This window comes from Crinia signifera, chromosome 11 (genome assembly GCF_055691185.1).
Source record: "Crinia signifera chromosome 11, ASM5569118v1, whole genome shotgun sequence".
NCBI classification, from domain to species: Eukaryota; Metazoa; Chordata; class Amphibia; order Anura; family Myobatrachidae; genus Crinia; species Crinia signifera.
In genome coordinates this window covers 61,256,999-61,401,177 of record NC_139227.1, presented here as the reverse complement: position 1 = coordinate 61,401,177, position 144,179 = coordinate 61,256,999, and the positions used below count along the sequence as shown (strand labels likewise).

At 44.4% G+C, this 144,179-nt stretch overlaps 5 protein-coding genes across 8 annotated transcripts in view; 4 read left to right on the top strand and 1 right to left on the bottom strand.

Annotated features, from left to right (window-relative positions):
* Nucleotides 1-27,608, bottom strand: part of EIF1AD (eukaryotic translation initiation factor 1A domain containing) — a 38,361-nt gene extending 10,753 nt beyond the window's left edge. Inside the window, exons 1-4 of one of the 2 annotated variants that reach the window (XM_083165254.1) lie at nucleotides 27,455-27,608; nucleotides 20,429-20,589; nucleotides 19,460-19,568; nucleotides 1,246-1,354 (exon numbers count right to left, since the gene is read on the bottom strand). In XM_083165254.1, the coding sequence (XP_083021380.1) occupies nucleotides 1,246-1,354; nucleotides 19,460-19,568; nucleotides 20,429-20,515 (305 nt within the window). In that variant the 5' untranslated portion in view covers nucleotides 20,516-20,589; nucleotides 27,455-27,608. The remainder of the gene's footprint in view (nucleotides 1-1,245; nucleotides 1,355-19,459; nucleotides 19,569-20,428; nucleotides 20,590-27,454) is intronic. The other variant, XM_083165255.1, reaches the window with a different exon arrangement.
* BANF1 (barrier to autointegration nuclear assembly factor 1) lies at nucleotides 27,608-41,604 on the top strand. The gene is made up of 3 exons (XM_083165256.1): nucleotides 27,608-27,765; nucleotides 33,579-33,727; nucleotides 38,730-41,604. Exons 2-3 carry the CDS (start codon nucleotides 33,602-33,604, stop codon nucleotides 38,874-38,876), a joined length of 273 nt encoding a protein of 90 aa, XP_083021382.1. The 5' UTR covers nucleotides 27,608-27,765; nucleotides 33,579-33,601; the 3' UTR covers nucleotides 38,877-41,604.
* Nucleotides 41,605-53,649: 12,045 nt separating this feature from the next.
* On the top strand, nucleotides 53,650-63,068 carry CST6 (cystatin E/M). Its single transcript, XM_083164584.1, has 3 exons — nucleotides 53,650-55,171; nucleotides 61,746-61,853; nucleotides 62,081-63,068. The coding sequence occupies exons 1-3, from the start codon at nucleotides 54,941-54,943 to the stop codon at nucleotides 62,162-62,164; spliced, it is 423 nt and encodes a 140-aa protein (XP_083020710.1). The 5' UTR covers nucleotides 53,650-54,940; the 3' UTR covers nucleotides 62,165-63,068.
* A 1,493-nt stretch (nucleotides 63,069-64,561) lies between these two features.
* On the top strand, nucleotides 64,562-76,628 carry LOC146045279 (uncharacterized). Of its 2 annotated transcripts, none has more exons than XM_083164024.1 (4): nucleotides 64,562-64,757; nucleotides 69,864-69,912; nucleotides 75,252-75,359; nucleotides 75,606-76,628. In XM_083164024.1, exons 1-4 carry the CDS (start codon nucleotides 64,741-64,743, stop codon nucleotides 75,687-75,689), a joined length of 258 nt encoding a protein of 85 aa, XP_083020150.1. In that variant the 5' UTR covers nucleotides 64,562-64,740; the 3' UTR covers nucleotides 75,690-76,628. The 2 variants fall into 2 exon arrangements, with proteins under 2 accessions (XP_083020150.1, XP_083020149.1); XM_083164023.1 differs by having other exon boundaries at nucleotides 64,610-64,757; nucleotides 69,864-70,119.
* Nucleotides 76,629-77,918: 1,290 nt separating this feature from the next.
* LOC146046137 (putative palmitoyltransferase ZDHHC24) lies at nucleotides 77,919-108,364 on the top strand. Of its 2 annotated transcripts, XM_083165343.1 has the most exons (5): nucleotides 77,919-78,070; nucleotides 92,909-92,983; nucleotides 94,432-94,689; nucleotides 105,568-105,845; nucleotides 107,172-108,364. In XM_083165343.1, exons 1-5 carry the CDS (start codon nucleotides 78,054-78,056, stop codon nucleotides 107,483-107,485), a joined length of 942 nt encoding a protein of 313 aa, XP_083021469.1. In that variant the 5' UTR covers nucleotides 77,919-78,053; the 3' UTR covers nucleotides 107,486-108,364. The 2 variants fall into 2 exon arrangements, with proteins under 2 accessions (XP_083021469.1, XP_083021470.1); XM_083165344.1 differs by lacking the exon at nucleotides 92,909-92,983 and having other exon boundaries at nucleotides 77,923-78,070.
* The last annotated feature ends 35,815 nt before the right edge of the window (nucleotides 108,365-144,179 follow it).

Genomic DNA, 144,179 nt, shown 5'->3' with positions numbered 1-144,179 from the left:
ATATTTCATTTTCAGTATTTAAATGAAAATACTTCATTCACAGTATTTAAATGGCAATGTGTTATTGCAGTCTTTAGCTATGAGCACTAAGTACCATACGCTTGGGTTTTGTAACTTTGTATACTATTTTACCATATGTACTGTGTATTTGTTTGCGCATCTTTTCAGCTTTTTTAACCCCATCTATTGTTATAATGTTTATTCTGCTTTTAACAAACCGATACCCTCAATGTTGATTAATTCTTGTCACTATGGTTACTCACACAGCGTCTCCAGAGTACTTTGACTGGACGCCTAATTATGATGTCACTTACCCCCCTCCTGCGGCAGGGCGGGCCTGTATTGCACGCTGTTCACTTCACATGTTTGTATTCTACTATAAAGGTATGTGTGCTTTTTGAATATTTTTATCCTGATGACAAATACACGTTATTTGAAACGTTGATCACTTATCCCGTTGTACGGAGTATTTATTTATAATCATTAAGCTACGAGTGCCGCACCACAAAGCCTATATATATATATATATATATATCTGTATATATTGCAGTATATATTGCACACTGCACTAGGATTTACGCCCATTAAACATGGTCATACTTCGTTATGCCCATTACATATTCTGTCGCAATGACAACTACACATTTTGGCACACACTGTAATGCCTCTTCTTACACATTTTACCACACACCATAATACCCATTACACATCATGGCATACACCGTAATACCCATTACACATGATGGCACACACAGAAAGTTCTCAGCAGCATGTCAGCACGGTGGGGGGGGGGGCAGCATACGGGCGCAGAGTGCCACACAAAAAGGGCAGGGTACATTTTCAGGTTTTAAAAACAGGCAGGGTGCGGCACCCTACAAAAGAAGCTTAGAGGGAAGACTACCTATGAAACTTGTTGTTTCAGGCATCTCATATTGTAGGGCATATAGACTCTAGGTGCAGCAGGACACCTCTGTATTTCGTGTATTGTACTACATTCTTTCTTTATTATTCATACATTGTCTTGCTGAGGCCTTTCTGATCACCAAAACAAGAGGAGAAAGCAGTACTCAAGAAGCTTCTTTCCAATAACCTGACTGCAAAGGAAGACATGCTACTTTTTTTATTCTCTTTCCAGCTTTTTGCTGCAGAAATACCCCTTTTTCACAGCTACATGAATCCCTTCCATCATTCACATAAGAAAAAAAATCCTGACATCTCCACAAACCCAAAATAAAGATATCTTACCAGAGGCCCTCTTTCTGCAGAAGGCGTTGGTGATCTTTATATATGATGAAAGATATCTCTGCTTTCACCTTCTCTCCTTCAGCAATAGGATCAACAATAAGAAAATCTCCTATTTGAAAGAAAAATGAATGCACCGTTTAAACCAGATCATGAGCAGGCAAAATAAACTAAAGAAACAAAGCACAGATGCAGGTTCATTAAACCAAATCTCTATCTACTCAAACATTTCAGCAGGTATGCAGTCATCTACAGTGTCTAAGTCAACAGTCAAAACGCCGACCACTACTGTTCGACATGGTGAAAAAGGGATTTTTGTAAGAACTTACCATTCCAATCCCTTTCTCTGATTCTATCCTGGTGATGCAGCTTGACCTTGGGATGTAGGAGGGGTCCAAAGGAGCCAGGCACCTATGCTAAACTTTCAGAGAGGCAGTCTCCTCCCTTCTGCATCCCAGGATTCCTCAGTTCAACTTCCAGAGCACACTAGGATACATTGACTCAGTACAACGCCTGAACATATTAATATTAATATGTACAATCAATTTAACATAACCGTAACATGACAAGCCATGAAAACAGTATTACTTACTGAGCGTAAGGGAGGGATCGCTGCGTCACCAGGATAGAATCAGAGAAAGGGATTCGAATGGTAGGTTCTTACAAAAATCCCTTTTTCTCTTTCATCTATCCTGGTGATGCAGCTTGACCTTGGGACGTTCAAGAGCCGGTCCTTTGGGAGGGTACGCTCAGGTTTGCAGTTCTCATCACTGCTTGCCCAAATGATGCGTCTTGAATTTCAACGCGAACTCACGGAACCTGTAAAATTTGGTGAAAGTGTGAACAGATGACCAAGTGGCAGCCCTGCATACTTGTTCAGCTGTAGCTCCATGGCGCACCGCTCAAGAGGCAGCAACCGACCTGGTGGTAGGAGCATTGATCCTGGAAGGCACTGGTCTGCCAACTTTAGTATAGGCAAAAGCAATTACTGACCTCAACCACCTTGCAATGGTCTGTTTAGAAGCAGGCCAGCCCTTTTTGTGTACATCATACAACACCAACAAAGAATCCATTCTACGGAGATCTTTCACTCTGTCCACATAAATGCGCAAAGCGCGAACAACATCCAAATTTTTTAGTCTGTCACTTTTTTTGGTCTCATCCGGAGGAAAAATTTCTTTGTTTAAATGAAACGAAGAAACAACCTTAGGTGAAAACTTAGGACCTGTTCTAAGCACAGCCCGATCATCATAGAAACATAGAATTTGACGGCAGATAAGAACCATTTGGCCCATCTAGTCTGCCCCTTTTTTACCCTTCAGGTAAACTCAACCCTTTTTAATCCTTATTTCTTTGTAAGGATATTCATATGCCTATCCCAAGCATGTTTAAATTGTTCTACTGTCTTAGCCTCTACCACCTCTGATGGGAGGCTATTCCACTTATCCACTACCCTTTCTGTGAAGTAATTCTTTCTAACATTTCCCCTGAACCTACCTCCCTCCAGTTTCAGTGCATGTCCTCGTGTTTTATTACTGGTTTTCCTTTGAAGAAAATTTCCCACCTGTACTATGTTAAAACCCTTGATATATTTGAAGATTTCTATCATGTCCCCCCTTTCTCTTCTCTGCTCCAAACTATACATGTTAAGATCTTTTAGTCTATCCAGGTAAGTTTTGTGATGTAGGCCATGAACCATTTTAGTTGCCCTTCTTTGTACACTCTCCAATGTATTTATATCCTTCTGAAGATATGGTCTCCAGAACTGGACACAGTATTCCAGATGAGGTCGTACCAATGACCTATAAAGTGGCATTATTACGTCTTTTTTTCTGCTACTGATTCCTCTCCCTATGCAACCAAGCATCTGACTAGCCTTCCTCATTGCTTTGTTACATTGCCTCCCTGCCTTTAAGTCACTTGAAATAGTGACTCCTAGATCTCTTTCCTCCTCAGTAGTTTCCATTATAGTACCCTTGATACTATATTGAGCCTTTGGGTTTTTGAGTCCCAAGTGCATAATTTTGCATTTTTTAGCATTAAACTGTAGTTGCCATTCTCTTGACTAATTCTCAAGTTTACTTAGATCATCAGTCATTTGATTTACCCCTCCTGGTGTGTCTACTCTGTTGCATATCTTTGGCCCTTATTCTGATCGGTGCGGCCCGATCAGAATATGCGGCCGCAACCGTGCAGGCGAATCCCCGCCTTCCATACGGATCGCCACCTGCCGTCCGTACGCGGATATGTGGCGATCCGCATGAAATTGGACGGGGATACGCCTCCTCCGTCTTGGGAGCTGCCCCTGCATTCGATGGTCGCCGAACATCGAATGCAGGGCCGCACGCTCCACCAGGTCCCGCAACACAAGACCACACGGACACTTGTCCGTGTGAAATCATGTATGGGGGCGGGCAGCTGACATCCGGCGATGTCAGATGCCCGCCCCGTACCCACGCGTCACGGCCTCATTACCATGCATACGCCCCGCGTTTGCATGGGAACGCCCATGAAACGGGGGGCGTATGCATAGGGTAATGAGGCTAAGTAGCCCCTCACGCCCCTCTACGCCCCCTGTGCGGCGTATAAAGAATCCATGCGGCGAAATCGCCTGCACATGCGCAGAGTGACCTCTGCACATGCGCAGACGATAAACATCGGCGGCCCGTACGCAAGCGGGAATATCCGCACCGATCAGAATAAGGGCCTTTGTATCATCTGCAAAAAGGCATACTTTCCCTTCAATACCATTTGCAATGTCACTAACAAAGATATTAAAGAGCACTGGTCCAAGTACAGATCCCTGGGGTACTCCACTGGTAACATGTCCCTCCATAGAATGCACTCCATTTACGACAACTGTCTGTTTCCTATCCTGCAACCAGGTTCTTATCCATTTAATTGTTTTATAATCCAATCCCACACTTTCAAGTTTATTTAGCAGCCTGCGATGTGGGACAGTGTCAAATGCCTTACTAAAGTCTAGATATGCCACATCTACAGCCCCCCCTTCATCTAGTATTTTGGTCACGGAGTCAAAAAAGTCAATGAGACTTGTTTGGCATGATCTCCCTGCAGTAAAACCATGCTGTTTTGGATCCTGTAAGTTGTTTAATTTAAGATATTCCACTATTCTTTCTTTTAATAGTGTTTCCATTATTTTCCCTACTACTGATGTAAGGCTCACTGGTCTGTAGTTACTTGCTTCTTCTTTGCTTCCGCTTTTGTGCAGTGGAACTACATTTGCTTTTCTCCAGTCCTCTGGAACTGCACCTGTATCTAGTGACTGGTTGAATAAATCTGTTAATGGCGCTACCAACACATCTTTTAGTATCCTTGGATGCACTCCGTCTGGCCCCATTGATTTATCCACTTTCAGTCTTGAAAGTTCTGTTAGGACTTTCTCCCTAGTAAATGTACCTCCATCTACCTTATTTTTATGAATGTCCTTGCAACTTAACTGTGGTCCCTTCCCTTCTCCTTCTATAGTGAATACAGAGCAAAAGTAATTATTTAGATGATCTGCAATTGCCTTGTCTCCCTCCACCAAATTCTCAGTGTCTGTCCGCAGTCTTATTATTCCTCCATTTGATTTTCTCCTTTCACTTATATACTTAAAAAAAGTTTTGTTTCCTTTATCTACCGACTGAGCCATTTTCTCCTCAGCTTGTGCCTTGGCACGCCTGATCACTTTCTTAGCCTCTTTGCGTCTGGCAAGATACACTTCTTTGTCATTATTATTTTGAGTCTGCTTGTATGTCCTAAAGGCCATCTTTTTTGCTTTTACACTAGTTGATACCTCTTTTGTAAACCACACTGGCTTCCTTTTCCTGGTACTTTTCTTAACCCTTTTGATACAAAGGTCCGTTGCCTTTAGTATTGCACTTTTTAATTTTCTCCACCTCTCCTGCACTCCTTTCAAGTTCATCCAATCCGCTAATGCAGGGGTGGCCAACCGGTCAGAGGTAAAGAGCCGAAAAATATCAGTCGTCAAGCCAAAGAGCCAACATCATGCGCGCGCCGAAGGCGTGCGCGCCAAAAAGGGGTGTGATCGGGGGAGTGGTCAGGGGCGTGGTCATATGACACAAGGAGAGTGGCCACATGACAAAACTTTATGCCCCCAGTGCCAGATATGCCCACCACAGTGCCAAACATCACATGCCCCCCACAGTGCCAAACATCACATGCCCCCCACAGTGCCAAACATCACATGCCCCTCAAAGTGACAAACATATGCCCCCCACAGTGCCAAACGTCATATGACCCCACAGTTAGGAAGCTGGGCCCTCCAGCACAGGTGTTGCCCACAGTGCAACACCTATGCTGGAGGGTCCAGCTTCCTAACTAAAGGGCCCACCTAGAGGGCCAGGAGGGCCCAACAAACAAATGAGCCGCGGGCCAAGAGGGCCCGACTAATGCGCACACAGGCCAGAAGGGCCTGAATTTGCCCACGGGCCTAGTGCCCGACACCCGGTGGTCTAGGGTGGATGGAGGGTAGGAGGCCAAAGGCCCCTACCTGGTGTTGGGAGAGGCCGCTGGGGGGAGCTTCGTCAGCTCTTTTGCTTCCCACCCCCGCTGGCCTCTCCGGGAGCCATCTTCTTTTTTCTTGCAGAAGGCGCCGGAGATCTTCTGTCTTGATCCCGGCGTCTTCTGCGGCGCCGGAACTCTTCTCCCCGCCGCCGTCTTCTGCGCCATCCTCCGGCGGCTTCTCGCGTCTTCAGGAGCGCTCCTGCGCTCCGCCGGCGTGGAGAAGACTTTTCGCCCTCCCGCTGGCGTCTGATGTCAGACGCCGGGGGCAGGGCGGAAACGGCGCGGCGAGCGCTGATTGGCTCGCCGCAGTCGTTTCCTAATGGCCGCCGATGCGGCGTTTTGAATTTGGCAGCCGAATTGGCGCCAAATTCAAAACCCCGCTTTGCAGACGGGAGGCTGGAGCCGCAATTTACAGCGCGGCGAGCCGCATGCGGCTCGCGAGCCGCGGGTTGGCCACCGCTGCGCTAATGAGTCGCTTAAACATCTCCCCATTTTTGCAAAGTCAGCCTTCCTAAAATCCAACACCTTAGTTTTTGTGTGACTGGAGTTGGACCCTGCCTTGATACTAAACCATACTGCTTGATGATCATTGGATCCCAGGTTCTCACCCACATATATGTCTGATATCCTGTCACCATTTGTGAGTATTAAATCTAATATTGAGTCTTTGCGAGTAGGCTCCCTCACCAATTGCTTGAGAGAGGCTCCCTGTAGGGAATTTAGAAATTTGCCACTTGTAGATGATCTTGCAAAAGACTCCTCCCAATTCACATCAGGTAGATTAAAGTCTCCCATGATTATGATTTCTCCCTTTAAAGCCATTTTAGTGACATCAAGCAATAGGCTCCTGTCCAAATCCTGCCCCCTGGCCTGGTAGCCTATAGATGACCCCAGTACGAATAATGTCCTTCTCCCCCATTTCTATGGTCACCCAAAGGGCCTCAGTTTTTTCTTCAATGTTTTGTATTAAAGTAGCATTTATGTTTTTCTTTACATACATTGCTACCCCTCCTCCGATTCTTCCCATTCTGTCCTTCCTAAATAAATTGTATCCTGGTATAGCTACGTCCCAGCCATGGTTCTCATTCCACCATGTCTCTGTGATAGCCACAATGTCTAGGTCATCCCTTGTCATTATTGCAATTAGATCAGGAATTTTGTCTCCTAGGCTTCTAGCGTTTGCACACATAGTTTTAAAAATGTTGCCTGTGCATCTGTTATTCCTAGCCATGTTCATACAGTACAAAATCGAAATCTAAAGTTGAAATTACCTGTTTGATGAGGTTGTTCAATGTCTGTTTTTATTTTTTACTGTTCAGAAAAGCTGCAGGTCACTAATTCTAAGAATATAGTCGTCTGTTCAGGTCAGGCTACACCTGAACACTAACGGCCAAATGGTCAAAGGAAATAATTTGTACTGTGTTTGAGTAGACATCAGGCAGAATGCAACACTAAACTATGCTTCACTGAACAACTTCACCAAACAAGTAATAACAATTACAAACAATTCATTAAATCAGAACTTTTCAAATCATACAAGAGTTTGCATAACACAGAAATAAAGAGAGCATATTGGAGATGAATTACATACTCTTGAGGTATCAATGCAGTCCATGTGTGTTTTTGTTGATTTGTACCGTGTTTCCCCGATAATAAGACACGGTCTTATTTTTTTTTCTTGAACAAAAAACACCATAGGGCTTATTTTAGGGGTAGGGCTTATTTTAATGAACATTGACAGCAAATGTCAAGAAACATGCCCCCAGTCCTCCTTAATAAACATGCCCCCAGTCCTTCTTGATACAGGTAAACATACCCCAGTACTCCTTAATAAACATGCCCCCAGTCCTCCATTATACCGGTAAACATGCCCCCAGTCCTCCTTACAGTAATAAACATGTCCCCAGTCCGTGATAAAGGTAAACATACCCCAGTACTCCTTTAAGTCTCAATAATGTCCAGCTCTTCTTTGCTGTGACACAGCTCTGTTCTGCAACCGCGTTATGTGCGCGGTGACGTACCGCCCCGCAATGCATCCATGGGAATAGAAGCGGCTTCAGAAGAATGCTTGTGCTTTTACCTACACAATGGAGGTGAGGGGGTTTAGGGGTGGTGAGTGGGGGATCAGGGGAGTTTAGCAGGTGTAGAATCTATTGTCTGAACGCCAGATAATGAAATTTTACTAGGGCTTATTTTCGGGGTAGGGCTTATTTAGGACCAGTGTCCAAAATCAAGGGTAGGGCTTATTTTCGGGGTAGGTCTTATTATCGGGGAAACACGGTAGTAGTTTGCCTTCAGTTTTCCTTCGGTGTAACGCAGGTATAACGCTCGTAGTTATGACTCTGTTTTCCCACTTTAAAACGGTCCACTTCAATACAGGGCCACAGCTAAACTATGGCCACAGCCTATCCGGCCACAGCCGTATGCAATAAGAACTAATATACTCTAACAATGCCTTCTTCCCAATTTCCAATAATTGGAATCTACACCCTCAGTCCCCACCCCCTGCTATACAGAGCAATAAAAGTGGCTTACAAAAACAGTTCTGGCATTCCAGGATACTATATCTCTTTTAGAATAAAAAATACATGCCTCACTACACACAGGCAAGGTACTGTTGTTATTTACACAGATCAGATATTTGGTTGAATTTACCTATAAGACAATCCCACACACAAGGGATGCAATGTTCTGCAGTGAAGACACTTGCTTGCAAATGTACCCAATAGAGTTCAAAAGCATGTGGATGTTACAGCAGAGAGAGATAGTCTGCACGTATGCCTGTGACAAAGTTGAATTTACCTATAAGACAATCCCACACACAAGGGATGCAATGTTCTGCAGTGAAGACACTTGCTTGCAAATGTACCCAATAGAGTTCAAAAGCATGTGGATGTTACAGCCGAGAGAGATAGTCTGCACGTATGCCTGTGACAAAGTTGAATTTACCTATAAGACAATCCCACACACAAGGGATGCAATGTTCTGCAGTGAAGACACTTGCTTGCAAATGTACCCAATAGAGTTCAAAAGCATGTGGATGTTACAGCAGAGAGAGAAAGTCTGCACGTATGCCTGTGACAAAGTTGAATTTACCTATAAGACAATCCCACACACAAGGGATGCAATGTTCTGCAGTGAAGACACTTGCATGAAATACTAAAAACGGAGGCTTACAAGATAATGCTCCCAACTCAGAAACACGCCTTGCTGAGGCGATTGCCAACAAAAAAGTCAATTTCCATGTAAGAAATTTCAGGTCAGCCAACCTTAAGGGTTCAAACGTAGGTTTCTGCAAAACTGAGAACACCAAGTATAAATCCCATGGTGCCACTGGTTGCTTATAAGGAGGCTTCAGCCGAATAACCCCTTGCAGAAAAGTCTGCACCTCCGGTATCAATTGCACTTTCTTCTGAAAGAATATAGACATTTAATCGAGCTAGGTCCTGATGACAAAAGGGACCCTGTCTGAGCAGGTCTGGCCGCAGAGGAAGACACCACGACTGTGTCAACAACCTCCGAATGCTGGAATACCAAGATCTTCTCGGCGAATCCGGCGCTACCAGTATCAGATGTCCCCTGTGATCTCACCCTCAACACCCGGGCAATCATAGGGAACGGGGGAAAGACATAAGCCAACTCGAACTTCCAGGGCACGGTCATGGCATCCACCGCCCAACCCAGAGGATCCCTGGTCCTCGCACAGAATCTGGGTACTTGGTAATTGTGCCTGGATGCCATCAAGTAGACTTCTGGGAGGCCCCAACGAGCCACAATCTCCTGAAAGACGGGCATGTAATGCCCATTCTCCATCCAGAAGTTTCTCCCTGCTCAGGAAATCCGCCTCCACATTTTAGATTCCTGGAATGAATACAGCAGAGATGGCTGGAACATTTTTCTCTGCCCACTGGAAAATCTTGCATAATTCTGCCATTTTGCTGCGCCGTGGCATTGTCCGACTGAATGCGAATGGGTGAACCCCTCAGTCTTTCCTCTGCTTGTGACAGCGTCTTCCACACTGCATGCAATTCCAGTACGTTTATCGGTAATACCGATTCTTCCCTGGACCGTTGGCCCTGTAACCGCAAGTTCAGAACAACTGCTCCCCAGCCCTGGAGACTGGCGTCGGTGGTGACCACCAGCCACTCCCACGGCTAAAGAGAGTGACCCAACTGAAGAGAGTCCAAGTTTGTCCACCAAAGTAACGCTGTCCTTGTCTCCAGAGTCAAGATCACTTTTTCTGATTTCATGGTTTTGGATCTCCTGACCAACACGCCAGAATGTTCCACTGAAATGGTCGAGAGTGGAACCTGGCATACTGCAGGGTCTCGAAAGTTGCCACCATTTTGCCCAATAGCTTTAGGCAATGCCATACCGATGGACCAGGTGTCCTCAGAATTGTCCAAACCAGCTGACAGATGTCCCTGGCTTTTACTTCCGGAAGGAATACACGATGTAGATTTGTATCCATTATGACCCCCAGAAACTGCAGTTTTTGAGTAGGACACAAGTGAGACTTTTGAAGATTCAAGATCTACCCGTGTTCCTGTAAAAACCGAATGGCTACTGACAGGTTTCGCTGTAGTTTCTCCGCCGACTCTGCTTTGAACAGCAGGTCGTCCAAATATGGAATGACTACTATACCCTGTAGTCTCAGGGACACTGCCATTACCGCCATAATCTTTGTGAATACCCTTGGGGCTGTAGCCAGCCCAAAGGGAAGCGCTTGAAATTGCAGGTGTAACCTCCCTATTGCAAAACGCAGTAAGGATTGATGTTCTCTGCAAATGGGAATATGTAAATATACGTCTTGAATGTCCATGGATGCTAGGAATTCCCCTTGCTCCAAGTTCAGCAGAACGGACCTCAGGGATTCCATCCTAAAAATGGTACACCCACAGGTGGTGATTTAGAGATTTCAAATTCAAGATTGGCCTGAAAGAATTGTCCGGCTTTGGTACTAAGAAAAGAATGGAGCAAAACCCCTTTCTTTCCTCTTGCGGTACCGGAACCACTATGCCCTTCTCCAGGAGAGACTTCACCGCCCCTAAAAGGGCCGTTCTGAGGCGAGTCTCTCTGGGCAACGGAGTAGGTAAGAACCCTTTTGGAGGAACCCCTTTCAGGTTTATCCTGTAACCCTGGGACACCACATTGAGGACCCAAGGATCCTGACCTAACAAGGTCCAAGTGTCCTGGAACTGCAAGAGGCGACCCCTCACGCTGAGTAGATTGGGAAGTCTCTGCCCAGTCATGCTGAGGGCTTCTCCTCCCCTTTGGAAGCCTGTTTCTTTGTAAAGGCTCCGAAGCGGGACTTTGAAGCTTTTCCCTATCCAGCAGCAAAACGTCCTCTACTGGAATGACCCCTGGAGGACGCACCTCCTCTAAAGGAGGGCCGAAAGGAAGAACGAAAGGCTGCAAACCTTGTTTGGCTGCTCATGTAGGAAGAAAAGTGCTCTTCCCCCTGTTGCTTGCTTAATAATAGCTTCCAACTCGGAATAATGGCTTCCAACTCGGACTTCCAACAAAAATTAATTCTCCCTTAAAAAGGCCAAAGCCTATAGAGATTTCTTGGATTCATTGTCAGCCTCCCAAGCTTTGAGCCACAAAACTCTCCTAGCATACAAAGAAAATAGGATTTTGGGTACCTACCGGTAAATCCTTTTCTCGTAGTCCATATGGGATACTGGGCTTCACTACTATGGGGGTTGAGACCTCCGCAGGAGAGACAGGCACATAAAAGAACTTTTAGTGTGGGTGCACTGGCTCCTCCCCTCAATCTCCCTCCACTAGTCAGTTAATGCAAAAACTGTGCCGAAGGAGAGCATGTGAGGAGTATGTGATAATGTATTGTGGTGAGATTCATCCAGCACACCCAAACGAACAAAAAAACATATAAAAGAGGTGAATCCTAACAACTTAAGAGGACACCTGTAACTAGAACAAATCTATAGTCCTATTTATCCTATAGAAAACAAGGCAATAAGCCTAACCATAAAGAAGGTCTGACAGCAGAAAAAGCCGCACTGAGGCGGGCTCCCAGTATCCCATATGGACTACGAGAAAAGGATTTACCGGTAGGTACCCAAAATCCTATTTTCTCTACCGTCCAATGGGATACTGGGCTTCACTACTATGGGGAGGTCCCAAAGCTATCAGAACGGGTGGGAACGTGCGGATTCTGCTGTAGAACCGCATTCCCGAACTGGGAATCCTCCCTGGCCAGGGTGTCAAACTTGTAGAACTTCACAAATGTGTGTTGCCCTGACCAAGTTGCGGCCCTGCATAGCTGCATTGCCGACACCCCTCGAGCAGCCGCCCAAGAGGTACCTACAGACCTGGTTGAATGAGCCTTTACTGAAAAAGGAAGCGACAAACCAGCTGAAGCATAAGCCTGCTGGATAGTACATCTTATCCACCTGGCAATGGTACGCGTTGAAGCAGGTAAACCCTTCTTCTGCGCATCATAAAGCACAAACAGGCTGTCCGTCTTACGGATCCTAGCTGTGCGCTTGACATACCCCTTAAGGGTGAGGACCACATCCAAGGTATCTGGTATATCTGGGTGTGTCGCGCTAGAAGGAACCACAATAGGTTGGTTTAGGTGGAACCCTGACACCACCTTTGGAAGGAATTGTGGTCTAGTCCTGAGTTCCGCCCTATCGTTGTGGAACACAAGGTAAGGGCTCCGACAAGATAAGGCCCCGAGCTCGGACACCCTCCTGGCCGAAGCTAGAGCCAGCAAAACAACAGTCTTCCAAGTGAGGTGTCGCAGCTCAGACTCTTCCAATGGAACAAACCGGGCTGATTTCAAGAAAGTAAGAACTACTTCCAAATCCCATGGTGCAGTGGGAGGCACAAAGGGGGGCTGAATCCTCAGCACCCCCTGTAAGAAGGTTTGCACTTCCGGCAAGGCCGCAATCTTTTTCTGAAAAAACACAGATAGTGCAGAGATTTGGACCTTTAAGGAACCCAATCTGAGTCCCTTATCCAGGCCAGCCTGAAGGAAACGTAGCAGACTGTTTAATCGAAAAACGGCCGGAGGCAAGTCATTCTTCTCACACCAGGCAATATATCTGCGCCATATTACATGATAATGAGCAGCCGTCACCGGCTTCCTGGCTTTTATCATTGTAGGGACGACAGAGGGATGGAGACCCTTGTGGACTAAGATCTGCCGCTCAACCTCCAGGCCGTTAAACGTAGCCGCTGTAAGTCCTGGAAGACGAACGGGCCCTGGAGGAGCAGGTCTTTTCTTAGGGGCAGACGCCACGGGTCTTCCACTAGCATGGCCTGAATGTCCCCGTACCAGGCCCTTCTTGGCCAGTCTGGTGCCACCAGTATGGCCTCCGTCCCCTGATGCCGGAGCCGCTTTAGCACCCGAGCCAACAATGGGAGAGGTGGGAAGAGGTACACCAATTGGAAATCCCAGGTCCAGGTGAGAGCGTCCACCGCTATCGCCCCTGGGTCTCTGGTCCGTGCACAGTACATTGCTACCTTGTGGTTCAATCGTGAAGCCATCAGGTCGATCTGAGGGAGCCCCCACAGATCCACTATGGCATTGAACACTTGAGTGTGAAGGCCCCACTCTCCCGGGTGAAGATCGTGACGACTTAGGAAGTCCGCCTCCCAATTGTCGACCCCCGGGATAAAAATGGCAGACAGGGCCTGGACATTCTGTTCCGCCCAGGACAGAATTTTTGACGCTTCTCTCATGCACGGCATGCTCTTGGTACCACCCTGCCGATTTATATAGGCCACAGTGGTGGCATTGTCCGACTGGACCTGGATCGCCTTTCCCTGTAACAATGGAGCTGCCTGTAACAGGGCATAGTAGACCGCCCTCAACTCCAGCTTGTTGATATGAAGGCCTGACTCCAGTGGAGACCATCGACCCTGTAGGCGGACTCCCTGTGTCACAGCTCCCCAGCCCCTCAGGCTGGCGTCCGTGGTTACCAGAATCCAGTCCTGGATCTGGAACCGTCTGCCTGCCAACAAATTGGATGAATCTAGCCACCACTGTAGCGAGATCCTGGTTTTTGTTGCAAGGCCAATCCTTCTGCGCATCTGCAGGGGGGAGCCGGACCATTTTGTCAGAATATCCAATTGAAAGGTCCTGGAATGGAAGCGGCCAAATTGTATTGCTTCGAATGAAGCCACCATCTTGCCTAGAAGCCGGAGGCAAAGATGGATCTGTACCAGAGGTGACTGTAGGACCTCCCTGACCAGCTGTTGTATTGCAGTGACCTTTTCCATCGGCAGAAAAACTTTTTGTTCTGATGTATCCAGGATCATGCCCAAGAAAACCATCCTCTGGGTTGGAACCAGCGATGATTTGGGCATGTTTAGGATCCACCCGTGGTCTCTTAGAACCTGTATGGACAGATTGAGAGCACTGCTTAAAGCCTCCGCCGACCCTGCTTTTATTAGCAGGTCGTCCAGGTATGGCACTACATTCACCCTTCGGAGCCTGAGTAGTGACATCATTTCCGCCATTACCTTTGTGAAAACCCGCGGGGCTGTCGACAGGCCGAAAGGTAACGCCCGGAATTGGTAATGGTCGTTCCCCAAGGCAAACCTGAGATAGATTTGGTGTGGGGGCCAGATAGGAATGTGTAGATAGGCGTCTTTGACGTCTATAGAGGCCAGGAACTCCCCTCTTTCTAGGCTGGCGATCAGAGCGCAAGGACTCCATCCTGAACTTGAACACGCGCAGGAAGGGGTTCAGTGACTTTAGATTCAGGATGGGTCTTACTGAGCCGTCTGGCTTCGGTACCAGGAATAAGTTGGAATAATATCCCTGGCCCTGCTCCGTGACTGGCACTGGTACAATTACCTGAGACTGAAGCAGCCTGGTAATGGCCCCCTGAAGGAGCACCTGATCTTCCTGGGATGCTGGAAGTGCCGACCTGAAGTATCGTCTGGGAGGGGGTTTGTCGAATTCCAGCTTGTAACCTAGAGAAATGAGACCTCTGGCCCAGGTATCCAGACCCGAGGCGTCCCACACATGGCTGAAATGCAACAATCGCGCTCCCACCGCGAGAGAGTCTCGTGGCGGGAAAACCCCGTCATGCTGCAGGCTTAGAGGAAGTCGCGGCATTTGGACGGTCCTGGGTGTTGGAGGTGTTAGGCTTCCTAAACTTGCCTCTCGTGCCCCTGCTGGCATTGGAGGCGCCCCTAGCCTTGGGGCGAAACCTGTTCCCACGAAAGGACTGCTGGGAAGCACCTGTGAAGGTACGCTTTGCAACCGTGGGGGCTGATGGAAGGAAGGTAGATTTTCCTGCCGTGGCTTTGGAAATCCAACCGTCTAATTCACTGCCAAACAGCCATTCTCCTGTAAAGGGAATACCCTCCACACTCTTCTTTGAGTCTACATCTGCAGACCACTGCCGCAGCCACAAGGCCCGTCTGGCTGACACCGCCATGGCTGAATTGCGCGCGTTAATTGCGCCCAATTCCTTTTGTGCCTCGCACAGGATTTTTGCGGTATCCTGAATGTGACGCAGGCTGTCCCCTATCTGGGCTACAGTCATGTCACCCAACAAGCCTTCCTGAATCTGGGTTGACCAGGTATGAATAGCCTTGGCCATCCAGCAGCTGGCTAAAACTGGACGCTGGGATGCCCCACTAGCCGTATATATGGACTTGAGGGTAGCTTCCAGCCTTCTGTCCGCCCCGTCCTTAAGGGTGGATACCCCTGGGACTGGTAACAACACCTTCTTAGAGAGGCGGGACACAGAGGAGTCCACTACCGGTGGCTCCTCCCATTTCTTTCTGCCCAAAGGTTCAAAAGGATATGCATTAGTGAACCTTTTTGAAAGAGTAAACCTCTTATCAGGGTTTTGCCATGCAGCCCTGAAAGCAGTTTCTAACTCTGCCTGCTCAGGGAAGTACACTGGCTGTTTCTTCTGAGTCATGAAGAAAGGATCTCCTTCTGTGGATGCCTCCACAGGGAGATCTAAAACATCCCTAATAGCCCTGATAAGGGGCTCGGGACCATGTACTGCCGTCTCAGGAGCTGGTTCCTGCAGACCCTGCTCCTCACCCTCCTCCAATATGTCATCGTCCTCATCTGTGTCAGGATCCATAGCAGTAGCCTGCCTCTTTTGAGGCTGTGCGGGCGGGGGAGGTACATTTTGGGTATGAAGAATATCCACCCTGGCAGATAACATGGACAATTCCCTCTGAACCCTCTGCGTTTGCTGAGTGTTAGTGGAAAGCTGTGAAGCCACAGAATCCAACAAGGTCTTTATGTTGGAGGCCCACGCAGGCTCCTGCTCATCTGCCTGCGATTGCCCCGCAAGCTGTGGGGGAACCCCACTGATCTGGGTGTCAGCACTACTGGGCTGTGGTGACATACAAGCCTCACAAGTAACCTGGGACTGTGACTTGGGCACAAACTTGGTGCTACACACCATACAAGTGAACTTTTTCACCATGATGAGATAGTACTACAATGTCTGTAGTAACAAACACAACCCCCACGCAGTCACACACGTGCACACACTGCTGGATGTGTTTCCTCTGAGTGAAAACAGACTATGTGCTTGCTTTATGCTGTGTCTGTAACTAAACAGTGGGGAAAAAACAGAGCAATTGGGGAGCCAAGTGCACCCTTAACCTGAACTCACAGATCTGGGTGAGCTGGTAACGCTAAACACAGTGATATAAACAACACAGTGTCTGACTAAGCTAGATAGCGCAGCAGCGCTAAATCGCTATAAAAACCTGCTGTCTCTGCCGTGCTGCAAGTACCCGGATCCACCACGCCAGTGAGGAGCCCTGTAATGGAGTCTGGCAGCGTGTGAAGAAGCAGGAAGTGACAGCGCGCGCCCAGCAGAGCTTGGTCCCGCTCTGAGTGAAGCCCCGCCCCCTTACACGGAGCTGGCGCTTACATATAATTATACTGACATTATTAAAGGTGTAAAATATATATCATACATTATACCCTGAGGGGTGTCCCTGGTGGTCCAGCGGCAGCACCCCTATGCCAGTTATCAGACGCGGTGTTCACGCGGTCCCTGCTGGAGAGCCGCCATTACTAGCCGTCGTCTTGCCGCACCAGAAATGGCTGCGGGGACCCCTTGTGGGACCCCCAGCCTGTACTCACCACCGATGTCTTCAGACCTGTCAGGGGTGTGCGGCGGCTAGGGGACTTGCTCGCTACAGCGCAATGCTGTGCGGTGACAAGTCCCACGCAGGACTGGATTGTCCTGTAGCAGGGTCAGCTCTGCACCTGAAGAGGTCGGGGACTGACCCTTCCCCTGACACCCACGAAGCAGGACAGCTGTGTGGTCACTACAGCGCCCCAAAATAACAAACTTGAAAATAAATGTGGAAAAAACTCTGGAGCATCCAGAAGCACTGCCTCTCCTGAGGCACATTTTTCAAAACTGACTAGTGGAGGGAGATTGAGGGGAGGAGCCAGTGCACCCACACTGAAAGTTCTTTTATGTGCCTGTCTCTCCTGCGGAGGTCTCAACCCCCATAGTAGTGAAGCCCAGTATCCCATTGGACGGTAGAGAAATAGCTGATATATTAGACAGAATTTTAACAGCTTCTTCACCAGCCTCGCACATATATTCCGCTGCTGCTTTAAGCTTTTCAGCTAAAGCCAAGGCCTCTGTGTCTGGTTGCAGAAAAGAGTACAGGGTATTTGCCCACGCTATCATAGCTTTGGACACCCATGCGGAGGCACTTACAGGCCTAAGAGAATAACCCACACCTTCAAATGCTGCTTTCAAACAGCTCTCCAGTTTTTTGTCAACTGGGTCTTTAAATGCAGTCCCGCCTTGCAAAGGTAAAAGAGTGGCTTTTGATAATCTAGCAACTGAAGCATCTACTAAGGGAACTTTTTCCCACAACCTAACATGCTCCTCCGGCATAGGGTATAAGCTCAAAAACCTCTTAGGCATCAGGATCTCTTTGTCGGGTGTTTTCCAAATTCCACTTAACAAGTCCTGCATCCCCTCATCTGAGGGAAAAGTGACTGCGTCTCTGCGCTGTGTCTTGAAAACTCTGAACTGGAGATTTATCATCTTCAGAGAAATGTAATGCCTGTTTCAAAGCCAAAATCAAATCCTCAATACCAGGCACAGAAATATCAATATCATCCTTCTGGTCCCAGTACTTCTCATGCCCACATTCTCTCTTCTCCTCAGAATCCACATTGAGGATAGGAAGAGAGGCTACAGAATGTCTAGAGGACCCCTTCAGGGTCCCTAGAAAACTGCTCCATGAGAATGCCCTGCAAAATGGCCGGCTCCCTCTGTGATAAGGGAATGGAACCAGTGGACTGTTGAGAGGATGACGATGGTCTAGGAGATTTTACCAATTCATCCCTCTGCCTGTTTAAAACCTGCACTAAAGCAGTGACAGACTTGCCTAGGGCAGCATCCCACACAGGCTCAGGCTGTTCCCCCCTCTGAGCCTGTGCTCCTCTGGGTACAGCTTCACAAACAGGGCAAATATCCCCTAGAGCCATCTGTTCGGAGGTTAAATTCTGCCCACAAAATCTGTAGCAGGTTAACAGGCCAGCGCTCCCTTCCCCATAACAGCAGAATGCCTTTCTGTCATGTTTAAACACACAGTACAAAATGTAAGGCGCCAGTTCTGAGCTCCTGTAACATGCTGCGCCCTCCTAATGGAGTCCAGCCTGTAAGCCCGTTTTTAAAATGGGCGCCGCCATTGTGGGGAAGCCCATCCCCTACAATCCCCCCCCCCTGCGGGGAGCCAGCTCTTGGGTCCCCCTGGGCCCAGGAGGCTTCATTTTCAATGAAGCTGGAAGCGCTATGCAGAGAGACCAGACAGTGTCTCTCTGTACACAGGGTGCTAACAGGACATGCTTCTCTCAGCCCCTGCTGCGCTGTCAAAGAATCATCACACTGTTCCTGCCCTAAGTGTAAAATTAATAAAATAAAAAAGACCTAGCTATCTCTTTTCTGGCTGCTTGCCGCAGCCCGTTCAGCATAGCACCCACTCCTGTAGGCACCTAAACGAAACAGAGGAATCCTGGAATGCAGAAGGGAGGAGCCTGCCTCTCTGAACGTTTAGCATAGGTGCCTATATCCTTTGGACCCCTCCTACATCCCAAGGTCAAGCTGCGTCACCAGGATAGATGAAAGAGAAAAGGTCAACGTGAAAAAAGGTTGACATGAGTTTTAAAAAAGAAATTTGAGCCGACTTGTGTCTACAGGCGGTATTTCATACCCTACCATCCACTATGGGTGGCAGGAGAATATAATAGTGTGCCGAGCGCACCGAGGCACCGTTCCCGTATGGCGAGCATAGCGAGCCATGGGAGGGGACTGGGTACAATTAGACAGTGTGCATACCGAGCTATGTCGACATAGACACCCAAAAATTATGAAAACCTTTTGACCATGTCAACCTTATGACTGTAGAACTAGACATTATACATCTAATATACCATAAGCATTCAGAATACCCACAGGTGTCCTGTTTATAAGAAAACAAAATGTACAAAGACAACCTTGGTAGACATGAGCAAATTAGAAATAGAGATTATGGTCCGTGCATTACTCAATACACTACTTGCTTTTTGTTCTTCATTTTATTTTTGATAATACACATAGTTTAAAACTCCAAAACATCACAATTGATCAATTAATATTTGCATTGCAAACTGTCACAAGAACCTAGATATCTGGCATTTACAGATATGTATTACCTCTTTTGATCCAAATGTTTTTCCTGAATTTTGTGGGCATGCTGGCTAAAAACCGCTCCCCCTCTGCAGTCTCAATCTCATGAAGATTATTTCCAGGGCTCCCTAAAACCTTTATATAGGAGAACATAGCAAATTAGATATTCACAAGGTCAAAAAGGATTTATATGCAAAGTGGTGGCTTTTGCAAAAGGTCACTTGCTGGCTGGTTGGAAAGGAGAATTTAAATTGGCACTTGGAGTTGGTGTAAGCATGCCGGTCTTCACACTGACTGTGAATGCCACTTTACATGGTCACCTCTAACATGTTAAATTGAAGAGAAAGGTACAGAAGTAGCCAAGGATAACATGTTACTAATGGAGGTATATATAGTATTTTTAGAATGTAAGCTCTCACGAGCAGGGCCCTCTCTCCTTATGTGCCTTTCTTAGAATATATAAACCTCTGCCACCCTGATAATTGCTTCAGTGTCCTGTCCCCTGGTGCAACTATCCATATTAACCATGTACTTGTCCTAAACTGTCTTGTACTGTAATTTGTTATGTGTTTTTGATTATAACTATGCTCTGTAAAGCGCTGCGGAATCTGTGTGCGCTATATAAGAAACTGTTAATAAATAAAATAAATAAATATAGTATTTAGTGTAAACATATGTTTTTGTAACATACAGTACTTCCTAGATTCTACTCATGTTACACTGAGAAAGAACTGCAGTCATGTCGCATAAACTGGACGTGCTATATAAATATGTTATATTTAGGAAGTAGCAACCCTGATAATCTCATTCACATCTGTTCTAAACAAAACTCATAACCCTCATACTGTGCCCTATGGCATGCCAGATCAGTATGTAACAAACTGGTCCCCACTCATGACCTTATCATTTCCATCTCCTAGCCATTACTGAAACCTGGATCCCCCCCCTCTGACACTACGCTGCTCTCCATGCTGGGGGGCCTCACATGCACTTACCCTCACAATGCGCTGATTTTCAGTAGGCTGAACATAATCTAAAAGAACTTCTTTCACCACATGTTTACGTTTGGTTGCTTTCGACATTGTACATTCCAAACAATCTAATTTTCTCTGGAACCTAAATACATTGCAGTCCTTAACACATGAGTAGATTTACACTAAAAAAGAAAAAAAGAATATATAATTAGTACCTGTGAGAGGACCACTTACGTACCACCAAATCCCCTTAATCATATTCGATAATTAGAAGAATACATTTGTACATTGTAAGCCCTCATGTGCAGGAGCATATTCTTCTGTCACAGGGGGTAAATTTACTAAAGCTTCTAAAAATGAAAGATGAGGTGATGTTGGCCATAGCAACCAATCAAATTCGGTCTATCATTTTCTAGAATGCAATAGAGAAATGATAAACAGAATCTTATTGGTTGCTATTTGCAACGTCATCTCATCTTTCATTTTTAGAAGCTTTAGTAAATGTATCCCTGTTCTCTATTTTTCACACTGGTGACTTTTGATAAAACCCTTTAGGCCAAATATTGGCTCAGCATCTCCTGCACAATCGGGGTTATTTCAGTTCACTCTTTCTGACAAAACCATCTTAGATGGACAAAACCATGTGCACTGCAGGTGGGGCAGATGGAAACATGCGCAGAGAGTTAGATTTGGGTGGGGTTTTTCTTAAAAGTGAGATCTGTATTGCAGTGTAGAAATAAAGCAGTCAGTATTTACCCTGCACAGAAACAACATAACTCACCCAAATCTAATTCTCTCTGCACGTTACATCTGCCCCACCTGCAGTGCACATGGTTTTGTCCATCTAAAAAGGAATTTGCCTCTAAGAGTGAACTAGAATAAGGGCCAATGTCACACATCACTTGTCTCTCCCAGTTCATAACTTCACAGAGCTATCCATGGAAAAGCCAGAAAGTATGACAAAGAGAATAAAGAAACAGACACAGTAGATGAGTTTTTAAAAGATAATGCTCAGAAGGGCACTTCTGACGGATATAATTTAAACACATTTCTTAATAGTATTACAGATGTGCATAGCTCAATATGACAATATCCTTAGCAACTTCATGCACCATGGGAGAACTGGTGACATCACTGAATAATATCATTCAGTGTTATGGAAGTCGAGTTACACACACGCCATTTTAGGATAGTATGGCCGCCATTTTGGTTCGCAGAGTTGCGCAAATAAAGTTTCCATACCCGAGTATGCGTGACAAAGTGGACCAGAAGAGTAGCCATACTATCACACATAAATTCATAAATACATACTGACACTAAGTAAAATGTAGTTAAAGGTTTAGAACGCCACACATAGCTTAGTTAGCCCCGCATACATCTGTCTGTATCATGTTTAGTACCGTTCCGTTCAGCTCATTATGCGAAGTATTCCGGTCATTGCGAATATTTCACAATGTACACTGCCCGATAGTTATGGACATAATCCATAACTCAGAGACAGTTTCTGTTGAAAGTAGTTAACAAAGGAAACTAGATGAAACCAGTTCTTATCCCTGCTGACGCCGAAACCACCAAACAAAGGACTCTTAAAGTTCACTCCCCTGCACCTGGTCAGACCAGGTACAGCGTCTAACCTCCAATCACAGTGGACCGGACATATGATCTCTGACCAATGAGAATGGCCTTTGACCTCCCCTTTCTGACCCTATAAGATAGGCGACCCAGAGCAGCCAAAGTCTCTTCGGCACATCTACCTTTCCCTGACCTGACCACCGGACTATAGTTCATCCCTGAACGATAGTGAGCTCTGACCGGACTACACTTCGCATATTTGATGAGAACGGTAACGGTTGCATTAACGGTATTTATACTTATTGTATAGTTGGCTGGTTGTGTCTTGTATCTGTATTCTTTCCCCTTAGCAGAGTCTGTTTAGCGTTCATTGTTAGTATATTGTATTACTTGTTATACCTGTTTATTCTTATTTCTGTAACCCCCTTTTGTTCATTAGGGACTCAAATACAACCTTTTTACGGAGCTCTTATCTCCATATTTCTATACAGTGGTCGTTGTCTGTTTATTCGCATAATAGCGATAAGGTATATTGCTGACACAGTCCGATAAGGTATATTCGCAGATTAGAGACAAAGTACTGCGAAGGAATCTCTGATTAAGGTATTGGTTCTTGGTATACATAATACAATAAAAGGTACGCTACGCTGCGCTACGCTTTGTTCACACGTAGCTAGGTATAAAGGGTACGTTGGTTGCGGACTTATTACGTAATCAACGCTTTTCACTTATTGTCACTCTGGTTATATTTTAATCACCATTAACAGTGTGTACGCAAAATCTCATACAGCCAGGCTTACCTAGAGATCATTGTCTAGTGTGTATGGGGCTCAGTAAACTTAGTTGAACAGTGTCAATAAGGAAGCCCTAGGGATGGTCATCGATGCTTTGCCAGTGATCATCAATGGTTCTTCCCTCAATGGCAAAGATGCGGCAATACTTGTTTCTTCTACGATCCCCATGGCAGCCCACTCTGGGATAATTTCCCCTCCTCCTCAATTGTAGACAAGTTGATATTTTTCCTCCGTCTAGGACCTCCCACCTCAGGTATATAAGCCAGCTCCTCCCCTATCCACATGTCTTTTTTCCTGTCTCCTAGGTTAGACAGTGTAGGTTGGTTTGTTTTTGCAGGCTTACCTGACCAAACTGGGGATAGAGATGAGGTGAAGATGGCCCGTTTGGTTTTCCTACTTCACCTAAAGGCAGCCCGATCACTGTCCCCGTCGCTGACCTGGGAGGCTAGTGCCTCCTGTCCCCCTGCTCATAGCTTTCGCCGGCCACCTATTTTCTGTGTGCCGAGAAGGGAGGATGTTACTTCACCTCTGTGCCACCCGACTTTCCCGTCGCGGCCTGGACAGCGTTATGCACACTCCGGCTAGTGGGCGGTGGAAAGCGATTACCTCCGGCATGTACACTCTGGGGTAGCAAGGACGCGGGAGGACTTATATCATCTTCATTGGATGGACCTATTTCCGGGTTGTACAGGCACTTCCGGTTTTAGTGTATTTAACCCCCTGAGCGCTGTAGCCTATCAGGAGAGTGTGTACTAGTGTTTCTGCTAGGCTGTTTTAGCAGGGTGCTGTGCCCTGCCTGATTTTTAAAGGGCTAAATACGCCCTGCCCTTCTAGCAGAGCCCAGCTAAAAGAGCCTGCTGCCTGTCCCGGCGGTGTGCCCCGGGGAAGCCCAGTGCCGCCGCAGATGGCGCTTCCCTGGCAGCTCAGGGACTTCGTTGAGGCCGGGCCCGCCCCCTTTAGTGACGCTGCAGCCCGGTTAGTGACGCCGCAACCCGAGCACGCCCCCTTTAGTGACACCGGCGGGCCCGGTCCACCCCTCTTATTCTGCCCCCGTGCAGCAGCGCCCTGCCCCATTTAGTTCCTAGAAGGAACACTATGTACTACTGCTGGTTTGAGCTGATGGAGTCGTTTCATGACATAGAGCCTTCTTCCCATAAGTCTGCATCTGCCCATTCGAGGTAAGCCTGTATATTTTTTGTTATGGGCAATTAGAATTATTTATTTCTAGTTAGGTATTAATTAATTTTACACTTGCAGTGTGTCTTCTTCACTGCCTAAGAAGAGGACTTGCAAGCAGAGGGCTGCCTCTAACTGTGTAATTTGCAACAAGATCCTGCTGGTTGCGACGAAGAACGGCAAGTGCGAAGAGTGAAGCAGACCTATTGCCACTGTGGATACGGTGCAGCCGGACATATTAAAACAACTGATGGATTGGATGAAAAAGTGGACATGCAGGATAAGCTGTTTGAAGATCGAGCAAGGAAGGGCAGGTGTTTTCCTGTGCACTGGGTGATGAAGGATCTAATCCTTAAGGAATGGAACTCAGTGGAGAAAAGGTTGGGGCGGTTGCCTAGACTTGTGACGTGGTGGCCCATCTGAATCACCAAGGGGGCACAAGAAGCAGATCTCTGATGGCTGTAGCAGGCAATATTCTGTACTGGGCAGAGAAGAATTTACGGTCACTATCGGCAGTGTATGTGCGGGGAAAAGAGAATGTTCTTGCAGATTACCTGAGCAGGAGAGACATCCAACATGGAGAATGGGAGCTGAATCAGGCTGTGACGCAAAGATTTGGCATGCAGAGGTGGATATCATGGCGACCCAAACCAACTGCAAGGTGAAAGCATTCTTCGCCAGATTTTATCATCAAGCAGCAGTGGCAGTCGATGCCTTGTCAATCCCATGGAAGTTCCAGCTGGGGTATGTCTTTCCTCCTATTCAGCTCATAGGTCGGATCTTGAAGAAACAGGAGGAACAAGTTACGGTAATAGCCATACTTCCATTCTTGGCAAGAAGACCGTGGTTCCCGATGATTCTGAGACTGGTGGTTCAAGATTCCATGATAATACCAACGGTACCAGATCTTCTGAGGCAAGGCCCAGTTTCCCACCCTAATCCAGGAATATTTTGTCTCAGGGCCTGGAAATTGAGAGGCGATCCTTGAGAAGCCAGGGATTGTCGGATCAAGTGATTGAGGTTTTGATACATGCAAGGAAACAGGTATCATCAAAGGGGCATGGAAACTAGGGACTCAAAAGTAATTATACTTCTGTACAAATCATTGGTTAGACCGCACCTCAAATACGCAGTGCAGTTCTGGGCACCGCACTATAAAAGGACATCATAGAATTAGAAAAAAATCCAAAGAAGCATCAAAGCTTATTAGGGGGAATGGAGAATTTAAGCTATGAGGAAAGATTAAACAATTTGGGACTATTTACACTAGAGAAAAGACGTTTAAGGGGGATATGCTCAACATGTATAAATATATTATAGGCCTATATAAGGAACTGTCAAACACCCTTTTTTCTACTAGAAAGGAATCTAGGACGCAAGGGCACGAGTTTAGATTAGAAGAAAAAAGATTTTGTTCATCTAGAAGAAAAAATTTCTTTACAGTCTCTCTTCTTGGAGAAGTGGTGTCGGCAGACACTATAAATAGGTTTAAAATAAGGTTGGATAAACATTTATTGGTTAAAAACATCCATGGGTACGAATAAGGAACATAATCTGTCTTAAAAATATCAGAACATACTATATAACAAGGGATAAACTATTATAAACATAGGTTGAACTAGATGGACTCAAGTCTTTATTCAGCCTCACCTACTATGTAACTATGTAATCTTTTGCATATTATAGGATATGGAAGAGATTTCTGACCTGGCTGAGAGATCCAGTGGTCCTGGCGGAGGTTTCGGTGGCACAGGTGCTACAATTTTTATTTCAAGGATACCATCTGGGGTTAACCCTTTCCTCTTTGAAATGTCAGATTTCAGCCTTAAGCGTCGTGCTGGATCCCAAGCTAGCTAAGGATGATCTAATTGTTAGTTTCTGTAGAGCAGTGAAGAGGCTGAGACCGCAAAGTAAATCGCTGGTAGCGCCTTGGAATCTCAATTTGGTTCTGAATGCTTTGATGAAAGGGCCATTTGAGCCATTGGAAGAAGCGGTTGCAGGACAAGGTGTTACTTAGAACTCATCCTGATTTTCTACCTAAAGTGGTGTCCAGATTTCATATGAGTCAAGAGATCATTCTCCCTGCCTTTTATGCAGAGCCTAGTAATGATGAGGAAAGAAGTTGGCACTTACTGGACCTGGTCATAGCTACCGTATTACCATCTACCTGGATAGAGTTAAAAAGATTAGGAAGTCTGGACACTTGTTCGTAGTCCGTGCAGGTTCCAGAAAGGGTTTGGTTCCTTCCAAGCAGACTCTGGCTAGATGGATCAGAGCTTTAATTTCCTACGTCTATGAACAAGAAGGTCAGACCGTACCACCGATCATCAAGGCACACTCGACCAGAGCAGTGGCGGCATTATGGGCCAAGAAGGCACAAGCTTCGGTTGCCGATATCTGTAACGCTGCCACATGGTCTTCAGTCAACACATTTACAAGACAAGATGTGTCTTCAAATTTGTTTGGTGTTTGAGTGTTAAATTGTGCCTTAAATAAATAATGTTGCATTCATGTGTTGCCCGTAGGGTTACTACCTAGTCCCTTTAATTCCGGACACATATTAATTACACAGGTTCTGTGGCTGGCTGACTTCAAGACTCCACTTCACCTGATTTTAAACTGCCACAGAACCTGTGTAATTAACATGTGTCCGGAATTAAAGGGACTAGGTGGTAACCCTAGTTGCCCGTCCCTTTTCTTTGTGCTTTGGGATGTCCCAGAGTAGGTGCCATGGGGATAATAGAAGAACCTACCGGATTATACTTACCGATAATTCCTTTTCTTCTTAGAGATCCAATGGCAGCCTAATTATTGCCCTCCCTGTTTGGTATGATTTTTTTTCCCCTGTTCAAGTTTAGGAGACAGTCAAAAGACCTTTGGATAGGGGAGGAGCTGGCTTATATACCTGAGGTGGGCGGTCCTAGACAGAGGGAAAAAATCAACCTGTCTACAATTGAGGAGGATGGGAAAATATCCCAGAGTGGGCTGCCATGGGATCTCTAATAAGATAAGGAATTATCTGTAAGTTTTTTTTCTATAACCCTGGTCCACTCCTCATGGTTTACAAACTTTACAGGACTACTCACACTGTGCCATCTAACCCAATCCCCTCCCAATGGCCTGCCACTGCCAAAGCAGGGATGCTATCAAAAGTTCAACCCATCTACGAATTTCTATTGATGAAATCATCAGCCCTAGGATGCACAGCAGCAGTGGGGAAAGAAGGCGGTTTGAGAAGTTCATAGGTTTGTGTGGAGAGACCAGTATTTCAGAACTATTGTGGATTTTGGGGCTGAAGCAGTGGACTTCAAACTTCGAGGAACCAAGTCAAGTCCTGCAAACGCTAAAGGGAGCGTATAAACGAGTGTCCCTATAACAAAGTATACACCATAACTCGTTCACATTTATTTATCTAAAGTGATCAGAGATTATTCTTCCTTTAATCTCTCAGATCTGCTCCGGAGCAAATGAGAGGAACTAATAACCAGGCATAGGCGCCTCTTACCTGTCACTTCCTGGTGATAGCGCCGCACACATTCCAAGTTCCAACCAGAGCATAAACATGCTGGCGGCGCTATCTTATGACGTCACATTACCGCAACAGAAAGCGCTCTGTGCGCGGCACAAATGACAGCTTCCGGTAGCTTTAGTTCAGTTGTATTAGGGCGGAGTATAAACATGGCCGCATACACCTTTCCTTAAAGGGCGGGTTTCCGGTGACTTAGACTAACGAGGGTGTTCCGGAATGTGCAGCGGAAGTTCCCGAATTATTTAGACAAGCGGTCTATTGGCGGGAAGGGATACGCCGGTACCCAGGTCAGTCAGTGTGGCAGTGCAGCAGCTCAGATACTACTCTGCTGTGTACTCAGGGACAAGTATGCGCCGTGCATCTTACGGCCTTACTCATGTCTTGATTCCTGGTTACGTGTAGGTGTTTAAAATGTGACAGGTGGAGGCTACACAGTACCCCCTGCCCGATTGCCTGTATAGGGGACTGAGTTTGAGAACCAATGGTCTAGTACAGGCATGTCCAGCCTGCGGCCCTCCAGCTCTTGTGGAACAACACATGCCTTGCCATAGTTTTAGCATACCCTAATAGGAAAACTGTGGCAAGAAATGATGGGACTTGTAGTTTAACAACAGCTGGAGGGCTGTAGGTTGGTAATGCCAGGTTTAGGGGATCGGCTAATACAATACATTTGAATTGCTCTGATAGATGTCCGTTACTGTAGGGGCCCTGGGAAAGGGACTAAGTAAAAACCGGACCCGGATAAGACACCGGAATGCCGGACCAGACATCAAACTCTGCATTCCGGAGCTTATAGTGTCTGGTCCGAGGGGTGTCCCATGCGGGGGGTGTCTTGTCCGGGGGGATGCCTGTGATTGCTCACACCAGGGACATGGGGAAGGGGAGATTACAGCCTCTCCGTGTGGTCTGGACCGTTCCAGTTTTTATTACACCCCCGGACCATGCGGTAAGGCTGTATTCTCCCCCCTCTCCTCTCCCAGGTGACAGGTGCGAGAGCAGCCTCATCAGATGGAGCACCCCCGGACAGGACACCCCCGGACCGGATACTACATGCTCCGGAAAGCAGAGTTTGATGTCCAGTCCGGCATTCCGGTGTCTTATCCGATTCCGGATTTTACCCATACCCCCTGGGAAAGAGTGGAATCCTGATTCCTCCCCCCTCCTTCTGCTCTATAATGTACCCTGCAGTTAGTTTTGTAGCTGGTACCGTCTGTCCCCGTGCACACACAGTGTGTATGTTTATTACAAGAGAAAGTATAATGTGCACTGTTATTTTATTTATTACATTTCTTATATAGCGCATACATATTCAACAGCGCTTTACAGAGAATATTTGAACATTCACATCACTCCCTTCCCTAGTGGAGCTTACAATCTATATTCCCTACCACATGTGCTCACACACACACACACACACAAACATTCTAGGGTTAATTTGTTGGGCACCAATTAGCCTACCAGTATATTTTTGGATTGTGGGAGGAAACTCACGCAAGTACGGGGAGAATATGCAAACGCCGCACAGTTAGAGCCATAAATATAACACGGTTATGTAGCATTGCACAATATTATGTAACCTACACGCTAAACGTGCAGAGTGTATCAGAATAGCAACAGAGATTATTTTCAGCTGTTATTATAATTAGCAGTGGGAGTAACATATACTGGGCAAAAGTATTTGGAAGCCTGAACATTACACCAACAGGGGCTGTAATTACATTGTATTCACTTTGGCCCCATTGTGCAGCTGTAACAGCTTCTACTCTTCATGGGAGGCTTTCCCAAAAAAATTACAGTGTTTATTTTGGAATTTGAGCTCATTCATTCTGTAGAGCATTTATGAGGTCAGGCACTAATGCTGGCTTGCGATGTCCGTTCTAGTTCATGCCAAAGGTGCTTGATGGGGATGAGGTCAGGGCATGCTGGGATGTGTAGTTCAACAATAGCTGGAGAGCCGAAGGTTTCCCATCCCTGCCTTAAACCATGTCTCTATAGGTCTTGCTTTGTGCTCTGGGGCACAGTCATGTTGCAATACAAAAGGGCCTTCTGCAAAATGTCATGCCAAAGCATTCAGATTGTCCTTCACTGGCGAGAAGGGGCCTACAGATGGAGCTGGCCTCTTTCTTGCAGGGGCTGGGTATTCTATCACCAGTCCCCGGCTCTCGCCAGGGGCGCGCGCCCCATCGCTACAGAGCATTCTCCGCCGCCCGCCACCTTCCCCGGTGCCCTTTGCCACCCAGCCGTCCCCCCCCCCCCTATCCCTGCCCGTCTCCCTGAAGTGGAGACGGGCATGGACCCGCAGCCACTCGTGCGTGTGAGACGTAGTGTTCCCCCTAGAAATGAGGACGGGGGCAGCGCAAGGGGGGCGGACCGGGCCCGCCGACGTTACAATTGTGGGCCGCGATGTCACGAAAAGGGGCGTGCCCGGGCCGCGACATTATGAAAAGGGACGGGCCCGGTCAGCGCCGTCACTAAAGGAGGCGGGCATGGCACTGCCTAAGTTACCGTGCGGCCGGGGAAGCGCTGGGAATCGCCGTCTAAGGCGGCGCTGCGCTTCCCTGTGCACACAGCCAGGGCAGGCACCACGCTGTTTTAGCGGGGCACTGCTAGCAGGGCAGGGCACATTTTGCCCTGTAAAAATCGGGCAGGGCGCAGCGCCCCACTAAAACAGCCTAGCGGGAACAGGAAGACGCACGCGTGTCCCAGTCAGATGGAGCACCTCTGCACCGGCGATCGCCAGCGCAGGCATGCTGGTGATCCCCAGGCAAGAACTAGAGGCGCTTCATCTGTAAGTCAAATCCTGAAAAACAGCCCATTCCATTATCCCTCCTTCACCATATTTTACAGTTGGCATAATGCAGTCAGGCAGGTAAGTCTCCCGTCATCCACCAAACCCAGACTTGACTATCTGACCGCCAAATAGAGAAGTGTCATTTGTCACTCCACAGGACACTGTCTCCACTGTTCCCCCAGTCTGCCTTGAGGTGCTTTAAACCACTCCATTTGACGACTGGCATTGGTGATGTGCAGCTTGACCTTGGAAACCCATTCCACTAAGCTTCCACTGCACAGTTTCCGTTGCTTACAATAATGCCAGTGGAATTTTAGAACTCTTTAGCTATGGAATAAGCAGAGTGTTGGTGAAATAATATCACTTACAGTTAGTTGACCGTGGAATATCTAGCAGAGGGATATTATTTTATGAAGTCATTGCAAAGGTGGCATCCTATCGCAGTACCATGCTTGAAGTCCCTGAGCTCTTCAGAACAACCCATTGTGTATCAATGTTTACAAATGGCTAGGTATTTTATTTTATACACCTGTGGCAATCTGTTTGAAACACCTGAATTAAAAATTTAACAGATGTGGCCAAATACTTTTCTGCATATTGTGTATCTTGAATTATTTGGAGTAAAATGTATGTATCTTAGTTCAGCCCCAGTTATTGCATTTGAATAAGTGGGGAATAAAGCAAGAGTACTTTATCATTACTTTGCATTTGCTCAGACTGGCTGAAATAAATTGTGTGTGTATTAAAGGAATCGGGACATCTGTCAGAATGAACTTAGGTCTACGGTCATTAGGTCGACCCCACTAGGTCGACTGGCAGGAAGGTTGACCTGACTTAAGGCCGACATGGGCCAAGGTCGACATGACTTAAGGTCGAATTTGCATAAAGGTCGACATGAGGAAGGTCGACTGGTCATAAGGTCGACATGGGTTTTTCACTGTTTTTTGATCCGAATGTCGACACAGTCGACATGGACACAGTTGGCAATGAGAATCGGACGCTCGCTGCGCTCGGCACACTATTTTATTCTCCCACCACGCCCTAGTGGATGGTAGGGCATGAAATACCGCCTGTCGGCTCAAAAAACAGTGAAAAACCCATGTCGACCTTATGACCAGTCGACCTTCCTCATGTCGACCTTTATGCAAATTCGACCTTAAGTCATGTCGACCTTAGCCCATGTCGACCTTAAGTCAGGTCAACCTTCCTGCCAGTCGACCTAGTGGGGTCGACCTAATGACTGTAGACCTAAGTTCATTCTAATAGATGACCGCATCCCGTATTAAAGAAGTACATCAACCATCAATGTGTAGCAAACATTCAGTGCTGTGAATAGCGCTGGGAGGGAGCCCCTGGAGATATTAAAATCAGCGGGCTGTTATGTCGGAGAATGCCAGGACTTGTGGATATTTAGTCATGAGAACCAGCATTTCTTTTGTTTACTTGCTTCGCTCCATGTGTAGGAGCCATAGTGCAGTGCATTGCTGTTGCCCAGCGATTTAATCATGCTGGATATATCTAATTGCCAGTATCGGGACCAGTGTGCTCACTGGAGAACACTGGCCCTGACATCACACAGTGCTGACACATTTACTGAGTGATCTTGCTGAAGCGATCTAGCATTACTCAGAATGCTTTAGCATGTCCCCATGTGTAGGCCCCATAAGACTGAGCTGATCATCTTTCCTCCCTCTCGCATAGCTTCACCCCCACACAATTTCACTATCTATTTATAACTATCTCCTCTAGACACCAAGTACACTGTGTTGGCATTATTCTCTTGATTCCTCTCTCCTTTACACCATTATTCAACACCTCACAGTCGTTTCCACCTCAAAAATATTTCTAGGATCAGGCTCCCTCACCCAGAAAGCTACAAAGACCCTCATCCACTCACTTTCTAACAAAAGCCTCCACTCCAGTCTATTCTCAACGCTGCTGCCCAGCTCATCTTCCTCTCCAGACATACTATGTCCACCTCCCCCCTCTTACAAGCCCTATACTGGCTCCCCTTCAGAATACAATTCAAGGGTCCTTAAACTTTCTTTCAAAAGCAATTACCCATTCTGCTCCCACCTACATATCTGACCTGATATCTCTTTACACTCCCACATGCCCTCTTAACACCACAAATACATGCCACCTCTCTTGCCAGGTGGCTACTTCCTCCCACCAAGATTTCTGCCGTTGTGCTCCATATCTCTAGAATTCACTACCCCTCCCTTTCACACTCTCCACCTACCTACAAAACTTTAAACAGGCTCTCAAGACCCACTTCTTCATTAAACCCAGCCATCTCTCATCTGACCCTTCTGTTTATGCTATCTTCTATCCCTTCTGTCACCCCAGTCTGTCTGCCCCTTCCCTTTATAAATGTGAGCTCTGATGAGCAGGGCACTCTCTCGTCATATGCTTTTCTTAGAATATATCTCTGGCAGCCTGATAGTTGCGTCAGTGTCTCCAGATGCAACTGTCTTTATTTACCATGTACTTGTTTTTTGCTCATCAATGTATTGTCAGGTGCTGTGGAACCCTTGTGGCGCCATATAAATGAATAATAAAATAGGAGATCCCCCCCCCCCCCTCTTTATTATCATAAACATTAGGAGAAATTTGGTACCTCTTATTCAATTGGAGGACTAAAAGTGGGATGTGATTTCCATAGAAACCAGTGTTGTGTGTTTTTTTTTTCTCCTAATATTGTTAATTGTTTTCTAAAATCACTGGGACTATGGCTGCACCCCGTGCTGTGGACTATATAAATAATCAGAAGTTTTACATTTAGCTTAATTAATGCAGTAATTACTACTCATTTTCTGAAGCGGTGTCTTTTGCATCCAGCATTAGGAGCTGGGTCTTCTTCAGCAGTGTAAGTATACTAGTGTGTGTGTGTGTGTGTGTGTGTGTGTGTGTGATGTGCCCCCTCCCCTGTGTAAAGATGGATGGGAGACCCCGAGGAGCCACTGAGACACTTTCCCAGAAAGGTGAGTATCTTTATTTTTGAAGCGCAGAAAACTGCAACCAATTTTTATAAAGTAAGGTACAGCGGATATCCGGAGTGAGCATACCAGCGGAACCCAAAGTTCAGTGTTAGGTGTTTTCCCCTGACAAAGCCTTGCTCCCAATTGAATGCCTCGTCATACTGTTACAATATTGAAGTGTTCATTTAGAAAAGAAAAAAGCTGTCTGTGTAATATTTTAAAATGGGTAAAAAGATACGGAAAGATTTCTATATAATTGCAAAGTAAAGCATTCATTTATCTTTTGTATTACTGACTTTTTTAAGATTTTGTTTACTTTTATATGTAGGCTTTCTTGAACAACCAGCGAACATGTCGTCCACATCACAGAAGCATCGAGATTTTGTGGCTGAACCCATGGGAGAGAAGCCTGTTCAATGTGTTGCTGGTATTGGTGATGTACTGGGGCAAAGACTTGCTGACAAAGGCTTTGACAAGGTGATAAAACATAACGTGGTTGGTTTATATTCATTGCCACTACCGAACCCATTGAATTTTTGATGCATTGCTTAATGTAATGATTTCAGCTGGGCTGCGGGTGAATTTAACAAAAACTTACAAATAAATAGCTAGACTCTGATTGGCAGAGAGCTCTCTCAGCCAATCAGTGGCTGGCCATTCATTTGCATGGGTTTTTTTGCAGCACGGCTCTCGGCATCCCCCACTTCACTCCGTCTGCCTGAAGCTCTCCAGGAGTTGCATGCTATACATTGCATGCAAAAGTTGGCACATCAAATGCCTAATCGTACAAGTCTGCCTAGTATATGGGGGCCTTTACACCTAAACCCTTGCCTGGGCTTAGAAAGAATGGGTTAGCAAACCCTGTATAGGATTCAGTGTTTAGACAGTTACTACTTTTGTATTAAAATAAATGTATACATCAAGAAAAATAATCTTGTGCACATTATATAAGCAAAAAAACAACAACTGAAAGACATTGTCAGGAAAGCAATGGATAATTGGTTCACACTGTGAGGTCTTACACAGTTTCTATTTGTCAGAAATAGCAGCTGTGGATATAAACCTCAGAGTGCTCAGTTTTTAGAAAGAGCTTTTTAACCAAAGCCTGAAGGAACTGCAGACAAACAGCTAAGTATTTACTAGATAGTAAAAAGATTTCCACGCCCGTGGCTTCAGATGGAGACATTTTTTAACAGTCAAACCTTCCTCCCTCCTGGTTCCCCTCCGTAGCGGACCTGTCATGTGGGGTTTTTTTTTTTTCTGTATAATTACACTTTGTTTCGTACAGCTTACTGAATATTGTTTTGCTTTAGATTTTTGTTCTCATGAGGTAATCTTTTTCATGAGTTATTTTTCTAGGTTTTTATCTAGTGCTGACCAATAATAAAATACAACTTTTTGAAGGGGTGGTAGAAATAGATTGTGCTGAACAGTCTCTATTTCTACTTGCGATACCGACCGCGCTGGGCCTCGCATCAAACCCCCTTTAACACTGCAATTTTGACTAATTAACTAAGATTTTGACTATAGCAAAATAGCACCAGGTGTACACACCTCTTTTATTGCACTCCTTTTGTCCACTAGTATGGCATTGAAAAGTTGGAAGGATTGTTTCTGAAACATCAATTCTAGGATTGTGGTTACAGGTCATTTTGTCTTTCACATTTTATACTAAGCCCGTGTGTCCGCTACTACAATACTGGTTTTTAGGATATCCATGCTTGAGCAGAGGTGACTTCATTAGTACCTCAATTTTATTTAACCAGCTGTAAAAAGGCATGGATATATTTATATCCTGTAATGTAATCGTGGAGTTTGGGAACATTGACCTAGCCTCAGTTTTGAAGAATCAGGCGTTTATTCACTAAAGGTTGATTTTTGTCTTCGTAAAATCAATGAAAAATCTACCGGCCAAATGTTATAGCCTCAGAGTTTGGCAGCTGTGCAGGATGCTGGCCCAACTGAGGCTTTTTAAAGGGACACTCATGTACAAGGTTAAACCACGCCTTGTAATTCAGTGGTTCCCAACTCTGGTCCTTACGTACCCCCAACAGTGCACGTTTTCCAGGTCTCAACACAGAATCACAAGTGACATAATTAGCTCCATCTGTGGATCTTTTAAAATGTGTCTGAATAATGAGTGCACCTGCTGGGTGACCTGGAAAACGTGCACTTTTGGGGGTACTTGAGGACTAGGGTTGGGAACCACTGTTGTATGTGATTGCACCTTTAAAAAAAACAACTACTCATGGTTGGTCCCGCATCGAGGTCTATTACATTTGACGAAGTTGGGTTTCAGGGGCTGAACCGCACGTTTACTAAAAGATTTTTTATTTTAATTCTTAAATTTTAGTAAATGTGTGTTAGCCCTGAAAGTCCAACCTCTATTTAGATTTATTTGAAATGTAATAAAAATCTATGAAAATTCACCCTTTATACCTCCCAGTCATTTCTTACTTTTAATTAATGGCAGTTTATCAAAACAGCCTCTTCTCCCCTGGACAAACTGTTTGATCTTGATCAGACCAGACTTGAGACTTCCTAAAGTACTGTTTTTTTTTTTTTTCTATATTCTATAATTACTTAGAACAAACATACTATTGGGACTTCAGATCTGTAGTAATAGTACGTTTATTTATAAGGCGCCACAAAGTGTCCGCAGCGCCGTACATAGCAAATAAAAAAAAAAAAAAAAAAATTACAAGGTAACGTACAGGGTGTGTTGATAAAATACAGCATAAATAGGGGTATAGCTGGTAGAACTAAAATCAGCATCAGTTCAGAAGTAGGTGTCGAAATTGTCGAGGAGACTGAAGATAAGTAAAAGAAAGGAAGGACAGGAGCACAGGTGAGGTAGGGTGAGGAAGGAGGGCCCTACTCATAAGAGTTAACATACTAAAAGGAGGTGGGTGGACGAACAAAAAACAATAAGGATAAGCAGGATAGGAGGATCAAAAGAGGCTAGGAGGAGGGATAGGCTAGTCGATAAAAGATGGGTTTTGAGGGAGCGCTTGAAGGAGGTAAGGGAATCAAAAAGCCTGATGGGTGGCGGAAGGTTGTTCCAGTGCAGGGGGGCAGCGCGAGAGAAGTCTTGGACACGGGAGTGGGAGGAGGTGATTAGGTGAGAGGTCAGTCGGCGGTTAGCGGAGGAGCGGGAGGGAGTGTGGATAGAGATCAGTGGAGGAGGAGAGAGCCTTGTAGGTGGTGGTGAGGAGTTTAAAGAGAACTCGTAAAGGAATGTGGGGAGCCAGTGAAGAGATAGAGGGGGGAGGCGGAGGTAGAGCGGCGGGAGAGGAAGATGAGCCTAGCAGCAGCGTTAAGAATGGATAGGAGAGGTGCGAGGTGGGTGAGAGGTAGCCCAGAGAAGGATGTTGCAGTTGTCAAGGCGGGAGATGACAAGAGAGCGAATGAGAATTTTGGTCGCGTCAGTGGGGAGGAATGGTCTGATGCGTGAGATGTTGTGTAGGTGAAAGCGGCAAGACTGTGAGAGCATGAATGTGGGGGGTGAAAGAGAGGGAGGAGTCAATGATGACACCAAGGCAGCGTGTTTGGTCGGTGGAGGTGATCTTGGTTTCTCCAATGCTGATGGAGATAGTGGGAGAAGAGGGGATGTTCAGGGGATGGAAGATTAGAAGTTCAGTTTTAGCCATGTTTAGTTTCAGGAAGCGTTGGGTCATCCAGCCTGAGATGGCCGTGAGGCATTCGGAGACCTTGGACAGGAGTGATGGGAATAGGTCGGGGGAGGAGAGATAGATTAGGGTATCATCAGCATAAAGGTGGTAATGGAAACCATAGGAGCTGATGAGGGTGCCCAGAGAGGTGGTGTAGAGGGAGAAGAGAAGAGGGCCAAGGACTGGAGAGGAGGAGCTCGGAGTGGAGAAGGACCGATCGGAGAGGTATGAGGTGAACCAGGAGAAGACCGTGCCAGTGATGCCAAAGGAGCGGAGGGTGTTGAGCAGGAGAGGGTGGTCAACAGTTTCAAAGGCCTTTGTATTAAGCCGATAGTACATCGTTAGTGACTTTGGTTAGGGCAGTTTCAGTGGAATGTAAAGGGCGGAACCCGGATTGGAGGGGGTCTAGAATGGAGTTGGCAGTAAGGTGGCTTAGGAGACGATTAGGTCAGACGTTCTAGGAGCTTGGAGGCAAAAGGGAGGAGGGAGATGGGCCTGTAGTTGTTTGGGGTCCAGATTTGGGTTTTTGAGAATTGGGGAGACAAGAGCGTATTTGAAGGAGGAAGGGAAGATCCCAGATGATAGGGAAAGATTAGAGGTGAGAGCAGACTGACGGACTGAGACGACGGATAATATTGGAGGGGAAAGGATCAAGCGGGCAGGTGGAGGGAGAAGAGAATCTGTCTAATTAATTATTACTTAGAAATGAGGTGCTCAAAATATGTAAATAATGAATAAAACGTAAGAAAATAAAGTTAAATAATAATTTAATAGAAATTATCTAGATCAGCAGATAGTGGGACAAGCCTGTGGATATCTGTCAATGAAGTCCTCTCACGAGGAACTAAACAAGTAGAAAGAAAAATGGCTCTCTGCACCTATCTATTGGTGACCATTAAACTTGCTGACTCACTCCACATACAGATAATGCTAAATTGTCAGTGTTTATAATTCAGTAATGACCGGTCATGACTCACATATTTATAAACTATTACACATGAAATACTTATACAAAAGAAATAAAAAGAAGAAAAGGCATAATATAAAAAAGATTGATATACTATATATAGTTAGAGATGAATATATATATCTCTAGAGATATATATCAATATTTTTTATATAATTTATTTTTATTTCTTTTGTATAAGTGTTTCATGTGTAATATTTTATAAATATGTGAGTCATTACTGAATTATAAAAATTGACATTATCTGTGTGGATTAATTCATGTCAGCAAGTTTAACGGTCACCAATAGATAAGCGCAGATTGATCTTTTTCTTTCTGGGGGTTCTGCCTTCTCTATTATCCAAAGGATTGGCAAATAATCTCTGTGTCTGACTGGTCAGTCCTATTTATTATACTTTCACATTTTAAACTGATCATTTATCAAATCAGCATTGAAGCCTGTTTCTGACAATTTTCCATTTATAAATAGTTCATTCTAGCTGTCCATTTCAATAACAGTGGTACCACCTAATGCTCTTCTAGATTAAGGAAGCTGGTGATCTTTGTCAAAAAAAATGCAGCAATTTAACAATTTTTTTTATGTCCCTGCTACAATACAGTGGGTATAAGCGTGCTCGACATGTTGTCAGTTAATTAGTAAAGTATAGTATAGTTAATTAGTATAGTTAATTAGTAAAGTATAGTATTAGTAAAGTATAGAAAGGGCTTTTAAACTACTGGTTAAGAGAAAGTTTGATCCAAAATCTTCGTGAACTAATGTGTTAAAGAGTGCGTGGCTGGAGGGTTACCATTTTTAATTATTTTATTACCTTTTGTAACTTCTTTTTTTTTTTTTTCCCAGGCCTTCATTCTCTTAGGTCAATTCCTTTTGCTGAGAAAGGACGAGATGCTTTTTCAGGAGTGGTTGAAGGACAACTGTTCGTCCAATGCAAAACAATCACGAGATTGTTCCGGCTGTTTGAAAGAATGGTGTGATGCTTTCCTGTAAAACTGGCACTCCAATTCTAAGTGCCTTCCCAAACCAAGCCTCCTAAGTCCACTGGCCAACCACATAATACCATGAATACCATCACCAAGGTCCTGCTTTTGGTAGGGAAACTTGGATACATTGGATTACTACTTGAAAGACCATTTTATCTACCAAGTTGCCCTACTTCTTAAGAAATTGTTCCATGTTTCCATGGACTTGCCTATCTTTACTCAAGATGGCATTTTCCTTGCATTTCATGCACTAAATAATGACATGGGATTTTTTTAAATAATTTTTATTTTATTTTGTTTTTAATTCGTTAAATTGAACAATGTTTCTAGAAAATAGGACCGTGCTGTTGCATTTTATCAAATTAGAAAAAATGTTTTCTCATACTGATGAGGGCCATGCATCTAATTTGGGGATGAAACCTAACCATACAACTGACAAATAGCTTTGAGTCTCCTGTGCGCTCTTATGGTGGCTGTGCTATACGCATTAAAATAGGATTTCTTTAGAAAAGTATGTGTACACAGGGCAAGGCAGGCTCATTGCACTAATTTTTAGTCCAAAGTAGTTAAACTAAAGTGTATGTGTAAAGGTGCCCATGCATAAGTTTTGGTCTAGATTGCATGCAAATCGCATTTCCGTGCCAATGCTATTGGGACCTAGTTCAGAAAGTATGTTCAGACCATACTTTTTGAACTGTGTGATGGGATGTGCGTGGAAGCATGTATCGCACCAAAACGCACCGTGTATGGGCACCTTTAGTCGGATTCAGTATTGAATCCCGGCGGTCGGGATCCCGGAGTTCAGAATCCCGACAGCCGAAATGCCGACAAGGGGGGGACGTGGATCGCTCCCCCTTGCGGGGCTCGCTGCGCTCGCCACGCAGCGGGCCCGGTGCCTCGCTATGCTCGGCACACTAATTTATTCTCCCTCCAGGGGTGTCGTGGACACCCCAGGAGGGAGAATGTGTCGGGATTTCGGCGGTCGGGATTCTGAACGCCGGGATCCCGACCGCCGGGATTTTAACTGCATCCCCCTTTAGTCACAGTTTTAAAGGTAACTAATATAATTGGTTTTATTGGTCCTGTGCAGTCTGGTGTGACATGGGATCTTAAAAAAATAAATAAACTTTTTATCAACTGCCTTTATGATGAGCACCATTATGATTTCCAAGTACATGTTAAGGCCAAAATTTAATTACCCTCTGTAAATTATGGTGGGTGAAAAAGGATGTATTATCAGTGCACTCCTCCTTTTTTTTTTATTTTTTTTTTTTCCCCCACATAGAGGCTTCTTAATATGCAGAATCTGTGAAAACATCATAAATTTGTATGTTAACAGAGTCGTGGCAACTAGCTAGTTATCTGAGTTTTGGTTTTTTTTCCAAGATAACTCCTAGCTTCGGGTCTAATTGGATAGCCCTGAAGAATTAATTACCATGGCTAATTGAATTCGACCTAAATCTCCTTTATGTATTTTTTTGCCTTTTTAGAGTTTAAAGTGCTGAAAATATTCAGCTTTAACATCTGAGAACAGTGTTTCTGTTAATGTGGTGTTTGAAATATCGGATTCCTTGCACAACACACTATTTAAATCCAAGAATCCTCTATGAAGGCAGTTATTCCTAGCAACAGTATTACCACTTGTGTTGTCAGTTACACTACGTTTGTGTTTTTTATTTTTTAGAATTGTGCCCCATTTTAATTATACATGTAAACTTTTTAATGTTTAGTAGGGAAGTTGAAGCCCCAAAGTACTCTTCTTAAAAGATTTAAAATAGCATAGAGCTGAAAGAAGTCGCCTTGGCACCATACCTGACACTTCATTAAACACCTTGGTGAGAATAAAACGTAATGTTTTGGGGTATTTTTTTTTTCTTTTCTTTAAAATCTTGGTCATGTCTGTTAAGTGTAAGATGCAGAGTTTGGACTTAAGGTAAGGTCTTGGTATAAGGGAAGTCAGAATGCTAATCATAATTCAAGAAAGATTCTACAGCAAGCTCTTGATCTTCAGACTCTTATGACCATGGAGATATAGGGTGGGATGTAATAGTCAAAGATCAGCAAATGTGCGGGATTCTGGCCTATCTTGGCAATTTTTTTTTAATATGGGCAATCCTTGACAAGGCATTATCTTGCCTTATAAATAATTGTTGGCCAGCATCCCACAAGTCTGGCGATCTCTAACTTTATTACATCCCACCCATAGACTACTACAATATCTGTCAATTTAAAAATTTTCATTTTGGTTTAAGAGCATGTTTTCAGTTGTTTCAGGTGGTTGAATGCATGAAAACTGTTTGGAAAATTGCTATTGACCCAATGCATATACAGCAAGCAGCCTATCTCCAGTAGTATGCATGTCAGAGAGAATCTTATTGCTATGGTTGCCACCATTTTCATCCAGTTTTCATGTATTTCAGTCTTCAAACCACATAGTGGAAATGCGCCCTTAATGTTTTTGTCTGATGTTCAAGATGCGTGCACTTGCCTCAAAATATTACCTCTGTTATGTTTGGTTTTAAAAATAAAGAATAAAATAAATCATTTTCTGCTTTTTCATTGAAAATATGCCTTAGGAGACAGTATGTTAGATTATATATTTCTACTATGTTTAAATTCACTGCTACTTTTTGCTAGAGCCACATGCTTCACTTACTGCACATTGTTTCCTCTCTGCTGACAGCATTGTTCATGTCATTGATTCATGACAATAAAGTTCACTGCTACAGTATGTAGTCATTTTGTTGACAGTGACTATGTTGAAATGAGTTTGCCAGCACATTATCATGAGATGTCTTTTACCACTGCTTCTTTTAATACTGCAATATAGGGTAGCTTCCCAGCGCAGGTCTATTCTTCTAGATGATTTCACCCCGTTTATTCGGGGTTTTTGAGGTGTGTTGCTAATAGGACCACACTGACCTTGGTGTTGGTCCCTATATGCAAAACAAGGTTTCTTTTTAAACGCTCCTCAGACCAAATCCTTTTATCTTAAGTAGAGAGGGAAGGGGTAGTAAACCAATGTGACTGACCTGATGACTGATCCCTATGTGCACATCATGGTATATTTTAAGGCTCCAAATTTCTGTTATTCACACTCAATATGTTTGGAAAACGTACTGACCTGTCACCAGATCCCTATGCTCATATAAGGGTTTCTTTGATGCGTCCCAGCACTTAAACAGATTTCCAACACCAAACGCCAAGATCTCCAAGTGCTGGGACGCATCAAAGAAACCCTTATATGAAAATAGGGATCTGGTGCCAGGTCAGTACGTTTGCCAAACATATTGAGTGTGAAGAAATTTGGAGCCTTAAAAGATACCATGATGTGCACATAAGGGTCGTCACATTGGTTCTCTACTTAAGACAGAAGAATTTGGTCTGAGGAGCGTTTAACCCCTTCCTGACAGAGCCAGTTTTTGCGTTCCTGACAGAGCCCTTTTTTTCAAATCTGACATGTATCACTTAAGTGGGAACTTTTTTTTGCTTTTACTTATCCCAGTGATTTTGCTTTTACTTATCCCAGTGATTTTGAGATTGTTTTTTCGTGACACATTGTACTTCAAATTAGTGGTAAATTTGGGTCGATACAGTCTGTGTTTTTTTGTGAAAAATACCAAAATGTCGTAAAAAAATGGAAAATTTAGCAATTTGCAAAATGTTAAATTTTCTGCTTGAGACAAATAATCATACCACTCAAAATAGTTAATAACTAACATAGACCATATGTCTACTTTATGTTTCCATCATTATTTCAACTTCCTTTTAATTGTTTTGGACACTAGGAGGCTTACAATATGAATAGCAAATTCTCAAATTTTCAAGAAAATTTCAAACACTGATTTTTTTAGGGACCAGTTCAGTTCTGATGTGACTTTGAGGGACTTGTATGTGAGACACCCCCATAAATGATACCATTTCAAAAACTGCACCCCTCACAGTATTCAAAACAGCATTTTGGAAGTTTGTTAACCCTTTAGGTGTTTCACAGGAATTAAAACAAAGTGTAGGTGAAATTTCTAAATTTCATTTTTTTTGCAGATTTGCAATTTTAATACATTTTTCTAAGGAACACAGTACATTTTACTAGAGAAATGTGACTAAAAATTGATTCCCCCAATTCTTTTGTTTTAATAAATATCCTATATGTGGCCCTAGTGTGCACGTTGACCAAACCACAGGCTTCATAATAGGAGCACCTACTTGATTTTGGAGCCTCCTTTTTATGAGATTATTTTTTAGGCACCATAAGATGCTAAAATTTAGGAACCCCCCCACAAGTGACCCCATTTTGCAAACTACACCCCTCAGGGAATTCATCTAGGGGTATAGTGTACATTTCAAACCCCCAGGGGTTTCACCAATATTGATACAACTGGGCAGTGAAAATGAAAAATTACATTTTTTTTTTTACACAAAAATGCAGTTCTGGCTCAAAATTTTTCATTTTCAGAAGGTATGAAGGAGAAAAAGCACCCTAAAATCTGTGCCCCAATTTCTCCCGAGTACGGCAATGCCTCACATGTGACCAAAAAATACCATTTGGGTGCATGGCAGGACTCAGAAAGGAAGGAGTGATTTTTGGATTTTGCAGCTCAGATTCTGGTGGAATGTTGGTGGGTGCTATGTTGCATTAGCAAGACCCCCCCAAGCACCAATACAGTGGAACCCCCCCCACAAGTGACCCCATTTTGCAAACTACACCCCTCAGGGAATTCATCTAGGGGTATAGTGTACATTTCAAACCCCCAGGGGTTTCACCAATTTTGATACAACTGGGCAGTGAAAATGAAAAATTACATTTTTTTTTACACAAAAATGCAGTTCTGGCTCAAAATTTTTCATTTTCAGAAGGTATGAAGGAGAAAAAGCACCCTAAAATCTGTGCCCCAATTTCTCCCGAGTACGGCAATGCCTCATGTGTGACCAAAAAGTGTCAGGACTCAGAAGGGAAGGAGTGATATTTGGATTTTGCAGCACAAATTCTGGTGGAATGTTGGTGGGTGCTATGTCGCATTAGCAAGACCCCCAAAGCACCAATACAGTGGAACCACCCCACAAGTGACCCCATTTTGCAAACTACACCCCTCAGGGAATTCATCTAGGGGTATAGTGTACATTTCAAACCCCCAGGGGTTTCACCAATTTTGATACAACTGGGCAGTGAAAATGAAAAATTACATTTTTTTTTTACACAAAAATGCAGTTCTGGCTCAAAATTTTTCATTTTCAGAAGGTATGAAGGAGAAAAAGCACCCCAAAATCTGTGCCCCAATTTCTCCCGAGTATGGCAATGCCTCATATGTGACCAAAAAATACCAGTTGGGTGCATGGCAGGACTCAGAAGGGAAGGAGTGATTTTTGGATTTTGCAGCTCAGATTCTGGTGGAATGTTGGTGGGTGCTATGTGGCATTAGCAAGACCCCCAAAGCACGATGAAATGATGAACCTAATAATCCATAGATGTGTGGTATATTTTAAAACACTCCTTTATACATAGGTCGGGTTTGTCGGGGCAAGTTTCACAGTGGAAAATAGTTTCCTTTCTTATTCCCTTTTTATAGCAAACTTTGCACCTTTTTTGTGTCCTGCCCTTTCTTGCAGTGGAGGGGATTTCGTTCGGAAAATGCTGCCCTGGTACAATACGGGGGCCAGTACTAGAAGTACTGGGGCCCTCTGCCTGCTGGTTCCCAAATACTAGGCCCTTTATGACTTCCTCTTGAAAGTGCATAAATGTCCCCCTCTGGCCGGTAGAACGGAATAGCACGTAAGCGTTATACAGTGCCATCTGGATGATATACACGGCCAGCTTCTTGTACCAGATTTTTGTTTTCCGCAGGGCACTGTACGGCTTCAGTACCTGATCTGAAAGATCCACTCCGCCCATGTACCTATTGTAATCCAGGATACAATTAGGTTTTGAGGTGTGGGTACTGGTACCTCGTACAGGGACGGAGGTGGTACTGTCTCCGTGAATTGTTGTCAGTATAAGGACACCCCTCTTGTCCTTATATTTGACCAACAACATATTTTCGGTGCATATTCCCCTGCTTTCACCCCTTCTCATTACTTGGGCAATGTGCGTTTTTGGGAGGCCTCTTTGGTTCTTGCGCACAGTACCGCAAGCTGCTGTACCTCTTGAACCAAGGGCCTTAAACAGGGGGATGCTAGTGTAAAAGTTATCCACATAGAGGTGATAACCTTTATCCAGGAAGGGGTGCACTAAATCCCAGACAATTTTTCCACTAACACCTACGAGGGAGGGGGGGCATTCTGGCGGTTCAATTCTTGAATCCTTCCCTTCATATACCCTAAACCTGTGAGTGTACCCTGAGGTGCTTTCACACAGCTTATACATTTTTATGCCATACCTTGCCCTCTTACTGGGAAGGTACTGGCGGAATTTAACCCTTCCTTTAAAATGTATAAGGGACTCGTCTATGCAAATGAATTTATCTGGGATGTACATCTCTTCAAATTTGGCACTGAAATGATCAATAATGACCGGCCTGACTTTGAATAGCCGGTCAAAGGTGGGATCATCTCTGGGTGGGCACTGTGCATTATCGTTGTAATGCAAAAATTTAAGGATCGTCTCAAATCGAGCCCGGGGCATGGCCATACGGTAAAATGGGGTGCTGTACAGAACATCTGTACTCCAATATTGCCTAATTTCTGGCTTTTTTACTATGCCCATATGAAACACCAGACCCCAAAACGTCATCATCTCTACTGCATCTACAGGGGTCCACCTAGCAAATGATGACGTGGGGTTTTGAGCAATAAACTGCTGGGCATATAAATTAGTTTGGTCCACCATTAAATTTATAAAATCATCAGAGAAAAATAATTTGAAAAAGTCAATTTCTCTGAGACCTGTGGAATCAAATTGGATTCCTGGCATGGCCAAAAACTCAGGAACCTGGGGCTCAAAATTGTCTGGTGGTGGGGTCCATACGAGATCAATTATTGGGGGGTGGGTCTCAGCTGCTCTACGGGGGCGTCTTTGAGGGGGTCCCTCATCACCAGAGGAGGAAGAGGAGCTTAAGACGAATCCTTCAAATTCCCCGCTTGCATCACTGGCTGTGTCAGAGTCAGAGGCAAGCATGGCATATGCCTCCTCCGCTGAATACATTCTTCTGGATATTTGGGATGACATTTGGGATGCCATTTTTATTTTTGTGTTACTGGTAGTGAAATGTTTCAACACGTGTATAGTGTAGGGGGGGGTACAAACTTTATTTCAACCCGGGGGGTATGTAGTGTGTAGTGTGTATGTAGTGCAGAAAAAAAAAAATACTTTATACAAAAAAAAAAATTGAAGGGGTTAAAAAAAAAAAAAAAGGTCCTGCGCCAAAAATTGAGCACAGATGTTGGTCAGTAACGTCCGTCACTGAACAGCGCTCAAAGGCAACAGGAATTTGATAAAAAAAAAATAGATCAACCCTGTGCCGAAAAAGATGATCAGTGATGTACGTCACTGATCAGCGCACAGTGGCCACAGGACACCCACAAAATCACAGTGTGTGTAAAAAAAAATTAAAAAAGACCCCACAGCACCCACAAAAAAAAAAAAGGTGATCAGTGATGCGACACTGATTACCAGTGAGGGGCAGCAGGTGCACAACCTTTGGTGCAACTGACAGTGCAACTGGCAGGTATATATAAAAAAAAAAAAAACCTCTGCACCCCCAAAAAGTTGCTGATCACCTCAGATATAGTGATCAGCACAAAAGGCGGGGGCAGCAGACACAAAATTTAGCACTCTCTATCACTCTCTGTCACTATCTCTCTCTATCTCTCTATCTCTCACTATCTATCACTCTATGACACTGCAGCAGCAGCACTGACAGTTATATATATGAAAAATAACCCCTGCACCCCCAAAAAGTTGCTGGGGGTGCACAAAATGGGGGCAGCAGACACAAAATATAGCAGTCTCTATCACTCTCTGTCACTATCTCTCTCTATCTCTCACTATCTATCACTCTATGACACTGCAGCAGCAGCACTGACAGGTATATATATATATATATATATATATATATATATATAAAAAACCCTGCGCCCCCAAAAAATTGCTGATCAGTTAATTTATACTGATCAGCACAAAAGGGGGGGCAGCAGTCAGTTATATAAAAAATATATAGCACAATCTGTCACTATCTATCTCTCTCTATCTCTCTCTATCTCTCTATCACACTGCAGCAGCACAAAATATAGCACTCTCTGTCACTAGGCCTCTCTATCTCTCTCTCTCTATCTCTCTATCTAATAACTCGCAGCAGCACAACACAGCACAACACAGCACAGGATGTCACAAGAAGAAGCAAGATCCAGGCAGTGATCAGGTAAGTATTTAGCAAGGTTCTGGTCAGTAAATGGCGGCAGCTGGGCACGGTGACCGCACTGCACGCTATTCCAGACCGGAATGGCATCTGCAGTGCAGTCACCGTTAGTTTAAACCCCCCTCCATGGCTGTGATTGGTCCGTCGGTCCGACGAACCAATCACGGCCTTTGGGGGCGGGCGGGGTGAGGTGGGGTGACACCAGTGTCACCCTTACACCCCGCGGTGATTGGTGCTGTACTTTACAGCACCAATCACCTCCGATCCCGTGTCACCGGCGAACGTTATTCGCCGGTGACACAGAAAACGCTGTGAATGGCTGTTCACACTGAACAGCCAATCACAGCGATCGCCGACGGGGGGGCGGCATCGCAGCCCCCCCTGGGCATGCAGGGACATGTCTGCTGTCAGGGACAGCAGACATCGTCCCTCTGTCACTGCGTCTCTAGACGCAGTGACAGTTTGAAGTCATGACGTATATATACGTCATGTGTCGGGAAGTACTTCCCGGCCATGACGTATATATACGTCAAATGTCGGGAAGGGGTTAAAAGAAACCTTGTTTTGCATATAGGGACCAACACCAAGGTCAGTGTGGTCCTATTAGCAACACGCCTCAAAAACCCAGAATAAACGGGGGGAAATCATCTAGAACAGGGCTGGGCAACACCGGCCCTCCAGATGTTGATGAATTACACATCACAGCATGCCTTGCATCAGTTTCAGCATGGCCACATAGCAAAACTAATGCAAAGCATCCTGGGATGTGTAGTTCATTAACATCTGGAGGGCCGGTGTTGCCCAGCCCTGATCTAGAAGAATAGATCTGCACTGGGGAGCTAACCTATATTGTATTTTTCTTGTCTGTATCTATAGGAGTGGTGCTCCTGGATAGCGACCCAGCAGCGGCTAAATTAGTGCTGTTAAACCAAGAATCGCCTTGTTAGAATTCTTTTAATACTGCGATTACTCAGTGACAGACTTCCTGACCTACCATTTTTAGTGTATCCTGTCATCAGATGGTTTCCCAAAAGAGTCTCTGCCAAAAATCAGGCTGAATTGGAAATTAATTGTGCATTCTCTGACCTAGCTACACACTATGAAATGTTTGGTCCGCTTTGCCATTAATTGGGTGATCAGCCTTGTTTTTTGCATAGTGTGGAGACACACCCTTTGTGGCCAAAGGCTGACAAAATGTCCCGAAATGCACGGCTTTGGTTATCGACTCTGTCAGGCTTGCCAGAAGATGTCTGCCAAATGGTCCGATGTCGCTCAGTGTGTACACTCTTGATAATCTGCCCATATTTGCTATCTTTTAAGCTGGGATGCGGTCAGGGCATAGGGGGTGTGAGCAGTATATTTTAGAATACCTGCTTTTCACTATCATTCATATGGGGTACTGAGGTCTCAATACATTGGGGAATAGAGGAGACAGGCACATAAATCTCTTCAACCAGGGTGTGCTGGCTCCTCCTAGCCAGTTTTAGAAAATGTGCCCTCAGGAGAGGATGCACACTCCTGGAGCTCCAGTGAGTTTTTCTTAATTTACTTTACTTTATTATTTTGGGGTTGCTGTTTGGGCTATACAGCTTCCCTGTTTTGTGGGAAGCCGGGAAGGGGACAGTTGCCGACCTCTTAAGGTACCAAACTGATCCCTGCTGCAGGTCCACTGACCTGAGAGGGTGCTTTTTACCGCGGGCATCACACTGCAGCGCAAACAACCCCAGCACGCCGCACACCCCAGGCTCAGCCTTAAGCAGTCAATTGGTGAGTTACCCGGGGTCCCTACAGTGGGGAACCCCGGTTTATGTGCGGCAAGATGGCGGCAGTGTCCCTGCACAGGGACCGCTGACACTGTATGCAAGGGACTGCCACTGGACCACCAGGGCATGTTCCGATTCTGTTGTTAACCCTTTGTTTAACACTGGCGCCAGTATAAACATTAGTATAGCCCAGACGCTATTTGATGGGTGGGACTTAGCTCAGAGAGTGACCGGAGCCTCTATGCGCGCCTATACACTGCTTCTTGCTTCTACATGTTGTGGGTGCCATTTCAGCACCAGAAAATCACTCAGGGGTGCAGCTTTGGAAGAGCCACTTGAGAGCATTGTTATATATTATACAGTATACGTGCTTGTTACTGCCAGTCCTGTCTAAAGGACTAGGTTGCACGTTGCTGGTGCCCCCATATATCTGAGTTCCCCCCACTGCCTGTTAACATTGTGCACATCACATACAGATAGAGCATAACACATAGCTATTATCTGTTTGACAATTTTGTGTACCTGTGTGTTTGCAGTGTGTACAGGGGGTGTAATTTCTCTCCAAAATGGTAAGAAAAATTAGGGTGCCGGACAGGGTCCTGACAGTGTGGATCCCGACAGTCATAAACCCGACGTCGGGATCCCGACAGTCATTAACCCGACGTCGGGATCCCGACTGTTAAAACACTGACGCCCAGTTCCCGACGGCCGTCGGCTATTTTCCCTTTTGGGGGTCCACGACCCCCATAGGGGGAGAATAAAATAGGTGGCGAGCATAGCTCGCCACCGTGCCCGCAGCGTGGTGAGCGCAGCGATCCCGCATGGGGCTTTGTTGCGCTGGCCACGCTGTCTGACACCGGCCAGTCGGGATCTTGACTGTTGGGATCAAGACTGTCGGTGAAACATACCACACCCGAAAAATTACTTTGCATGATTTGCAGCAACAAGTTTGCTCCAAGTTCTACATCACAGGTTGCTTGTGAACAATGTATGTCACCACAGCTCAGGAGTGTGTCTCCACAACTGAGTGGTATCTCACAGGGTGAGACCCAGGAACCCTCTTGGGCCAGCAGCATGAAAGCTATGCTGGAGACTCTCATCACAGCTTGCAGCTAATACATTGCAGACCAAGCAGGTGCATCAGGATTTGTCTGTGCTTACTGCTAGGGTGGATATTCTCCCACCTATGCAAAAGAAAGCGAGTCTGTGGTATGTGTGCGCACATATCCTGTGAGGGAGCAAAATTTGGAGATCCACCCAAATCAGTCTAATAGCTGCTATCTGGGATTGCATTGAGCTTTGTATACGGAGAAGAGGATCCTTTGTCTCTATTAAGGGGCGTACGGTATATATTTCTTTTGGCTTTCCTTGTGTGGAGAAGAGGACCATTCCCAATCAGATAGGAACGTATTGTCTTATGATATTGGCGCCAGTGGAGGATATATCTATCTTTCTGCAATTCTCACACCTATGCCAGGGATATCCCGTAAACGGGCGCTGGCTACTATCTCCCCTGACTCTGATGTAGAGGAGATTGAGGACTCTCAAGGGTCTCAGCCTCCCATGCAAGGCACTAAAAGTCAAATCCTGGCTATTAGAGAGGTATTAGATTTACCTCTCGCTGCTCCTGTAGAAGGGGATCCTTTTGTTTGTGTCTCAGAAGACAGGAGGTAGTGTTCCTAGAGCAGTCTGACTTGGAGGAGGTTTTCAAAACAGCTTGGAAAAATCCTGAAAAAACGCTACCAAGTATCTAAGCATTTTAAATCTGCCTTCCGCTTTGACCCTGAGGGTAGAAAGGTGTGGGAGGAACCTCCAGTAGTGGACGATTCGGTGTCCCGCTTATCCAAAAAGGTAGTGCTCCCTGTCCCAGGGACTTCAACCTTGAAAGACACTGTCGACAGAAAACTAGAAAGCACAGTTAAGGCTATATGCACTGCAAGTGGCGCGTCTCAATGCCCAGTGCTCGCTAGTTGCTGGATGGCTAAGGCCGTATTCACTTGGGCGAATCAGATCCAGGGAGGTTTCATGGGTGACATGGATGTGGCCACGGTAGCTGAAAAGCTGCATCACATCCAAGACACAGCATAAAATGTTGTGTGAGGCGCAAAAAGAATTCGGTGCCATTAATGCACGTAACTCAGCCATGGCCAAGGCCTTATGGTTACGGCAGTGGGATGCAGATGCGGACTCCAAGTGTATTGTGGAAAATCTGCCCTTCTCTGGGGACAGATTGTTTGGGAGTGAATTAGATGACTTAATTTCTAAGGCTACGGCTGGAAAGTCCACCTTTCTCCCGTCTGCTTCCACACCGGTAAGATGCCCCTTTACAGGGAATACCCAGCAGTCCTTTCGGACCTCAAAATTTCGACCTAAGGCCAAAGGTGGCTCAAACGCCAACAGAGGTGCTTGTGGTAAAACCAAGAAAGCAACAGCCTCTTCCAGCAGGGACCGTAGTGCAAGCACTGCTGCACCCAAGCCCTCAGCATTACTGGCTCCTCCCACCTCGAGATATCCTCATCCTCATGGTGGGGGCTCGGCTGAAATATTTCAGCCACGTGTGGGATGCTTCATCCCTCGACCCGTGGGTCAGGGATATTATTTCACACGGCTACAAGCTGGGGAGGATCACAGGATTCTCAAACAAGCGGTGCAAAAGTTGGTACTCTCTCAGGTGATTATACCTGTACCAGCACTGGAGCGGAGCCAGGGATACTTCTCCAAACTAATATACAAAGATGGTACACCCACTGGCGAAATGTAAAAAACATACACACCAAACAAGTTGAATATATCCAGATAATCAGAACAATACTCTGAAACAATATGGACAGAAAAACAAGACCATGGTGCAATATTGTAAGTCACTCCAAGCTGTTTTAATTTATATAGTACACTCACATAGAGCGATCAAGAATGCGCATATCACAGGTCTTTTTAATCTTCCTCCACTGTTACTTGAACCTGTGGGGCTTGTAAAAAAACTTGATAGTGCAATATTGTCGATATAAAGATAACAAAATTTTTATTGGTGCACTTACAATATATAAAAAGATAAAAGCGTATCACCCATTTCAGGGTATAAGTCCCGGAAACCGGCTGGTCCAACTCACGGAAGGGAAATAGGATCTCCTGTAGGTCCCCACTGCGGCTAACCCTGGTCCGGAAGAAGATGCTTCTGAGGAAAGGCTCTATCAGCCCGAAAGCGCGCTCAAGCTTTCTGTCATCACCGAACGGACCGGACCAGGGTTAGCCGCAGTGGGGACCTACAGGAGATCCTATTCCCCTTACGTGAGTTGGACCAGCCGGTTTCCGGGACTTATACCCTGAAATGGGTGATATGCTTTTATCTTTTTATATATTGTAAGTGCACCAATAAAAATTTTGGGTACTTGTTTCCTAGCACGGCCACAATCGCATTGATCTTGTGCCCTTAATAGTGGTATGCGATGGCCCCCGACGCGATGGACCCGATTTCCCATTGAAATGCATTGAAAAGTTAAAAAATCGCGTCGCATGCGGCTAAATAAGCATTAAATGGTCCCGATTTCCCATAGGAAACAATGTTAAATGGCTCAATTTACCCAAATCAACAGGGAACAATGTTAAATGGTCCAGAAACCCCCCAAAACACCCCAGAACAGTGAAATGTCCCCCCAAAATTAGTTAACGCCACCCCACGATCAACGTGAACCCGAAGCGTGGCAAGCGGCGGCGGTACGCGTCCTCCGACCTTTTCATACCCCCACTATCCACGTCGGCGTGGAGTTAAGAATAGAATAGTGTGGCGAGCGCAGCGAGCTACCGAGCCCGAAGCGTGGCGAGCGGACGCGGATACCTTCACAGGTAAACGCGTCGCCACGGACACCTGTGAAGCCCGCGAGGGGACGCGTATAACTGTGAAGGTATCCGCGTCCCCTCGCGGGGTTCGCTGCGCTCGCCACGCTTCGGGCTCGCTGCGCTCGCCACACTATTCTATTCTCCACGCCGACGTGGATAGTGGGGGTATGAAAAGGTCGGAGGACGCGTACCGCCGCCCCTCGAGGGCTCGCTCGCGCTCGCCACGCTTCGGGTTCACGTTGATCGTGGGGTGGCGTTAACTAATTTTGGGGGCCCATTTCACTGTTCTGGGGTGTTTTTGGGGGTTTCTGGACCATTTAACATTGTTCCCTGTTCATTTGTGTAAATTGAGGCATTTAACATTGTTCCCTATGGGAAATCGGGGGCATCGCGTCGGGACCATCGCATGCGATTTTTTAGCATGCATGCGATGCGACCGATGAGATTTTTTACCTGCGATGCCCCCGATTAGAATCGGTGTGGCCGTGCTAGGAAACAAGTACCAAATTTTGTTATCTTTATATCGACAATATTGCACTATCAAGTTTTTTTACAAGCCCTACAGGTTCAAGTAACAGTGTAGGAAGATTAAAAAGACCTGTGATATGCGCATTCTTGATCGCTCTATGTGAGTGTACTATATAAATTAAAACTGCTTGAAGGGACTTACAATATTGCATGGTCTTGTTTTTCTGTCGATATTGTTTCAGATTATTGTTCTGATTATCTGGCACCGAAAAACAACTGTATACAATGAATCATCTTTTAACGAAGACCCTATCTCAAATAACCTGCCGTTCTTTCCAGCCAAACAGCCAACACAAAGAAACACCCATCCACATCCAAATAAAGGGGAAGGAAGGGTGGAAAACTCAGGAAAATTAGGAAGACTCCAGCTCTGCCTGCAACTCATCCCCAGCTAACTTTGCCATCCCTGCATCCTTATTGGATGCCGAGTCACATGCTTCACTAAGGCCATCACAGCCTGGGATGTTTAACCCACTTCATGCCTATTGCAGTAATTCCATTATTCTTATATTGTAGTGAGTGCCAATAGATGATGGTAGACACCCCTGATTGGCGGTGTTAGACATACCCAATGGACAGTATTAAACAAGCGCAATAGGTGATGCTAGACACACCCCTTTGATGGTGCACCCCCTAATAAAATGTGCTGCGCACGCCTATGGATAGAGTGATGACAATCTACAATGCCAGTAAATGTCAGCTCTGATGTATATCTGTGAGTCACTGGCACTGGCATTTTCCATCTGCCAACAAGTAATGTGCTGGAGCAGTACGTAAAGGCATGGCATTTTAATGTGACATCATCTGCTGCTAATTCTTTCAACGTCTGTTTGTACTGAGCTACTACATCTGTGTCACCACAAGTACTACACTTGCCTGTGCAATGATGTTATTACTGCTAAACTCACAAAGCCTGAGAAAGGTGAGGACTGAGTTCTCCCGAGAGAACCCCGGCCAGTGGTATCTGCCCATATATGAAGCAAGCTACGCCATTCTACAAGAGACAACAATAACATTTCAAACAACCAGGGTGAAATTAACAAGATCAATGCTTTAAACATTTATGTAAACTACGAAGAAACTCAGTAATGCATATGCTTGAAACATTAAATCTCCGGCATTATATAAGCATACACTGCTAAACTACATATGGTTCTTGTGATTCCATTATTTAATGCTGTGCCACTATGCAGTACTTACTATTTCAGTGCAAACACTTTTTGTTGTGTTTTTAGAATTCCAGAATCACCTAATGCATCATATATCTCATCTAATCCATGTACATTTGCTTTACCAAGAAATCTTGTTGACATTCATTATCCCAGCCTTTGTTTGTGTTATAAACTTGTTGATTTTCTGAAATCCCAGATGATGCTATTGCAGCTTTAAATGAATTGTAAGGTAAGCTTGGAGAAAACAATTACAAAGCAACCCTTCTTGACAAATCTCATGCAATATTTGCTATGAGTAATGTTACCTGCCTAATGTCATAATAAGGTGTGTTTTTTGGGCAAGGCTAAGTTTAAGCTACCTTTATTTAAGAGAAACACTGCTGTGCAACAATCTATCATTCCACATTCTAGCAGAGCAATATGATTCTCCCTGTGCTCATATGCATCTTTTTGTCCTGTTTCTACTCTGTGCCTGCTGAGGAGGAGGTGGTAAAAGCAGAGAATGTTGATCAGCTTGGAGCGTGGCATCAGTTACCACTGGACTCAAAGGAAGTCACTAGCATGGCACAGTTTTTACAAGACACATATAATGAGAAAAGTAAAACTTTGTATTGGTACAAGAACAAAGAAGTGCTGGAAGCTTTCTCTCAGGTAAAAATATGATATTGTCTATTATATTGTCTAGTAACTAAATGATTTTCAGTTATTACTACTTATATTTGGGAACTGATGATACAAACTTATCAATTAAGTAAAATGCTTTCAGGTTCTATTTCTGTTCAGTATTAGTGGTGGCTGTCATTAAACAGTTCCTATTCCCTAAACAGGTCTACCAAGCATTATATGGTGTCATCAACTAGTTTCCAATAATACCAGTTTTCTTAGTTTTATCATTGGCAGGACTGTAAATAGAGTGGTATGGAGTGTGTCACCGCAAAAACAGCGCTGTAGGGTAGGGGACGCTTTTGGTGTCACCTGTCAAGTATCTGTTTTATTTACTTTCCCTTGTAGCTTCTCTCCTCTTTGAGGCCTGGTATCTCCGAATCCCTGTCTCCTCACCCTACCACTTCCTTTGCTGATACCTACACAACATTCATTAACTTCGCTTGAGGGCTTTTTGTTATTAAGTCACACTGTCCTTTATTACATTTCGAGATGCTGACATACCTGGGATTCGAACCCATCATCTGTGGCATCGCAAAAACATTATTCATTGATCTATCTGCCCTTGTATAGAAAGCTGGAAAATTCCAACTATTTGAAGCCTGCCTTGTACTTTTGGAAAAATTATCCAAAGTATATTTAGAGAGAGAGAGTCAGCCCTGCCCATCGGGATACACTGAAGCAGTGCAGCCTAATGCAATACACAATAACCCTTAATCCAGGGGTTCCCAATCTTTTTTGATTCACGGCACCCTAGAGAATCAGATTTTTTTTCACGGCACCCCTAGGTCCCAAAATGTTTTATTAGATTGGGTTTATATGCGATTCTTAGTGGCAGTTATGTGGTAAAGGGCAGTATTTGCTTCTGTTTGTACACATTCTATGATTGGCAGCCACCAGCACTGGTTTTGCTCATTAATAATTAACCATTAATAATTTGAGTTGGTCCTAGACCACCAAGCCGCGGCACCCCTGCATGTGTCCCGAGGCACCCCAGGGAGCCACGGCACACAGTTTGGGAACCACTGCCTTAATCCCTTGACAAAAACAACAACAACAAAAAAAAAAACAATTTATCATTTATTGAAAAAACATACTGTACCAAGTGATGGTGTCAAAAAGAGCTGTCCGATGTTTCGGTCCAAATACAATGACAAATACATTCAAGAGAATCAATGTACTAGAGGGTTGCCGACCCTCCCAGAATTCCCGGGAGTCTCCCGAAAATCGGGTCCCCCTCCCGGCCCCCCGGAAGGGTGGGCAACCCTCCCGGAAATGCCGCAATCCGCGGGTCTCAGAGGAGGGGGCGGAGCTAAAATGGCACAACCGTGGGGCTTAATGATGTCACAGTCAAGCCCCGCCCCCCGATCGGGTAAGGAAAGGCTCATCTCCGGGCTTCTCCCGGAGAGGAGCATTTAAAAGTCGGCAACCCTGATGTACTAACATGTATAGATATCCAGTATAAGCTGGCAGAATCAACAGACCCACTGGTGCCCCATCACCAAAAAGTCATGGATCAGGTTTGCTTAAAAACTTGACCTGTCACCTTTTGTATACTCACACTTTTGGGAAAGGATAGCACGACTTTGGGTCAGACTGCAGGACAATCCCCTTACTTTGCTGAATACCAGCATTCACAAACCTATAAACGTATTATATGTGATTTAGTGTATTTTGTCAATAGTAATAATGTTGACATTCATAATGTCAACATTAGAATGTCAACATGGTGGTAATGTTGACAGAGATTACATGATCACACCACATTGCTGCAATGTACACAATGCATTTGTAAGGTATCCCTAATCCTAACCCAAAACCCTAAATGTTTACTTGTTCACTGTGTCAACATGTCATGCTGTCATTGGCTTAGCTTTCATGGGATCCTTTTTGATGTTCACTTAATGGGGAATATTTCCTCCTGTTTTTGCAAGCCTGCAGGGGGTCAATGGATAAACTCACTGGCCTTTATTCAGATCTGATCGCAGTACAAATTTGTTTGGAAAATGGGCAAAACCATGTGCACTGCAGGTGGGGCAAATGTAACATGTGCAGAGAGAGTTAGATTTGTGTGAGTTATTTTGATTCTGTGCAGGGTAAATACTGGCTGCATTATTTTTGCAGTGAAATTTAGATTTCAGTTTCACCACACCCCACCAACTCTCTCTGCACATGTTACATCTACCTCACCTGCAGAGCACATGGTTTTGCCCATTTTGAGAACAAATTTGTAAAGGTACTGGGGGAAATTTACTAAGATGTGAATTCTACTTTACAAGTGATGTTGCTATGGGCAACCAATCAGATCCTGTCTACTATCTTCTAGAGGGTGCTAAATAAATAATAAGTAGATTCTGATTGGTTGCCCATAGCAACATCACATGTGAAGTAGAATACACATCTTAGTAAATTTCCCCCACTGTACAGTATGCTCATTTAATTTCTACTCAACCAGACATGGTTGCAGGTGTATCTCTTTCAAATTCCTGAGGGCTAGTGCAGTTATAAAGTAGATTATTATGTTAATTCCTTGCAATTATGTTAGATCTCTTAATTTATATCAATTAATTAGATTTTCATATGTTCTGCTACAGGAATGGAGATTATCATTTAATTTTTAAGGGAATAAACAATGAATGTGGAGAGATTAGAATTAATGGTACTTGTGTATTATTTGGGCGCCCGATTTTTTCATTGCAGGCCACTACTTAAGGCATGCGATGCGATGCGATTTTTCATTGTAAAGACCTGATTTTTAATTGTATAGTCACCCATGGGTGATTTCATACCCCCACTATCCAACTACACATGGAGTTGATTATATATAGTGTGGCGAGCGCAGCGAGCCACTGAGCCCGAAGCGTGGCGAGGGGACGCGGATTACTTTACATGTATTCTGCGTCCCCTCGCAGGGCTCGCCACGCTTCGGGCTCAGTGGCTCGCTGCGCTCGCCACACTATATAAAATCAACTCCAAGCGTAGTTGGATAGTGGGGGTATGAAATCACCCATGGGTGACTATACAATTAAAAATCGGGTCTTTACAATGAAAAATTGCATCGCATGAATTGTATGCCACTATATTGCATGCGATGCGATGCAATACAATGAAAAAATCGGGCGCCCAGATATTACACAAGTACCGAATTAATTTATTTGAAGATGTTCGATTTTACTTGATTTAGTAATTTGTCTCAAGTGTAACTGACAGCTTTCCCTATTTGTATACAACATAATGATGCATGATTGTATTACAGTAACAGATTATGGACCTTATTCTGGTTGACTCACAAGGCTGCGTATTCGTAGTCTTGGGAGTCTGCCGGGTCGCCCCCTCCCTCGGATGCTGTGCTCATTCGACCGGCATATGAATGGATGTTTTACATATACATCCATTTCACAGGCCAGAGAAAAAATCTGGTGATGTCACCGGGCGATTACCATGGGAACTCTCAGCGCTTTCATGGGAACACCACTGCCCCAGGCCCTGCCCGCTATCTTGGGTGCGTTCACCCAGTGAACAGTCTGTTCGCAGTGGCTGCAAGCACCCAGTGTATGTACATGCGCAGAATACGCATGTGCATGTGCCCACCATCGGACCCCTTGCGAATTAAGGAGTCTGAATGAACGGACCAGAATAAAGGCCTGTGTATAAATAGGGCAATGTCACTTTCATCAGGCATACATACACAGTCAGTGTTGCAAGTAAGGGGGTACGGCGTGGTACGGAGTACCTGTAAGAAATATGTTGCAGGTACGCAGTACCACTTACCCTCTGACCCACTGTCAATTCTATTTTTATTTTAAGTCTAAATATAATGCATCCGCAGCCCGCCCACCCAGCGTTATGATTGGTGCTTAATGCAGCTACCGGCTACTGCTGATTTAGCCTGTCACACTGACAGGCATCAGCGGCGCTGACAGCATGAAGAGCAGGCTCCACAATTGTAAGCACAAGCTGCCCGGCTCTACCCCAAGCAAGAGCCAACCCACCCCCAGTCATTCCCTCTTTCTCATTCACTGTCTCCTGATGCCACGCTACTATTGTCGTTTAGTCACTTCTCTAGCTTTGTGTGACCACGCCCCCTCACGACACATGGCCACGCCCATTTTTGGTGCAGGCTATCAGTACCACCAAGAAAAAAAATCTACTTGCACCACTGTACACAGTGCACTACATATGGCTGCAAATATGCTTGTTTTTGCCTCCTACTCTTTCTACATGTGTCAACGATACATATGTGATCACCAATGAAGGAGTCCTTTATGTAAAACTATGTAAACCCTTTGGAGCTGTTCAGTTGCCTGTAAGTTTTGGAACACCCTGACATGTGAGTTAGTGAATGACTGTCAGTGGTGTATTTGCTTAAAATTCCCAGATAATGATGGCAAGTTTTGCAAGATTGCAATGACTATCAGGCATTTACCTGCCCAATAGGCAGATAATATACGCAGCCTAGAGAGCAGGTCTGAATCAGGCCCATAGTCTATACTTAACAGACTTGATTTGTTTTTATAGGGTTAGCTAAACCAAGTTTGTTCAGAGAATTATTGATCATTATTATTATTATTGATCATCCCCAAAAAATGAGGAGCCCCTGAGGTGAGGTATATACTACAAACCTCCTTCAGACTCCTTCCATCTGTGTGTTCAGTATCCCAATAAGGGGGGGGGTTCCATCTCATCCCAGTTTCTTCTACAGCCCATCAACCAATCCGGGGGCCACCAGGGCACAGCCATCTTCAAGCAGCCATCTGTTCAGCTTGTCTCCTCAGGCACTTCACAATGCTCTGTAATGGCTTCTCCAATCTCTCCTTTTACATAGCCATCCTTGACAGAGCCTAATTTCCCATTAGGCACGTGAGGCACGTGCCTAGGGGCGGCACATGTTTGGGGGCGGCACTTGGATGCCTGTGATAGTATTGTCAGCCCAAAATGTACCAATAACTGCAAAATATCCACTGTACTGTACTATATTCCATCTTAAATAGAGTGTAAATGGATAGAACATGCAGATACTGCCCCTATAAACTGTCCTACTTAGTAAACATTATTGTTGTGCCTAGGGGCGCACTCATCCCTAGTAGTAGTAGTAGTACGTTTATTTATAAGGCGCTGCAAAGTGTCCGCAGCACCGTACATAGCAAACAAATGACAAGGTAACGTACAGGGTGTGTTGAAAAATACAGTATAAATAGGGGTATAGCTGGTAGAAATAAAATCAGCATCAGTTCAGAAGTAGGTGTCAAAATTGTCGAGGAGACTGAAGATGAAGTAGAGGAAGGGAAGAACAGGACAGGAGGACAGGTGAGGTAAAGAGGTAGGGTGAGTATGTGAGGCAGGAGGACCCTACTCATAAGAGTTAACATACTAAAAATAGGTGGGTGGACGAACGAAAAACAACAGGATAAGTAGGAACGGTGGCAGGATAGGAGGATCAAAAGAAGTTAGGAGGAGGGATAGGCTAGTCGAAAAAAGTGGGTTTTGAGGGAGCGCTTGAAGGAGGTAAGGGAATCAGAAAGCCTGATGGCTGGCGGGAGGTTGTTCCAGTGCAGAAGGGCAGCGCGAGAGAAGTCTTGGACACGGGAGTGGGAGGAGGTGATTAGGTGAGAGGTCAGTCGGCGGTCAGCGATGGAGCGAAGAGGACGGGAGGGAGTGTGGATAGAGATCAGTGAAGAGAGGTAAGGAGCGGTGGAGGAGGAGAGAGCCTTGTAGGTGGTGGTGAGGAGTTTAAAGAGAACTCGGAAAGGAATGGGGAGATAGTGAAGAGATAGACAGAGGGGGGATCCCTAAATCCGCCCCTGATCCTTGAGGCCCCTCAATTCCCGGCAGCAATATGGGTTCCCATCACTATTGATAAACAAACCCAGACAGCTGCAGCCATGACACTTCTTGCAGCTGTGTTAATATGGGGCAATAAGGCAGCACTCTCTCTACGGTTGTGTATTGAAGCATCTCCAGTATTTATAGTGTTGACCTAGCAACCGTATCCCCTCTCTTCTATAAATCTCTGACACTGGTGGGAGGGGATCACTTTTTATGAGCATTCAAAATGTTTAGCCTGGATTACATCTGTGATGACCTATCATCTAAAACAAAGTTCCAGCGATCATGTAAAGGTTTGGTTTGCCTATTATATATCATCTAAACCAAACCAAAAAAACATCAAAATAGCCATAAATTACTGTGAAATTAAAATACATTTATCTGCCTCTAGCAAGCTTCACAAATACTAGATCAAAGATACATACTGTATATTTGTTTAGATCGATTAGAAAGTAAGCATGGATCACGCCGAGTACACACCCTATAGCAATGCGTGGTCCCGCACATCGCCATCGCCCGCTCAGATAGACAGATTGCCATAGAGCACGCTTAGATCGCCTATAATCATAGGCAAAACATTGATTGCTGAGCGCTCTGTGCTTAAACATCTCACTGGGCTCCTGTCACCCCATGTGTATGGGGCTTAAGATAAGTTCTCTCTCTTCCTTTCAAGCAAATGTAATAAGTAGTAATATTAAATCTAATCTTAATATTTCTGTTATTTATTTATTTCAAGGTCGTTAATGGGATTAATTATGAAATTACTATGATTATGGAGCCAACTGGGTGTCTAAAAGAAGAAGATTTGAAGACCTGTACAACTCCCAGCTTTGATGACATGAAGGTACTAATGTTCAATATGCTCAATAGAAATAGAATAATACTTTTGCTTTACTTTCAATATCAGAATCCTATATTCTGTGATGTGACTTTTATACTGGGGTGCAGTATACAGATTTTCTCGATTAAGCTATATATGAGAAATGACTTAGCAAAAAAAATAAAAAAAGATGCATCCTTTCACTGAATTTTACTTTCTTTAACTTTATTCTTTATTATCTTCCTCCATAGGTGGAGAAATGTCACTTTTATGTAGAGGAGAATCTTCCAGAATTAAAACCATTAATCATCGGCAAAACATGTGAAGAAATGTAACCTACAGTACTATCCATTCCTCTAAGTTGTCGATATGAAATGAAATTTGCTCTGTTCCCTAAAATGTGATACTGGTGCTATTGGCCAGCATAATTTATTATTACAAACTCTTAATGGCAGATGCTGATTTTTTTTAATGTTGTCTAGCCACGTGTTATCTTTCATGATTTAATCAATAATAACTACTTTACTAGAATTAAGATTTTTAATGAATAAAAGAGTCTCTTAAAAATGGTTGTATATGTTTTAAAGCTGCTAAATGAGGTACATACCTGGCAATTAAATTCATGGTATTAGATATTGCTATGTCTCATCATATGTACAATGCGCATTGTTTATACTCTAAAATCAAAACACACACACACACACACACACACACACACACACACACACAAACACAGTCACCTTATGTGTAGGTCAGTGTTTTGGTCTAATCCAAAACCTTGAAGATGTTCCCTCTGAAAAGAAACACCAACATACCTGTTAGTGTCAGATATGTAGGACACCACTGGAAGTGATGTCACCACATCTGAAAGTGCTGTTAGTAAATTTAAATAAACAGATTAAATTTGTGGCCAGATGGCTGAAATCACTGCAAAAATAACTTGCAGTCGTACAGATCCAGGACCAATACATTAAATTAAAGTATCCACAGAGATGCATTTTAGTAATACATATTGCAGCGGGTGCACCACCACAAGCCGCAGCCGATTCCCACCACAAGGCTGTGTTATGGCCCTGGTTGAGACGGCAGCATTGGTTCCTTTGTACTGCAGGAAGGTGTGACCTCCAACATGTTGTGTTACTGCACATGTGCAAACTGTTTGATACCACTGCTGTTAACTCGTGCATTACCACAGTTTCTGCATTAACCCGGTACCTGTTGTTTACTAATAAATCTATGATTTTGGCTAAAGACTGACTGTGTGGCCTAACAGTTATTTTGTTAACAGTTAATTTCAAATTTGCTGTTTATCTATTGTGATCATCCCAATGGGGTACATCAATACCCTAAGGGTCTCTTGGAAACAAGGCACTGAAATAAAAGTAATGGCATTGGAGTGCCAAACATCACTCCCATTCAAAAAGGTATCACTCAAAAATATCAAATAATGTGCACAAACAAATACTGAATAATAATAATAATAATAATTAAAAAATAACCTACGGGTACATCATGGAATATAGTGGAATCTACTAGGAATATTTAAGCAATTATGGACAATATAAATTTGGCAGTATTCAACTATTTGCATGAGATTTGACCATGCCAGACTGGGCCCTCCTTAGTTCACACAGTTGTAGTAGATGTGTTCATGTGATTAAAGCTGTGTACACACAGTCGCGATAGGGGCTGAAATCGCTGGAAATATGGTCACAGGCGACCATATTGCCAGTGATGGGAGGGTGCCCCGGCGATAAATCGCCGGGTGCGTGCTCCTGTTTTCAGCCCCGTTCTAATCGCTGGTCGCAGGAGCTTGCTCCTGCGACCAGCTGATTACCTCTGCGGCACCGCCGGCAGAGGTTCCCTTTCATCAGCGACCATCTCTGGTCGCTGATGAAAAGGAGAAACTGAGCAATATATCTCCCCCGTGTGTACGGGGCTTATGTCAGAGGAGCCTTGTCAGCAACCTCTCCCCAGCATGCAAGGCCAGTCTACAGAAGTCACACTTCCGGGTATGGGTAAAAACCGGACCAGGACAAGACCCCCGGACTGCCAGACCGAACATCAAAATCTGCATTCCGGAGCTAGAAGCGTCTGGTCCGGGGGGGGGGGGGGGGGGGGTGTCCTGTCCGGGGGTGTTCTGTCATCAGGTAGAGGAGGAGGGAGAGAATAAAGCCTCCCTGTATGGTCCGGACATGTAGCAAAAACCAGACGGTCAGGAATACACGGGGAGGCTGTAATCTCCGGGACTATGTAAAAACCGGACCCGGACTAGACCCCGGCCGCCGGACAGGACATCGAAATATGCAGTCCAGAGCTTGTGGTGTCAAGTCCGGGGGATGTCCCGTCTGGGGGGTGTCTTGTCCAGGGGGGTCCCTGTGATAGCTATCACCAGGGACATGGAGAGGGGGAGAATACTGCATGTAGCAAAAACCGGAATGGTGCAGACCATGTAATCTGCCCATCCCCACGTCCCTGGTGAAAGCTATAACATGCATCCCCCCCCGAACAAGACTCCATGGTTACGGGGGTCTTGTCAGGGTCCAGTTTTTACTTAGTCCCCTTTTTCATTGATTAGGGTTAGTTCATCATTGTCACTCCCTCCTCTCAGAGGGGTGACCTAATCTTTGATCATTTACATGAAAATAATCACTTCAGGAAATGGGTTTCTACCAGATTATCTCATGAAAGGTTTAGGCAGGCTTGCCCTAATATTATACAAAAGAATGATCCAAAAGCGTTGTTAGACTCTGGCAGCTAAATTACTTCTCTGCTGACTACTCCCCCTGATGGTCACATGGGAGTGACGTCGTCATTTAGCCCACTAGTAAGGAAGTAGCACTTTCCCTGTCGGAGTCGGGCCGAGCCCGGTACTCTGCTGCCGCCGTGCCGGCCCGGAAGGGGATCCAGGATGTCTGTGGCTGGAAGGTGAGTGGCGGCGGTGCAATGTAGTGAGGGGACGTACAGTATAGGTCAGCGTAACTCTGTGTAAATATGTCGGCATGTAATTTGTATCAACGATATACTAGGCAATAAGTGTCACAAATGACATTATTTGAAGTGTTTGTTTTTAATCTGTTGTGTCTGATTATTAATAGTAACAGCATACGTGTACATGCAAAGATATAGGCTGGGATGTCAGTGTGCTGGAATTGTCCCACTATTACCGGCAGGAGAGTCTGGGCGATTTGGAAAGTGCTTCCTTCCTATGGAATTTTCAGTCCTGTAGCACAGATGTAATGGTAGCTTACTATACTATAATATATATATTGCTATATTTCTCGGGTAATATGCAGTCATCTACTGCTTGTGGCATTGATACTAAATACACTTGGCTCACGGATTATGTATATTGACTGGTGCATTAATGCATATGACATTAACTTATTGCTGTTTGCACAAAGAATTCATAATAATAATAATAATATCTGTTCGACACCCTGGATGGTTTTACATGTGCTCCTCTAGCACCATACATACATACATACATACATACATACTAGAGATGTGCAGACTCGGATTCCGGAGATCCGAGCCCCCCACGGACGTCATCATTCCGAGCAGCGCTCGGAGATTCCCACCTGACTCGGGTCCGTCCGCGTGGTCAGAACGTTATCTCCCGTCGCCGGATTTCGCGAGGCTTTAAAAGCGGCTGCTGCTCCCAGGGCCGGTGCAAGGCACCGGTGCGTCCCAGGCGAGTCGGGGTGGGGGCGCCCCGGTGCCCAGGGGGTGGGGGTGGTACCTGTATTATAAAACTGGCAGCGTCGGCGTCCCTGCAGTGCTGGAGCGGGCAGGGGTGTCCGTGCCGCGGGGGTACCTGTGGCGCTGTCACTGTGTATAAAGCTGCTGGCGGCGGCGGGGTCCCTGCAGTGAAGAGAGAATAACTAGCTCTATGCGGCAGCGCAGGAAGCGCTTCTGGGTTTGAAAACACTTGCCACACGCTGATTGGCTGAATCTCAGCCAATCAGCGTGCGGCAAGTGTTTTCAAACCCAGAAGCGCTTCCCGCGCCGCCACATAGCGCTAGTTATTCTGTATTCACTGCAGGGACCCCGCCGCCACCGACAGCAGCTTTATACACAGTGACAGCGCCACAGGTACCCCCGCGGCACGGACACCCCTGCCCGCTCCAGCACCTGCCTGCTCCAGCACTGCAGGGACCCCGCCAGTGCGCTTACCCTCCATGCTTGGGGGGTGAGGGGCGAACTGCCGCCCTCCAGGTGCCGGCGCCCTAGGCAAATGCCTAGAGCTGCCTAGTGGTGGCGCCGGCCCTGGCTGCGCCCGCCATCTTCACTCCAGTCTAGTAGTGGGTTGGGAGAGGGTGTGTTGGTGCTGCTGCTGGGGCTTAAACTTGAGCTTAAGCTTGAACGCAATATTTTTTAATCGCTGGGGCTGTCTATCAGTGCTGCTGTGTAGTCTAACTGTGTACTTGTAGTACTACTGTCTCCTCTGTGCGGTCTACCTCTGGTGTGCTGTGCTGTAATTAATTATTTTATTCACTGGGGCTGTCTCTCTCAGTGCTGCTGTGTACTCTGTTCTCCTCTCTGCTTAGGAGAACAGTCTAACTGTGTACCTGTAGTACTACTGTCTCCTCTGTGCTGGGGCCTACCTCTGGTGCTGTGCTGTGCCTGTAATATTATATATTATATATTAATGATTAATTATATTATATATGTAGTCCACTGGTGCTGCCTGCACTGAATCTGCCAATATTATTTAGTTACTCAGTCCACTGTTGCCACTGGCAGTGCTACTGCTTCCTAATGTAGATACCTAGTACATACTAGGCTGCTATATCTAATTTAATTAAAAAATAATACTTGTGCTGTGTGGGACTGTAAAAAATAATTCCATGCTGCTGGTGCACTGACGTGTGCCACTGCCAAGCAGTACCTAATATAAAATGAATTATTATATAAATTCTGCTGGTGCACTGCATAAAGCTACTGGTGGTGTGTAATATAATAACTACCTTTTGAGAACCTTCTGAGCATGCCCTGTTTTATAGTCTAGGGCAGGGGTGTTAAACTCAAATTCATCGGGGGCCGCATCAGCAGTTTGGTCACCCTCAAAGGGCCGGTTGTATCTGTAGGACTATGTGTCCACTCTTTATTATCATAAATTATTGTCATTGCATTCAATTATTACTGTTTTTTGTAATAATGTAAGTAATAACTAGCAGGGAGATTGGCTGGGGGCCTGGGACAGGGCACAGTGACATGACATCAGATCGCCCAGCAGGTGACCTGGGCCGTTGGGTTCGCAGGACTCTCGCTACAGTTCTGGACTGGTGGTGACCCTGGACACAGGCAGCCGCACTGCAGATTTGTGGGCTCAGACTGCTGTGTGCAGCTGGCCTGGCTCTCTGCCTGCCCGGCCATGGACTCTGGACTGGACAGACTGGTCTGGACAACAAGAGACAACACAACTGTGCCCACCCCACTGCCGAACTTACAGTAAATATACTGAACCAACTGATGCCACTGCTGCACAGCGCGGCACCACAGGCAGGAGGCCGCTCACCGCCGGGCCGGCGTCCAAGTCCGACGGGCAGCAGCATGCACGTCACGGTGTCACTGACACTGCTGTCAGGCGGGCGTGTGTCACACATGGCAGCGCCGTAGCTGCTGCCCGCAGGAGGAGCCGGGGAGGAGTCGGGCACGTCACACAGTGACACTAACAAGTCTGTACAAAAACAGGTGACAGTAGGTACGTGGCGCAGTGCTGCCTTGAATCACAATCCCTGAAGGTACACCTTTACTTCAAAATACAATTGTGGAAAGAGAGTGGGATATCGACACAATGGCGCAAAATAAATTTATTTTGCGCCATTGTGTCGATATCCCACTCTCTTTCCACTAACAAGTCTGTGTCCACTGTCCTGCCTCCCTCCTCCTCCCAGCGAGCGCCGCGGCGGAGGGACTGTGTCACCCGGCTTCCTCACGTTGTTAGGTATGTCTCTCAGTCTCGAGTCGTCATGTGAGTGTCACTGAATGTGATGTGACACTCACACTGGGATGGCTTCCCGCAGTAATGTAATCGGCGCCAGGCTGGGGTGGGTGGCGGCGGCGGCTGCGCGGGCCCCATGACGAGGTCTGGCGGGCTGGATTTGGCCCGCGGGCCTTGTGTTTGACACCTGTGGTCTACGGCATTAGACTATGGCCTGTATTCAATGGCCTGGGGTGGCGGGCGGCAGCGAATCCTGTGTAGGATTCGCTGCACTTTCGCCGTGAATCTCCCTGCTGGGAGATTCGCCGGCAGCCGCCCATCCGCAGTATTCAACGCGTCAGGGGCTCTCAGCCCCTGACGGCGAAAATCACCCCCTGTGACGAATAAGCTCCTGGCTCTTTCCCCTGCACCTGCTACTGCAGGGGATAGAGCGGAGTCCCGGCGGGGGAGCACACTGAAGCCGCACAGCCTGAGGACGGGTCCAGCAGCAGCAGCAGCCCCGGCGCTGACATCTGCTATCACAGCGCTGGGGCTGCCAGAGGACTGCAACTGCTGCTGGACCCGTCTCTCCTATTCTATTGTATTGACAGCTGCTGCCGGAGCACACACTCGGTGCGCGACGACCGCGGCACCGTTCCCCCTGTCACACACACACACTCGGTGCGCGACGACCGCGGCACCGCTCCCCCTGTCACCCGGCTGCTCACTGAAGTCGCCTGACATCCGTCGGCAGACGAGTAAGCAAGCCAGCAGCAGTCCCAGTACACAGCCGGGAGGGAGACTCGGTCCACTGAAGAGACAGATCTGCTGCCGGCTGGTAAGTGACAGCAGGACCTGGGAAGCTGGCTAGTAGACGCTTCAGGGGTCGGGGAGCAGAACGGGCGGCGTGTCGGGGATGGTGGACCCCCTGGCCGGTGGTGGGTGGCATGCAGCAGGGTCTGGCATGAGGTCCCTGCGTGTGACATCAGCGACGGGGTCCCTGCAGTGGATAAGAACCACTAGTTCCCACCTCCTGCCAGCCAGCGCTACTTGACATGACCCTGCGCTGCCAGACCCCGCTGCATGCCACCCACCAGCGGGCAGGTGCAGCCCTTATGTGAGATCAGCGGAGCCCCCCCTGCAAAATGAAGTGTATGTAATCAGCAGTGCCCCCCCTGCATATGTTATGTTTAAAAAAAAAAAAAAAAAAGAAATACATATATATTTGTGTGCGTTGACCAGTAAAATAAATAGCAAGACCATTTAAATAACGCAATTTAATGATTTTTTGAGTCCAAAAAAAAAAAAAACCTTTCTTTAAAAAGAACACATAACAGTTCACCTAAAAAAGATGCCGAATGCAAATAGGAGAATCATGGCGAAAATCACTGGAGAAAGCAGTTCTCCATTTGAGCATTGAATACACTCCCGGCGAATTCCACTAAAAACCCCATTGAAAATCACAGGCGAATTGTGGAGAATCATTTACGGCGAATCGGCAGACATTCGCTGTTCATTTGTGGCGAATTGCCTCCATTGAATATGGCAAATTGTTTTTTCTAACAGAAAATTCGCCGTTTAACCCAGCGAATTGCCAGATTCACTGAAAAAAACGGCGAATCTGAGGCATTGAATACTGGCCTATGAGTTGTACTTTAATAGATTTAGTGAAAGATAGACAACCAAAAGGTTCACATGTGTCATGTCACCATATTGAAGTCAAATTACTGGAAGCCTGTTCACTTGGCATGCTACCACTGCTCTCAGTACAGATTACTGTTTTTAATCGGAGTCCATATGTAAATAATTGAAAAGTCGAAATAAAATGTAATACACGTGTCAATCTTTTGAATGTCAACCTTTTGGGGCCGAATTACTGTAGATACATAAATCAAATACTGAAAATGTAGATGAATGCTATGGGTGAAGTTGAAACTGTCCTATGTAAAGTGTTTTTCAAGGTAATTGACCTGTGTGCCATTGCTCTGGCTGACAAGAATAGGTTACTATAACATACATACAGACCATTATGTGTTGTTACTATAACACAAGTTTTCAGTTCTTACCGAGGTGTCAGATTTCTTACACTGTTCATTTGTGTCTTACAGGAGTGACATCATGCAGATGAGCCGCAGGGACCCTGCACTGGTGCTGCCCGTGTGTATAACATGTATTCTTGTATCTTCTGTAACTCTGGAAATGTTTTATCTGATCCTCACAAATCCGGGGAGTGAACAGATTCCTCTTTTGCTTCTAACATCGTACCTCTTGTTTAATGTAGTGGGGAACATGTTAAAGTTTGTCCAAAGTAATGCTACTATTAAAGGTGTCTTCCTGGAGCATGGCAGCACTGGTCAAGGCTGGGTGTGAGTATAATGTGTATTTTGTTCTACCATATACAACTGTATTTTATATCTAACACAATTGTATTAGTTCAGCGGTGGCATTTATGTGTGTAGTACACCAGCGCCAAATCAGCCATTACCCTCTCGCATTATTATCGCTCTTCCTCTTGCTGCATGTACAGACATAGTAACATAGTTATTAAGGCTGAAAAAAGATGTTAGTCCATCGAGTTCAACCTATCTAACTTGTAACTACTGACTTGAATAAGTCATATCTATAGGATTCCCTTAGTGGCCAAGAATGCATCCAGTTTTGATTTAAATTCATTAACAGTAGTTGCTGCAATCACCCCCACTGGCAATGAGTTCCAGAATTTTACTGCTCTAATGGTGGAGAATTCTCTTCTTTTTTTTAATTGAGTTTTTATTTGTACAAAAAAGCAGACAAACATTTTTAAAACATACACTTACATACATAACAATTACATAAAAAAAAAGAATTTACGACATAAGCACACTACCTTTTAAGAGATATTGAGTAAGAACAAGATATAGAGAACGACAATCAGCCAATTTTCTTATTCCTGACGGGTTTAATCTATAGTATTTGTTCTGGGCTATCTTGTTAAAATCTAACTTCATGCGTATATATTTATAGCTACATGAGCTTATTTGAACACTACCACAGCTACAAGACCTATGACCCTCAATGGTATATGCATAGCAACTTACTAACCCTCACAGATTTCCCACTTGTTGATCTACCATTAGATCAGACCCGTACCTTATCTTTCATAACCGGCAAATCGATGGCCTCAAATACCTCTTACAGAGACATAGCGGAATAGAGATTAAAGCAAAGAAATATATATACGTATATATCTACATAGCGACAAATTAAACAATATCGGTTGTGACTATCTTGAACCAAGTTAGTGTGATCCCCCCCCTCCCAGCCTTCCCTCCCTTGCTAGCTTTTATATCTTAATTGATTCCAGTGTCCTAACACTTCATTGCTTTCAATCTATAAGTGAAAATCAAAAATATTAGTTTATATATTTCCCCCCCCCCCCTTTTATACTTAAGTGACTTGCACTCTATACTTTTCTTAACGTGTCATTTTAAGTGTTCCTTGTACTTTAAAGTGTTGAGATCTATGCCAAATTTCCCAAATGGCATGGAATTTAGTGCTAGAATTTCTCGAAGCATAGGTGAATTTTTCGTGCTCATAGGTGATATTTACTTGGTTAATCCATTCCTCTACTACTGGGCCATTTGTTGCCATCCATTTGCGTGCTATAACTAGCTTGGCCAGTGCTGTGAGGTTTAGCAACAGTGCTCCCACCTCTCTAGGGACATTTCCTTTGTGCCGTACCCCCAACACTAAATTTATTTCTGATAGGGCATTTCGAGATATCCCCAGGCCACAGATGACCTGGCAAATCTTTTCCCAGAAACATCGCACCTTTTCACAGGCCCACAATAAATGCCAAAACGCGGCCCCCCCTTCCCCACATTTTGGGCATCTATCTTCGCGCTATTCATTTTATTTAGCCTAACCGGGGTTATATATGTCCTGTGTAATATATTAAACTGGACTTGTGGAGTTCGTCGCCCTTCCTGGATAGGCAAGAGCTTCCTGCCAATCACTTAGATCTAAATTTGGGATATCCCCAGACCATCTCTGCCTAAGCTGATGTAGGTCTGCATCATTGACAATAGTCTGCGCGTATCCATATAGTTTGGAGATCTGCTTCTGATGGGATATTTGTTGGATAAATTTTTTAATTGGGGTTACCTCCAGCCACCCTTCCCTTCCTCCACTCTGTTGGGTCAATGCGCTCCGAACTTGTAAAAACCTAAAGAACATATCTCTGGGTAGTCCGTATTCAGCCTGCATATGCTCGTATGACTTAAAGTTTTTCTCTTGATAGAATTGACCTACTGTGCATATGCCAAAATTTAGCCATAATTTCCCGCCTTGATGTTCCCTGACTGCTTGAACTGTTGTTAAGGTTAGAAAAGAGGTCTCTGGATCCACCCCTGTGTATTTATCCTGTTTACAAACTGATCTCCATATTCTGATGGCCTGGTTAATTATGGGAGGGAACACTCTAGATGTTCTATCGGATAACAGCATCTGTAGGGGAGTTATCCTCTTGTCAACACTGTTAATCAAACTGTTCAATTCCTTAGCTGCTTCATCTGTCTTTACCCATGTTTTTATCTGTGCCATTTGGGCTGCATAGTAATAGTTTTTAAAGTTCGGTAGAGCAAGTCCCCCTTTTTCTTTTGTTCTCCAAAGAGTGGCAAGTTTGACTCTCGGTCTTTTATTACCCCATATAAAGGCAGATATTATAGTATTTAGATTTCTGAAAAATTTGTCTTTAATATATATTGGCGAATGCTGGAGTATGTATAGGATCTTGGGTAATATGACCATCTTTATTAAATTAATCCGGCCAATTAGTGTCAAAGGGAATTTTACCCAACATTTACACTTCCTCCTAACCTCCCCCAACACTGGCATAAGATTATCTCTCAGATATTCTTCTGGGTGTCTGGACATTACAATCCCCAAATATTTAAAACTATTTACTTTTTCCAGGGACGTACTTAATTGTTCATCTTCTAACCAGTCGTTACCTATTGCCAGTAGGTGGGATTTACTCCAATTGATGGTAAGCCCAGAATATTCCCCGAAGATTCTAATCTGTTCAACTATCATTTGTAAATCACTTTCGGGCCTGGCCATGCCAATCAGGAGGTCATCTGCATATAAGGAGATCAAATCGAAGCTCCTATCCAATCCCGCCCCCTGGCAATTCAGCCTAGATCTTAATAGGCGTGCCAACGGTTCTATGGCTATTGCGAAAATGTAAGGTGAGAGAGGACACCCTTGACGGGTCCCTCTATTTAATAAGAAAGGGTCAGATGTAAACCCATTTATGGATATACGTGCACTTGGGTTTCTATACAATAACCTTAGCCATTTAACAAAAGATGGACCAAATCCGAATCCCTCGAGAGTGCCCCAGAGATAACTCCATTCTACGGAGTCAAATGCTTTGTTGGCATCAAATGAGGCCAACGCGGCATCTAACCCCACTTTGTTAGCATATTGTATATACGAAAATGCCCTCCTTAGATTTATCATACATCCATTACACAGGCCAGGGAAAAAATCTGGTGATGTCACCGGGCGATTACCATGGGAACTCTCAGCGCTTTCATGGGAACACCACTGCCCCAGGCCCTGCCCGCTATCTTGGGTGCGTTCACCCAGTGAACAGTCTGTTCGCAGTGGCTGCAAGCACCCAGTGTATGTACATGCGCAGAATACGCATGTGCATATGCCCACCATCGGACCCCTTGCGAATTAGGGAGTCTGAATGAACGGACCAGAATAAAGGCCTGTGTATAAATAGGGCAATGACACTTTCATCAGGCATACATACAAAGTGCACTACATATGGCTGCAAATATGCTTGTTTTTGCCTGCTACTCTTTCTACATGTGTCAACGATACATATGTGATCACCAATGAAGGAGTCCTTTATGTAAAACTATGTAAACTCTTTGGAGCTGTTCAGTTGCCTGTAAGTTTTGGAACACCCTGACATGTGAGTTAGTGAATGACTGTCAGTGGTGTATTTGCTTAAAATTCCCAGATAATGATGGCAAGTTTTGCAAGATTGCAATGACTATCAGGCATTTACCTGCCCGATAGGCAGATAATATACGCAGCCTAGAGAGCAGGTCTGAATCAGGCCCATAGTCTATACTTAACAGACTTGATTTGTTTTTATAGGGTTAGCTAAACCAAGTTTGTTCAGAGAATTATTGATCATTATTATTATTATTGATCATCCCCAAAAAATGAGGAGCCCCTGAGGTGAGGTATATACTACAAACCTCCTTCAGACTCCTTCCATCTGTGTGTTCAGTATCCCAATAAGGGGGGGGTTCCATCTCATCCCAGTTTCTTCTACAGCCCATCAACCAATCCGGGGGCCACCAGGGCACAGCCATCTTCAAGCAGCCATCTGTTCAGCTTGTCTCCTCAGGCACTTCACAATGCTCTGTAATGGCTTCTCCAATCTCTCCTTTTACATAGCCATCCTTGACAGAGCCGAATTTCCCATTAGGCACGTGAGGCACGTGCCTAGGGGCGGCACATGTTTGGGGGCGGCACTTAAATGCCTGTGATAGTACTGTCAGCCCAAAATGTACCAATAACTGCAAAATATCCATTGTACTGTACTATATTCCAACTTAAATAGAGTGTAAATGGATAGGACATGCAGATACTGCCCCTATAAACTGTCCTACTTAGTAAACATTATTGTTGTGCCTAGGGGCGCACTCATCCCTAAATCCGCCCCTGATCCTTGAGGCCCCTCAATTCCCGGCAGCAATATGGGTGCCCATCACTATTGATAAACAAACCCAGACAGCTGCAGCCATGACACTTCTTGCAGCTGTGTTAATATGGAGCAATAAGGCAGCACTCTCTCTACGGTTGTGTATTGAAGTATCTCCAGTATTTATAGTGTTGAGCTAGCAACCGTATCCCCTCTCTTCTATAAATCTCTGACACTGGTGGGAGGGGATCACTTTTTATGAGCATTCAACATTTTTAGCCTGGATTACATCTGTGATGACCTATCATCTAAAACAAAGTTCCAGCGAACATGTAAAGGTTTGGTTTGCCTATTATATATCATCTTAACCAAACCAAAAAAACATCAAAATAGCCATAAATTACTGTGAAAATAAAATAAATTTCTCTGCCTCTAGCAAGCTTCACAAATACTAGATCAAAGATACTGTACATACTGTAGCATTTGTTTAGATCGATTAGAAAGTAAGCATGGATCACGCCAAGTACACACCCTATAGCAATGCGCGGTCCCGCACATCGCCATCGCCCGCTCAGATAGACAGATTGCCATAGAGCACGCTTAGATCGCCTATAATCATAGGCAAAACATTGATTGCTGAGCGCTCTGTGCTTAAACATCTCACTGGGCTCCTGTCACCCCATGTGTATGGGGCTTAAGATAAGTTCTCTCTCTTCCTTTCAAGCAAATGTAATAAGTAGTAATATTAAATCTAATCTTAATATTTCTGTTATTTATTTATTTCAAGGTCGTTAATGGGATTAATTATGAAATTACTATGATTATGGAGCCAACTGGGTGTCTAAAAGAAGAAGATTTGAAGACCTGTACAACTCCCAGCTTTGATGACATGAAGGTACTAATGTTCAATATGCTCAATAGAAATAGAATAATAATTTTGCTTTACTTTCAATATCAGAATCCTATATTCTGTGATGTGCATATTAAAAGAGTTTATTACACTTTTATACTGGGGTGCAGTATACAGATTTTCTCGATTAAGCTATATATGAGAAATGATTTAGCAAAAAAAAATAAAAAAAGATGCATCCTTTCACTGAATTTTACTTTCTTTAACTTTATTCTTTATCTTCCTCCATAGGTGGAGAAATGTCACTTTTATGTAGAGGAGAATCTTCCAGAATTCAAACCATTAATCATCGGCAAAACATGTGAAGAAATGTAACCTACAGTACTATCCATTCCTCTAAGTTGTCGATATGAAATGAAATTTGCTCTGTTCCCTAAAATGTGATACTGGTGCTATTGGCCAGCATAATTTATTATTACAAACTCTTAATGGCAGATGCTGATTTTTTTTAATGTTTTCTAGCCACGTGTTAATCTTTCATGATTTAATCAATAATAACTACTTTACTAGAATTAAGATTTTTAATGAATAAAAGAGTCTCTTAAAAATGGCTGTATATGTTTTAAAGCTGCTAAATGAGGTACATACCTGGCAATTAAATTCATGGTATTAGATATTTCTATGTCTCATCATATGTACAATGCGTATTGTTTATAATCTAAAATCAACACACACACACACACACAAACAAACAAACACAGTCACCTTATGTGTAGGTCAGTGTTTTGGTCTAATCCAAAACCTTGAAGATGTTCCCTCTGAAAAGAAACACCAACATACCTGTTAGTGCAGCACATGTAGTCCAAACTGTCAGATATGTAGGACACCACTGGAAGTGATGTCACCACATCTGAAAGTGCTGTTAGTAAATTTAAATAAACAGATTAAATCTGTGGCCAGATGGCTGAAATCACTGCAAAAATAACTTGCAGTCGTAAAGATCCAGGACCAATACATTCAATTAAAGTATCCACAGAGATGCATTTTAGTAATATATATTGCAGCGGGTGCACCACCACAAGCCGCAGCCGTTTCCCACCACAAGGCTGTGTTATGGCCCTGGTTGAGATGGCAGCATTGGTTCCTTTGTACTACAGGAAGGTGTGACCAGGTCACAGTGACCTCCAACATGTTGTGTTACTGCACATGTGCAAACTGTTTGATACCACTGCTGTTAACTCGTGCATTACCACAGTTTCTGCATTAACCCAGTACCTGTTGTTTACTAATAAATCTATGATTTTGGCTAAGGACTGACTGTGTGGCCTAACAGTTATTTTGTTAACAGTTAATTTCAAATTTGCTGTTTATCTATTGTGATCATCCCAATGGGGTACATCAATACCCTAAGGGTCTCTTGGAAACAAGGCACTGAAATAAAAGTAATGGCATTGGAGTGCCAAACATCACTCCCATTCAAAGGTATCACTCAAAAATATCAAATAATGTGCACAAACAAATACTGAATAATAATAATAATAATTAAAAAATAACCTACGGGTACATCATGGAATATAGTGGAATCTACTAGGAATTTTTAAGCAATTATGGACAATATAAATTTGGCAGTATTCAACTATATGCATGAGATTTGACCATGCCAGACTGGGCCCTCCCTTAGTTCACAAAGTTGTAGTAGATGTGTTCATGTGATTAAAGCTGTGTACACACAGTCGCGATAGGGGCTGAAATCGCTGGAAATATGGTCGCAGGCGACCATATTGCCAGTGATGGGAGGGTGCCCCGGCGATAAATCGCTGGGTGTGCGCTCCTGTTTTCAGCCCCGTTCTAATCGCTGGTCGCAGGAGCTTGCTCCTGCGACCAGCTGATTACCTCTGCGGCACCGCCGGCAGAGGTTCCCTTTCATCAGCGACCATCTCTGGTCGCTGATGTAAAGGAGAAACTCAGCAATATATTGGCTGAGCAATATATCTCCCCCGTGTGTACGGGGCTTATGTCAGAGGAGCCTTGTCAGCAACCTCTCCCCAGCATGCAAGGCCAGTCTACAGAAGTCGCACTTCCGGGTATGGGTAAAAACCAGACCAGGACAAGACCCCCGGACTGCCAGACCGAACATCAAAATCTGCATTCCGGAGCTTGTCGTGTCAAGTCCGGGGATGTCCCGTCTGGGGGGTGTCTTGTCCAGGGGGGTCCCTGTGATAGCTATCACCAGGGACATGGGGAGGGGGAGATTACGGCATGTAGCAAAAACCGGAATGGTGCAGACCATGTAATCTGCCCATCCCCACGTCCCTGGTTAAAGCTATAACATGCATGGTTACGGGGGTCTTGTCAGGGTCCAGTTTTTACTTAGTCCCCTTTTTCATTGAGTAGGGTTAGTTCATCATTGTCACTCCCTCCTCTCAGAGGGGTGACCTAATCTTTGATCATTTACATGAAAATAATCACTTCAGGAAATGGGTTTCTACCAGATTATCTCATGAAAGGTTTTGGCAGGCTTGCCCTAATATTATACAAAAGAATGATCCAAAAGCGTTGTTAGACTCTGGCAGCTAAAATACTTCTCTGCTGTGCTGACTACTCCCCCTGATGGTCACATGGGAGTGACGTCGTCAGGTGTCATTTAGCCCACTAGTAAGGAAGTAGCACTTTCCCTGTCGGAGTCGGGCCGAGCCCGGTACTCTGCTGCCGCCGTGCCGGCCCGGAAGGGGATCCAGGATGTCTGTGGCTGGAAGGTGAGTGGCGGCGGTGCAATGTAGTGAGGGGACGTACAGTATAGGTCAGCGTTACTCTGTGTAAATATGTCGGCATGTAATTTGTATCAACGATATACTAGGCAATAAGTGTCACAAATTACAGTATTTGAAGTGTTTGTTTTTAATCTGTTGTGTCTGATTATTAATAGTAACAGCATACGTGTACATGCAAAGATATAGGCTGGGATGTCAGTGTGCTGGAATTGTCCCACTATTACCGGCAGGAGAGTCTGGGCGATTTGGAAAGTGCTTCCTTCCTATGGAATTTTCAGTCCTGTAGCACAGATGTAATGATAGCTTACTATACTATAATATATATTGCTATATTTCTCGGGTAATATGCAGTCATCTACTGCTTGTGGCATTGATACTAAATACACTTGGCTCACGGATTACGTATATTGACTGGTGCACTAATGCATATGACATTAACTTATTGCTGTTTGCACAAAGAATTCATAATAATAATAATAATATCTGTTCGACACCCTGGATGGTTTTACATGTACTCCTCTAGCACCATACATACATTCATACATACATTCATACATACATACATACATACATACATACATACATACTAGAGATGTGCAGACTCGGATTCCGGAGATCCGAGCCCCCCACGGACGTCATCATTCCGAACAGCGCTCGGAGATTCCCACCTGACTCGGGTCCGCCCGCGTGGTCAGAACGTCATCTCCCGTCGCCGGATTTCGCTAGGCTTTAAAAGCGGCTGCTGCTCCCAGGGCTGGTGCAAGGCACCGGAGCGCCCCAGGCGAGTCGGAGTGGGGGCGCCCCGGTGCCCAGGGGGTGGGGGTGGTACCTGTATTATAAAACTGGCAGCGTCGGCATCCCTGCAGTGCTGGAGCAGGCAGGGGTGTCCGTGCCGCGGGGGTACCTGCGGCGCTGTCACTGTGTATAAAGCTGCTGGCGGCGGCGGGGTCCCTGCAGTGAATACAGAATAACTAGCACTATGTGGCGGTGCAGGAAGCGCTTCTGGGTTTGAAAACACTTGCCGCACGCTGATTGGCTGAATCTCAGCCAATCAGCGTGCGGCAAGTGTTTTCAAACCCAGAAGCACTTCCCGCGACGCCACATAGCGCTAGTTATTCTCTATTCACTGCAGGGACCCCGCCGCTGCCAACAGCAGCTTTATACACAGTGACAGCGCCACAGGTACCCCTGCGGCACGGACACCCCTGCCCGCTCCAGCACCTGCCTGCTCCAGCACTGCAGGGACGCCGCCAGTGCGCTAACCCTCCATGCTTGGGGGTGAGGGGCGAACTGCCGCCCTCCAGGTGCCGGCGCCCTAAGCAAATGCCTAGAGCTGCCTAGTGGTGGCGCCGGCCCTGGCTGCGCCCGCCATCTTCACTCCAGTCTAGTAGTGGGTTGGGAGAGGGTGTATTGGTGCTGCTGCTGGGGCTTAAACTTGAGCTTAAACGCAATATTTTTTAATCGCTGGGGCTGTCTATCAGTCCTGCTGAGTAGTCTAACTGTGTACTTGTAGTACTACTGTCTCCTCTGTGCGGTCTACCTCTGGTGTGCTGTGCTGTAATTAATTATTTTATTCACTGGGGCTGTCTCTCTCAGTGCTGCTGTGTACTCTGTTCTCCTCTCTGCTTAGGAGAACAGTCTAACTGTGTACCTGTAGTACTACTGTCTCCTCTGTGCTGGGGCCTACCTCTGGTGCTGTGCCTGTAATATTATATATTAATGATTAATTAATTATATTATATATGTAGTCCACTGGTGCTGCCTGCACTGAATCTGCCAGTATTATTTAGTTACTCAGTCCACTGTTGCCACTGGCAGTGCTACTGCCTACCTAGTGTACCTACCTAGTACATACTAGGCTGCTATATCTAATTTAATAAAAAAATAATACTTGTGCTGTGTGGGACTGTAAAAAATAATTCCATGCTGCTGGTGCACTGACGTGTGCCACTGCCAAGCAGTACCTAATATAAAATTAATTATTATATAAATTCTGCTGGTGCACTGCATAAAGCTACTGGTGGTGTGTAATATAATAACTACCTTTTGTGGTGACCACTGGCAGTGCTACTGCCTGCCTGCCTACCTAGTAGTTTATTTTCTCTACCTACTAGGCTGCTATATTATTAATAATTAATTGAATTATATATAGTCCACTGCAGGGGCGTAGCTAAGGGTTCATGGGCCCTGGTGCAAAAGGTCAGCTTGGGGCCCCCCTACATACAACAAAATTAAAATCTCGGTCTGTTTATATTTTATATAGTGCTGTTGTGGAACTACACGTCCCAGCATGCCCTGCCACAGATTTTAGATAATGGATTTCTAAAACTGTGACAGGGCATGCTGGGACGTGTAGTTCCACTGTAACAGTGGAACTACACATCCCAGCAGTTTTAGCAATTTTCCCCATAATCTCAAAAGCCTGACAGACAGGACTCACTGTAGTCCGATACAGGGCGCCGGGCGGTCCTGCTCCTGAGTCCTGGCAGCCTACACGTGCAAGCCAAGTCATTTCCAGGTGGCCCAAATTACACCCAGTTCTCCCACATTATTATTACACCCCAGGTGATAAGGACGATCTATGAATGGGGTACGGTACACATCTTCTTGCAGCAGCTGGGGCTCACACAGTGCCATAACCTAACCACAAGCAGCAGGGTGTCTCAAACCTCTATAACGCTGCCTCACCTCATCGGACTCATCAGACAGGGTCTTCAGCAAGATGGGGAGGTTGGAGCCCGCGTGCGTCGCGCTGACGTCACGCGGCAAGGGGTCCCCTTCCTATTGGCTGCCTGCGGCTGGGGATGGGACACGGTGGCCGTATCTGAGCTGTGATTGGCTGCAGCGGAGCCGCTGCAGCCAATCACAGCTCAGATACGGCCACCGTGTCCCGTCCCCAGCCGCAGGCAGCCAATAGGAAGGGGACCCCTTGCCGCGTGACGTCAGCGCGACGCACGCGGGCCCGCAAAGCAGCACTGGGAACGGGTGCGTGCGTCCTGTTCGCTTCCCTCTTCCAGGACAGTGGCGGGGGTTGGGCCCCCCTGGCTCAGGGGCCCGGTCGCATCTGCGACCGCTGCGACCCCTGTAGCTACGCCACTGGTCCACTGGTGCTGCCTGCACTGAATACTGTGAATAGAGGTTGCCAGTATTATTTACTCAGTCCACTGTTGCCACTGGCAGTGTTACTGCCTAAGTGTACCTACCTAGTAGTACAACTACATACTAGGCTGATATATATAATTTAATTAAAAAATAATACTTGTGCTGCGTGGGACTGTAAAAAATAATTCCATGCTGCTGGTGCACTGACGTGTGCCACTGCCAAGCAGTACCTAATAATAAAATTATTTATAAATTCTGCTGGTGCACAATACTAGTATTGCTGACGTATCTACCTGTCTTGTGCCTAGTACTGTCTTATCTACCTGTCTACCTGTCTGGTGCCTAGTACTGCCGTATCTACCTGTCTCGTGCCTAGTACTGCCGTATCTACCTGCCTCGTGCCTAGTACTGCCGTATCTACCGCTGCAGTGCCACTCTTACATGAGCCACGTGTTTGTGCCGCACACTTGTGTGGCTTAGCATAGTTATCCAGCTACCTTGGTGCAACCTTTTGCCCTAAAAACAATATTGTGAGGTGTTCAGTGTTCAGAATAGACTGGAAATTAGTGGAAATGAATGTTATTGAGGTTGATATAGAGTAGGAGCAAAATAAAAACAAAATTCTGCGATTTTAGCAGTTTTTATGCTTTTTTAACAAAAAAATCAGAACCCAAAAAATCCAAACACAAAATACTTAGGAGGTGTTTTGTCAAAACCCATTAGAACCCAAAACCTCAAGGTAATCAGAGCCCAAAACCCGAAAAGTGGCCGGTGCACATCCCTTATACATACATACATACATACATACATACATACATACATACATACATACATACATACATACATACATCCTAATGGCATTTGCTGCAAACACCCAGTATTAATACAGCAGGTTGCTCTTTGACTATTAGTGGACTAAGTGAAAACCGGACCAGACTATCAACATCTGTATTCCAGAGCTTGAAATGTCCTGGTCGGGGAGTATCCAGTCCGGGCGAGTGCATGTACCGGTAATAGCTTTCACATGGGGAAGGGTCAGATTATAGTCTCCCTGTATAGTCCAGACCGTTCTAGTTATTATGACATTCCCGGACCAGGCAGGGAGGCTTTATTCTCCCCCTTTTTCTCTCCCTGGTGACAGGTGTCACAGCAGCCCCACCTGATGGGACAACCCCCGGTTATGCACCCCCGGGACCCGACACTCCAAGCTCCAGACTTGACTATTAGTAAAAGCTCTTGCAGTGACGGGTTTTCTGGTAATCGTATGTAATATGTTAATCTGGGTACACATTAGCCAGTGTGTACTCAGCTTGATCGTGGGCAACAGGATCCAGTGGGGGAATGGCACTAGCAAGTACATACACATGGCGGCCATGTTCTTTCCAGTAGGAGAGCACGTAGTGACACAGCAGGTACACACTAGAGATGATGTGCCCCATATGGTGGTCAGATCGGATGACATACCGTCTAGCACAGCGATTTTTGACCACTGTGCCGTGGCAAACCTAGTGTACCATGAGCATTTCTCTAGTGTGACGCCGGAGATGCCCACACCATTGTACAGTCACCACCATCAGTTCAACTATTAATTTGGGCAGCACTCTGCAAAAGTCCAGTTGCTCTCTTTTGGCCAGGCTCTCAGGGTCTGTGTGGCACAGGTTTTTATGTCAATCTTTTCCTCATTCAGAAGCCTGATGGCTTATTCCATCCATCATCAATTTAAAGTTGTTGAATACCTACAGATACCCAGGTTCTGAAGAAAACCTTACATTCCATAGTGTTAGCTCTGAAATTGGGGGGCTTTATGACTTTCCTTGAAGTTTGTGTATTGAAAGGACCATTTCCAGTTTTTTGCATTGCTTTTTGGTCTGTCTCCCCTTGGGTATTTACCAAGATCATGGTAGTTACGGCACCACAGCTTCGCCAGCAGGGGATACGCATTTGGAATGGTAGAGAGTGGTGGACCATGTGTTGATGGGTTTATGTATATAAGTGTGCATCAATACTCATAATAACAAAACATGCAAGTTGGGCACATTAAAAAACAAACATATATATGATTAAAAACAAATGCAGTGTATGAGATGTCTAAACGTGTATACCACGGACATCCTGTGTGGAGACAAAATTATTATACATATGTAGAGATCTTCCTAAGGGTTAAACCTCTAGAAACTAGAATGCTGTCCTGCTTTATCTGTATGAAATTTATTTTATATATGCACCTAAAAAAAACATAAAAATACATGAAAAGATATACAAAGAGATATATGTCTAGGCTGGAAAGACTACAGGAAACACTGGAAGTCTAATGTTTCATTTAATCCCCGAGGGGAGATGGTATTCAAAGCAAATATCCATCTGCTTTCCTTGTGCAGTAGGATCTTAGCTCTGTTACCACCTCGGGCTGTTGGTGGAACATGGTCGATAATAATTGCCCTAATACTAGGAATACCATGCTTTTTCAAGGCAGTGCCTGGCGACGGGTTGATCGCTATGTCCAGCACCGAGCACTTGCTTGATAGCACTACCGTGCTGTGCCATGCGCTCCTGAAAAGTTCTCTGGGTTTTGCCCACATAAGATAGCCCACATGGGCATGTGAGTATATATATGACATACTATGTAGTACAAGTAACAGCTGATTTGATGTTTAATATTTTTTCCCGGGGTGAGGGTATTGCACGTCTTGCACCCCAAACAACGATAACAACCTGTTTTTTGTTGTGGGAAATGTGTGTGCTGCTTTTTTAATAACTATGTTACATCCAATTTGACTACTTTGTCACGTATGTTACTACCCCTGGTGTAGCTGGGCCAGTGTCTGAGGGAGGGTAAATCATTGTCTGTATTAATGATAGGCCACCAACGTTTAGCCTGCCAAATAACTGTATCTGTGTTGGTGGTAAATTTATTTACCCACGGTATGGTGGTCCCCATATTTTTCTTTGGGCGAGCTATCATGGTATGCTGTCTGGGAGTGGCTAATACTTTGGCTTTCATCTTAACCATGGGTCCTCAAACAGCGGCCCATGTTGTGAAACTACAAATCCCAGCATGCCTTGCCTCTGTTATAGCAAAACTGTGGCAAGGCATACTGGGATTTGTAGTTTCACAACATCTGGAGGGCCGCAGTTTGAGGACCCATGATCTTAACTAAGTCTTGACGATTAACCATATCATCTAAGGCTTTCTCTGTTTCTGAGGGGTCTGATGTAATACGTGATGTAATAATTGAGAATAAGGAAGTCCCTTTTTGAGGGAAACTGGATGAAAGCTATTGGATTTAAGAATGGTGTTTCTAATGCTGTGTACACACGGGGGCGATAGGGGCTATAATCGCTGGGAATATGGTCGCAGGCGACCATATTGCCAGTGATGGAAGTGTGCCCCGGCAATAAATCGCCGGGTGCGCGCTCCCGTTTTAAGCCCTATTGTAATCGCTGGTCGCAGGAGCTTGCTCCTGCGACCAGCTAATTACCTCTGCGGCTCACCCAGCAGAGGTTCCTTTTCATCAGCGACCATCTATGGTCGCTGATGAAAAGGAGACACTGAGCAATATATTGCTCAGCAATATATTGCAAGCAATATATCTCCCCCCGTGTGTACGCACCTTATCCGTTGGTTTTACATAGATAGATGTATTAATAATGCCCTCCTGTATTCTGATGTTGATATGTTGATCACTGATGTCATATGTTAATTTGACAACACTATCAGTTTGATTGTGGTTGTCAAGTAAGGGACACCATTGTTCTTTTGAACTGGTCCAAAAAATCATTAAATCATCGATAAATCTCAAATAAAGAAAAATATCTGGCATAAGCACATTGTTACGATAAAACAAATCCTTTTCTATGGCATACATAAAGGCGTTAGCGTACGCTGAGGCCACTGAGGACCCCATCGCACATCCTGCCACCTGTAAATAATATTTCTTCTACGATCCCATGGCAGCCTTAACATTGGGATTTCATCCCTCCTCCTCGTAATTAGACAGGTTACTTTTTTCCCAGGGACCTCCCCTTCCTGTATAAATCCCTGCTCCTCCCAGACCCTGGTGTCTTTTTTTCCTGTCTCCTTGTGTAGTTAGAGGCAGGAGTGGTTACTTTTATTTTGGCTCACTTCATAGATACAGGGGGTCACTAGGGGAAGAGCAACATGGAAGCGTGGCTCTAAGAGTACTGTCCATGTAAAGAGGTCAGGAGCGGATGGGTAAGTCTCCTAAAAAAGGCATATATGTATATCACCTGAAACCGCTGCAGGGATTCAACCAGCATGGTACTGCTACAGAGGGATGCGGCGTCCAGGACAGCGTGTGCGACTACAAGCATCAGGATTCACAGCGCGACTACAAGCACCAGGATTCACAGCGCCGGAGGCTAACTTCCGCTGACGCCAGGCTTTGAGAGTGGCGGTGACGCGCTTCCGCTGCGGCAGGACTACAACGTCCACAATGCATTGCGGTACGCCGTTTCCGGCGATAGCACGCTCAGGCGCGCTCTGCACAGTTAAAAGCCGCTGTACTAGCGGCACTATGGCAGCTTGGATGGAAGCAGAGGGATCTCTCAGCAAGCGGTGGTGCAGCATTACTGAGAGGCCAGTGGCAGTGACTTTATTAAGCTGGTTTAAGGTAGGACACGTCCTTTCTATTCAGATACCTCAGATGCTTTAAGGATATCTCTTATGGGAATATGTTCATTCAGATTCTGACAGCATGGAGCAGCAGATACTGCCTTCCCCCACTAGAGAAGAGAGTGCCCCTGTGAGGTGAGCCTTGTTATTTTTTTATGCTAATAAGAATAGGGTTTTTGTTATAGCATAGTGACAGGCTTTCTTTCTCCATAGTGTGCCGGAGAATGAGGTACAGACTGGAGCTAGAAAGAAAACAATTAAGAAGAAGCATAGAGAAACATGCTGCATGAACTGTGACAGAAAGTTTGAATTTGTACAAGGCAAAACTCTATGTGAACAGTGTGAAGTGCAACCTAAGCGGGACTCAGGAGCAAGTAGTGATAGTCATACTAAGATGCTTAAGGATTTGATGGACTGGATGAGAGACTCTTTCGTTTCTAAAGCAGAGTATATGGAACAGCAGGGCTCTAAGAGGTCCAGGGATCAAGCAGGTCTGGCATATGATGATCCCAATACGTCTGAGCCTGACGAGGCACAGGTTGCCGAGGATGAGCCTGGTGAAATTAAGGAGGACACTAGAATATTCAATTTTGAGACAGTTGAGATTATTCTAAAGAATATATATAAAACCATGAATTATGAAGAGCCGGTAACACCCGTCGAGGGGGCGGATGTATTATTTGAGGATAGGTCGAAAAAGACAAGATCCTTCCCTGTACACCGTGTAATCAAGGATGTCATTAATAAAGAATGGACAAATGTGGAGAAAAAACAGGGCAAGTTGTTCCGAGTCGACCGGATGTATCCCATTAAAGATGATGAGTTTATTAAATGGTGTGGATTGCCAAGAATTGATGCAGCGGTGGCGGAGGTCACATCTCGCACTACCTTACCGTTGGAGGACGGGGCCTCCTTCAAGGATCCAATGGATCGAAGAATGGAGAACTCATTAAGGAAACTACACTTCTCCACGGCTGTATCTTTGAAGGCTGGTGTATCTATGGCATCAGTAGCCAGGGCCCTTAGGGTATGGTGTACCACTCTTCATAATGACATTGAGGAGAAGATCTCCAGACAATATCTATTAAAGAATTTAGAGGTGATCCAAAGATCGGTGGAGTTCTTATGCGAGGCCTCATTGGATGTGACAACATTTGCAGCCAGGGCTATGTCAGCGGGAGTAGCCACAAGAAGAGCTCTATGGCTAAGACCCTGGGCTGCTGACTCCAATTCAAAGAACCGTCTAGTATCATTACCTTTTGAAGGAGCATTTCTATTTGGGACCAAATTGGATGCGCTAATTCATAGGCTCACGGGAGGTAAATCCTTGAAATTACCTCAAGATAGGAAAACTCGTTTCCAATACTCTTCAGGCTCTAGACAAGCGTTCAGAGAAGCCAAGTCTTATAGGCCGGGTAGGCCATACAGTCAAAGAGGGGCTTTTGCCTCTTCTCGTCAGTCCTTTCGTCAAAACTTCCGAAGAGGTGGCAGGCAATGACAGTCAGCAGTTTCCCCCGGTAGGAGCCCGGCTGTTACTATTTGCCAGCATTTGGGGGAATTCAGTTCAGGACATTTGGGTTCGGAACATAGTGTCCGAAGGTTATCTCCTGGAGTTTGCTCAGACGCCGATCAAGAATTATTTTATGGAGTCGAGAGATCCAAAATCAAGGTTGGAAGAAAGAGAATTGAAGAAAATCATAGTCAATCTGTTACTAATAAGGGCGATAGAACCGGTTCCATCAGAACAAAGGATGGAGGGGTTTTACTCCAATCTTTTCCTGGTAAGGAAAAATACAGGGGGTTTCAGAACTATAATAGACCTGAGGCGTCTGAATCAATACCTGGAGGTAAGGAAATTCCAAATGGAAACTATGAAGACGATCACAGCAGGAGTAAGAAGAGGGGACTTTATGGTGTCCTTAGACTTGAAGGACGCCTACTATCATGTTCCGATCCACAACAGTCACAGGAAATTTCTCAGGTTTTCAATCAAAGGGATACACTATCAGTTCACGTGCCTCCCCTTCGGGTTAGCCTCATCCCCGAGGGTATTCACGAAAGTGCTAATAACAGTTATAGCGAATCTCAGAAAGAAGGGGATTCTGTTATGGCCCTATTTGGACGATATTTTGATAGCTGCTCCCTCCAAGAAGATTCTAATGGGACAGCTCAAGATAGTCATGGAGTACTTACAGTCGCACGGATGGCTAGTGAACGTAGAAAAGAGCCAGCTGGAGCCAGCACAAAGAATAAAGTTTCTTGGAGTGATGATCGATTCCCTGAGGTTCAACATTTCCCTGTCAGAGGAAAGATGTATGAAGATAAGAGATCTAACAGTCGCTTTGACAGAAAGAAGGTTTGTAGTTCTCAGAGATTGGGTGAGGCTTCTGGGAATGATGTCATCCACGATCGGGATAGTTCCATGGGCTCAATGGAATATGAGGGAATTACAGTGGGCAGTGTTGCCATACCTAAAGAGAAGATGGGCAAAAACAGAGAAGGTGTCAATTCCAGACAAAGCGAGAAAATCTCTGTCATGGTGGAGCAAGCCAACCCTGAGGGACAAGGTGACGTCGTTGCGGGTGCCCAAGTTTGTAGTCATTACAACCGACGCGAGCCAGTCGGGCTGGGGAGCCCATTCCGAAGGAGAGACAGTACAAGGGCTATGGACAAAAGGAGAAAGTCTGAATTCATCCAATTGGCGAGAGGCCGAGGCGGTATGGAGAGCAATCGAGTTCTTTTCTCCAAGAATCAGGAAGTCAGATTTGAGAATCTTCTCGGACAATACCTCAGTCGTGGCCTACCTAAACCATCAGGGGGGTACGAAGAGCAAGTCCCTAATGAATGTAGTTGCGAAGATAGTGTCATGGGCAGAAGAGAATCTGAATTCCCTAACAGCCTTATTCATGCCCGGGAAACAGAATGTGCTGGCAGACTTTCTCAGTCGAAAGCAGATCCTCCCAGGCGAGTGGGAGTTGAATGGAGAGACCTTCAGGGAACTGACCAGCCGGTTCGGAGTTCCAGAAGTAGACCTCATGGCAACACATTTGAACAAAAAGGTAGAGAAATTCTTCTCCAGATATTGGCTACCCCAAACATCAGCAGCAGATGCCTTATCAGTCCAGTGGACGTTCCGGCTAGGGTATGTGTTCCCACCTATTCCATTAATTCACAAAGTGCTAAAGAAAATAATGGAGGATCAGGTAGAGGTGATAATAATCCTTCCTTTCTGGCCTCGGAGATCCTGGTTCGCAACAGTACAGAGATTGGCGATTCTAGGTCCATGGACCCTCCCTCTCAGACCAGATTTGTTAAGACAAGATCAAGTGCTTCACCCGGATCCAGCTACTCTAGCTTTGACGGCTTGGAGATTGAGAGGAACTCCTTGAAGCAGAAAGGTCTCTCAGATCAAGTGGTGGCGATCCTGCTACAAGCAAGGAAGAAAGTTTCTTCGAATATCTACTATAGGGTATGGCGTACCTTTATCAACTGGAGAGGGGTAACTTTACCAATCCAAGAGACATCCACAGCAGAGGTTCTACAGTTCCTGTGTAGAGGGTTCTCCGAGGGTCTGGCCAACTCTACATTAAAGGTGCAGATCTCAGCCTTGAGCGTTCTGGTGGAGAGGAGGTTAGCAGAAGAACAGTTGATTATAAGATTCTGTAACGCAATTAAAAGAATGAGACCTCCAATTAGAGCGCTAGTAGCATCATGGGATCTGAATTTAGTTCTGACGACCTTAATGAAACCTCCATTTGAACCCTTGTCCGAGACTTCGCTGAGATATTTAACATGGAAGACAGTATTCCTAGTTGCCATAACATCGGCAAGAAGAGTCAGTGAACTACAAGCCCTTTGGGCTGAAGAACCTTATTTAAAGATACTTCCAGGAAGAATTGTTTTAAAGACAAATCCACATTTCGTTCCGAAGGTGATTTCTGAATTTCACCTCAATCAGGAAATCTCACTACCTTCATTCTATCCTGACCCACAGAGTGAAGAAGAAGAATTGTTACACAAACTGGACGTGGTAAGATGTATTACCATTTACCTACAAAGAATGGAGGAAGTTAGGCAATCAAGAAGCCTGTTCATCATCCCGGAGGGAGCCAGAAAGGGGCTTACACCTACCAAGCAGACCATCGCTAGATGGTTGAGAGAAGTTATCTCATTTGCATATAAATTGGAAGGAAGAGAAGTTCCGGCAATCATTTCGGCACACTCCACGAGGGCTACGGCGACGTCTTGGGCTCTGAAGGCGAATGCATCAGTCAAGGATCTGTGCGACGCTGCTACTTGGTCCTCAGTTCATACCTTTTCAAGGCATTATGAGCTAGATGTATCAAGAACTCAATTTGGGGGTCAAGTTTTGCAGAGTGTGTTTAAAAAGTAAAAATCTATAGAACATGCTATTGTGTCCCTCCCTTTCTTATTGGCTTTGGTATTTTCCCAATGTTAAGGCTGCCATGGGATCGTAGAAGAAAATGTCGAATTATACTCACCGATAATTCCTTTTCTTCTTAGAGACCATGGCAGCCATGGTTTGCCCTCCCTTTGTGTTCTTTTTTCCCAGGAATGGAAGGAGACACTCGAAAAGACACCAGGGTCTGGGAGGAGCAGGGATTTATACAGGAAGGGGAGGTCCCTGGGAAAAAAGTAACCTGTCTAATTACGAGGAGGAGGGATGAAATCCCAATGTTAAGGCTGCCATGGTCTCTAAGAAGAAAAGGAATTATCGGTGAGTATAATCCGACATTTTACCATTGTAAATAAAATAATTGTGGATCAAAATGAACATAAGTAATTCGAGAAACAATGTGATGGGTGGCCCTACATAATGTATATTGTCAGTGATGAGCCGACACACTGCCTCCACACCTGCCTCCACACCTGCCCCATGTGGAATGCAGGTGTAGAGACTAGTGACGTCAGTGCTGCACATCATGAGTTCTGTGGGCATTACGCCCTTGCTGTCCAAAGTCTGGAGCACCGCCGTGGTGTCCTTAACATATGAAGGAATTTGTTGTATGCAAGGATTAAGTACAGCATCTAAGTATATGGCTAGTGGCTGAAATAAAGAATCAACTGCAGACACGATAGATCTTCCAGGGGGTTTGTACAATGTTTTGTGCACTTTGGGGACAGTATAAAATAAGGGTACTCGGGGATGTTCCACCTTCAAAGCTGTACGCAAATCTGCTGAAATATGCCACTGGTTGCGAGCTGCATGGAGGACAGATTCCAATTCTTTTTTAAATGAATTGGTGGGGTCACTGGTCAGGGGGTGGTAGGTGGTGCAGTCGGAGAGTTGTCTCATGTACTCCTGGTGGTAATCGGAGACGTCTTGCACCCCCACCGAACCTCCTTTGTCAGCCCCCCTTATAATAATATCTGTCCTATCTGCCAATGATTTTAAAGCCAAATGTTCCTCCTGACTTAGATTAGGATAATGTTTTACATTTTTGGAGGAATGTTCCATAAGTTTAGTAAATTATTTAATCATTACGTTGTTACTCACTGAATCAGATTTTGAACATGGTAAGATTTTCTTCAGCTGTGTAGGTATTTCCTTTTCTGGAGGTATGGGCATAGATGGTAATTTACCAAAATGCTCCTTGAGCCGCAAAGTCCTGTTTAACTTGTATACCTCTACTTTATGTTGAAAATCATCAGCTGGTCTAGTTGGCACAAATGATAAGACTCGAGTTTCTGTAGCTGTTAACGGAGCTGTGGATAAATTGAATACTAAATCCGATGTATTCATTGTCGCAATCTTTTGCCTCTCCTGTCTCTTCCATTGTTTCGCCCGCCGCGTCCTCTTGTGTTGGTGTGCGTTATGCGGACGCCATTGCCTAAAGGGGAAACTCCTCCACGTGAATGGATAGGCTGATTGTCCAATTCGCTAAAAGATGTACTGGAATCATCTCGAGGAACTGGATGTGCTCCTTGGCATTGATTGCGAGATGGAAAACGTCGCATTTGCCGGGATTGGCTATTGCTGAGCTAGGAATACACTGGGCCTTATTCTAGTTCACTCTTTCTGACAAAATTCTTCTTAGATGGACAAAACCATGTGCACTGCAGGGGGGCAGATGTAAAATGTGCAGAGAGAATTAGATTTGGGTGGGGTTTTACTTCAAAGTGAGATCTATATTGCAGTGTAAAAATAAAGCAGCCAGTATTTACCCTGCACAGAAACTCACCCAAATCAAATTCTCTCTGAATTGTCCATCTAAGAAGGATTTTGTCAGAAAGAATGAACTAGAATAAGGCCCACTGTCCTTTGCTCATAGTCCTTCTGGACTTTTTAAAAAATTTTCTTTTTTTAAAGCGATAAGGTTCCTTTTGTATCGTGCCATTTGCGTGTCCAATTTTTGTATCCATTGATCTGTCATGTCTTCCACCAGGGTTTGTTTGTGCGCTACTTCAAATGTAGTCAGTTGTTCCTTTTATGTTGTTAAGTTCTTGCGTTGATTCTTCAATGACTAAAAGAAGTAGATCCATTGAACACTTGTTCAAAATAGTTACCCACCGTCGGCAGAAGTTGACATTGTATCTACCGACGGTGCGCATATTGTGGATCCAGAACCCTCGTGGGATTTGATTACTGCGATAGTAATCCGATCGGTTTATACCGTGATATTGATAATAACATTCTTTTTGTTTCAGTTTAAACCATTGCTTGTATAGACTATCGCTTGTGGGTGGTATGGTGTCATCCTCTAATTTCTGCTGTACTAAGATGGATCATGCCTCAACATCAGCATAGCTGAAGCGTTCGCTAGCATCCAGATGATAAGTTCCAAAGCCTGATCGATATCAGTGTTATCCATTATGTTAAAATATGCAGTACTTGAGTCCCTCAGCAAATAGAGTTTTAAACAAGTTCACACAATATACGTAATAACAAACTGCAGTAAGCACTATGTCAGTGCAATAATAGATTGTAATCCACTGCTTGACGGCAAATGAAGTTGAATCCGGGTGCCTTGGCAAATCAATGTCCACTTTATAATATGGTGAACTAAAGATGAATTCAGTATACCATAAACCCGGCACTCCTATATTTTATCTTTATCCTGCTGTAGGTGCCCTCTATGGGCTGTGGGCCAGTCCAGAAATAACAGAGGGAAATCAGCGGCACTCCACAGGCTTTTAAATAGGTAAAATTCCTTTATTACGTCCTATGGCGTTTCAGGGAAAGATACACCGTCTTCAGGGACTCAACGATTAAAAGCAAATGCCACTAATACGTAATATATAGCCTTAACAATGAACAAACAAATTAAAAAAGTAAGTGTTCTCACCTGTCCGGTGCCGCCGCAGAACCCGGAAGTTCCTTGCTGGAGTCCTCCGTTTCAGCTCACAGATGTGAGTCAGCGGCGCCGGGCAGTGACATCACTAATCCCACATTGCAACACAGCTCCCTGACCACGAGTACCATCTCCATAGCGTTTTTGGACATTTCCATCTCCAGCATACACAGGATGTGTGTATGCTGCCTGACGAAGGGAAATAAATTCCCGAAAGCTTGCAAAAAAGGCTTGTTTGTATTTCTTGATTTAAAAATCTGCTGGGTGCCGCTTACTGGAATATATATATATATATATATATATATATATATATATATATATATATATATATATATATATATATATATATATATATATATATATATATATATATATACATATATATTCTTTTCGAATGTGTTACTATTTTATTGCCAGTGTTTTAGCGCTGTTACAGGACAGTATCAGTAGTTGATCTAGAAAGAATCCTTATGAGCATGCCCTGTTTCATAGTCTAGGGCAGGGGTTCCCAATCTTTTTTGATTCACGGCACCCTAGAGAATCAGAATTTTTTTCACGGCACCCCTAGGTCCCAAAAAAATTAAGTAGATTGGGTTTATATGCGATTCTTAGCGGCAGTTATGTGGTAAAGGGCAGGATTTGCTTCTGGCTTCTGTTTGTACACATTCTATGATTGGCAGCCACCAGCACTGGTTTTGCTCATAAATAATTAACCATTAATAATTTGAGTTGGTCCTGGACCACCAACCCGCGGCACCCCTGCATGTGTCCCAAGGCACCCCAGGGAGCCACGGCACACAGTTTGGGAACCACTGGTCTAGGGCATTGGACTATGAGTTGTACTTTAATAGATTTAGTGAAAGATAGACAGCCAAAAGGTTCACATGTGTCATGTCACCATATTGAAGTCAAATTACTGAAAGCCTGTTCACTTGGCATGCTACCACTGCTCTCAGTACAGTTTACTGTTTTTTAATCGTAGTCCATATGTAAATAATTGAAAAGTCGAAATTAAATTTAATACACGTGTCAATCTTTTGAATTTCAACCTTTTGGGGCCGAATTACTGTAGATATATAAATCAAATACTGAAAATGTAGATGAATGCTATGGGTGAAGTTGAAACTGTCCTATGTGAAGTGTTTTTCAAGGTAATTGACCTGTGTGCCATTGCTCTGGCTGACAAGAATAGGTTACTATAACATACATACAGACCATTATGTGTTGTTACTATAACACAAGTTTCCAGTTCTTACCGAGGTGTCAGATTTCTTACACTGTTCATTTGTGTCTTACAGGAATGACATCATGCAGATGAGCCGCAGGGACCCTGCACTGGTGCTGCCCGTGTGTATAACATGTATTCTTGTATCTTCTGTAACTCTGGAAATGTTTTATCTGATCCTCACAAATCCGGGGAGTGAACAGATTCCTCTTTTGCTTCTAACATCGTACCTCTTGTTTAATGTAGTGGGGAACATGTTAAAGTTTGTCCAAAGTAATGCTACTATTAAAGGTGTCTTCCTGGAGCATGGCAGCACTGGTCAAGGCTGGGTGTGAGTATAATGTGTATTTTGTTCTACCGTATACAACTGTATTTTATATCTAACACAATTGTATTAGTTCAGCGGTGGCATTTATGTGTGTAGTACACCAGTGCCAAATCAGCCATTACCCTCTCGCATTATTATCGCTCTTCCTCTTGCTGCATGTAACATAGTAATTAAGGCTGAAAAAAGATTTTAGGTTGAACTCGATGGACTATCTAACTTATAACTACTGACTTGAATAAGTCATATCTATAGGATTCCCTTAGTGGCCAAAAATGCATCCAGTTTTGATTTAAATTCATTAACAGTAGTTGCTGCAATCACCCCCACCGGCAATGAGTTCCAGAATTTTACTGCTCTAATGGTGGAGAATTCTCTTCTTAATTCAGTACAGAATTTATTTTCCTCGAGCCTCAGTACATGCCCACGTGTCCTAAGTATAGGCCTGTTAGTGAACAAATCATCTCCCAGTTCCATATGATTCTCAATCCTGTATTTGAACATACTAATCTTATTACCTATCAACCTCCATTTCTCCAGTGAAAACATATTCAGCCTGGTTAACCTATCTTTGTATTCTAGTGATTCAAGACCTTTTACTAGCTTAGACGCCCTTCTCTGTACCTGTTCCAATACATTTTATGTCCTTTTTAAGGTGCGGTGCCCAGAACTGAAGACAATATTCCAAGTGTGGTCTTACCAATGCCTTGTAAAGAAGCACTATCACATTGGCATCCCTTGAATCCATACCCCTTTTAATGCATGCCAGTATCCGGTTTGCTTTTGCTGCTGCACTTGAGCAGTGTGCCCTATTACCCAATTTTACATCTATGATGACCCCCAAGTCCTTCTCTACAGCAGAATATCCTATAAGAACTCCATTTAGCCTATAAGTAGCTTGTTCATTTTTTTTTTCCCATAATGAATTACTTTACATTTTTCAAAGTTAAACCACATTTTCCACCTTTCCGCCCACCTTTCCAGTTTAAGTCAATTTGTAGTGTTTCCACATCCTCTCCTGAGTTAATTTACTTACTCAATTTAGTGTTGTCTGTAAATATTGCAATTTTACTGACTATGTCACTTCCAATATCATTAATGCATATATTAACCAATATTGAGCCTTGCGGGACTCCACTTTGGACTTTACCCAAGCTGGAATGTATGCCATTTACCACCGCTCTCTGTCCCCGATTGTGCAACCAGTTTTTAATCCAATTACAATTTTTATCTCCTAAACCCAAATTACCTAGTTTCATTAATAACCTTTTATGAGGCACCGTGTCCTAAGCTTTAGCGAAATCAAGCAGTATTACATCAACAGATTTCCCTAAGTCCAGCCTCCTACTGACTTTCTCATAGAAGCTAATTAAATTAGTCTGACATGATCTACAGTATTCAAAAAAATAAAGGGAACACTTAAACAACCTAATGTAACTACAAGTCATTCACACTTCTGTGAAATCAAACTGTCCACTTAGTAAGCAACACTGATTGACAATCATTTTTGCATGGAAATTATAGGCAATTATAAAGGAGTTGTTCTGCAGGTGGTGACCACAGACCACTTCTCATCTCCTATGCTTTCTGGCTGATGTTTTCGTTACTTTTGAAAGCTGGCGGTGCTTTCACTCTAGTGGTAGCATGAGACGGAGTCTAAAACCCACACAAGTGGCTCAGGTATTGCAGCTCATCCAGGATGGCACATCAATGCGAGCTGTGGCAAGAAGGTTTGATGTGTCTGTCAGTGTAGTGTCCAGAGGATGGAGGCGCTACCAGGAGACAGGCCAATACATCAAGAGATGTGGGGGAGGCCGTAGGAGGGCAACAACCCAACAGCAGGACCGCTACCTTTGCGTTTGTGCAAGGAGGAACAGCAGGAGCACTGCCAGAGCCCTGCAAAATGACCTCCAGCAGGCCACAAATGTGCATATGTCTACTGAAACGGTCAGAAACCGACTCCATGATGGTGGTATGAGGGCCCGACGTCCACAGGTGGGGGTTGTGCTTACAGCCCAACACCGTGCAGGATGTTTGGCATTTGCCAGAAAACACTGATTGGCAAATTCGCCACTGGTGCCCTCTGCTCTTCACAGATGAAAGCAGGTTCACATTGAGCACGTGTGACAGACGTGACAGAGTCTGGAGACGCCAAGGAGAAAGTTCTGCTGTTTGCAACATCCTCCAGCATGACCGGTTTGGCAGTGCATCAGTAATGGTGTGGGGTGGCATTTCTTTGGGGGGCCGCACAGCCCTCCATGTGCTCGCCAGAGGTAGCCTGACTGCCATTAGGTACCGAGATGCAGTGGCGGGCTGGGCGGCAGGGTGCCAGTTGCCCCCCAGGCCAGTACACTGTTACTGTTTGGGGCCACAGGTGCTTGCACATTCATGTGGCCGGGAGGCGTTGCAGCATGTGCTCCTCGCTGCACTTTAATCTGACAGCCGTTCAGGGCTGGTGCAGTCTGTTCGGGGACACTCACACAGCGCAGCCAGGACGGAGCCTACACAGCTGCAAAACTTGATTACTAGGGCCAGCCCCTCTCCTGGGACCAGCCACCAATGAGCTGAGCTCCCATACAGGCTGGCCCCTCCCCTCCTATGTCCCGACCTCCTAGTATTCTCTCCTCCCGGGCAGCATGAATTGAAATGAATCCTGCTCCCTCCCTTCTCCACCCTGTACAGAAGCTGCCCTCCTTGGTGAGTTCTTTGGTGGAAAGAGTCATGTAGGGATATGTAGGTGGGAGCTGTTGTTTTCTTTGTTAAATGTGTGTGTCTGACTTTGGAAAAATTTGTGTCATTGTTTCATACATGGGGGGATGTTATCTTGTTTAGTGTGTGTACTATATGTCTGCATGTGAGTGTAAAAATATATGTGTAACTTGCATACATAATGTGTGGGTGGGGGGGAGAGTTATCTTGTTTAGTGTGTGTGTACTGTGTTTGCATGTGAGTGTAAAAATGTGTGACTGTTGCATACATAATGTGTGTGTGTATGGGGGAGGGGGAGTTTGCTGGTATTTTCTTTATTATATGTGTGTGTGGAAAAATACATCAGTGTTATTGTTGGAGGGGGGGGGGGGGGGGGCGCTTGTTTTTGTGTTTGTAACTAATTGTGCATGTATTTAGGGGAGGGCGGGCAAGCAGCGCCGTAGGCCAGACCGCCAAATCACGGAGGGTGCCATAATCCCCATACCATCCTTCTGTAACATGGTAAGTCCAGCCTCCTACTGACTTTCTCATAGAAGCTAATTAAATTAGTCTGACATGATCTACGGTATTCAAAAAAATAAAGGGAACACTTAAACAACCTAATGTAACTACAAGTCATTCACACTTCTGTGAAATCAAACTGTCCACTTAGTAAGCAACACTGATTGACAATCAATTTTGCATGCTGTTGTGCAAATGGAATAGACAACAGGTGGAAATTATAGGCAATTATAAAGGAGTTGTTCTGCAGGTGGTGACCACAGACCACTTCTCAGCTCCTATGCTTTCTGGCTGATGTTTTTGTTACTTTTGAAAGCTGGCGGTGCTTTCACTCTAGTGGTAGCATGAGACGGAGTCTAAAACCCACATAAGTGGCTCAGGTATTGCAGCTCATCCAGGATGGCACATCAATGCGAGCTGTGGCAAGAAGGTTTGATGTGTCTGTCAGTGTAGTGTCCAGAGGATGGAGGCGCTACCAGGAGACAGGCCAATACATCAAGAGATGTGGGGGAGGCCGTAGGAGGGCAACAACCCAGCAGCAGGACCACTACCTTTGCGTTTGTGCAAGGAGGAACAGCAGGAGCACTGCCAGAGCCCTGCAAAATGACCTCCAGCAGGCCACAAATGTGCATATGTCTACTGAAACGGTCAGAAACCGACTCCATGATGGTGGTATGAGGGCCCGACGTCCACAGGTGGGGGTTGTGCTTACAGCCCAACACCGTGCAGGATGTTTGGCATTTGCCAGAAAACACTGATTGGCAAATTCGCCACTGGTGCCCTCTGCTCTTCACAGATGAAAGCAGGTTCACATTGAGCACGTGTGACAGACGTGACAGAGTCTGGAGACGCCAAGGAGAAAGTTCTGCTGCTTGCAACATCCTCCAGCATGACCGGTTTGGCAGTGCATCAGTAATGGTGTGGGGTGGCATTTCTTTGGGGGGCCGCACAGCCCTCCATGTGCTCGCCAGAGGTAGCCTGACTGCCATTAGGTACCGAGATGCAGTGGCGGGCTGGGCGGCAGGGTGCCAGTTGCCCCCCAGGCCAGTACACTGTTACTGTTTGGGGCCACAGGTGCTTGCACATTCATGTGGCCGGGAGGCGTTGCAGCATGTGCTCCTCGCTGCACTTTAATCTGACAGCCGTTCAGGGCTGGTGCAGTCTGTTCGGGGACACTCACACAGCGCAGCCAGGACGGAGCCTACACAGCTGCAAAACTTGATTACTAGGGCCAGCCCCTCTCCTGGGACCAGCCACCAATGAGCTGAGCTCCCATACAGGCTGGCCCCTCCCCTCCTATGTCCCGACCTCCTAGTATTCTCTCCTCCCGGGCAGCATGAATTGAAATGAATCCTGCTCCCTCCCTTCTCCACCCTGTACAGAAGCTGCCCTCCTTGGTGAGTTCTTTGGTGGAAAGAGTCATGTAGGGATATGTAGGTGGGAGCTGTTGTTTTCTTTGTTAAATGTGTGTGTCTGACTTTGGAAAAATTTGTGTCATTGTTTCATACATGGGGGGATGTTATCTTGTTTAGTGTGTGTACTATATGTCTGCATGTGAGTGTAAAAATATATGTGTAACTTGCATACATAATGTGTGGGTGGGGGGAGAGTTATCTTGTTTAGTGTGTGTGTGTGTGTGTACTGTGTTTGCATGTGAGTGTAAAAATGTGTGACTGTTGCATACATAATGTGTGTGTGTATGGGGGGAGGGGGAGTTTGCTGGTATTTTCTTTATTATATGTGTGTGTGGAAAAATGCATCAGTGTTATTGTTGGAGGGGGGGGGGGGGGCGCTTGTTTTTGTGTTTGTAACTAATTGTGCATGTATTTAGGGGAGGGTGGGCAAGCAGCGCCGTAGGCCAGACCGCCAAATCACGGAGGGTGCCATAATCCCCATACCATCCTTCTGTAACATGGTATTAGCAGCGACCCGTTAGCCCCAACCTCTGTTCCTCATGTCACACTGCTGCTCTGTCCCCTGCCATCCTGGGAATCCATGCTGTGGTGCAAAAATATAATTTTTGGGTCCCCCTCCTCCACTCCAACCCAGGCTCACAGTATGCCACAAAGCAGTGGGTGGCAGCAGTGGCATCTTTAGTCCTCAGGGGCACCAGTGCATTGCACCTCCTGCATCAATGGTAGTTCTGCCTCTGTACAGATGGGTATGTATTTTAGTGGTGAGTTTAGATGGGTCAGTTGTGTACAAGGGTGTACACAGTTAATTAGTGTAGCTTATAGAGGGGGTCAGTAATGTATTGGGTATAGAGTGGTCAGTGATGTAGTGTAGGGTATAGAGGGGTCAGTAATGTAGTAGTGGGTATAGAGGGGTCAGTAGGGTATAGATGGGCCAGTACTGTATGGTATAGAGGGGTCAGTGATGCAGTGTAGGGTATAGAGGGGTCAGTATTATAGTGGCGGGTATAGAGGGGTCAGTAGGGTATAGATGGGCCAGTACTGTAGGGTATAGAGGGGTCAGTGATGTAGTGGAGGGTATAGAGAAATCAGTACTGTAGGGTTTAGAGGGGTCAGTGATGTAGTGTAGAGTATAGAGGGGTCAGTGATGTAGCGGCGGGTATAGAGGGCTCAGTTATATTTGGGACTTATAAATAGGACTCCATTATTGATTCAGGTTGTTACTATAATAGTAACAAGTGACTTTGAAAATGATTTTAAATTTATTTTGTAATACATGGTTTCCTACAGTATATGGGTTCTGTATACTCATTGGGGCAGGGTGCACTTAAGGTAAAAATGTGGCCAAACCTTTGAAAATCCGTATTCAGCGGTCCAACCACATTTCTCGTATACACCAAGCTGCTGAATGGGATACATTCTAGAGCTTGGACTTGGTGGGCATTTCCATCTGTAAATGGCATTGCCTTATAGAAGCCTATGGGCTTCTTTTTGCAATATGTACTGAATGGGATTTAATCGGTCTCCTCCCAGTGCCCATGCAGTGCCTTTATCTGACGCATACGCAGAAAGATGCAGTGTTTTGTGTTCTACTTGCTGGTTTCTGACAGGCGGCATTCTAAGCCCATTCCTGCTGATTAAGCAAACCAGGCCTCCAACACTGTGCATCCCATTTCATACGCTGGTAGAAAAAGCGGGGCCACTGTCTTGTGTTTGCCCCCCAGGCTGAAAGTTGCCAGCCAGCCCCTGCCGAGATGAGATCCTCAGACCCCTTGTGAGACCATATGCTGGTGCTGTTGGCCCTGGGTTCCTCCTAATGCATGACAATGCTAGACCTCATGTGGCTGGAGTGTCAGCAGTTCCTGCAAGACGAAGGCATTGATGCAATGGACTGGCCCGCCCGTTCTCCAGACCTGAATCCAATTGAGCACATCTGGGACATCAAGTCTCGCTCCATCCACTAATGCCACGTTGCACCACAGACTGTCCAGGAGTTGGCGGATGCTTTAGTACAGGTCTGGGAGGAGATCCCTCAGGAGACCATCTGCCACCTCATCAGGAGCATGCCCAGGCATTGTAGGGAGGTCATACAGGCACGTGAAGGCCACATACACTACTGAGCCTCATTTTGACTTGTTTTAAGAACATTACATCAAAGTTGGATCAGCCTGTAGTGTGTTTTTCCACTTTAATTTTGAGTGGGACTCCAATTCCAGACCTCCATGGGTTAATAAATTTGATTTCCATTGATCATTTTTGTGTGATTTTGTTGTCAGCACATTCAACTATGTAAAGAACAAAGTATTTAATAACAATATTAAATTCATTCAGATCTAGGATGTGTTATGTTAGTGTTCCCTTTATTTTTTGAGCAGTGTATTTTTGACTAACCCATGCTGAGCCTTACTTATCACTTTCTCTTATTCTAAGAAATTTTGGGTACTATCTTTTATTATTCCTTCTAATATTTTCCCCACAATGGATGTAAGGCTGACTGGTCTATAATTTTCAGGGTTAGTTTTGCTACCTTTCTTCCATATTGGTTCTACATTAGCTATGCGTCAGTCCGTTGGTACCATCCCCAAGTTTATTGATTCCTCGAATATCAGATATAATGTTAGTGCTATGACAGAACTCAATTATTTTAGTATCCTAGGGTGTATTTCATCTGGGCCAGGAGGTTTGTTACTATTTAGGTTCTGTAATCTATTTTTGACTATTTCCTCACTCAAACATACAGTTTGGGAGCAACCAAAAGCCAAGCATTTAATCTGAAGCAAAAAATTCATTGAATAATTCTGCTTTCTCTTTTTTCCTTCTATTACCAGGGGAATCAAAACTCCACATAAACAACCTGGAGTTGAGAGCGGTGTTTTACGCTCTTCTGCAAGCTGCTCCTTGGCTGGAAGATCAGGCGGTAGAAGTCCAGTCGGACAATGCAACGGCAGTGGCATTTATCAACCGCCAGGGAGGTATGAGGAGCAAGTCCTGCATGAGGGAGGTCACAAAGATCCTCAGTTGGGCAGAGGCTCATCTGACTGCGCTGACGGACATTTTCATCCCCGGGGTGGACAATTGGGAGGCGGACTTCCTGAGTCGTCACCACCTTCACCCAGGGGAATGGAGCCTAAAAGAGCAAGTCTTTGCACGCATTGTGGATCGGTGGGAAAACCCACAGATAGATCTGATGGCATCCAGAAGAAGTTGGCAGGGTACTGCTCCAAGACCAGAGATCCTCAAGCGGAGGCAGTGGACGCACTGACAACACCTTGGTGCTACGACCTGGTGTACGTACTCCCGCCAATTGCATTACTGGCGAAGGTTCTAAAAAAGATAAAAACAGACTGAGTGGAAGCAATTCTGATAGCTCCCGACTAGCCTCGCAGAACGTGGTACGCGGACCTTCAAGCCATGTTAGTTGACGACCCATGCCGCCTTCCTCCAAGAAAGAGACCTGCTCACTCAGGGTCCCTGCCTCTGCCAGGCCTTAGAGCAACTAGGTTTAACGGCCTGGAGGTTGAGCGGCAGATTCTAGCTCACAAAGGTTTGCATGCATCAGTCATCTCTATGATGACTCAGGCCAGGAAGTCGGTGACTTCTGCACATTACCACCACATTTGGAGGAGGCATGTAGGCTGGTGTGAACAGTTGAAATTTTTGACAGCAGAATTTAAATTGGACCGCTTCCTTTAATTTCTGCAATCTGGTTTGGAGTTGGGCCTACGTTTAGGTTCCTTTAAAGGTACAGATTTTGTCCCTCTCCATTTTCTTTCAGAAGAAATTGGCTTCCTTGCCGGAGGTCCAGACTTTCCTGCAAGGGGTGCTGCGTATTCAACCCCCCTTTGTGCCGCCTACACCTCCATGGGAATTGGAGGTGGTCTTAGACTTCTTGCAGTCATCTTGGTTTGAACCCTTGAACTCAGTGGAGTTGAAAGTCCTGACATGGAAGACAGCAGTTCTGTTAGCTTTGGCTTCAGCACAGAGGGTGTCAGAGCTCGGCGCTCTGTCTTGCAAGAGCCCATACCTTATATTCCAGGAGGATAGGGCGGAGCTTAGAACAAATCCACGGTCTCTTCCAAAGGTTGTTTCGACCTTTCATTTGAACCAACCTATTGTGGTTCCAGCAGGTGGACCTCACTCGGAGATCCCTGCTATGCTGGATGTGGTTCGGGCTCTCAGGTTGTACGTCCAGAGGACGGCTAGGCTATGCAAAATGGATTCCCATTTTGTTCTGTACGATGCCCAGATAAAAAGGTCACCTGGCCTCAAAGCAATCAATTGCTCGCTGGCTTTCTACGGCTATTGAGCAGTTCTATGCTGTGACTGGCCTACCTGGCCCTGCTAATGTTAGGGCTCATTCTACCAGGGCAGTGGGTGCATCCTGGGCGACTGCCCGGGCTATTTAGGCTCTGCAGCTATGTAGGGCAGCTACATGGTCGAGCCAGCATACATACTGCAAATTTTATAAATTTGACACCATTGCAAAAGAGGACATTCAGTTTGGGAATGCGGTGCTGCAGCAATCTCCACACGTTCCCGCCCATCCTTGAATCTTGGATATAATTCCCATACGTTATGATGAAATCCCCAATATCCCATCTGGATTATTGAGAAAATAGGATTTTAATACCTACTAGTAAATCCTTTTCTCTGGGTCCATATGGGATATTGGGCACCCGCCTCAGTGCGGGATCTTGCTGCTTTGTTGATCCTGAATAATTGATCCTGTTACTGTTCTCCTGAATTCCAGTTATACTGTTTTCTTGACTTCAGTTATATTGCCAATCTTGTTCTTGGCCATTGTTGTGTTATGGGTGTGCTGGTTGCATGTCACCACTTTAATACATTTTATATGTTAACACATAGTTATATCCTTTTCTCTGTACTTGTTTCCCAGCATGATATTCAGTCGTATGGCATTGTATGCATTGCATCACATCGCATGCCATATGCCCGCATGCGATGCGATTTGATATTAAATTGTATAAGCACCCTAATGGGTTTTTTCAATGTAAAATGTTCCCCCTATACAATTTTAAATTGTATAAGCACCCTAATGGGTGCTTACAATGTTAAATGCACCCCCACTATCAACGCAAACCCGAAGCGTGGGGCGGCGGTACGCGTCCTCCGACCTTTTCAGACCCCCACTATCCACGTCAGCGTGGAGTTGATTTTATATAGTGCAGCGAGCCACCGAGCCCGAAGCGTGGCGAGCGGACGCGTATAACTTCACATGTATTCCGCGTCCCCGCTGCGCTCGCCGCGCTTCGGGCTCGCTGCGCTCGCCACACGCCGACGTGGATAGTGGGGGTATGAAAAGGTCTGAGGACGCGTACCGCCGCCGCTCGCCACGCTTCGGGTTGGCGTTGATAGTGGGGGTGCTTTTAACATTGTAAGCAACCATTACAGTGCTTATACAATTAATAATCTTATAGGGGGGCCATTTAACATTGAAAGCACCCATTAGGGTGCTTATACAATTTAAAATCGTATACCATCGCATTGTATGCCATATACAATTTTAAAATTGTATGACATCGGCTGCCATCTAGTCGCATCGCATACCATTGTATGGCTTATGGTATACGATGCGATGGGCGCCGTGCTAGGAAACCAGTACCCTTTTCTCATATACTTTCCATTCCTTTGGGCACAGTTTTCATATTAACTGGTCTTGTGGGAGGAAGTAGAGGGGAGGAGCCAGTACACCCAGTGAAAGAGCTTCTATGTGCCGGTCTCCTATGGATACCTCTCTTCTCCCATACGTTATGATGAAATCCCCAATATCCCATATGGACTCAGAGAAAAGGATTTTGGAAAAAAAAAATTCATACTTACCTCCGACTTCCACGGAGTCCCCCGGCATCCACGGCTGCCTTCAGAATCTTCTTCAGCGTCATCTCCAGTCGCAGGGCTGCATTGTGCGACGGCGCATTTGCGCACTGCACCCCTAGGACTGGAGATGCCGCTGAAGAGGATCTCGGAGGCCACCGTGGACATCAGAGGATGAGGTAAGTATGAAAAAAAGGGGATAAGAGGGGAAAAAACCCTCCAAAAACAAAATATTATGAAAAAACATGGCTTTTGGAATATTTTGGTTTTTGGAATACATGGATGAAGGGAGACCCGATCTGTATTTAATACTTCAGGTTTTCAATTGCCCCCACTGCAACATTAGTAATAGTAGTAGCAGTATTGGTATTAGAATTTGACATGCTCTTCAACAGGCACTTTTATGATTACTTTGTCTTTATTTTAGGTACTGTTATACCTGTCAGACACACATTCCTCCAAGATGCCACCACTGCTATGATTGTAATGTGTGCGTTCTTCGTCGTGACCATCACTGCACTCTACTTGGAAAGTGCGTTGGGTACTCAAACTACCGATACTTCCTGTGTGCGTTACTTCATGGACTACTTGCACTACTTCTTGCCACCATTCTCAATGCTGAAATTTTTATAGACTTAATGCACGAAGGTTTCAGTCTTCACAGCTTCTTTTTGCTTCTCATGCCTTGGATGATGTTGATCATAGGTAACTATTATACAGATTGTTTAACTGGCATCATTTATCTGTGAATAGCAGTAGATCTGTTTCTTTATGATCCAACACACTAATTCTGTTGTTTCTAAACAATCATCAGTGATCGTGCTAGGTGGAAAATTAGGGTTCTCTGCCACCATTTGTGTCCCATCACATATTATATGGGTGGGGTTAGGGGCTGGCAGTACTTTGGGTTGGGAGGGGACAAAGCTAGATAGCAGCTTTGGCAGTACTAGGGGGGCAAGGGAGAAATTAGGGACAGTTAGTACTATGTTTTTTGGGAGTAAGTTCAGATATCAGTTGGGGTAGCAGCGGGCGAGCAAGGAGTTTAAGGCCAGGAGGTGCTGCCAATGAATGGGTTAGGACGATCTTAAATTAGAGGTGGTAGTAGCAGCCAGTTCACCCCCCCCCACCCTTCTCATTATTTTCCAGACCCCTTGCTACCCTACACTACTGTCAAATGGTTTTCCACCCCTCCGCCCTAAATACACAGCCTCCACACTGGATTGTTATACCCCCCTCAATAGCTGCCTGGTGGGGACTGAGTGGACTCATGAGGTCACCCTGTGTTAATACCATAGTGAGACTTTTGTTTCCAAGGGAGATGGCCGAAAAGGGGACGGGCAGTGATCAGCCACTCGCTCCAAGCAGGCATTGACCCACCTGCATTCCCAAGGGAGCTCCCATATAATGCTAGGCTTTGCACTGCTGCCACCCCCTTCCCTCCCCTGCCTGCCCGAACACCTCGGCTGGTGTCATACTGGCCGAAGGCTTGCTAAAACGTGCCACAAAATTAAATCTAAAACCTTGTTGAGGCACTTGTTCTCAGGACAAATTTGTCATAACACAAGTTTAAAGTGCTATTCTAATTAAATATATTGAAATGATCAGGGTCACCAGCCCCCCATTAGTTCTTCAGTATTCCTTGTGTGTGTGTGTGTCGGCGTGTACATCTACATTTGTTTAGTTGACCCATAAGCCAGTTTATATTTATGCATATATATATAGGGTGAGATTTAATAGGATGAGAGATTCAGAAAGTGAGAGATTTGGTCAGAAATCTCCAGTTTTTTTAAAGCGGCAATTATTTACACTGCTAAACCAGTTTGATTTTGCAGTGTAAATGATTGCCGCTTTAAAAAAACTGGAGATTTCTCACCAAATCTCTCTCTTTCTGAATCTCTCATCCTATTAACTCTCACCCATAGTAATCTTTGAAGTTAATGCTTTTTTTTTTTATAAAAAGTGTAAACCTTTCAGCTTAACCTTATTCCTTTGTCAATTGCTAAAGCATTCTTGTTTTTCATTGTTTTATAGGCCAAGTGACAGCATCGACTTTTATTTTTGCCTTTGTGGCTGATACCTGTGTTGTGGGCTTCCTCTTCTGCCTTGCTTTCCTTACTCTGCACTGTGTTCTGCTCTATCATGGATCAACTACCAAAGAATGGTTCAGTGGCCATGCAAACAATTATAACTGTGGTTGGAAGAAAAATGTCACAAACTTTCTGGGAGAAAGATGGTTCCTGGTGTGGTTGTCACCATGGATTTATTCAAGATTGCCTGGGGATGGAATTACCTTTGAGTCTGGGAATCCTTCTGTTAGTATGTCAAACAAAAAATCGACCCAATAGCTTCGGCTTTCTCTGTATGTTCACTAACACATCCTCTCACATACATCTGCTTGCAGGAGAAATCATTCAATGATCGCTGAATGTTTCTCCTGCCTTCGTAAATATAATCACTAGGCCGAAGACAGGGTGGGTGGCTGACGTACTGGACATCAACCGTCTGCCTCAGGCAGGCATCGGCCCATCTGCGCTTCCATGGGAATGATGATTGACCAGCATTTTTATGGGGATGTTCATAAAATGCTGGACATTTCCATGGGCAAGCCCGTTCGCGTCACAGACTGGCCCCTGTCCCTCCCTACCTGCAACGAACGGCCCAGCGAGTGTGTAACTTGCCAAAGCTGTTTGTTGCTGGGGTCTGCACATGAACAAATACATGCTTGCGCGAATGGTGTTCAAATTGATTAGTAAATCATGGGAGGTGGCAATGCATGGAGTTGATAGCGCTGCCTCCACCATACTTTGAATGGAACCCGGGTCGCTTGACCCGGGTTACCCGTTCACACCGCACCATACTGGCCAGTACCCCGGAAGATCCCGGAAGCAACCCTGGTAGATAGCAGTTTTGAAATGCCTGGGCATGGCTCCTGGGATTTTGGCCCTGGATCCGGTCACACCCGAAACTACACCCAGGTTTTTCCTGGGGCAAATCCGGGAATAAAGGCTGGTGTGAATGGGGTATTATTTATACAGCATTTTCCGGGAATAAGGAAAATAACAAGTGACAAAGTTCTATTGTTTAGAATTATTTTGTTATGGTGTGTAATTCTGCAAATTACAAGCATTATCGACTATTTTGTAACAACTGTTAGTAGATCTTGAGGACAGGTTTGACCACCCCTGGATTATACCATCTTAAAAGCTTTCATATTTTTAACCTGATTTTTGGCAGCTAGTATTTTTTTTGGGTGGGAAAAGAATCCATTTTACATATAGTATAGTAAACATGGTACTTATGTATTATCTGGGCGCCCGCTTTTTTCCTTGCATGCCACTACTTAAGGCATGCGATGCAATTTTTCATTGTAAAGACCCGATTTTTAATTGTATAGTCAACCATGGGTGATTTCATACCACCACTATCCAACCACGCATGGAGTTGATTTTATATAGTGTGGCGAGCAAAGCGAGCCAACGAGCCCGAAGCATGGCGAGCGCACGCGGATTACTTTACATGTATTCTGCGGCCGCTCGCCACGCTTCGGGCTCGCGCTCGCCACACTATATAAAATCAACTCCATGCATAGTTGGATAGTGGGGGTATGAAATCACCCATGGGTGACTATACAATTAAAAATCGGGTCTTTACAATGAAAAATCGCACCGCGTGAATTGTATGCCACTATATTGCATGCAATACGATGCGATGAAAAAAACGGGCACCCAGATATTACATAAGTACCGTAAACATTTCTGTTTTATGGTGTGATATTACCTTATTATTTATTTTTTCTATCTCACTGATTTAATTTAAAATATATATGAAGTTTGTTCAAGTTACATCATATGTATTTCTGAAGCTTTTAAATTGACTAGATGGGAACACTTCAAAATGTTTGGAAAAATACACCATTGGTTTTCTGCAGAAGAATGCCAGCTAATGGCCATAAATAATTCACTGTGCTATGCAGTGCTCTCCTTTGTCTACTGAAACTATGTTCAAAAAATGTGGTACTGCCCATAGCATGCACATGTTTTCCTTTTCTAAAAGAATCTGCTGTAATCTAATTGGTTGCTGAGGAAAACACCTTATTTTTTTTCCTACTTACTTAAGTAAAATAGCTGTCAAAAAATGTCCCCAATGTGACTTCACCTAAGAACCTCTAATTCCTGTGCTCCAGCAATATTTATTTTATTGTTTGTTGGTGTTTGCTGAGATGTATTAATGTCAATATGTAAAGTTCAACCCTGAAACTTAAGACCTATGATACACACACATAAAATATGCAAAGCCCTTTTTTTATTTTTTCCAAGTTGGTCGAAATGCTGATTACATTTCAAGATAAGAAATTAATAAAGATGACATGGGGTGAAGATATTTCATTGTAATATAGTTAGGGTCTTGATCCCTAGAAACCCCACTCCATGATAATCGGCATGCAGTCATCCTTGTTCAAACATTCCTTTTGTAAATGAAGACTACCCAGATCCCTCTCTTACCACTTAATTAACAAAAAATTGTTTAGCCAATGGTTTTCCCACTTGCAGACAAACAGCCAGCATGGTTATTGTTGGAAAACGTCTGTTTGGCTGAGCCTGACAACTTCTTCTGGGTCAGTTTAGGTGACATGTTTTAAGCTATTTTTATTTACGTATCTAACTACAAGTGTTTTGGGGCCTACACACGGTGTGATTTCAGGTCATTTTCTAAGCGATCTGACTTAATTTGACTAGATCGCTTAGAAAATGCCCCTACATCATTTTGTGTGTAGGGGCCATAGCGATAAAAATGCGTGGCCCCATGCATCGCTATCGCCTGGCGATTAATATCCAGGATGCTGGATGAATCTCATTAGATCACCGGTCAGGGTCAGTGTTCTCACAAAAGAACACTGGCCCTGACAGAGCGCTCAGCAGATCACTGTGCAGCGCTGTGTGCTGAGCAATCTTGCTTAGCAATCTGAGCAATCTAGCATTGATTTAAATTGCTGTGCAAAATCTCCCATTGTGTATGCCCCATTGGTTTCAATATGACATGTAATGATAGAAAAAGGATACTGCTTGTGTGAAGAAAAAAAAGGAATTGAGCTGATGATAGATTTTTTTTTTTTTTTTTTTTTATCGGGCTATCCTATTGGGTCAACGGATAAACTGTCCCGATTCGCACGAAAACACACAGGTTCAGTGAAACCTGTGTGTTTTTTTTCATCCAACCACATCTCCTTTTTAGCTATAAACATGGCTCCTTTTAGAGATTATACATCGCCTGCCTGAGGCAAAACTCTGATAAACCGCAGCTCCTGCCAGTTTATCGAGGCTAATTAGATAGCCATGAGTGAGTCTATTACCCACCATCAGCAATCGCAAGTAATAGGATGTTACCCTTCTATTGTATGTTGTTTAGTGAGTTTGTCAAAATAGATGTGAAAATTGCAAAGAAAACATTTTTATTTATCATAATGCCCTGTAATGTTTACCTTTTTTATATAGGAAATCTTTTATTATTTTTTTTACACAACATTTTTTTATTTGAATTTATGTAACTAATGTGAGCGACGCTGGCATTTTAGCAGATATTTTGAACATCTCTAACAGATGTACCAGAAAGCTAGCTACTACAGTTATGAAAGACAAGTTGAATAAGTAAAACATTAGGAACTGGATGACTAACATATATGGACGTGCCTTGCCCTAAAAAAACAAAAAACTTCAGCGTTCGGACAGCCTCCCACACAGCCACATAAATCGGGCGTCATTACATCTGGTCCTATGTTTCTATAGTAAACCGTAGTCCATCAGAGAAAAATCCACATAGACATCTAGTCCCTTAATCTTGTGTTCTAGAAATATTAACAGACCATTAGTAAAACAGTTATACACCTAAAATCAGATGTCATTATAATATAATAAAATAAGCAGGTTTAATCTTTGCATATTAATGTGGCCTTAGATTTGATTAAAGAATGGGTGAGGATTTAATTAGCATGGTAGTTTTCCACAGGCTAAATGATCTCCTGGGGGTATCCAATTAGCTCCAAAGCCTGCAGTCATCCAATTTTTTTTTTAACACCTGCTTCAGTGGTTTGGGGGGAAAGAATCCCTGATAACTCAGGGGTTAGCGGAAGCTGAGACCGTTTTTAAGCAGGAATCTGTAAACTACACTGTGATGCATACTGTAGCCTTTCGAAGAACATTTGTAAAATATGATACCATTACCTGCTACACAGGTAAGCACATTCCACTACGTTTAAAAATCACATTTTGGGGTGTATTCAATGCTTTCTGTGAGCTGTGACTCTCTGCCACATGCCGTTTCTCCCCTCGCTAGGTTTTTGGAGCGAGGTGGAAATGGCATGTGTGGTCACTAAAATAAAGAGGCTCCCTGCATTAGCCGCGAGCCTCGCTGTTTGGAGGAATCCTCACTGTCCTCTGACAGCAAGGATTTCCCCAGCGCGTTGAATAGGGTGAGCGTCTGGCGCGGGGGTTAAACAGCGAGGATAGCTTGTTTTCGGCAATCCTCGCCATTTAACCCTCTCGGTGGCCGCGTTGAATACACCCCCATAGGTCTTTAGCATTGATTACATCAAATATTGAGAATAGTGATGTTGAACAAGAAATGGAAACTTTTATTTTTGTATTTCTTTTTATTTAAAACTTGTGGTTTTTTTTGGGTTAATTGGATGATGTTTGTATTATGCACTGATCAAATGTTTAAAGAATCTTTTTCAATAAAAATGATTTTCTCTAAAATATTCATATTGAATTTCCTACTCATAACGAGATGCTGTGCTGTGCAATGCGATGTCCATATGAAGTGCACAGGAGTGCTTATACAATGAAATATTGCATGGAATCGCAGGGCACCAGGTGCGATGCAATGCGATATTTCATATTAGAAGCACCCATGTGATGAGATGTGATGATGGGTGCTTACTATGAGATGTGATGGGATGAGATGATGTGTACTTAGTATGACATGTGATGGGTGCTTACAATTGAAAGCACCTATGTCATTGTTTAGCGTCACCTCCAGTATCAACGCCACCCCGAAGGGTGGCGGAACGCGTCCTCCGACCTTTTCATACCCCCACTACCCACGTCGGCATGGAGTTGATTCTATATAGTGTAGCGAGCCACCGAGCCTGAAGCGTGGCGAGCGAACGTAGAATACATGTAAAGTAATCCGCGTCTCTCCTCGCGGGGCTTGCTGCGCTTGCCACTCTTCGCTCGCCACACTATAGAAAATCGACTCTACGCCGACATGGATAGTGAGGGGCTCGCCACGCTTCGGGGTGGCGTCGATAGTGGTGGTGTTTTAGGAACACATTCACACTTGCAAAATCATACAGCTGACACAGTAAGGATGACATGTGTTAACTAAGAACTGTAAATTTTACTTAAATTAATTTAAAAAGCATAACGATAATAATAATAATAACAATTAATCAATTTAAAACAGTTAAACATTAATTATAAAAAATCACTTAATCAACCTCATGAAGGAGGGTAAGTGCTCCCAGGATTCTCTCAAATGGGTTATCCCCACCCAATGTTTTTCTCCACATAAACTCCTGGAGATAGGAATGGAGCATGTGGCGTGCTGTACCTCTATGGCGCTTATTGCACCATTTGCACGCGCCCCACATTCCACATTCTGGGTATGCACCCCTGTAGACGGGTCTATAAAATTAAACCTGTGATTGACTTGGGCGTGCTGATACCCTACAAGTTCCAGCTGTTCAGTGCTGTACGCCCTCCAGCAGTCACTGTAAATCGTGGTGCCTGGCTCTACATTCTCCAGAATAGCCGCCATCAAAGTGCTTGCATTGCATCTTGGAAGCACTGTCCCGTTTCTCTACAAATTCCCCCCAAAAAACCACTGCTCTGGGAACATACGGCCGACATTACTTTTCCTCCTGACGAACATGCTCTCATCGACCTCCACGATGTGGCCTGGACCACCAATACGGCGCTGTGGCTGCGCCATGAGGTCCATCATACACTCCTCCCGCATCCGTCTGTTGTACAAAACAGCCGTCTTTTTGGAAATGTCCAGCTGTTGCTGACAGTACTCAATGGATTTCAGCTCCTGGGCCCATGAGTATATAAAGCGCACCAGGGTGACAAACGATAAGCGGCACCCTGGAAACCAGTGGGCCGCTCCTGAGGCTCACCTTCAGCTGGCACGCTTTTACATGGCAGCGTCACATGCATTCCTTCACAGAAAGGCGCATTATGTGGCCATTCTGTGCCACCGGAAGGAGATAGTGTCCTCCGTCTGAGGCAGCGTAAACATAGTCCTAGATGCAGCCATCTCAATAACTTTCAATAAATCACCAGCAGCTCTGAGGTATGCTTCTTCTCCTGAAAGAATATAACCTCAGAGTGATTTCTGAGAGGATCTGACGGGGTGGGAATGACAGGGAGCGGGAACGGGAAAATCGCATTGCATGCTACTATAATTTATTTATTAACAGTTTCTTATATAGCGCATACATATTATGCATCGCTTTACAGAGAATATTTGAACATTCACATCAGTTCTTGCCCCAGTGGAGCTTACAATCTATATTCTCTACCACATGTACAAGCACACACAGACATTCTAGCGTTAATTTTTTTTTTTTTTTTGTTGGAAGCCAATTAACCTATCTGTATATTTTTTGATTGTGGGAGGAAACCGGAGTACCCGAGTAAACCCACGCAAGCACGGAGAGAATATACACAGTTAGAGCCATGGTGGGGATCGAACGCATGACCTCAGCGCTGTGAGGCAGTAATGCTAACCATTACACCATCCGTGCTGCCCAATACTATAATGCGATGCAATTTCACTACGTTCGCGTACGTAAGAAAACTGGGCGCCCTGCTAGGAAACAAGTACTACTGTGTGTGTGTGTGTGTATATATATATATATATATATATATATATATATATATATATATATATATAGCAGTATGGTGTTGGTCGGCACTCCAGTAAACGTATAGACAGCATGCACGGTGCCTTCCCCGGTTAGTAACCAAAATACAGCAGTGTGGGTGGGCGTCACTCGTGTCGATCTCCAAAAAATACTGACTCAGGGAGTACAGATATAATGACGTTTCGGTTTATTACCTTCTTCAGATAAAGAAATATGTGCAGTGCTTACCTTTATACAGGTGATCTGTGAACCTCCCCCCACCACCGTCACCGTGCTGAAACCGGAAGAGCGCTGTGTGCTGTCCAGGATAGTTCCCCATGACAGCCAGAAACAGGGCTATCTGATTCATCATTCCATGTGAAACGGTGAGAGTGGATAGTTCCTACAGAGACATTGTATCAGGTCAGACAGTGCAGAGGAAACATCAATACAATAATGGCAACATCGTATATACAACAAAATATAACAACATTACATAATCAGAAGAAACAGTTAAAATTAATTTGTTCATTTAACCCAGCGGGCGCCACCGTTCTCAAACGATGTATCCATCGAACTTCCTTCTGTAACAGAAGTCGACTTCTGTCGCCCCCTCTCCTATCCTCCTGCACCTGATCAATCATAAGATATTTAAGACTAGACAGGCTATGTCGACAAGCCACGAAGTGCTTCGCAACTGGCTGGTCGACAGGTTTACCTCCCAAGGCAATTTTGATCGCGCTCCTGTGTTGGGCCATTCTCTCTTTGAACTGACATATTGTCTTACCAACATAATACATGCTGCAAGGACAAATTATACAGTACACAACATATTTACTTGTACAGGTAAGGATTTGTTTAATTTTTATCCTTTTACCATTATGTGGGTGCACTATATAGTCCTGTATTAGCAGATGATTGCAGGTGGCACAACCTAAACATCTATAATTGCCCGGGCGCTTAGTCAGGAAATTACGAGGTATGGTTGACACAAAATCAGATATGTCGGCATGTACCAACATATCACGTAAGTTGCGACCCCTGGTAAAACAGGGTAGCAACCGGCGTTCAGAAAAACCTTTAAGATCAGGGTCATTTTTAATAACAGGCCAAATTTGTTTAGCCATAGATGTAATGGGAACACTTTCTGTAGAATAGTTATTTACCCAAATGATGGAATTGTCGACATTGTTTTTATGTCTGACTCCACCACTTCTCGGCTGGCTAAGTGCTTTACATCTGGCCTCCTGTAATAGATTTTTAGTATAGCCCTTCTCAAGGAATTTGATCTCCATAAGATCCATTTGAGTTTTTTCATCAAGGTGATCGCTACATATTCTATGAACACGGAGAAATTGAGAATATGGCAGTCCCTTTTTGAGGGGCACGGGATGATGACTTGCAAAAGACAATAGACTGTTACAATCTGTAGGTTTACTGTAAAGATTAGTAACAAACTGATTCTGAACAATGGACACTTCGACATCAAGGAATTGAATTTTATCGGCCTGAATATTAAAAGTAAAACGTATATTGGCATCTGATTGATTGATAATCTGCATAGCTTCTATCAGTTTATCCTTTGTCCCACTCCACAAGAAAAATATATCATCGATATATCGAATAAACCTATCGATGTTTGCTGCATTTTCCCCACAAAGGAATAGTTTTTCTTCAATTCCGAACATAAATGCATTAGCATATGTCGGCGCTACCGCAGCGCCCATAGCGCACCCAAGCACTTGGAGAAAATATAGGTTATCAAAAATAAAATAATTTCTTTCCAATACCTTGTGGAGTAATTTTAGAAAAAATGCAATCTGGGGACCTGTATAGCTGTCATTATTGGTAATAAGAGCCTCCACCGCCGCAACACCCCTATCATGGGGTATATTGGTGTATAGGCTAATGACATCGGCTGTTACCAGCCAGGTACCTGGTGCTATGTCCCCATGATTACGCAATTTCTCCAAAAATGACGTTGTATCTTTAAGATACGTAGCTTTCAATTGTACTGGTGCCTGCAAGTAAAAATCTAAATATTTAGCAATTTTATAATATAAAGAATCCCTCACAGACACAATTGGTCTGCCAGGTGGTTTCACTTTATTTGTGTGCAGCTTAGGTAAGCTGTAAATAACAGGCACACGTGGCGAAGGTTCAAATAAAGCAGTTTTCACATGATCAGAAATAATATTATTGTCCACCGCCTCTTGAAGAATGTCCCGTAATTCCTCTGCAAATTCAGCAGTCGGATCACCTTGTAACTGGGTATAGACAAGGGGGTTGTTCAGTTGATGGTATAATTCATCCTTGTAGTCTTGGATATTCTGCACTACAATCGCTCCCCCCTTATCCGCCGGACGGATAGTAATGTCCTTGTATGAAGATAAGTCCCTGAGGGCCAATTGTTCTGCCCTGTTTAGATTATAAATAATCTTGGTTGGTTTTTGGTCACAAGTGTCAATCGTATTAGAGATTGTACGGGTGAAGGTGCGGATGGCAGGGTTAACAGAAACCGGGTCAAATGTAGATCTTGCTTTTACCGGACACGGTGGTACTCTGTCAGCAATCGGAGGTTTTTTGTCAAAAAATTCTTTCAAACGCAGCTGACGATTGAGACGAGCCAAATCGATCTTGCTGCGGAGACTATCATGGACATTAGTAGGTATAAAACTTAATCCCTTCGATAAAACTGTGGTCTCATCTTTAGTGAGGATTCTAGTGGACAAATTCACTATCGGGCATTTTTCTTGGTGTTCTTTCCTCCTCTGCCTCTGGCATTGCCCCCCTCTTCTGGAAAGTCGGGGGCGGGTCTGTCTCTGCGTGCCCTGGTGAGCACCCCTAAAGGGAGACCTTGTGCCCGGGTCGATTGAGGAAGATCTGATTCACTATTAGATGTAGCACTAGAGGTGCCAGTGTCCAGATTGGGTCTCGGATTGCGTCTGCCATATTTTTGACGCTGTTGTCTGGGCTTACCAGCTGGAAAGTTAGCCCAATTATAGACCCTGTGTTCTTCATAGTCTCTGACCACTGTAGCAAGTTTTTTAGTTTTAAAAGCTATCAGCTCATTTTTATATTTCTCCACCTCCGTTCTAAGTTTCTCCATCCAATCACGTTTTATCTGCAATCAGGTTGTCCAGATGTTGTTGCTCGAACAGTGATATTTTCTCACGAGTAGCAGTAAGCTCCTTAGTAGATTCCTCCACCACTAGTAATATCAGATCGAAGGAAGCCTTATTAAGGACCGCCGCCCATCTGCGGCAAAAGTCGGGGTTGTTACGCCCGATCGTAGGGGTATTTCTTGGCAGACGCAATCCGAGACCCAATCTGGACACTGGCACCTCTAGTGCTACATCTAATAGTGAATCAGATCTTCCTCAATCGACCCGGGCACAAGGTCTCCCTTTAGGGGTGCTCACCAGGGCACGCAGAGACGGACCCGCCCCCGACTTTCCAGAAGAGGGGGGCAATGCCAGAGGCAGAGGAGGAAAGAACACCAAGAAAAATGCCCGATAGTGAATTTGTCCACTAGAATCCTCACTAAAGATGAGACCACAGTTTTATCGAAGGGATTAAGTTTTATACCTACTAATGTCCATGATAGTCTCCGCAGCAAGATCGATTTGGCTCGTCTCAATCGTCAGCTGCGTTTGAAAGAATTTTTTGACAAAAAACCTCCGATTGCTGACAGAGTACCACCGTGTCCGGTAAAAGCAAGATCTACATTTGACCCGGTTTCTGTTAACCCTGCCATCCGCACCTTCACCCGTACAATCTCTAATACGATTGACACTTGTGACCAAAAACCAACCAAGATTATTTATAATCTAAACAGGGCAGAACAATTGGCCCTCAGGGACTTATCTTCATACAAGGACATTACTATCCGTCCGGCGGATAAGGGGGGAGCGATTGTAGTGCAGAATATCCAAGACTACAAGGATGAATTATACCATCAACTGAACAACCCCCTTGTCTATACCCAGTTACAAGGTGATCCGACTGCTGAATTTGCAGAGGAATTACGGGACATTCTTCAAGAGGCGGTGGACAATAATATTATTTCTGATCATGTGAAAACTGCTTTATTTGAACCTTCGCCACGTGTGCCTGTTATTTACAGCTTACCTAAGCTGCACACAAATAAAGTGAAACCACCTGGCAGACCAATTGTGTCTGCGAGGGATTCTTTATATTATAAAATTGCTAAATATTTAGATTTTTACTTGCAGGCACCAGTACAATTGAAAGCTACGTATCTTAAAGATACAACGTCATTTTTGGAGAAATTGCGTAATCATGGGGACATAGCACCAGGTACCTGGCTGGTAACAGCCGATGTCATTAGCCTATACACCAATATACCCCATGATAGGGGTGTTGCGGCGGTGGAGGCTCTTATTACCAATAATGACAGCTATACAGGTCCCCAGATTGCATTTTTTCTAAAATTACTCCACAAGGTATTGGAAAGAAATTATTTTATTTTTGATAACCTATACTTTCTCCAAGTGCTTGGGTGCGCTATGGGCGCTGCGGTAGCGCCGACATATGCTAATGCATTTATGTTCGGAATTGAAGAAAAACTATTCCTTTGTGGGGAAAATGCAGCAAACATCGATAGGTTTATTCGATATATCGATGATATATTTTTCTTGTGGAGTGGGACAAAGGATAAACTGATAGAAGCTATGCAGATTATCAATCAATCAGATGCCAATATACGTTTTACTTTTAATATTCAGGCCGATAAAATTCAATTCCTTGATGTCGAAGTGTCCATTGTTCAGAATCAGTTTGTTACTAATCTTTACAGTAAACCTACAGATTGTAACAGTCTATTGTCTTTTGCAAGTCATCATCCCGTGCCCCTCAAAAAGGGACTGCCATATTCTCAATTTCTCCGTGTTCATAGAATATGTAGCGATCACCTTGATGAAAAAACTCAAATGGATCTTATGGAGATCAAATTCCTTGAGAAGGGCTATACTAAAAATCTATTACAGGAGGCCAGATGTAAAGCACTTAGCCAGCCGAGAAGTGGTGGAGTCAGACATAAAAACAATGTCGACAATTCCATCATTTGGGTAAATAACTATTCTACAGAAAGTGTTCCCATTACATCTATGGCTAAACAAATTTGGCCTGTTATTAAAAATGACCCTGATCTTAAAGGTTTTTCTGAACGCCGGTTGCTACCCTGTTTTACCAGGGGTCGCAACTTACGTGATATGTTGGTACATGCCGACATATCTGATTTTGTGTCAACCATACCTCGTAATTTCCTGACTAAGCGCCCGGGCAATTATAGATGTTTAGGTTGTGCCACCTGCAATCATCTGCTAATACAGGACTATATAGTGCACCCACATAATGGTAAAAGGATAAAAATTAAACAAATCCTTACCTGTACAAGTAAATATGTTGTGTACTGTATAATTTGTCCTTGCAGCATGTATTATGTTGGTAAGACAATATGTCAGTTCAAAGAGAGAATGGCCCAACACAGGAGCGCGATCAAAATTGCCTTGGGAGGTAAACCTGTCGACCAGCCAGTTGCGAAGCACTTCGTGGCTTGTCGACATAGCCTGTCTAGTCTTAAATATCTTATGATTGATCAGGTGCAGGAGGATAGGAGAGGGGGCGACAGAAGTCGACTTCTGTTACAGAAGGAAGTTCGATGGATACATCGTTTGAGAACGGTGGCGCCCGCTGGGTTAAATGAACAAATTAATTTTAACTGTTTCTTCTGATTATGTAATGTTGTTATATTTTGTTGTATATACGATGTTGCCATTATTGTATTGATGTTTCCTCTGCACTGTCTGACCTGATACAATGTCTCTGTAGGAACTATCCACTCTCACCGTTTCACATGGAATGATGAATCAGATAGCCCTGTTTCTGGCTGTCATGGGGAACTATCCTGGACAGCACACAGCGCTCTTCCGGTTTCAGCACGGTGACGGTGGTGGGGGGAGGTTCACAGATCACCTGTATAAAGGTAAGCACTGCACATATTTCTTTATCTGAAGAAGGTAATAAACCGAAACGTCATTATATCTGTACTCCCTGAGTCAGTATTTTTTGGAGATCGACACGAGTGACGCCCACCCACACTGCTATATATATATATTTAATCCCAGTGTATGTGCCGCACTCCAAAATACGTCTCTCAGATCAGTCAAGTAGAAACTTTAATAAGCAACGTTTCAATGTCTATGCGACATCGTCATCAGGCTTCAACACAGTTAAAAATAAATACACATACCTTTATAGTAGCACCACAGTGAACATTCTGAGTGTGCGAGTCAGTGACCCTTCCCTTCCGTGCCGATAGGTGACGTCAGCAGCGTCAGGTGGGTCGCTCAGCAAGCGTGCACCCATCACCATAGAAACAGACAATAACAAATGGCCACAGCCGCGTCCTGTCAGAACTGTCATAGTTACAATCTGGAAAACAGAGAATAGACATGAGAGAGAGAATATATACATACAAGCCAAATATGTGGGCAAGATATTGGTATTCACAATAACATGTATAATACGGACCACATAACACATCACGGCTACATAGTATGTGTCACGGACTCAAATGAGGACCGAGATCCCCGTATGTCCGTGAGGTGCGACAGTGCCCAGTCTGACGATCCATCTGGCCTCGCACCTAAGAAGTGCGGCCCCGCGATCGCCTCCCCGAATGGAAGGGGTCGATGGAATGGAAGACATGGTCGATCATGCAATATTTCATGGTCGCCAGACTATGTTTTAAGTTAGCGAAATGGCGCGCCACAGGCTGCTCACTGGTGCCTGTGACCAGTGCTTTTTTTTATAGCAGACCTGTGCGCTGCCATTCGCTCCATAAAGGTACGCTATGTCTTGCCTATGTACGACAGGCCACACGGGCACAATATTTGGTACACAGTGTACTGTGTATTGCAAGACAGAGTGTGTCGAATGTACATGGTTTTACCCATACGTGGGTGATTAAAAGTGGCACCAGGTATCATGTATTGGCATGTAATGCAGTTGCATCTGATGCATCCTAGTTTGCGTGATATACGTACACCTTTAGCAGGGGCTGAATCAGACTTTACAAGGATATCCTTCAAATTACGTGAGCGTTTATAGCTCGATAACAATTTACCATTATTGATGCCAACCTCAGCATCAGATTGTATCCTTGGCCAATAAGAATTGGCGATGCGTTTTACATGAGGGCTAAGTTCATTGTAAGTGGTAATCCATGGGATGGTGGACGTAGGCATGGGGCTATGGGTTTTGGGGGCCAAGAGTTCATCACGATTAAGGGCCATCACCCGAGTCTTAGTGGCTAGGAGTTCTGCCATCGGGTAACCTCTGGCAGAAAATCGTCTCACCATCTCATCCATATGTGTGGGTACCAAACTAGGATCGGAGACTATGCGCTGAACACGCAGCATCTGCGAATACGGCAGGCTGCAAATGGTAGATTGAGGATGGCAACTAGAATATTGAAGGGCATTGTTCCTATCCGTTGGTTTACTGTATAGTCATGTGGACAGTAATCCATCATGTAGGGTGATGAGCACATCTAAAAAATGAATTTGTAGAGCGCTCCAAGAGTACGTAAATTTGATCAGGCTGGTGCTGTTTTTATGAGTATCAATATAATCACATAAAATTAGCGGGTCAGTGTTCCAAAAAATCAACAAATTGTCAATATAACGAAAATACTGTAAAATGTAAGGTACAATGTTAGGGTTATCAAAGAAAAAAGCCTGTTCAAACTCAAACATAAAGGTGTTGGCATATGAGGGGGATACCGCCGCCCCCATAGCCACGCCCATAAGCTGAAAATAAAACTCATTATTATACAAAAATAATTTTTTTGTGAGAATCATATTCATGAGTTCTAAAAAGAGATTATGGTTAGGTCCCGTATAATGGGGATTATATGTCAGGAAGTGCCGTAAAGTTGATAGGCCATCGGCATGAGGAATAGCTGTATAAAGGGAACAGACATCAATGGAGAACATACATTTGTGATTTGTGTTCACCAAGGCCAGATAGTGTTTGTAAACGTTGCAGGAGTCCCGTGGTGTCCTTAAGATAACGGGGGTGTTGTATACAATGCTGAAGTTGGCTGTTCAGATAAATGGAGAGAGGCTGCATCAAAGATTCTCTGGCTGCCACAATGGGGCGGCCAGGCGGGTCAACCAGAGTCTTATGCATCTTAGGCGTGCAATAGAAACGGGGGACCACAGGATGTTCGGGTATTAGTGCATTCATCAGTTTAGATGATATGAGGTCGTTCTCTACACCATTCTGCAAAAGTGCCTGGAGTTATTTTTTAAATACTAGAATCGAGAGAGCAGCTTCCAGTTTAATAATACCAGTGAAAATAGCCTGCCGACGCTTTGGTCACTGAAGACCTTTTTCAAGGCAGCAATAAGTACAGCAATGGTCACAGCAGTAATCCAGGTATCGGGTAGGGAACTTTGGCGTCAGTTCCCTACCCCACACCTGGATTACTGCTGTGACCATTGCTGTACTTATTGCTGCCTTGATAAAGGTCTTTAGTGACTGAAATGTTGGCAGGCTATTTTCCATCAATAGTTTTTTTTTTATTAAGAGTTGTGTTCCGTTAAGTACGGGGGGGGGGGGGGGGGACAGTAAGAGAAGACCCAGCAATATAAATAATACAGAATCCAGTTCCTAATCGCATATAATCAATTTGCCACACTTAGTAAGTTAGCGCCATCTTCTGATGACAGGTATTCTTGCCATCTAAACCACTTGAGTAGTGGAGATTTATTTGAAAAAGAGTATGGCAAACCCATAGTTTCCATCTGAAAGGCATGGTGAATTTTCCGAAACATTTTAATAATTGATGGGGGGGGGGGGGGGTTTCCAATCTTGGGCTATCGCTGCCCTAGTAGCAATAAGGATATGACCTAAGACATAACAATCAGGAGGGGAGAGATCTTTTGGATAAACATGTAACAGGGCCAATGAAGGCGACTCTTGAAGGGAGACATGCAGTACCTTGGACGCAAGAGTAAAAACATCTCTCCAAAGTTGACAAAGATGAGGGCATGCCCAGAAAACATGAAATAAATCTCCCACCTCTGTACAGTTTCTACAACAAAATTTAGATATCGTAGGCAAAATTTTATGTAATTTAGCGGGGGTAAAATATAGACCATGTAATAGTTTAAAGTGCATTTCTTTATGGTTATTACATTTAGATATAGTATATGTTGATTGATCGACTCCCACTGTTGCGGGGTATATGTACTATTTAGGTCTATCTGCATGTTTATTTTTAATAATATGATCTTTTAAGCGCTTTATCACAACCGGTTGTTTTCTGTTTTTTTCGTTTTTTTTATATGGTTCATTTATATATTGTATGTCATGATATATTAGGATATTGTGCCACATATTGGACACAATTAAATAAATGTCTTTTATTCTTATAATATTGCCCCCTTCTATATATATGTTTTGTATATTTTGTATACTCTCTCACACATGCACAAACACAGAATATACTCTTTCTCACACATGCACAAACACAGAAGGTAGCAGACTAGCTTTCGAAGCTTTTGCTTTGAGCGGGCTTACTGGCTTACATCAGATCTTTCACTTTCAATACTATCCTACTATGCATTCACTCAACTTCACTGTTGTTCTTACATCCAATGTGAGCTTACTTCTTGGTCCAGTCTGGGTTTCTCCTGGATTGGGAGGATAAATCTCCCAGATTGGGAGGATACATGTGATTAAAATGTATTTTTAACCTCCTATTCCTTATCTCTTGCAAGTATTACCAGTGCCCCCCCCCCTCCCCCCAATTTATGCCTAAGTCAATAAAACAAAACAATAGGTGGCTATTGAGTCCTCCCGTTTAATATATTTTTCTTGATAATTCTGCGTTTCTCCCTAGAATCTCGAAACAGTCGTTTAAACTGTGGTCTCAGGCAGTAATTTCCAGGATCGGTGAACTATATTACTCACCTGGAGTGCTTCTGTTCCCTGACATCCAGGCTATGTGGGCAGTGTTCCCTCTAAGCTGTGCGCGCGCACACACCTTGACGAGCATGCGCACATACATTACAACTGAGCGCACAAAGCAGCAGTGGTCCCTTTTTGCAGTTGTGGACTCAATTAATGTGTGTTTCACCCATTAACTACATGGTGTGCTGTGTTTTGAATGTTTAAATGTTTAATATCATTTTGAAGTAAAGTTAACACAAATGCTGAACGTCATTTTCCAGTTATATATGTGACGCACAAAAATGTAAATTTCATTCCAAAGTTGCACAGCCAAAATCTTTAGCCGCACACAGCCTTCATAAAATTAGAGGGAACATTGTATGTGGGTCCTCCCGAATAATGAAATATGGAGGTACCTCCAAGTAAAACATTTCCTTTTATCCGGGGATATTCGTAGTGTGGGATCTCAGGAGCTGACATTTTGTGAGATAAATAACTGATTAAAAATCACTTCTCTGCACTTTCAAACTCCACACAATTTTGGGAAAGGGACCTTAACATAGAGATAAGTAAACCAAAATCTATTTTTGAAAATTATGTTCTACACACTTGGAACGCCCTCTACCTACCAAATTCTCAACCTGTCACCAATGCTTCATATGGGCAAACAACCATTTCTTTATTAAAACAAGTTGTATTCGTTATCATACTAACTCACCCCTCATGTCTCTCTTCCCCTCATGAGCAGGGCCCTCCTCCCTCATGTGCTCTTCCTTTCCATATACCATTTCTCCCACTTTCCAACATCAGCACTGAACCTTTGGGTCAGCTAGTGCTGCTTTTGTTGGTATGATTACTGTATATGCACTAATGATTATTTGGCTTGCATATTGCATTATTTTGAAATGTAACATTTTATACTTTATATCTTATGTTTTAACTCAATAATGTGCTGCAGACCCCTTGTGGTGCCCTATAAATAGAGGATACTAATATTAATTAGACATTTTCTGAGGTATTTTCCACCAAAGTAAACAAAACATGTGCGGATGTGTATCAAACCTTTGACACAGGTAAAATACCAACCAATTAGCCTCTAACTGCCTAACAGACAGCAGCTGATTTGTTGCTACTGTATCGCTCTGCTTTATATATCTCTTAGGTTTGATACCAAGTTATAAATTCACAACAAGCGGAGTGGGCTGAGACTTGCGGTTCCATACAATTGCAAAGAATGCAGACACCAAGGTCCCCTCTACATTTTATTTAATAAACCAATAAAGGTTACATTTTAAAAATATCTTTCTGGTGTGCATCCACCGTGCAAATCCTTTTCTTTCTCTCCAAACCAGTTCTGTACCAAATTGCCCGGATAGCACCCCTGCCATACTATTTCGATAAATAAGGCAGATTTATTTCCTCTTTTACCAAAACCCTATATAATCAAAGAACTAAAGGGTATATTTAAATGTGTGTGGACCCCAACCTTCCTCCTCCCCTTCCCCCTTCGCAATCGACTTGATACCAAGTTAGCCTGATGATTTCCTTTATTATTGAGTTTGCCCACATCTGTACTCTCTATAGCTTTCCTATATATCTTCTATGTATATATTTACAAGGACATTTATAAATCTTTGTGGTACACAGTTGTTAGCTTGCTTTTAAGCATAGCTGCTATTCTGAAGCTCTAAATGTCACACTACGTACAATTCCAGTTTCTGTAGGCATCACAAGGATTATGTGAGAAGAATACATTTTTGTTAGCTGTTGACGTTAAATGGGAGTGGTTTTTAAACCATCCATAAACAGTTTGCATTGTCCACTTTTAAAATCATTTCCTGTTTTTGGGGCAGTAATTTCCTGTTCTGCATGGGAGGCTTTATTAATAGAACAGAGGGACTACTAGCTTAAAGTGCTGCTGGTAATAAATGAGTTGCACTGTATGAAACATCTTGCAAGCAAAATGTTTGCCTCTTGTGACACTACCACACAATTCCTATAATAACACTACTCTGGATTCTGAAGTACTCTAGAATGATGCAGAATAGAGAATCATTGAATATTTAAATTCTTACTAAGCTCATTGAAGCACAAACTTTAATATTGTGATGTCCAAAAGTGGTGTTAGTTACTATTTAAGCACTTTCTAATGATAAGTAAATTAATTCAATTAGTACCTTATCTAATTTGTATCTTGCATAATGATAGTATCATACCCTTCTGTTGCGATGAAGGGATGTTTTTGTCCTCCTTGAGCTTGTTTTAGGACACCTGCATTATGGTTTGGAATGTATGCCACCAGGCCACCATCAGGAGGGACTGCCAGCGAAGCCGGATTAAGGCTCCAGGGGTGCTTAAGACCCTAAGGGCTAAATAAATACACAAACACACAGCATACATACTCAGCACAAATAACATTCATACATACATACATAACACACAGCATACATACATCTTATACATACACAACACACAGCATACACGCACACACACACACACACACACAGCATACATACACATACACAAAAACAGCATACATGCACAACACACACACGTAGCATATATACATACATACATACAAACATACATACAGGGCCGGCGCCAGGAGGGCGGCAGTTCGCCCCTCACCCCCAGCATTTGAATATAGCTGTCGGCGTCCCTGAAGTGCTGGAGCGGGCAGGTGCTGGAGCGGGCAGGGGTGGGCATATGGTTTGAAAACACTTGCCGCACGCTGATTGGCTGAGATTCAGCCATTCAGCGTGCGGCAAGTGTTTTCAAAATCAGAAGCGCTTCCCGCGCCGCATAGCGCTAGTTATTCTCTATTCACTGCAGGGACCCCGCCGCCGACAGCAGCTTTATACACAGTGACAGCGCCGCAGGTACCCCCGCGGCACGGACACCCCTGCCCGCTCCAGCACTGCAGGGACGCTGACGCCGCCAGTTTTTTCAGGTACCACCCCCCCCCCGGGCACCGGGGTGCCCCCACCCCGACTCGCCTGGGGCGCTCCGGTGCCTTGCACCGGCCCTGCATACATACATACATACATACATACACAACACATACATATCGTTCAAAAGTTTGGGGTCACCCAGTCTATTTCTTGTTTTACATGAAAACTGACTTTTATTTATGACATGAGTTGCAAAATGAATTGAACAATTAGTCAAAGCATTGGCAAGGTTAGAAATAATGATTTTTATTTCAAAAATAATAATTTTGTCCATCAAACTTTGCTTTTGTCAAAAAGAATGCTCCTTTTGCAGTAATAACAGCATCACAGACCTTTGGCATTGTAGCTGTTAATTTGATAAAATACAGTAATCTGAAGAAATGTCACCCCACACTTCCTGAAGCACCTCCCAAAAGTTGGATTGGCTTGATGGGCACTTCTTGTATACCATGTTCAAGCTTCTTCAATGTCTTTCAGCATGAAGATAAACTCAGCCTAAAAACCAAAATATAAATGCTGACGCCAGTGTTATTTCCAGGCATTTGCCAGGATCGAAGGAGAAACAAATAATAACAAAGAAAATACAACACAACTCCCTAGGATCTCCAATTGGTATTTGTTAAAACCTACTCCTATATCATTTAGTAGGGTATTTAGGGAATAGACCCCATTACATATACCAAAGGCTAAACCACCAGGGTACCCAGTACCATAACCCAAAAAGCATATTGCTGCCACAATAGTTCAATAGATCTGGTGACTGCGCTGGCCACTCCATTATAGACAGAATACCAGCTGCCCGCTTTTTCCCTAAATAGTTCTTGTATAATTTTGAGGTGTGCTTTGGGTCAATGGGGCAGATGTATGATCCGTCGTTATGGGGGAGAAGGGGTATCAGCGCACGTTATGTGCACTGATACCGCTTCTCCCCCATGTATGACGGCGCCAGGATGCGGTAATCCGCTATGCGCCCCTGTCCATATCGGCGCTGCTATCAAAATGATAGCAGGCCGAATGTATGAACGGTCAGCATCGCTGACCGTTCCGCACGAAGCCGGGTTTGGCTTCGCCAGCATCAGGCTGGCGAAGCCCTATCTAAACAGCAGGGACAGCGCTGTCCCTGCTGTCAGCTGTGGGCTGCGCTGGGGATCTCGCGTGAACAGCGAGATCCCGCGCATGCCCAGTGCGGCCGGCCGGGGGACAGGAGATAGCGCATCAGTATTAACTGATGCGCTATCTCCAGAAAGGGACATCGCCGGAGGGGGGAGTTAACGCTCCCCCGCTTCGGCAGACAAGATGTTAATACATCTTGTCGATGTCCCTTCCTGCTTCGCCTCGCTATTGAGGCGAAGCAGGAAGTATCATAGCGGCGCGATAAGTGCTGCTATGATACATCTGCCCCATTTTCTTGTTGGAAGAGGAAATTGACTCCATAGGGTATGGCTTGGCATTGCAAAATGGAGTGATAGTCTTCCTTACTTAAAATCCATTTTACCAGCACCAAAGCAGACCCAGACCATCAAATTACCTCCACCATGCTTGACAGGTGGTGCCAGACACTGTTCCAGCATCTTTTCACTTGTTCTGCGTCTCACAAATGATCTTCTGTGTGATCCAAAAATCTCAAACTTCTATTTGTCTGTCCATAACACTTTTTTGAATCTTCCTCTGTCAAATGTCTGTGTTCTTTCACCCATATTAATCTTTTCTTTTTATTGGCCAGTCTCAGATATGGCTTTTTCTTTGCCACTCTACCTAGAAGGCCAGCATACCTGAGTCTCCTCTTCACTGTAGATGTTGACACTAGCGTTTTGCGGGTACCATTTATTGAAGCTGCCAGTTGAGGACCTGTGAGGCATCTATTTCTCAAATGAGAGACTCGAATGTATTTGTCTTCTTGCTCAGTTGTGCATGGGGCCTCCAACTTTGCTTTCTACTCTGGTTAGAGCATGTTTGTGCTGTTCCCTGAAGGGAGTAGTATACACCATTGTAGGAAATGTTCAGCTTCATGGCAATTTCTTGCAAGAGTAGACTGTCAAGTTTCACATGAAAGTTCTCTTTTTTTGGCAATTGTGAGAGTATAATCGAACCTACAAATGTTATGCTTGAGAAACTCAACTAGCTCAAAGAAGGAAATTTTTATAGCTTCTCTAATGAGCAAACCCATTTTCAGCTGTTCTAACATATATACACAAGGGATTTCAAGGGTTTTCTAATCATCCATTAGTCTTCTAATGTGATTAGCAAATGCAATGTAACATTAGAACACTGGAGTGATAGTTGCTGGGAATTGGCTTCTATACACCTATGTAGATATTCCTTCAAAAACCAGACGTTTGTGGCAAGTAATTTACCACATTAACAATGTATAGACTACAGTGTATTTCTAATTAATTTAATGCTATCTTAATTAAAAAAGTTTTTTCTTTCAAAAACTATTTTTTATGAAATTGTGGCCTAGAAAGATATAAGGGCATACAAGAAAATTGTCCCACAACATACAATGGTGCAAGAAAATGATTCTAATGCTGTGTATACATGGTGAGATTTGACATTAGATTTTGACTATATAGTCAAAATCGCATTGGGATCGCATACAAATCGTATGGTGATTGTACAGGTTTTTAACCTTTCGATCCCGATTTGATGTCACTGTCGCTCCCGTTCAGCACAAATCAAATAGTGAAATAGAGAGGGCAGCAATGACTACAGTATATAGTGGAAATCTAATGCAGATAGCGTGAAGTATATAAATACTACAGAGTTTGCAGAATCCCCCCCAAAATAAAGGTGCATTTTGACAAACCAGCGGCACTTGTGAACTTCTCCATCCGCGCCTACCGGAAGTGGGGCATGCGGGTCCGGAAGTTCGGCTACGGCAGTAGCCGCACTTAGCCGGAAGAAGGGAGGGGAAAGGAAGACTGCTGCAGAAGGGGATAGGCTACAGCGAGAGAACACCCAGAGCCGGCCCTAGCCTCAATTACGCCCTACACAAGATTTTGGCTGGTGCCCCTTAGTACCACCACTAGTCCCGCCTCTGACCCTGCTCCCCTTTCCCAGCACCATCAACCCTCATCATAGCAGTGATAATTTTGGTGCTCCTACCCGCAATATTTTAAATAGAAACAGTGCACACATTCGGTGCACAGCCCAAACAGGGGGGTGTGTTCTTGCTGGGAAGGGGCATGGCCACACAATAGTACCCCCAATTCAAATTATGCCACACAATAGCGCAACTTTATTCACATTATATCATTCGATGGTGTCCATTATTCACGTTACATCACACAGTAGTACCACTTTACCTTATGTACATTACTCCTCACATTATTCACATTACACCCTTAGAAAAAAATCCTGAGAAAATATTGTATTTTAAGCACCTCCATGGCCACACTACAACCGAGCACAAAGCAGTGTGTGCTGGGCAGAGGAGAAGAGCTGCAGCTGCTGCTGACACTTCAGGGGAGGGGGCCCGGGGCCCCCACTGGGCCCTTCCATCAGACTTTGGCCTGGGTAATTTGTACCCCCTACCCCTTTCTCTCGGCTCCCCTGATAATACCACACAGTAATGCCCCTTACACATGACACACATTATTAATGTAGTTATAACCTTAATGCCCCTTACACATTATGCCAACCTTTACTAATGCCCTTCATACACATAATGATACACGTAATGCCCCTTACACATATGTTGCACATTATTAATGCCCTTATACACATGACACACATAATGCCCATTACACATATGTTGCACATTATTTGTGCCCTTATACACATGACACAAATAATGCCTGTTACACATATGTCGCACATTAATGCATTTATACATGACACACATAATGCCCCTTACACATATGCCGAACACTATTGCACAACCAATTCACCCGCAGACAGCACTCGCACAGCCGCTAACACTGTGACCTCTGCCTCTGCTTGGATACAGATGTTTCCTCATACATCTTGCCTCAATAGGCCATGCAGCTCCTGGCCAGTTCTGCTAACGTTGGGTGCCTTTTTTGCTGAAAATTTGTCTTATTTGCATTGTTATGACTAGCACACACAAGGAGCTTCCAATGATTAAAATCTATATTCTGTGTGCGACTGTGGCTGTACCTGAATACGGAATGCTATGTTACAGTGATTTCCATGAATACACTATTTCATATGCAGATACAGCCTCACTCAGAATATAGGCATGCTGCATATCATTTTAATCAGCAGAAGCTGCTGGTGCCCCTGGGCATTCCAAATGCCCTAGGCAATTGCCTAGTTTGCCTTTGCCTAAGGCAGGCTCTGAGAACACCTGTCTAGTTAGAAACCCTCAGATTGGGCACTTGAGGTATAAAACCTAGCTCTGGATCCATAATACACTCCTTGACAAAGACCTCAGTGGAGGTTGAAACGCGTTGGAGGGAGCCGGGGACACATGCTGGTACCAAGGTGGATGCAAGTAACATCTGGTGATTGAAGAAGGTATACCGGGACCTGCTGAGACCACCCACTGGACCCTTTAAGCAATTTAAGAGAGCTGCCTAAACCAGTTCTCCATCTCTTAGGGTAATTGTCCACCTTTATCCTGTATGCTACCTGGCTTTATTTCATTCTACTGTGTACATTTCAATCTTTTTCATTAAATTACTACACTATATTTGGATCCAACTGTGTTTTATCCTCTGTTGCTACCCCATGTTTACACACCTGGGAAAGCACATACAGGTGGACGAATGGATCTAAGTATCAGTGATTGGGAGACTTTTGACTGCTGAACCCTGATACCCGTGTTGAATCTTGAACCAGAAGTTCAGAGGCGGAGAAGAGGGATGTATTGTTTCATTACTCACTACCTTTTGCGCCCGGTGGAGGGATCACACCTTCTTGTGTATTTTATACACACAACCTATACAGTAACCGATCTAAGGTGTGGGGACACCTGGGAGGTGATCTAGCTCTAGGCTGCATCCAAACATAGGCGCTCAGAGGGGGGAGATCATAACAATCACATACATTCAGACATAATCACATGATCCCCGGAACCACCTGCTCGCTCCAAGTGTTGGATTCCTGCCAGCACCTTACAGACATTCACCACAGAGTGGCAACCATAAAAAAAGTCTGATCAACAGAGACAACCATAGGTAAAATAAAATCAGTCTCTCAGACAATATTTTAGTCAAAATCTTAAAGTCGCTGTTAAGTAGAGATATAGCCCTATATGATCCAGGATCCTCCATGTCACGCCCAGGCTTTGGTAATACTTTGACCACTGCTGAGTTAAAATACAGGGGTGATGGAGATCCTTTTAATAATTTGTTAAATACCTCCACTAGGAGGCCACTCATTTTGTTTACTAAAATTGTATAAAATTCTCCTGAAAAACCGTCTAGTCCAGGGGCTTTTAGTGGTTTTAACTTTTTAATCGTCTGAGAGACTTCCTCAATGATTATAGATGACATCAAGTTATCACAGGCAGATTCAGGAATCTGCAGTACAGTAGCAGAATTCCCCAAAAATTTTTTCAGATCAACATAAATTGGTTCCTGAAAATATAGATCGCCATAATATAGCCTAAAAATATCAAGAATATCTGCTCCTCCATGTTTCCCAGTACCATCCAATGACTGTAATGAGGCCATCATGGCTGAAGGTCTAGAACTGGGGTAGCCAACCCTTGTCCTTGAGAGCTACCAACAGTGCATGTTTTGCAGGTCTCCTCACAGAATCACAAGTGAGCTAATTAGCTCCATCTGTGTATCTTTTAAAATGTGTCAGTGATTAATGAGTGCAGCTGTGCAGTAGCTAGGTTGTCTGGAAAATGTGAACTGTTGGAAGCTCTCGAGGGCTAGGGTTGGCTACCACTGGTCTAGAACAGTGATGGCTAACCTTGACACTCCAGCTGTTGTTGAACTACACATCCCAGCATGCCCTGCTACAATTTTACTATTTGGCCATGCTAAAACTGCTAAAGGAGGGCATGCTGGGATGTGTAGTTTAACAACAGCTGGAGTGTCAAGGTTAACCATCATTGGTCTAGAACCACAAATGAAATTAGAGAGCAAGCGGCCATTCTTATTGCCATGTCTAAAAAATTGAAATGAAGCATTAGAGATATATCCTGTAGTTTGAGATTCCCTAAGGGAATTAAAATGGGATTTGGCTTGCAAATAGGCAACCTTTGTAACCTGTAATGGAACTGTTTTATAGGCTGAGAAGTCGGCCATCAAAGTGGTTTGAGCTGCCAAAATATGGTCTGAGCGCTACTTTTGATATTTGGATATAACCTCTCCTCTTAAAACTGCCGTAACCACTTGCCAATACAGCAAAGGGTCTGTAGACTGTTCTTGATTGTTACTTGAATAATCTAACCATTTATCTTTTAGGGCTTGGCTGAATTTAGTAGAGATGGACAAATAAGATGGAAATCTCCAATGTCCATCAGAACCATCATCAACAGAGGTCCCCAGTATATACCATATCAGGGAGTGATCAGAAACACATATTGGGTTGATATCTGCATCTAACAGTTTAAGAAATAGGGTAGACTAGGGAAGCAAATAATCTATGCATGATAAAGTGCCATGGGCTGCAGAGTATAATCCTGATCAAGTGAAGTAAATCTGAATTTATTGTCAATGGCTGGACGGGGTGGATGGCGTACAGGAATGGAGGATCTGACCATAGACGGCAAGGCAACCATATTAAAATCGCCTCCAACCAGTAATTGGGCATCAACATATGGATATAATTTATTCAATGATACATAAAAAAATATTTTGGAAGAAACATTGGGGGCATAACCATTACAGAAAATAAATTATTCTTGAAGCATAGAGATCTCAGATATCACAAAATGCCCAGCATACACATTTTCTATGCTTAATGGGGGAGTTAATACCCTCTACCAGTGCTATTTTTGTAGGAAAATAGGTTCAGGAACTATGGGCGGGGCAGATGTGGGTGGTGATGTAGGTGGAGCTACTAAAGGGGCGGGGCATCTATGGTTTCATAAACTTCCTCCCCACTCTGTCCAAGGTGATGCTTCCCTGCAAGCTCCCATCTAAATCACCTGTAGGGTATCCCCCCCCCCTCCCCATACCACCGTCACGGTCATACCGCTGGTACTGTAGGGGAAGCATTCTTACCAGCCAGCCCTGTCACACAATTGCCCCCATCCCCGCTCCCCTCAGTGTGCGGGAGCCTGCTGTCGGATGCATGCAGGAGGATGTTCCTGTGGCGGTTGCTCCTCCTGAGCTGTCACGGAGGCATACTTGCCTACTTTTGAAAAGTAGTTTCAGGGAGATTGTAGAGTTCACCAGAATTTCTTGCGCAAAGTACACCAATTAGGGGTCATGTCATTTCCTGGCTAATAGGCATGTTTATCTCCACCTATGGGCATATCTATTTCCACTCAGGGGTGTGTGTGGTAGTGGCAAGTATAAACAGGGGGGGTGGGAATGTGGGCAATGCAGCATGGCTCTCTCAAGCAACATCCTCCATCATCCTTGTACAGATGATAGAAACGAACATCACAGCAGCGTGCATCAGTAAAGATATAGTGCGTACACACTTGCTGCTACTGGATGCAACAAGCGGTGGCGGAATGGAGCAGGGGCCATGCATGTATCTTGCTTGCAATATATTCCGTTGTCCTGCATGTACAGACTAAGATGATGGAGGATGTCGCTGATGACACACACAGCATTACTGACAGTGGGCGGAATGCAGAAAGCAACTTCAGATGCTTGCTGCCATTTTCCGCATGCTCTACTACATCTAATAACGCTGCATACATTAAGAATTTGGCAAAGGGCGGCTCTTGTGTCCTGTGTGATAATAGCACTTCTGGGTTCGGACCCAGACACACAATGCCCACATGAATAGCACTGCTTATGCACACAATGCCCACATGAATAGAGTTGCTTACGGACACAATGTCCACAAGACTAGCGCCACTTATGCACACAATTCCCACAGGTCTAGTGCCACCTATGCCCACAGGACAAGCGCTGTCTACACCCACAATGCCCACAGGACTAGTACCACTTACGCACACAATGGCCACAAGACTAGTGCTGCCTATGCACACAAGCCCACAGGACTAGCACCGCATACGCACACAATGACCACATTAATAGCACAGCATATGCATACAAAGCCCACTGGACTAGCGCCGCCTACACACGCAATACCCACGTGAATAGCACCGCTTACACACACAATGCCCACAAGACTGGTGCCGCACATGAATAGCACCGCAATGCACACAATGCCCACAGGACGAGCGCTGCTTAGATATACAATGCCTACATGGATATCGCCGCTACGCACACAATGACCCTAGGACTAGAGCTGCTTAAGCGCACAATGCCCACATGAATAGCACCGCTTACAACCGCAATGCCCACATGGATAGCGCTACATACATACAGTGCCAACAGGACTAGTGACACTATGCACAATGCCCACAAACAATAGAATTACCTATTAAAACAAATACATATTAGTGTACATTGCACACATAATGCCCACTGTAGGAGAAAGGCACAGATAGGTACAAGTACTCCAGAAGGGGTAGATAAGTAAAATAAGCTTTTATTAATAATGGGAAGCTTTCCTTAACTTACCCACATCCTGTGCTGTGGGGGCCGAGAGCTGCTAGAGGGGTGGTGCCTGTAGATGGGGGCGGGGCCATGTCCAACAGATGGCTTCTGTAACAGAACTTTAGAGCACCTGGAGATCCGTCAGCGTGGTTACCCTCACACTGGTACTTCTCTCCTTCTGCCTGTCAGTGTGCAGCAGCAGTGGACACTGAAGAGGTAGGGAGTCTGGTGCCTCCGTGCGCTGCTGTGCAGAGCTGACTCACCTCACATTAAAGAGGCTCTGGATACCTCTTCTAGCCACCATCCATCACCTGTCTGCAGCAGAAGTGCAAAACAGCCACCTTAGCTCATAACCCCGCAGTGGCTGGCTTTGAAATAGCAGAACTTCTCGCCTGGCATCGGGTTACATCGATGCCCCATCAGCGTCTCTCCTTCCCTACTTTCACTGTGTGTCCCCGAGACATCAGACAATGATAGCTCGCGGGCCAGCTCCTGATTGGCTGCCGGCAAGGGCGTAACTACCATAGGTGCAGGGGGTGCAGCTGCTATGGGGCCCAGAGCTGAAAGAGGCCCACTTTGCCTGTCAAAGTATCATGTGCTGCATATATTTTTCAGCATTAGATGATAAATAGGGGACCTTAAAAACTTTTGCTATGGGGCCCACATCTATCTAGTTACGCCACTGGCTGCCGGCACGTGAGCTCTGATTGGCTCTTGAGCCAGCAGCCAATAAGGAGCCGGCCCGCGAGCTATCATTGGCTAATGTCTCAGGGACACACAGTTTAGGAAGGGAAGGAGAGACGCTGATGACAGCAGAGACAGCTCTCAGAGCAGCGGCGCATCAGAGAAGGGCAGGCCACAGAGGTCCCGGAACGCCGTTCCTGCTGACGTCATTTTGCAAAAGAGCTTCAGGAACGGCGTTCCTGCCCAAAAATACCCCTGCCCTCTACGTTCCATGAACATATTTTCAATTGAGACATGTCATCTTAAGCAACAATAACTAGTAGAGTAGAGACACCACTGTAGGCCCCTCAAAGCAAATTAAGGAACCCCCCCCCCCAAAATAAGGTAAAAAGCAAAAATATACTCCACAGATCCCCAACATAATCAACAAAAGTAGAAAAGCAGACAGAAAAATGTAGCTCCCTTCCACAGCACCCCATTGCTAACATTAGAACTTCCTTATAAAGAATAACTTGTGGGAAAAAAGGAGACATTAGGGAACAATATCTCCAGGGCTATGAGAATAGGTCGGCACCCCTAGTTGTAACAATATAGTATATTCAAATAGAAAAACACATTATTCCATTATGGACAAGAGAAAACAAAAAAAGTTAAATTTTTAACATAAAATATAAAACTTCAAATACTCAGCCACCGCCAAAATTACATGGGAACATCTTTACGGGGTTTTAGAACACAGAGAATTTGGTTTGTGGTTTATTACTATCATACTTTTTTTACATCAATCCAACTACAAAATTGATAGTAAACAAATTACTTGGTGAAACAGTTAATCTTTACAGGGTACACGACAAGGATGCCCTCTGTCACCCCTTTTATTCAATTTATCCTTAGACCCATTAATTAGTATTCTTGAAGGATTTACAATCTTTCATGGTATAAAGATTGGAAACAAATCGCTTAAAATTTTGGCTTTTGCTGATGACCTTTTGCTCTTCTTTGCAAACCCTGCAGAAAGCTTGAGAGCAGTGTTTTTGAAGATAGAGCAATTCAGCACTATTTCTGGATTCTCCATAAATATTCAAAAGTCAACAGCCCTATCTCTTTCAAACCAACAATCCCTGAACCTAACATGGGCGAATCCCTACCTTGGAATTCAGGGGCAGATTTATTAAGCTTGGAGAAGAGATAAACTGGAGATAAAGCACAGCCAATCAGCTGTGTTTGAAAAAGAAAGTTGGAAGTTGATTGGTTGGTGCTTTATCTCCTTTTTACCTTTTCTCCGCTTTATCTCCAGTTTATCTCTTCTCCAAGCTTAATAAATCTGCCCCTCAGTTACCTAAAAACGTATCAATATTATACACACTCAATATTTCCAAAATTATATATAAGGGGATTTCGGACCTAAGAGATTGGCATGATATACAGCTCTCCTTTCTAGGCCGTGCCCATCTTATAAAAATGATATCATTCCCAAAATTACTGTACCCCCTCCAACTCCTATCCATACTCTTGACTGTTAAAGATGAGAATCAACTTAATAACACATTCTGCAGGTTTATAGGGTCGGGCAAAAAAAACTAAAATGAGCCTCAAAACCCTTGGGTAACAAAACAACTAACTACACTAGATTTACAAAATCCTCTAGATATACTGTTACAACAAAAATACCACAGAGGGGAGTTATCTCCGTCACATTACAGATTTTTATACTCACCACTTGACTACTCTAAGGTTAAAACAGAAATAGTGAAGTGGAGAGAGAACTTCCCACACTTAACTATAGGAAAATTGTTACAAACCCTGGAGGAAACGGTTAAGACAATCCCAGCAATAACATACACGAAAAATGTTCTACAACCTATTCCACCAGGCATTATGCTCCCCAATGAGAAAGTTTAAGATGAAATTGTCAGAGGACCATACCTGTGTAAAATGTGGACAGGAGGTGGCTAAGTTGTTTCACTGCATGTGGCAGTGCACCCACATAAAAAAGTTTTGGATGGAGGTAGGCCAATGGACAAATAATTTAAAGGAAAGCCCACTAATAATATCTCCAGAATGGGCAATATTTGGGATGATAGGGAAGGAGGTGAAAACTCATAAGGGGACAAAAAAACTCTTGCTAGCAATTTCAGCAGCAGCTAGGAAAAGTATACTGCACATCTGGTTAGACAAGTCTGCCCCCCCGATAAGTATGTTTAAAGACAAACTATTTCATATATTTCGAATGGAATGGGTAGACGCCACAATACAAAAAGAAAAAGAGTAAAAAAACTCTTTGAAGTGTGGGAAAGCTTTATTGAAATACAATCCATAACAATAAAAAATCAACTTAGGAAATGTTTCCAAAACACACACAGTGGTATGAAACCCAAATATTAACACAAGGTGACCCCATAAGGGTATAGGGAGGTAGAGTAAGAAGACCGGACCACACACAGAAAAAAAAAGAGAAAAAAATGATTGTCAAAGTAATTGATATAACAAAATGTACAACTGTATTCTGAAAATGCTATTCTTTTTGAATGATTCAATATAAGATAAAAGAAATATACGTAATAGTCCACTAAAGAGTGGCTTCGCCGCTCCATGTATTTGGCACTATAGAACACTATCCTCACTGGAGAACATTATCCTCTGCTATATAGCATAGCAGGGGCGGATCCAGGATAAAATGACAGGGGGGGCACCATGATAAAAGAGGGTTTGGGTGGGGGAGGGGTGATGTTAGTGGTGCCAGTGTACATGCTAGAGCGGCAGAGAGAGGGTGGGAATGGGATTAAAAATAGGCCCTGGCATTTAAAGTACGCAGGGCCACCATGGCGACAAAAGTGCAGGATGTAGTTGTATGCGCACCAAAGGCACGCTCCGGAAAAGGGGTTGTGGCCACTCAACAGGGGGCTTGTCCTTGAGTGTAGTGTACAACACCATATACAACTTCTACACATTATGCAACAAAATACAAGACCACATTATACTTGCCCCTTACACATGATGCCAAATGGAATGAGCCAAAAATCACATAATGCCACACTGATTGAGCCAAAATTCACATAATAACACACGGATTGAGCCAAAATGCACATAATGCCAAATGGATTGAGCCAAAATTCACATAATGCCACACGGATTGAGCCAAAATTCACATAATGCCACATGTATTGTGTCAAAATTCACATAATGTCACACTGATTGAGCCAAATTCATAAAATGCCATATGGATTGAGACAAAATTCACATAATGCCACACGGATTGAGCCAAAATTCCCATAATGCCACATGGATTGAGCCAAAATTTACATAATGCCACACGTATTGAGACAAAATTCACATAATGCCACATGAATTGAGACAAAATTCACATAATGCCACACGGATTGAGCCAGAATTCACATAATGCCACACAGATTAAGCCAAAATTAAACAATACGCTTCATAAACAGGGACACTGTCCATCAAAGGCGCGCATTAAACATTTACACCATAATGTCCATTACACGTTAAGTTACACGCCATTATGTCCATTATGTATTATGCCACACACCATAATGCCTATTAAAAATTATGCTACATAAGTGCTGCATGCTCATTGCCAAGGGTTCCATGCTCATTGCCAAGGGTTCCATGCTCATTGCCAGAGGTTCCATGCTCATTGCCATGTGGGATTACATGCTCATTGCCAAGGGGGAATACATGCTCACGGTAAATGGGGGACAGCCGCCGCCAGGCAGAAGTGATAACCACTGACAGTGGCAGAGCCTGGCTGTATTCAGAGCACTGCAGGTCCCGGCTATATGAAATAATACCCCTTTCACACCAGAAAATGCATTCCCGGGTTGGTTCCTTTTACACCAGCCTAGTCCGTGCATTTTCTGGTGTGAGGGTGAGAGAAAACCACCCCTCCCCCCTTTAACCAGTAGTCTCATTTAACCGGCTATATCTTCGGAACCAACTGACCCATTTACATGAGGCAAGTATCATATTGAAGAACTTTTGAGTGGACTTTGAATGATTTTGGTCCTGTGAAACTGGAACGTTTGGTTCCAGAGCAATCTGCCCTCAAAGAACATGAACAGCCATGAAATTACATTTCAAAAATAAAAAAATAGATTTGGAATTGAATGAGATCAACCACAAGCTTCTGTGATGCCAGGTGGGGAAACTGGCACCCGTCAGAACCGGGTGGGGGTCAGAATTGACGGGTCCCATATTATCCTATGGGGAAAAAACATTACAGCTTTGCCAGGTGATATCTCCGGTTCCCGGGGGGCTAGAGACATAGGGCTGGGCTCGTTGGAAAGCTCTGGTCCTCAGCTACAAAATGAAATGACAGGGGGGGGCACGTGCCTGGGTGCCCCCGCCCCTGAATCCACCACTGTAGCATAGTAGTTGCTCTTCATGTCCTTCTATATTATTTGTTGTCTAATTGTTTTGTGTATTTTATATTATTTGTTGTATAATTAAGTTGCCCATTTTTTATGAATTAGAATTAAAATGATTATTTTTTCTCTCTTACAATGAGCACTCTACTGACCCAAGTAATATATAGCGACCTTCAGGGGTTAAAAGGGAAACTTCTGATGAAGTAGAGTACCTATATTTTTAGTGAAGTCCTTCTTTGGAATTTGATTAGTGACTAATTGGGAAAAGGCTGGAGTTGCCCATATAGCACACCCACAAGAGCATAACCACTTAAAACCCCTTCGCTGCTCCGCTTACAAAAAGATACATTTACCGTGTTTCCCCGATAATAAGACCTACCCCGAAAATAAGCCCTACCCTTGATTTTGGACACTGGTCCTAAATAAGCCCTACCCCGAAAATAAGCCCTAGTAAAATCTCATTATCTGGCGTTCAGACAATAGATTCTACACCTGCTAAACCCCCCTGATTCCCCACCACCACCCCTAACCCCCATCACCTCCGTTGTGTAGGTAAAAGCACAGGCTTCTTCTGAAGCCGCTTCTATTCCCATGGATGCATTGCGGTGCGGTACGTCACTGCGCACATAACGCGGCTGCAGAACGGAGCTGTGTCACAGCAAAGAAGAGCTGGACATTATTGAGACTTAAAGGAGTACTGGGGTATGTTTACCTTTATCACGGAGGACTGGGGACATGTTTATTACTGTAAGGAGGACTGGGGGCATGTTTACCGGTATAATGGAGGACTGGGGGCATGTTTGCCGATATAATGGAGGACTGGGGGCATGTTTATTAAGGAGTACTGGGGTATGTTTACCTGTATCAAGAAGGACTGGGGGCATGTTTATTAAGGAGGACTGGGGGCATGTTTTTTGACATTTGCTGTCAATGTTCATTAAAATAAGCCCTACCCCTAAAATAAGCCCTATGGTGTTTTTTGTTCAAGAAAAAAAAATAAGACAGTGTCTTAATATCGGGGAAAAACGTTATGTCTTCACTGACAATAGTTTGTTATATATGTATTAATGCGCTTGTCACCAACTCATACTGGTAATCATCCCCGATACATTGACTACTTGCTGTACTTATACAGCGGTTGTTCTTCCTGAGGCAACTCAAGAGATTCAACATCCCGCAGGAGCTGCTGCTCATCTTCTACACTGCCATAGTAGAGTCTGTTCTTTGCTCTTCGATCACAATCTGGTTCGGAGGAGCAAAAGAGAATGACAGACGAAGGTTGCAAAGAGTGGTGAGGATGGCAGAAAAGATCATTGGGGCGGAGCTCCCCACTGTCCAAGAACTATACCTAGCCAGGGTCAATAAGCGTGCAGGAAAGATCTTGGCGGACAAGCTACACCCTGGCCACAACCTGTTTGAACCCCTTCCGTCAGGCAGACGTTTTAGGTCCATCCCAGCAAAGACGACAAGAACTACAAAAGGCTTCTTCCCAATAGCTGTCCACCAACTAAACCGTATTGAACATACCAAATACTAAACACTAACTCGAACTTTTCTAGATACATGTGAAATGTATGTGATGTATGTTTATGCCTCTCTTCCCACCCCCCTTGTGTTCCCTGATTGATGCTGCACTGTTACCACAAAAAATTCCAAGCATACGCAAGTATACCTGGCCAATAAAGATGATTCTGATTCTGATTCTGATGTTTCTTTTAATAATGAATACGCTGCTTCGCTTACAAAAAGATACATTTATGTCTTCACTGACAATAGTTTGTTATATATGTATTAATGCACTTGTCACCAACTCATACTGGTAATCATCCCCGATACATTGACTACTTGCTGTACTTATAATGATGTTTCTTTTAATAATGTATACGCTGCTTCGCTTACAAAAAGATACATTTATGTCTTCACTGACAATAGTTTGTTATATATGTATTAATGCGCTTGTCACCAACTCATACTGGTAATCATCCCCGATACATTGACTACTTGCTGTACTTATACAGCGGTTGTTCTTCCTGAGGCAACTCAAGAGATTCAACATCCCGCAGGAGCTGCTGCTCATCTTCTACACTGCCATAGTAGAGTCTGTTCTTTGCTCTTCGATCACAATCTGGTTCGGAGGAGCAAAAGAGAATGACAGACGAAGGTTGCAAAGAGTGGTGAGGATGGCAGAAAAGATCATTGGGGCGGAGCTCCCCACTGTCCAAGAACTATACCTAGCCAGGGTCAATAAGCGTGCAGGAAAGATCTTGGCGGACAAGCTACACCCTGGCCACAACCTGTTTGAACCCCTTCCGTCAGGCAGACGTTTTAGGTCCATCCCAGCAAAGACGACAAGAACTACAAAAGGCTTCTTCCCAATAGCTGTCCACCAACTAAACCGTATTGAACATACCAAATACTAAACACTAACTCGAACTTTTCTAGATACATGTGAAATGTATGTGATGTATGTTTATGCCTCTCTTCCCACCCCCCTTGTGTTCCCTGATTGATGCTGCACTGTTACCACAAAAAATTCCAAGCATACGCAAGTATACCTGGCCAATAAAGATGATTCTGATTCTGATTCTGATTCTGATTCTGATGTTTCTTTTAATAATGAATACGCTGCTTCGCTTACAAAAAGATACATTTATGTCTTCACTGACAATAGTTTGTTATATATGTATTAATGCGCTTGTCACCAACTCATACTGGTAATCATCCCCGATACATTGACTACTTGCTGTACTTATAATGATGTTTCTTTTAATAATGTATACGCTGCTTCGCTTACAAAAAGATACATTTATGTCTTCACTGACAATAGTTTGTTATATATGTATTAATGCGCTTGTCACCAACACATACTGGTAATCATCCCTGATACATTGACTACTTGCTGTACTTATAATGATGTTTCTTTTAATAATGTATACGCTGCTCCGCTTACAAAAAGATACATTTATGTCTTCACTGACAATAGTTTGTTATATATGTATTAATGCGCTTGTCACCAACGCATACTGGTAATCATCCCTGATACATTGACTACTTGCTGTACTTATAATGATGTTTCTTTTAATAATGTATACTGGTAATTGAAATGAAATTTCTTATTTGACTGTTTAATGTATATCCTGCTTCAATAAAAAAAAAAACTAAAATGAGCCTCAAAATCCTTAAAAAAAAAAAGAAGGTGGTATTAACTTTCCACACCTAGCATTTTATAATCAAGCAGCAATCTGCTGCAGTGGCAGAACTCTGGGAGGCAATGAAGTCATCTGCCGCCGGGCTCCTGCACTCAAAGGGGCATCTTTACTCCACTGAAAGTTTAAATCCATTAATTGAAAGCCATCAAAATAACTTCTGTGGCAGAGTTCTGAAATAGATATGCCTTCTCTCTCTCTCTCTCTCTCTCTCTCTCTCTCTCTCTCTCTCTCTCTATCTATAGATATCTATATATATTTTTTTTCATAAGAGGCATAGGTATATGTATCCCCAATACTCCTCTCGCGCTTATATGCACA

Bases quoted from the DNA above. Each gene is read 5' to 3' on its own strand.
- BANF1 (XM_083165256.1), top strand. From the start codon at position 33,602: ATGTCGTCCACATCACAGAAGCATCGAGATTTTGTGGCTGAACCCATG. The intron at 33,728-38,729 runs GTGATAAAACAT...TTTTTTTCCCAG, and splicing joins CTGACAAAGGCTTTGACAAG to GCCTTCATTCTCTTAGGTCA.
- CST6 (XM_083164584.1), top strand. From the start codon at position 54,941: ATGATTCTCCCTGTGCTCATATGCATCTTTTTGTCCTGTTTCTACTCT. The intron at 55,172-61,745 runs GTAAAAATATGA...ATTTATTTCAAG, and splicing joins TGCTGGAAGCTTTCTCTCAG to GTCGTTAATGGGATTAATTA. The intron at 61,854-62,080 runs GTACTAATGTTC...CTTCCTCCATAG, and splicing joins CCAGCTTTGATGACATGAAG to GTGGAGAAATGTCACTTTTA.
- LOC146045279 (XM_083164023.1), top strand. The intron at 70,120-75,251 runs GTGTGAGTATAA...ATTTATTTCAAG, and splicing joins GCAGCACTGGTCAAGGCTGG to GTCGTTAATGGGATTAATTA. The intron at 75,360-75,605 runs GTACTAATGTTC...CTTCCTCCATAG, and splicing joins CCAGCTTTGATGACATGAAG to GTGGAGAAATGTCACTTTTA.
- LOC146046137 (XM_083165343.1), top strand. The intron at 92,984-94,431 runs GTAAAATTCCTT...TGTGTCTTACAG, and splicing joins CTCCACAGGCTTTTAAATAG to GAATGACATCATGCAGATGA. The intron at 94,690-105,567 runs GTGAGTATAATG...TCTTTATTTTAG, and splicing joins AGCACTGGTCAAGGCTGGGT to GTACTGTTATACCTGTCAGA.